At 45.6% G+C, this 121,896-nt stretch overlaps 2 long non-coding RNA genes across 3 annotated transcripts; one reads left to right on the top strand and one right to left on the bottom strand.

Moving 5' to 3' along the window:
- Positions 1-345: 345 nt before the first annotated feature.
- On the bottom strand, positions 346-7,930 carry LOC116831816 (uncharacterized). The gene is made up of 3 exons (XR_012656847.1): positions 7,850-7,930; positions 1,307-1,393; positions 346-1,059 (listed from the first exon to the last, which is right to left on the bottom strand). It is a non-coding gene; the product is annotated as an uncharacterized LOC116831816 (long non-coding RNA).
- Positions 7,931-7,961: 31 nt separating this feature from the next.
- Positions 7,962-69,755, top strand: LOC142047529 (uncharacterized). Of its 2 annotated transcripts, none has more exons than XR_012656845.1 (4): positions 7,962-8,149; positions 14,334-14,360; positions 61,098-61,182; positions 69,410-69,755. It is a non-coding gene; the product is annotated as an uncharacterized LOC142047529 (long non-coding RNA). The 2 variants fall into 2 exon arrangements; XR_012656846.1 differs by lacking the exon at positions 7,962-8,149 and adding an exon at positions 10,681-10,840.
- Positions 69,756-121,896: the final 52,141 nt, after the last annotated feature.

Raw genomic sequence — 121,896 nt, 5'->3', positions numbered from 1 at the left:
GTGAAGGCGGTAAAGAAACCCAGTGTAAACTCAACATAAAGAAACCCGAACAAACCCCACCCGGTCCCAGTCCCTTCCAGAGCAGGTTTGCTTGGCCAGATCTTTGCCCCTTTCGAAGCAGCTGAAAAGAGGCCAGGGGTGTGTGCGAACTTTTATCAAAAGGTGTGGGGGGGAGATTCATCCTGGTTCCCCTGTGCCAACCGCTAACCCGGTACCATCTCCCTCCTGCATCTAATTGCATCTCACTGGGGAGATGTCCTCCAAAGTCACCTTTTGCAACCTCGTGTGTGTGTGTGTGTGTGCGTGTGCGTGTGTGTGTGTGTGTGCGCGCGCGCGCGCTTTGCCATGGTGGTTGGCTGGCTGCATCACTCCAGCGGTGGGTTGATTCTGATTCTCACACGCACACACACCGCAAAGCACTTTTCAGCCACGTGCAAAACCTAAGCTAGAGAGCGGAGCGATTGGCGTCCCCGTGCACCACAAGCGGGCGAGAGCCAGGTGTGGGAATAGGGCGGCCGATCTGATGCATATTTAAAATTAACCCCTGTTCTCTGCTCCGGTATCCCCCCCGCTCCTCCGTTTTGTGTGTCTGGCACTATCTGACCGGTCTGCCCAAGTGTCTCCAGATGACTGGCTCTGTGCAAGTGGGAGCTGAGTTAAAATGTCCCACAGTTCGGGGGAGAAGAAGCTCTTTGTGGGCTCCTTATGCCACACCGAGGTCTGAGATGGCACCAGGTCAGGTCCTAGCACTAGGAGTGCTTCAACCCACAAAACTAACCAAGTCTGTCCTCAGACTGAGCAGTTTCCTTGAGCTAAATTCCTGGCTGCCATATCAAGTCAAGTCATGCTCCATTTTTGCATCCATACAGCCAAAGGATTCCCGTCTGTTGCCTCCAGAACTTGAGGCGGAATTCTGGCTAATCAACGTGTGCAGCTGAAATTTTAGATTAGGTTTTTTCTCCCCCACGATCAGGGTAGAAAAAAAAATCCTATTATACCATGAGGTGGCTAAAGTCCTTTGATTTCGTTTCATTTTTTTTTAAAGAAGCATTTTTCCCTCTGCACGAAAGAAAGAGACTAAAGTTTGGGAAACCAATTCCTAAAAAAATATCCAGAAGGGTTGCATTGTTTCAAAGAAACGATTCCTTTTACAAAGTACCGTATCTCTTCAAGGTACCTGCGCTATCTGACCGGCTTCAGACACAGAGCCCCGTTTCTCCTGATCAGTGGGGTTATTTGTTTAAATCTCTCTTCCCTCCCTCCTCGCCCTGGCACGCTGTGATTATTAACAAGAAAAGAATCGCACCTTTAAGCAGAACAACGTGCTGTGCTGGGTGACTTTAATGCTCGCCAGACAAAAGGGAATTGGTCAGCTGGATCTTCTGGAGTGTGGCTGTAGGAATTGGGACCAAGCAAAGAGAGAAGTTGATGGCAAGGCAGTGAATTGAAATGGGGAGGAAAAAATCATTAAAAGAAGCAGAGGATTAAAAAAACCACTTTTCTTTTCAACAAAGCTAAGAAAAAAATTATTGAAGTTGCAAAACTTTATGGATCTCTCTCTCTCACACACAAATATATATATATACACACTTCATGTGATGTGTGCATATTTACATACATGAGCAATGTATGTATATCTTGTCTGTGTACAATATGTATGTGGCTATCTCCTTTGAGGGGTATGTGCATATATAACTACCTATCCCAAGATACATAATGGGAAAATATATCTATCTCCTGTGAGTATAGAGGTGTGTATATATATCTACCCACATAGAGAGAAAAGTGTGTGAGAACGTGCTTCTCTGCTTTAATATGATCCGATCTCTTAATACTAACGAACGTCTTTTGACAGTATCAGATATGACAGGCATATTTATATCGTGTGTATATGTGTTTCTTACATGCAATGTGCACTTGCACGCATATTGCATCTTTTGCATTTTATCACACGCCTATAGCTAATAGAATATGTAATAACAGAACGTAATCCGGTTCTGTGTCTTAAAGATTTGCCTACAGCCAATTGTGCCCGAATTTAGATGATGTTGTTAGGAAGTTATATGAAAAGGGAGAACTAGATGGTCCTAAGTGGCATATTTGAATTTGAACTTCACTAAAGAAAGAAAAGCTACATCAATACGACGGGGGAGAGATTAATTCTTCAGCTTTTTTGACTGCAGGAAAGGTCTCTGCGTTACTTTCGGCTTGTGTCATTTTCTATTCCTCTCTTAAAGAGAAAAAAAGTAGATTTCAGACTCAAGGCAAGAATGCAAACTAGCTGTTGCCAAAGCACGAATGCGAGGAAGAGACATATCAGTTCAAAGCCGAACACCAGCCCTTGTATTGTACCAATCGTCACAGATACAAATGTCCCAACGCTGCCTTCGCGCTTGCAAAGTTTAATCAGGAAAAAAATACACTAGCCCAATCCCCCAATGTCCTGCCCAGGGGTTGTTGGAAAGCACCATACGCTCTGGCCATCTTTGGTGGCGCCTACCAAAAAATCTCAAATTTGAATCCCCCGCTTTCTCCCACCCAGCTCAATGTGAGGAAGCTCATAACAAAATACTCGCCACACAGCTGGGTCCATTCGACTCCGCGCTGAACAGCAAGAGTCGAAGTGGGGTTGGGGGAAAACGTTCCTGCAGCTTTAAGCAAGTGTCTCTTTAAATAGGGCTAAACTTGAAGCCACCTTCCCAAAGTTCAGGAAGGGAGAGAGCAGAGACGCCGGGGCGGCTTGTCAAGAGAGCTCCGCTCCTCAACGAAGTGGCTGGTTTCAGCAGCCGGCGGAGCGCAATGGGCGTTTGTAGGTGCTCAGAACTTCTCAAGCCATTTTAGGTAGGTGCCTAAATAGAAGCGAAGCCCTCTGGACTGCATAATCTGGGCTGTGCTAAAAGGACCCCTGCATCCTTCCCCGAAAGACCCGAGGTTCCATAAGGGAATCGGTGTGTATCTTTCCCGTTCTTTTCTCTGCAGGATTCCCACGCCAGAGAGGGGGCACATCCCTCCCGAGAGGGAGAGATTGTTCGATTCTTTATGATGCTTCCCCCCCCGTCCGCCCGAGCTGCCTCTCTCGTACATGCTCTCAGAGCAATGAGCCTAGAAAGTATGTGCTCACCTTTCCATGTCTACCACGGTTCATGGCCTGGGAATCCATGTTCCTGTACCAGCCTTTCCGTCGCTCCCTCACTTAGAACTGCACAGGGAAGGCTACACTCATACGACTTGTGTGTGGTGTCTACCATACACAGTGTGCATATGTGTGGCTCCGCTATACACATCATGTGTTTTCTGCAGTTAGGCCTCGGTCCAAGCCCAGTGGAATCAATGGAGATCAGTGGATTTGATTTAAGCCTAAATACAGTATGAGCGTCTAACTATGTTCCTCTGAGAATTATAGGTGTATGGAATCATAGAAACGCAGCTCTGTAAGGGTGTGTATAATTGCTATACATGTGTGTACTTCTAGCCACACACACACTTCATTTTTATACCTACCATACGTACATCTATATTTGTTCCTAAATACACACACATATATTTCTGCCATATAGAAATGTGTTTGTACACGCTCCCACACTCCCAGAAATATAGTTATGCTTTTTCTGTGCGCAAAACGCGCTGCCTGTTATGTAGATACAGTCTCTGCACAAAACACACACATATATTTGCAGAATAAATATAGGCTGTATTTTAATGGTGTAGGTGTATATAAGTGTGGGTGGGTGTAGTGGATAGGTGTGTACACACACACATCCAGCCCACTAGATAGATATATGCATGTATATATGTATACGGATGTTATATATAAACATTTGCATCGCTATCTACATATATTATATTGATGTATGTATTTATATAAATATTATATGTTTATATACAGATCATGGGCGGAGGGCCAGTTCTGAAGGTCCCTTTACAATGGCACAACGGTGTTAAGGATCTTTAGTGTAACAGAATAAGGCCCTACAGCTCTCTGTGTGTGGACAAGACTAGAAGGGTAACAAGCTATGGAACAGACTCCAAATCAAACCAAAGCTACCATGCATTTAACACATGCAGCTGTTAATCATATTGCAATTACTATTTACTCTGCAAAGACAGCCCAGGAAGGAGACTGCATTGTTCCCCAGCAAAATACTGGTCCCTTTTAGACTAGGCGAAAGTTACCAAGTTAAAGCTCTCGCTGTCTAATTTGAGACACAGCAATTGTTTTTAAGGGAAATCAGGACATGGCCGGGAATTCTTTACTGTCAGCAATTCCCTGCCAGTGACTAGAGGAGTGCCCAGCCCTGGCTGGCACTGCTGCGATTTTTCAGAGGATCTGAAAGGAGGGGAAAATCCAGCCCTGATTTCAGACAGGCACTGACATTCCTGCGCTCCCCGCGCCATATGCTGCAGCGGGTGGAAATGGAACTTTTGCAGCATGTTCGTCGGAAGCTTGCTACATAGCTCAGTGGAAGAGACTAGATTTTGCCTTTTCTCTAACATACAACATTGCCGTCTTTGCGTTTCTGATTTGTGTGTGTCAAACACGTGGGTGTGCACTTTCACAAACCCCTTCAGCAGAATGTTATCGTTTATGTTGGCTAAAAACATAGCCACGGGATAGTCTGTCTGTCTGTCTATCTATCTATCTATCCCCATCCACCCCCTCTATCTATCCCCATATACATCCATCATCTATCTATCCCCATCCATCCCCTCTGTCTATCCCCATATACGCCCATAATCTATCTATTCCCATCCACCCCCTCTATCTATCCCCATATACACCCATCATGTATCTATCCCCATATACACCCATCATCTATCTATCCCCATCCACCCCCTCTATCTATCCCCATATACACCCATCATCTATCTGTGTATGTGTATATATATATATATATACACACACACATATATATACACACCACAGAGCTATATATCTGTAACCAATATAAGCTATAGACGTCTGATTATATACTCCAAAGCAATATTATATATTACTGTACAAGAATACCTATATAGAAGTCCATATCTTATGTTAGCTACAGATTTATAATCCTGTATGAACCCCGTACAGTACCTAGCTTTAGATATTGTCCTGGAATATAGTTTATAAACCTCTTCGGTTTGTGTATGCTCTAGGATAATAGATATTGCTGATTAATGTGTCTGTGTATCTATTAATTTCTAACTATTATATATTTGTTTAAAAAGGGAAAATGCCTATTTTCCTTTGCTGGGCTGAAACCTTTGGTTGGTTGGTTGGTTTTGTTTTAAAGATATAACATCAGATCAGCATAAAACTCCCCAAATCTTTCCAAAGGTAAAATAAAGAAACAAAACAAATCCACATTTACAAATGAAGCTGAAATCTCCAAAACCGGACGGTTTTCTTTGCAGGAATTGTCTTTAAAATCCCCCAAACAAAAACAGTCCCGTAGAATAAAGCAAACCTCAGTGGTAAAGACGAGAAACCATGGCAGTGCTACTTTGCAGATCAATTCCAACCCATTGAAAGCAGTGACAACATATGATCTTCATGTAAAGGCAGAAGTCATCGCTAATTTTAATTGCTACTTTGGAGCATGGAAGAAAATAAAATCCATTTATTTAGCATAATGTGGTCAAAGAAGCAACCTCCCTTCCTAAAATTCAATCAAATGATACCATGGCCTAACAAATCTGGATTGCTTTCTGCAGGAGTGTGTGTGTGTGTGTGTGTGTGTGTGTGTGTGTTACTTATACGTTATTAAGAATTGGCCAGAAAAAAAAATATCAATTGCATATTGCCAAACTCAATTGCACATGGGCTTTTCAAAAACAAATGGACACAATCCCAATCAAAATATGAAATATGTTTCCCTAAGAAAAAAGGATGTGAAATTTCCAGTTTGGAAAAGAATCCAAGAATCTATTTCCTTTAAGGGAATGTCCCATTTCTGTCCATTCAGGACAAGTTTTTAAAAAAAAACTCACACGAATCTAGATCAAGAAGCAATTAGGAAAATACATAATCTATTCCACCTGTCTGATGGAATATTGAGAGAGAGCATATTATCCTGAGACCTGTCTTCATAGACCTTTTCTATGGGAACTGTACGTTGCACCTCTGAGCTTTTTAAAGGTCTGCCCTTATATTTGTCAACTGTAAACCAGTGACACCCCCAGTTCTCTGACATTTACATTGATCCGGAAGGGTGAGATATGCAAGTGGGTAAGGGACCCCAAATAAGGGAAGTCAAATAAATTATTCACATCCTAGCAGGGTTGCACGACATGTCATCCCTTACGTGGAGTTAACCTGATGTCATATTTGTGCTTTAGCGGTGTCTGGGTGACTGTACCACTGTTAGATTCCCTGGTTGCTTCTCCCCCACCCCCCAGCAAAACATGAAATTATTTATTGGTAGGAATCGATTCTTGTTTTCCTTTTGATTTTCAGGATTTACTATTCTCCAAAAACATTAACCCAGGTGGGGAAGGACATTTGATTAGGAGTTAGCCATTGTTGTTCTATAAATGAGATGTGATTTGGGGTTGGTGTCTGTGTGTGTTTGTGGGGAATCCAAATTCAGAGGAGGAAGCCAACCCCCAGTCGATTGTAACTGAATACATCGGCACGGCAGTAATAGAATCTGGGGTAGGCTACCAATCTTTTCCTCCCAGGGACATTCAGGAAAAAATCCATGACGTTCTTGCTTCTGCAAATATATCTACTCAACTTCGATCGGTGTTCAGCTAGTGGCAATGGGATTTGCTGTTCATCTACCGTTATTTAGCAACACAATCTGGATCCTTTAATAGGCGATCAAATGACGCCCGCTTATAAGATTGCAGGTAACTCATCGGGGCAATGTCATGCCCAGAAAGCACAAGGAGGTAACGTGTTGGTAGACCCGGAAAGTAAAGGCGCGTTGATTTTGGTTTTGTCAAAAAAGCTTGCAGTTGCCTCGAATCTAATGAAATGGGGTAAATATACTGTCAGCGAAGCAGGGTCATCACCTGAAAATTCCCTGCCAAGTCTCGCGGAGAGCTAGCCAGCCTTTTGTTCCCGGGAAGCTGATTTTTGTTTATTTCAGCCCCATCTCGGAGCTGGGCCCCCGAGATTTTATTTAAGGAGGATTTTAAAAATTATTTTGCAGTGTCTCAGACTGCGGATTGGGGCTGCCTGGGGGGTGGGGGTCGGTGCTTCTGTCTGGGGCTGCAGAAAATCGATGCAACGTCATGACATGATTATCCCCCGCTTCGTTGCTGCTCTGTCTATTTCACATGGATACCAACACACACACACACACACACACACACACACACGGACCTGGGACAGGCAGGGGGGCACACGTTAACTTCTGCCTGATTCGGCTCCCATATATCCTTACGCCTCGCGTGTCTTCCCCCTCCTCCAAAACTACGCCCCCGATTTTCCAGCAAGCCCCACTTTGGAGCAGTTAAAACCCTGCTGGCTTGTCAAACCGGAGAGCAATTCACTCCGAATTTATCTGCTTCCTGTTTAAAACCAGCAAAAAAGCCATCCAATACCTTTCTCTCTCTCCCCCTCCCACGTTTAAACCCAACAGCCGTGCTATAATTCTGTGTCATTGCTAAGAAACGCTGCTAGAATTCATCCTGTTCGCCTCCATGGCTGTGGATATAGGGTGCCATATTTGCATATATGGTAATAAGCTTCTAATTGCCAGGCTGATGGGCTTTGCTGATCGATTGCTATAAATACACAGGTTCAGAAAGCTTTGCAATAGTGCTCCCCCCGCCCCCTTTTCAAAATATCCTTGCAATGTACCAGTTTGAGCTCCCAATATTTGCATATCAATTTTTTTTAAATATAATACGTATACTTTACGTATAGGCTACGTGGAAGTCTCCTTTTGCGGCTCCTATATATCCTTACGCCTCGCGTGTCTTCCCCCCCTCTGTTTTTTTTTCCTTGTCAATTCCATCTTCAGGTTCCCTCCTTGAAGAGTTTTTTTTTTTTCTCCTCCGAGGATTAAAGGCAGAGGGGAGAGAGAGAAAGGAAAGAAAGACAGAAAAGCTGCAGAAACCAATTTCTTGTCTAGCGCTATAAAAACAGGAAGATTGACGCGAAGATTCCTTCCCCATCTGGGCAGCGGAAAGCGAGGGGGCTTCGGGGCAGACTCACGAGGTAAGCATCAAAACATGGGATTTTTTTTTAAGGATGCCAATGTTTATGTTCCCCCGTCTTCGTCAGAGCAACAGAGGGGGGGAACCAGGGAGGAAGAAGTTAGATGTCTGTTCTCTCCCCTGCTTTGGGGGCTGGATCCGATAGGTAGCATCACTGGGCTGGTGTCGTGTTTTTTTTTTTAAATCAAATTAAAAATATCTAGCCAGATCTATCCGCGTGCTTAGCCCAGAAATGGAGATGGGAAGCTTCCCAATTCATGGGGCTCAAAGAACACCCCCTCAATTCCTTGCACCCCATTTGCATTGCAAGGGAGAATTTTTCTCTTTCTCTCTCTCTGTGTGTATGAAAAGCGAGCAATCAGGAGATGTCTCTATTTAATTATAATTACCCCCCTCTTCGCTTCCTTTCTGCTAATGAGCAATTTTTTTAGAAGGGAGGGGAGCCAGGCTCACGTGATGTTGGGGGGAAGGCGGGTTTTAAATCAAGTCCCATAGAGTGATAACAATATGAGATTTGCCAGAACAAAAGGCTTGCAGGCTTTGGTTGCTGAACACGTCTGAGGCCAGACAAGCAGCTCAATTTATTGGAGTTGGTGAGAAAATAATAATAATAATGATAATTAATAAAAATGTAAAAAAAGGAAGAGGAGAGGAGGTTAGAGAATTTTTACTCTCAGAGCCTCTCAAGTAGAGGCAGTGAGGCAGAGGTAATCAAGGCGAGGTGCAAAGTGCGTTTGGGAGGCGGGTGGCGGTGCAGATTTTGCAGGACAGACTCGCTGGAGCTCAAGCCTGCTCAGCTTTGCTTTGCAAACACAATGAGGTGTGATGGGGCAGGCTGAGAGAGGGACTGGGGCGCAAATAGTACCATGTTTTGTTGAAATCCAGCCATCAGTGTTTTAAGCGTGCGAGGGAGATAAATAGCCCCCCCTGCAAAAATAGGAGACACCCCCAAGAGAGGAGGCGGAACCCCCCCCCCAGCTCTTCCCGATAACATTGCAAAAATTAGGAAGGTGGCACCTTTACCCATCACTGTGGGAGGCGGGGGAATGAGAGAAGGAAAGTGAAATGAACACAGCCTCCTCTCAGAGGGGCCCGGGCAGCCTGCTTAATGCGGGTATTTATTTTAAAAGCATGAGGAAACAAAGCCAAAACTCTGAGGGTGTGTGCGGAGTTGGGGGGGGGGACATTATAGGCAGCCCGAAGACATGCCTGGTGATTGAACGGCTGCTGCTGGGAGTGGGGTTAAGTGGAATGATGCCTGTCTTAAGAGTTGTAGTTTAAATCCACTTTTTAAGTCTCCCAAGGGAGGGGGGTGTTCTAGTTATGGGACAAAAGTTCGACTTGGGAGCCGTGTGGAGGGGGGCTGGGCTGGGCTGTCTGCGAGGGCTCTGTGACAATGAACTTGAAACAGGGCTCATCAGCATGCAAAAGGTTCTCTCTCAAGTTCAGGGCGCCCTGAGTTCCCATGCATGCTCAGATAAAAAGTGAATTCATTATGCATTTTCTACGGGCCGTTAGATTCTGCTGCCTTCCAGCAGGAGCCGCGGAGCCTGCCCTGGAAACCAGACATGAGATAAACCAACAGCAAAAAAACAGAACAAACACAAACAAAACAGGACCGTAGCCAGCCAGTAATTTATGTGCACGACCAGCCCAGGGAAAAAATCAACCCCCTGATTCCTCCCTGCAGTTTGACACACACGCACGCACACACACACACACACACACACACTTTCTTTTTCTCTCTCTCTATATATACAAAGTTTTGCAAAGCCAGGGGGTACCTAACCCCTCCCCCGCCCCATCCCAGTCTAGACTTTCACTCTAGTGTTTCCTTTTCCTTTCTCCAAAGCAACTTGCTCGAGATGCGATTATTATGGTAATTTCGACTCCCGACCCCCCCTCCCTGCCCACCCCACTCCATCCCCCACTTCTTTTGAAGACCTCCAGTCTGGAAAGCTCAACTTGGGGGCTTGACAACCAACTGCTTCATTTCCACGGTCTTGAGGGTGACCCAGACGAATTCCTAGGCTTGAAGAGGCTTGGGGGGCGAGGCGGGGGGCTTGTGGAGAAGATGGCTTTAAGATTATTGGATACGCTGAAAGAGGCATCACCCCCACTTCAAATCCCTCCTTCCTTTACGCCCCCCCCAACCCTGCCACCAGAATATTTGCCATTCACGTGGATCTCTTAATATTCTCTTGAGCCTAGTGAGGCAGAAAGAGGGGAGAACGGGAATGGCTGGATCATACTGGGGTGCCTGGGAAGATTTCCCCTTTGTCTATAGATCAAAAGATGGGCATGGAATAGCCTGGATCCTGCAACATCGCTTCTTGTTCTGCACCTGAAAGAACCCCCAGCATGGTTGATTGGTTTCTCCCCATTCATTTTTTATCAGGATTTTTTTTTTTTTTGTTAAGGTTGGGGTGGATATTGTGGGGGGGAGGGGAGCTGGGCTCTTTGCAAGATTTGTTACCTGGGTGGGTAAAGCCCTGCGTTCTTTTCCAGGAAGGGGGTGGGGGCTGAGGGGGGGGAGAGGCGGAAAAAAATCCTGAATGGTTAGACTGCAGCTACGTCACCCCAAGCTCCAACCATCCATCCACAAGTGGGTAGGATGCAGGAGGGACAGGCTCATTCTAAGCACATCTGGTGGGCTGCAGACTTTGGCACGGAACCTCCGTGGCAAGCAATGGTAAGTGCTAATTATTATTTGCAATCAAGAGGGGAGGGAAGGGGGGTGGGTTGTCTAGGACGCCGCGTTGCAGCGGAGCCGGGTGTGTTTTAAATGCTCTGTTTCAGTGCTTTCCTGCCTTGCAACTGCAGATGGAGGCGGCTGTGCAGGGAAAGGTTTGCTAATTTTTTTTAAGGCGATTGCTTGCTGTACTCCCCAAACCTGCCCCACCCCTTTGCCATGGTCTTCTCCCCTGCACCCCCCCACCTCAAAAATCTGAAAGGCAAATGGAGGGTGGGAGCAGAGAACCTGGCCTGCTTTAAAGCCCACAGTCGATCTGGTTTTTAAAATAGCCACACACCAGGATGGCGCTTGGCAATGGAGCCTAGACATCATCATAAAAAAATTCCCCACCCCTCTTCCCCGCTCAGTTCGCAGCTGCCTCCAGCAGATTAGAAGGAGCCGAGAAGTTTTCAATGAGGGAGAAAGGCGAGGGGTTACGCTTGCCCCTATCCCATTAAAATCCTCCTCGCTGACTCTTGGTATCTCAATTTGGCCAGGAAGAGGCAATGAGATCGCTTCGGAGTATTGAGGGCCACTGGGTCCCTTTATACTTAAAACACAGAACACTCCGCCCCCCCAGCAGCTGTATACCCTTTATATTTTCTTCTTTTCATCTTTTTCTCTCACCTTTTAAATCCACTGCCCTTCGAGGACCGTGTAGGACAAAGGGGTAGCCTTCATTTTCAAAGAACAATCGTGTCGATTAAAATACGACTCTGGGGATGGTGGTTTAGACTGACCATCAGCTGGCAAATTCAAAGGAGCGGTGTTTGTGTGGTTTTAATGTAAGAATAGTGTGTTTTAGATGTGTGCTGAACACCAGTTTTACCCACAGGAAACGTCTCTCTAGAAATGTAGGCTCCTTTTTGCACGGAAATATACACCATGTTGCAGGATTAATTTATAATTTCCTTCTGATTTAAAAAGGGTCTTGGGATAAGCCCCTGATTTTTAAGACATAAGCGTGAATGGTAAGGGAACAAAAATGAATGAATTTTTTTTTAAAAGAATGCACGCCTCTGAATTATTCTCAGACTGGTGGGGGAAAGACATAGCACAGGTGTTCTAGAAGGCCTAAGGTTGGATTTAAACTTGAATCAGTTCATATGCGTAGGAGAAATAAGGGATGCACACATATGCCTTTTTTGCAAGCACATTCAGATCTCTGTGTGTTAATTGTATGTGTGGGTGCATGTGTATAATTTCCCCTTATATAACACACACATACCAGCCACTAATCCAGGATCCCTTCCCTCCTCCCCTAAACACACGGCTGAAATTCTATGGAAAAATATATGGATGTTTTCTTCAACTGTAAAAAGAACAGGAGTCCTTGTGGCACCTTAGAGACTAACAAATTTATTTCAGCATAAGCTTTTGTGGGCTACAGCCCACTTCTTCGGATGCAACTGTGTATATGTCTCACTTGCTCTAAATTATATACACATACATACCATATTTCTGCACACACACACACACCTATTCTAACTCTCTTTTATAAGTATGTATTTTAATTTCTCTCTTTTAGCATGACAGTGATTGGAAACCCCCTTGCTTGACTACTGACATTTTTAATACGAGAGAATACTAGTGTATTCTAAACCAGAACGCTGAACTAACATTATCTGTAGCTCATGATCAAATAAGCAGATCTGCCCTCATGGGTTTATGTGTATAAAAGAAACTTAAATCTGAGTTACAATAGAGTTAAGTGCTGGGCATTAGCTCTGGAATTTCAATACTAATGCCATTTCTAGTTTGCAGTGGTTATAGATCCCTTCTTTTAAATCAGAGCAAGTTTGAAAAGTACAAAGGGTATTACACAGAGCCTGCTTTCGCCTTTTTCTGGAGAAACAGGCATTGAAAGGGAAAGATTTATTCCTCAATAGAGTTCCTATTCTATTGCCTCACTCTGTGTGTAATGTGTGAGAGTGTGTGTGTGTGTGTGTCGATAGGTGGCAAAAGAGTGTCTCAAAGCCCTTATATTGCTGTTCAGTTCAATGTTGGGTTTTAAAAAACCCCAGCCACTCCCATCTAGCAATACAGTTCTGCAATCGACCGTGGGTCCATCTTATTACATTTGGTGGGTGAAGAATCTCTTTTAAAGCATCTTATAGAATGTAAAAGCTGTCTTAGAAAAATGTCCAGCAAGCAGCTCTCCCGCACGTACAAAATCAGCCGGAAGTGCATTTGTCAATTACCACCACACAGCAGAAATATGGCTTCCTGACTATAAATAGAAGGAGCTGAACCTTGTATCCAAATTGTATGGTTTTAGTGCAGTGTGTAGCAAGGAGGGTTTAAGGTAGAATGCCAGGAATTCTCCAATTCTCCTGTCAGAATTTCTTTCCAGTGGCGTGCAGACCTGTTTCCAGGCGTCTCCTCTAACCTTATGTTATGAAATACACCTCTGTGTGTTGTGTTCATACATTGCCATTCAGATGCACTGGGAGGAAAATATAGTTGTGCGACAATCTTTTGTGTCTCGAGAAAAATCGGCAGCGTTTCCAGAGCTCGAATACACAGGCTATCCAGTGATCACCCGGAGAGACATACACTTTTTACTAGGCCAGGTGGTATGAGATTTTAATGCCTACAAAGATGGAATTTATATTTGTTAAGAATAGGATTGAAGCATAGGCACGCCCGGCTTTCTCTAACTACGTCTGGGAATATGCAAAAAAAAATCATCATTCTAAAAGACCCTTGGAAATCCTAAAATCTGCAGCTCAGAATGTGATCTTGATTCGTCAGAGTCTGCAATCGACCATTGTATGTGCCTGCATTTTCTGTCTGCCTTCAGTATCTCTACCTAACTTTTATATAAAAATACCCACAGAATCTTTTCATCTTATGCCTCATTTGTTAATGAAAAGGTGCATATGTTTCTCTCTCTCACACACACACACACACTCACTCACACACACACACACACCCCTCTGCAAATTATTCTTAGCCCCTCATAAGTCTTCCAGATCGGTACATTTAAAATGCTATCTTGATTTAAAAAAGGGGGCTCTCTCATCAGGTTTAGCCCATGATATTTTGACTGCTGAATACGTGTCTTCCCAGTGCATGTATCGCAAGTTAAACAGACAAGTCCATTGTGTCCGTTCCTTTTTTTGGCAGGTAAAAAAACAAACAAGCATAAACCTTTGGTTCCCCCCAGGCCTCCAGGAGCGTGTAGTATATTGATGTGGATTTTTAAAAAGAGAGAGAAAATATGGATAGGTCAGAAAGGAAAGCGGTTGTATTTTAAAGATTCTGCCTCAATAAGGACTTGGAATTATTTAAACTTAAATAGATTTCAGGGTTATGCCATTTCCCCAGAATCCCCAAATCGTAAAGGGCCCCTTGTAGCAATCCGACTGCATTATGCAACAGAGCTGGGTTGGAGCTGACCAGGAGTGCAGCATTTGTAACGCTTCCCTTTCAATCTCTTCTCTTGCAGAACAGATCCTGCTGGCGAAGGTAACAGGTATAGTCGCTGTTGGCTTTTGATCTCTTTCTGCCTCTGTTGAATGCAAGAACTGGGGATGCATTTATTCCAGCTTTGCAAAACTTTCCCCCTTTCCCTCCTCTACCCTTGCATGGATTTTCCCAACGCCATTCCAGATCTGTTTATTGCTTCGCTTGCATAAGTCTTGCATGCGCCCTTTGTATATTTTTACTAAAGTGTTACATGGTCCCATGATGCTACCAAGATAAAAATGAGTGGGGCAGCTTCATACACTGGGCATTACCTTATACTTCGGTGAAGTGACTCCTGATTTACATCGGTATAAGAGACTGCAGGATGGAGCCCTGAAAGCTGATTCACATCACTTCAACTCTTGCTTTGTCATACAATCCACCCAGTAAGGTTGTTTCTTCACGCCTAGGCACACAGCAACCCTCCTTCTCGCCTTCTTTCTTAAGGCAAACACGGCTGGTAGCCACCTCTTCGAGCAAGGACACGCAGACAACACACACACATGAGCAGGAATAAAACTCCAGCCTGCCCTAGTTCAGCCCTGAGAGCATGCATAGAACGCGACAGCATGTGCAACATCCCTTCAGATGGGATGCAGGATCTTTCTATTCAGGGGGAAAGAGACACAATTAGACATTGTTTTTCTTTAGACAATATCTTTCAAAGGTAGACCACAGTTTTAAGCAATTGTTCTGGTAACCTCATCTACACACACATTACAAATCCACACATGGGTGGGTATCTATCTATCTATCTATCTATCCACCACCACCCCCTCTCTCTCCCCATCCACCCCTTCTATGTCTATCTCTCTGTCTATCCCCATCCACCCCTTCTATCTATCTAATTTCTCTCTCTCTCTTCATAGTAAACACATCTATGAGTGAAAGGCTGATTCAGGAGATGAGACGTGTTTCTCCCATATAAAATAGACAGGTAGGGATCTGTCCTGTGCGCTCATTTCTTACGACCGAAATAAGTTTATCACAATAAGAGCAACCGTTACAAGCAATATCCTGATTCCTGCCCATTTACAGAGTGTTTAAGGGAAAAGCCACTGAGCAAAAAACCCAAAGCAACCCTTTGCCGGTGCCAGGAGGCGGGTATAAAAGGCAGTTAAAAGGACGCCTATTACACCCCCTCTGGACATATAGAGCACAAGCAAAGAGAGCAATTTCTGAGGTTTGCCAGTTTTAATAAAGGACGGGAAATAATCTAATCAGGGATTTGAAAGGACTATTTTTAAAGGAGTCTGTCTGAAAAGTAAAAGGATGGAATGCGGTGTTTCATGAACTACGCATGTACAGAATGCATCGAGTGTGTGTGCGTACATGAACGTATATGTGTGTGTGTGTATATAGAGAAAGAGGAAATATTATATAAATGTTATATATGTGTGTATATTTACAGAGATACGTGTTTATTTAAATATATGTATGTGTGTGACCTTAAATATAAAAGTGCATATAAGTATCTCTGTATAAATACATTCAGAGTCACAGACTGTTATAGGGACAGGTGTGTGTCTCACACGCATATATAAAGAAATAACACAAATATGTGTTACACGTGTATATACACACTTCCCCCGCCCCCGAGAATTGTTATAAAGAAGCGCTGAATCCCGTGTCTAATTCTCAGATTCTCTTCTGTTTTTTGTATATAAGCCACATGCAGTGAAAACGCCTTAATCATTTTAACTGGTCCATCTAGGCAAACATTACTTAAACACCTGGCAAAGTAGCAACACGTCTCTGGGTGCATTTTATCAGGTGTTTGGGTCCCTTTGCACATACATCCAACTGCGCAGATGTTTGCAAATGCAAAATCTAAGCCCATCGAGTTTGTTCTTCTTTTTAAAAAATGACCTGCCATTTAAGTCTCCTATTTCTGATTGAAATCTGACTGTTCCTCTTGGCTGGAGAATTTATAGACCAAAGGTGCAGGGTTTTTGGTTTCTTTAAGGGTGACTTAACCGCCCCCCCACAACCCTGGCTATAGAGTGGAAGGTAATAACTTTTGATCTTGAATTGAAATCAGAATGAAAGATTGATTTTAAAGCAAATGCAACGCGTCGAGACAGAATTTTCTCGGGATATTTAAATTTAACCTCCCGTATATATGAAATGCTCTAAATAAATACAATCGCTAGACTTCTAGGTCCTAGTCAATTTGTTGGAGGAAACCGGGGGCGGGGCGGGGGGATAGAGAGGAAAGTGATGGTAAAAGCCACGGGGAAGAAAAATGTGTGATCTTACATTGCTTTTAGATTGAAGTAGCTGATTAAAGAAGCAGAGGAAAGTAAGATCAAATGAATCAAACCAGAACACTTCCGAGCCGCATGGGGATCCACAAATGACCCATTTAATTAGATGTAAAACGGATCTGTAAATAATAGGGTTGGGGACTATATATGTGGTATAACGGTTTTAAAAACAAGGAACTTGCTGCAAGCGTATCGGGGATCCCCATCCAGACGTCTTAGAAGCAAAGAAGTCCCATCAATCAGCCGGCGGGTCACTGATGGTATTTCTACTGGTGTCTGTGTCCACTTTTGCACGTTTCAGAAATACCATCAGTGACCTGCTGCTGTATTGACGTTAGTTCCTTGTGTCTAACAACATACACACGTCAAGTCAAACGATAGGCGCTTTCAAAAGAAGGAGCTTACATCAGTACAGCGGCCTGTGACATGATATTTCTGATACAAGGTGGGGGAAGTAATACTGGACCAGCTTCGGGCGGCGAGGGCGCAGGGCTAGGACAACCCTGCGTACCATGCTGAAATTTACAAATGTGGAGCCAGACACTCTTAGAAACGGAGCAGATCGCTGGATAGAGCTATACAAATAGAGGAGGGTAGGGTTAATGGAGAAATACCGTTCAACTGATTCCCAAACCATCGTTTGGGAACTCAGATCTCTTGGATGTTGTTGGAATCGGTATATTAAAAAAGGTTCCTGGTTTATTTTGTAGTTAAATAACTGGAATTGTTTGCTGGGCATTAAAATACTTTAGGGGTCTGAGATTTAAATAATAATAATATAATTAATAATAATAAATACAAATATTCTAATCAGTGTGTGGCTGGCTTCACTGAAGCCGGTGAGTCAAACAATCGTATCACAGTTTATTTGATTTGGGTCTTGAGGACTAGACAGCAGCTTCATTCCCAAATGGTAAACCACAGGGCTAAAATATAGCCAGCCGCTGCAAAGGCAGAGAGTGGGGTTCTTATTCTGCAGAGTGCTGGCGATTTCCATAGATCCAGGGCAGGGTTGGCCTATGGCTGCCTGGCAATAATGGGAGTAGATGGTTTTAGAACATCAGCGTTGCCACGTCTGTGGTGTGAGGCCACAAATATGCTTGCTGCTGCTGCAAACATAGTCTGTCCTCAATGGGCACGAAAAAAGCGGCCCCTCAGCATTATCTGCGTGTTGCCCCCCCCCATGGTATTTGATCTTGAATTAAAAAGAAATCAGATTTTATGTTTAAAATATGATATCCAGCACCATCCCCTTTGATGCGATTTTCAAATCAAGACACATCTTCTGGCCTTTGAATGGAGGACACGTTAAAATAGATTAGCTAGATCAGCAAACTCTTGTCATTATGAAAATGCCCGAGTTTCTGTGAGGAGTGGAGAGCTTGGGGTTGGATTCTGAAAAGCTGCACTGACAGATTTGGCTAAGAACCCGAGGAGCTCTGTTCTCTTTCACCACCAGAAGCTGATCCAATAAATGGTGTTACTCCACCCACCTTGCTCTCGCTCAAATTTTATTCAGGCTCTTGGGATAATTAACTATAAAGAGTTTGGTAAAGGAAAAAATCTGGGAGATGTAGGCACATGAGGATACTGTATAAGCAAATCGGAAATCAGTGATGTTTTATACAATAAATAAGGCATTAGCCACCTTACAAACAATAACAAAATTGAAAAATGAAATCATGAAAGTTTGTGAGCAAGCGTTTTGTAACGTTAAAGGATTTTATTTTCGAATAATTGGAAACAGTTCAACCTAAGCTGTGAATAGAAAAGTTTGTAGGTTTCATTTCGGCCCAATTTCCCCCCACCCCAAACCTCTGCTTAAATGGTTTGAAGAATGGAAAAGACATTAAGTTTAAAAGTCCGAGCGGGTGTGGGTGTGTGTGTGTAGGGGGGGAATGGGGCATTGAGAAAGAAGATGAGTTTAAAATAACCTCTGTGGAATTTTGAACACTTAAGGAAGCAACAAAAATTGAACAGAATGGGAACCTCTTTCATACACTTCCTTGAGAGTTCGTTCAAAGGCATTTCCACGCAAGAATCTGATGTCAAAATAATCCCGTTATTTCTCCAGGATTCTTTTTGTAGGTTCTGAGCTGGAGAAAATTCGCATTTGAAAACAAAATTTCCGCAGGCTTAGTTTGGTGAAAGAAGGAAGGAAGGACGATTTCTATGAAATTTTAAGTGGATTTGCACGCACGCACACGAGCACACACACCCTCCCTCCCTCCTATGTGGTATGCAATGCTCTTCATTGGGTAAGAGCTATTAATGGCACCTTTACCTCTTCAAAGACAAAATGAGAATCTGAGTAAACACACCACGTCCTAATACAAGGTTTTGTTTTACATCTGTCCTAGGGCTCAGAAAGCCCTTCTCGATCCGTGAATTGCGCAATATATGAATTGCGCAGACGGGTTCACATTTGGTCAAAGATATTTTATAGCAGGAAACACAACTCCGTGGTTTTTTTTTTTTTAAAGGAGGGAAAGAGAGGAACGCAGTTGGGCTGCCTGTAGCAGGAAGGAAACACCTCTCTGTTCTAACTGGCATTGCAAGCGTGGAGCCAGAGCTATCGCTCTTGAGCAAAGCAGGTAGGTTGTAAAGAAAACCAGAGAGAATTTGAAGGACGGATTGAGCTAGTGTGGCACAAAAAGGGGGATTTTGTTTAGGGCTGAAGACCGCTGCCGTTAGTTCTGCGATAGGCACCATTTCATTATATAGTGACATGTAAGCCCCTACCGTGCCCGCTCCAAAGGTCGCATGCAGCAATTTAGCTTAGTTTGCAAAGCCACGAGACTACGCAGGAGTGGCCATTAGCTGGGAATGTTCAGGTCATGCGAGTTCTCTGAGCCCTTAGCAAAACCGGAGGGAACGCGGGCTGAATCCGGAGCGCATGCGGGCTGAATCCGGAGCGTCTGAATCTCCAAGAAAGGGGGAAAGCGGAGGAGGTGGGAAATGTTACTGCGGAGCCAGGATAAAGATACCCGATCTGCTTTTTAAAATGATCGCCACTATCCATTTCTTAGGTAGCTCTCTCTAGCTTCACCGGGCAGCTGTTCAGCAGGCTTTTGACCTGCGTACGTTTCGAGTCATTCCCATAGATGCGGAATATGACCTTTAGATTAAAAGCAGGTTGCAACATAAACAAATCAGGAAAGAGGCATCTGAATATACACCAGGAATGAAATCGAATTCACTCAGCAGTGGAGTAGAATGTAGGGATCTAGGGGAGATTATTTTCACTAGGCAGGTCAAGGGAAATTGCAGATCTGAGCATCAAATTAATAAAGTCAACCTGATAAATAATCCGACTAGCCATTGGTTCCTTGGGTCCGATGGGTATCAGAGACCCTTGAAAAAGCACCTTGGGAGGCAGAAATACTAGACTTCTTTGCCTTCCATTGGTGAGTTACAGTTCTAATCTGTTTGTCCTTGGATGCTGTAAAGAGTTGGTTTGATCAAGTCATGCTCAGGAGAAGGTAAAAACAGATTTTAAAAAATCCTATTCTGATTTTAAACCAGATGAATTCCCACTCAATTCCCCATAAGCAATTCTAGGGCAAATCGATTTATTTTAATTTTATTTTATTTCAAGTTTAGTCTAAAGGAAAACACCACTTTATTAACGCCGTTGTTATACAGACCTATTTCAAAATAGCAAATAAAAGGATAACTAGTTAGCAGCCCACAACTAACTAACGATTCAACTCTGATTTTATCTAAAGTCCGAGGAAAATCATCAACCCCCATCACGTAATTAACGATTCACAAGAGACCACTGAAAATGCCAACAATAAAACAAAAGGTGGATTTGGCTCAAAGGAGCTACATTCATTGGGAAGAAATGTCATATTTACAAAAATATTTTTTCCTGTGAAAGGAGGGGTCTGCAAACATAGATAGATAGGAATGGTTATGCTAACATATCCATAGCTAGAGAGAGACAAATGGGTCTATATGTGTGTGCATACTCATTTAGATATCAAGTATCAGGGGGGAGCCATGTTAGTCTGTATTCACAAAAACAATGAGGAGTCTGGTGGCACCTTAAAGACTAACAGATTTATTTGGGCATAAGCTTTGGTGGGTAAAAAAACTCACTTTTTCAGATGCAAGGAGTGAAAGTTAGAGATGCAGGCATTATATCGTGACTCATCTAGCTGTATATGCAATGGCACAATCAGTGTTTGATGCCTTCCATTCTAACCTGATCGACTACAATTAGTGATCAGTACAAATTATAATTCAGTCAATTAAAAGAGTTTGATGTACAAAAAAAAAGTCAGTCGGGTTTATTGTTTTAAAAGTGAATTCAAATGTTTAACTCCTGGCTTCTGTTTTCATGTGCACCTGGCACTAGGTGTTTAGCAAATTCTAATCCACTGTTCAGGGGGAAGCGACCTGCTCCAGTGTGTGCCCGTCTAGAAAGGTTTCTGCTTCCACTTGCCAGCTTGGCTCTGCTCATTGATGAACTGAGGGGAGCCGCAAAGTGGTTGGAGGCAGGGCGGGTAACGTCATGCCGGCCAGAGCCAATCAGGCGCAGCGCAGAGGGGAGGCCGCGTGAAAAAAATGAATGAAAAGTGCAGCTCGCTTCCCTTCTCCCCCTCCCCCTCCCGGCGCAGAGGCTGGCGAGCGAGCGAGCAGGGGCGGTGGGAGGAGGGGGGATGGAAAAGGAGCAAAACCAGGCGTAGAGCTCAGAGTTGCTCAGAACATGTGCAGGGCTCCCCTTGCTCGCACCAGGATCCGCTGGGGGGGTGGGTTGGTTTTTGGCTCTCCGTTGGCATTTGCTCCATGCCGGAGGGGGGACTTTCTGGGGCAGCCAGGCTCGGCTGCCTGCTGCAAGGACCCCCCCATTGCAGAGAAGGCAAAGCAGCAGACTCAGCCTGCGGGGGGGACGGAGGAGGAGAACCCGCGGTGTTTTCAAGGAAATCGCCTATTTCCGACCCCCGAGCATGTAAGTGCTTTTAGCATCGAAGGGCGCAGCTATTTTTAGGAGCGGGGTGGAGGTGGGTGTTCGCGTGCACAGGGTCACCCGTGGTCTGATAAAGGTTCCGAGCGTGCCTGAGCCCTTTTCTCTTTCTCCTTCCCCGCTCCGGTTCTTTCTATATTTTCAATCCTCCTAGTCTGCAAGGCATTGGGTTTAGAATAGGCATATCCCCGATGCTTTACAATTTACAGCCCCGCTACTGGAATAATGAACTAGTTCTTTGTGGTCAGTTAGTGGTATAGGCATCTACAAAGTTGCGTGCTTATCTAGGGACAAATTATGTTCCCCTATGTCAGACCCTTGATTTTTTTTTTCTTCTTTAGTTTTGCAAATGTGTTCAAGCTCTGTGCGTTAAAAATAATCGATATTAAAGACTTTTATTCTCCTGCTTAAAAACCTTCGTTGATATCAATGAAAATGAGTCAAAAAAAGATTTGTCCCCCCCCCAGTTAAGAATTGACTCTTTTGGGTGACTATTCTAAGCACTGTACTTGGCTTAAAAATGTATTTCACAGGGCCTGATCCTGTCCCATTGAAACCAGTGGGAGTTTTGCCATTGACCTCAATGAGTGACAAGATCAGGGTCCCCAATGTATTTATGTTCTCATGGTTTGGTTCCTATTGTTAATATTTGCATCTTTTTATTTATTTCCCCTTCTTCCTAAAAAGACATGTGCCCCTGAAACCCACTGGAGAAAAAGAAGGTTTTTTTATTGTTTTTTTTTGGGTTTTTTTGGCTGCTGATGCTGTAGACTTCAGGGGTTGGTTGTTATCTTTGGTTATCTAGCTGTATGAGTGGTGTCAATTCTTCATAAAGCTAGATAACCGAAAGTAAAAATAACCCCATTACACGCCTGAGGAGGATGTGGAGAAGAAAGAAAACCGTTGAAAGGAAGAGGAGGGGGGGAAAAAGAAAGAAGAGAGAGGAAAAGAGGAGAAAAAAGAAGGGGGGAAAGGCACCTTTTGGAAACTGGATTTAAAACCTGAGGTAGGATTTTTTTTTTAAGAACCTATTTGCATCGTATAATTTAAAGAAGGGGTTATCCTTTCAGTGCATGTCAAGAAAATACCCATCTTAAGCAAAACTAGCTTCCTATAATTGAATTGCACAAGTAAAACTTCTAATATTTGATGAATTAGTCAAATAGCAGGATATTGACTAAAGAGAAGGAATGCACTGTAGTTGCATAACCAATCAGACTACACCAAGGAATCCAAAAATCAGTATAGATTGCTATGTTGGATTGTCTTTTAAAAATACCCTTACTTATGTACATTTTACCTTACCTATCCAGGGGGCTGGGTATTGCATTGTACATAAAACAGGGGCCATAGCATAGCATTTGTCAATGGCTGCTTTGAAAATAGAGGTTCTTGCTTTTTCCCCCCACTCTCTCTCTGTCCCCCCATTTTCTGTATGTATATTTTTAAAATTTTGTTCCCCAACAGATCTCATTTATCAGGGTGAGGAGGGGAAAAAGAAAAAAGTGCTATGATTTTGAAAATGTTTTTTTGAAATTTTCTATACAATTTTTCTCCGAATATAGCTACCTGAACATTAAAAAGATAGATATATTTTGTTGCACATTCCTGTTAATGGATTCAAGATTCCAAAATTGGGAATTTACAAAAAAAATCTATTTTGTGTGAATCTGCGTGAGGATAATGGGATTTTACTGAATTGTGTATAATTCTTCCCCTCTGACTTCTAATTCACTCTGGTTTTTACTGCCTTCATTGGATTTCCTGCTAGCTTGCTCCAGATGGAATTTTGAGAAACTTACCTATTTTATCTTGAAAGGGAATTTTGGGTCAAAGATTTGGACTAAATGTGCCTTATTGACCGTTAATGATCAGACTGTTTGACTTAGACTTCACCTGCAAAATACAGTAACCTGTTTGGAAAGGTGTCTTGATTGCAATTCAAAGAACACAAAGGTCCTGCAATGGATTTAAAAAAAAACAACAACTCAGGACTATATTCCAAGAAACAGATTTCATAATCAATGAATAAAAAATAATTAAATTTCAGTGACCCCATCTGAGCTAATTTTGAAAGAATGCTTTGTAGCATTGCAACTTCATGTGATTCCTCTCCTGCAATGTATATAATAAGATGTCACTCTTGAACTTTGTTGAACCTGCTAATTTCTATCCTGTGTTGACTGATATCATCAGAAACTTTTTTAAAAAAGAGCAGGAAAAACCTACGCTGATTATACCTTATCCTGGCTATTGATGTAGTGCTTAGTGCAATATGAAAGATTTGTTCTATTTTTATATTATGTTTCCAAATTAATAAAAGAGATTTCGCCCCCCCCCCCAGACATGGCCCTGTAATTCAAAAGAATTCAATACATTCATCCTATCTATTTGCAAGCTACTCAGTGAAAATCTAAGAGGAATCTCCCTTAGCTATTTTGTCATCCATCTATGTAGGTATTTATATCATCAGTCACTTTAGTGTCTGAGTACCTTCCATATATTTAGGGATCTATTTTCTCAGTGCTTCTGTGAGGCAGGGAAGTTATTAAAGCTCCGATTTATCAGTAGCCTGATTCTCTATTGTACATCTCCTTGCGTCATTGCTTACACCAGTGCAAAGTGCTGATATTCTGGCCTGGTAGCCTTTCCACATCCACTGGGCACTAGCATAAGTGACGATGCAGGGTGATGGAGAATCAGGTTGGGTAAGGTTAAGGGACCACTGAAGTCGGTGGAAATATTCCCATCCATTTCAGATCAGACCCAAAAAGTGGCTTATGCAAGTCATGCAGAGACTCTGTGGCAAAGCCAGAAACTCAGGGAGAAAATCCTGGTCACACTGAGGTCGGTGGGAGTTTTATCACTGACTTCAGTACAGCCAGTTATTTTGCCCACAATCTCCTGAGTCCCAGTCCAGTGCTTTATCACAGCAGCATCCTTCTTCCCCGAAAAGCAGACTCATTAAATGGGTGACATTGAGGATATGGGTTGACATTAGGGATATCTGAATACTGCAGGGGGAAGAGAGGGGAGTGTTTGCAAGGCCTATGTCGGAACTCAGCATGGCTGTTCATTTTATACACACATTTATGCACAAGCACTTGTGTGAATGCATTTGTTCACATGAACATTTGGGGCACGGCTGCTGGTAGGGTGAACGCCCATAGTCACATGGAAGTGAGGGCGCTTGTTGTGCCTGAACAAAAGCATTGGCTGTTGGCCAGTTGCGAGCTGCCACTGGTTATTCTCCATTTAAAAAAAAAAATCTGTCATCCAATCAGGGACTGGGAACAATACTATGTGATTTTTTTTTTTTTTTTTTTTTTTTTTAGGTGACCAATCACATGCTCTCAGTAGAGTAGGGGAGACCCCATAGGCTGTAATTTGTTGATGTAAACTGCCTGGGAATAGCAAAGACGTTATCAGAAATGAGGATTTGTGGAGGGGAAGAGTTAATTCACAAGAAATAATTCAGGCAGATGTTGCCAACCTCTGGGATAAAATTCCTCCCTTGCTGTTATACCATGGAAGGCAGTGGAGTTACACCAAGGATGAATTTGACCCGTGAGGTGCAGGTTGCATTGGGAGAATAGGCTGCAACTTTAATCGCTCGTAGCAAGCGATCAGGTGTAGGGGCTGTGGAGCCGAAGTGCTGCTGTCTGACTCACATGAATAGATCTTTGGGCCTGGTTTCCTCTTTATGCCACTGTAAAGGGGCCTCAAAGTGGTCACAGCTGCACATCCACCTTGTATCCCCTTTCTACCAGGGAGCCAGGCCCAGTGTGCAGGGCAGTGATGAATTGGAGCCTGTTTAGACAATGGGCCTGGTTCTCATTGATGCTCCATCCCTGAACATCACTCTGGTAAGGTAAAGGCGCCTCAAAGTAGCAGTAAATATTCACCCACCGGAAAGGTCCCTTTACGCTTGCAGAGTGGTACAAAGGGATCTTCATGTCAATGAGAATCAAGCCCTACTGGCGCCTCCCAAGCAGGATTTCAGGTGGTGAATTCTAGGCGGTGCTGGTTCCTGTCCTCCAAGCCTTTGCTATCGAAACAGAGCCAGAATTTTCTTCCTGCTGTTCAATTTCGTCTCTCTGATCTTGACAAGTCAATCTTGTCCCTATGGACTCAGCTATATTCCATAGTGATGGCATCATCCCAAGAGGCTCATGTAGTTCGGGGGTGGACTAGATGTAGTGTAGAATGTCTAAGGGAAAATGGTTGGAGAAGGATGGGTGGGTGGGTTTTTTCCATTCTTGTCTGCAATGTCTGGACACTGCTAAGGATTGAATTAGCTACCAAGCTAAAGGCTTGGCCATTTCAATACAGATCTGGAAAACCCACCTCCCTCTCCAATGTACCTCAGTGCAAGCCGATTGCAATCAGAAATTCCAAACGTATTGGCGTGACATTAATCCAAATTGTAGCTTACGTGCAGCCATTTAAGCTTGCCTGGACATTCTGATTTGACTGGTAAATACTCAGTAGTGTCCGTTCTGTTCTTCCTTAGGTGTCCATAACTCCCATTGACGTTTATAGGAGTTATGCTTGCATATCTTGTAGAGAGAGATTAGTGCCTAAGTTCTGTTATGCGCTTAAGGGTAACACAATATTTATTTATTTAAAAAGAAACAGCAGTCCTGTTTTCTTCTTCAGTCTTTAAGTGAAGCACTGTGGGAGATGTCCTATATCATAATAGTAAATAATAATCTCTTATGCTTATAGAGGGACATTCATCTGGAAGGATCTCAAAGAGGTTTATAGAGTGTGGGCTTGATTCACTAATGCCCTGCACCGTTCATGCTCATGCAAAGTGGGTGCAAAATGCTACAGGTCAATTTCTCGTTTACATTAAGGCCCCTTAGCATCGCTTTGTCCATGTACTGGGGTCTTAAAGTAATTGACACTTGCTTTAAGACCACTTCACATTGCCAGAGTGGTGTAAAGGAGCCTCAGAATATATGCAAATTGGGCCCAGTCTAGGGCTGGCTCTAGCCATTTCACTGCCCCAAGCACAGCGGCACACCACGGGGGGCGTTCTCCTGCTCGCCAGTTCCGCGGCTCCGGTGGATCTCCTGCAGGCGTCCCTGCGGAGGGTCTGCTGGTCCCGCAGCTCCGGTGGAGCATCCGCAGGCACGCCTGCGGGAGGTCCACTGGAGCCACCTGCCACCCTCTTGGCAACCGGCAGAGTGGCCCCCGCGGCATGCTGCCCCAAGCACGCGCTTGGCGCGCTGGGACCTGGAGCCAGCCCTGGCCCAGACTGTATGAAAATCAGGCCCTGCCACTGAAATGCAGCCACTTCTAGGGTAGAATTACTGTAGCCAGTGTGCATTAATAAGAACACTGCATAAGAGTGCTGAGGTGGGAGCCAAAGACTAGCAATGAAATTGTGGTTTTGGATTTGAGTGGGATTTGATAAGGCAAAAGCAGCTGTTGAATAAAATGATGTGCTTTAACTATCAGCTGTTAACTTCCTACATTTCTTAGGTTCATAAATTCAGATCCTCATATTGCTGACTTCTCCTTCATGCTTCTGAGTTAGGAACCCAGTACTTTGTGGCCTTAAAACCTAAATCTTATCTGGTCTGCTTGAATTTTAAAGATCCATAAGAACAGAGCTGGTCAAAAATGCGCCCCCCTGCCCTGAGAAGCTTTGACGAATATGAAAATATTTCCACTTGCATCTACATTTTTAGTGGCAATTTTTAACTTTTCATTGAAAAAGCAGGAGTATTTTGGTTTCTGGTGTCTGAACACAGAAACATTTTGGACCCCAAACTTTTGGATAACCAATTTTTCACCTGAAAACAGAAAAATTCAGATATATTTATATTTTTTAAGGAAAGTAGACACTTTCTGCCAAAACGTTTGCTTCATCACAAACCCAATTTTCCAGAGTAAAGATACTTTAGTGGAAACATTTTGACCATCCCTACAATAGAATAAATTTCAGTCCTTGGCTGAAAACATTCTCTTCCTTCCACTGTTGTACTGTGGGCCAGTGGTTGCATTTCATATATGTGCTGTACATATATAGTTGTAAAATGACTCTGTGATGAAAGGTGCCCTATAAAAGCAAACCTTTATTACATTCCACATTTGAAATTGGCCAGGATCCCATGTCTGACACCCTGACTCTTGTGAAAAGTGAGGTCAGGGCCTGCATGTGACATTTCTTCCAAGCTGTCAGTCCAATGTCTGGTTATTCCACGCCTAGTACCTCCATTGTGGTTGTTCCATGGGGAACTCATGGGCCGTTGTAATGAACATTTTTGCCCTGTGCAACACCACTGATTTCCATGGAGTTGAACAATCAGAGCAGCACTGGAGCCAGTGATCAAGATTTGCAAAAGGGAATAGTGATTTTTTTTGAGGGGGGGGAAGAGGGGTGCCCAACTTGAGATGCCTTAAAAAAGGTCTGATTTTCAGAGGGAAGATTGAAATTTGAGGAGTGGGATGACAGAAAAAGTCAGGCCCTTTAAGGCATCTCAAGTTGGGTACCCCAGTATCATCAATCATCTTTAAAAACCTTGGCCTTTCATGCATACAAAGGGCCTGTTTCTCGTTTACATTGAAGTCCCTTTATGCTCCTCTGCCAGCCTAAAGTGGCCTTTAAATGGGTGTAAACGCGTTATTTACTTTCAGGCTCCTCTATGCAAGGGTGGAAAGGGCTTTTGTGCAAATTTGCTTTTGGATAATTATTGATTTTTAATACTCTTAATCAGAGCACTGATGGTGAAAAGTTTAAATTTAGATTTTTTTAAATATTGCGTTCATTTCATTTCAGTATTAACAGGTCCTGTTAGAAAGATGGCTAAGCAATTTTTATTTAATACAACATAGACATTTTACACCTCTCCTTTTGCTTTTTACTTACCTGGTCAATCAACAGAAGCCTCATGGTAAGAGCTGTGTTTGTAGTTTGCACAGAAAAGATTTGGTCTTCTAAACACCAGTGATCATTTGTATTCGGGTAGCACCTCAAGGCCCCAGCTGAAACTGGTCATGGCATTCTGTTAGGCTGTTGACAATCTAAGACCCGGTCCTTCCATGATTTCGGGAGAGCAGGATTGTGCCTCATAATCCCCAATTCAGCAAAGCACGTAAGCTTGGATGGACTTGACTTTAAGCAGGTGCTGAAGTCCCATGGAAGTCAATGGGACATCAGCGTGTGTCTAAATTTAAATCTGTGCTTAGTGCGCTGCTAGAAAGGACCTGACCGCTGACCTGCGGCCACAGTGCCTGGAGTTAAGCATGTCTCTGCAGGTTCGGGGCCAACAGATAAAGAATGGGTGAAAACGATTATTATCCCAGTTTGACGGATGGCAACTGAGGCAGAGAGATATTAAGGGGGTGTGCTTCATTTACACTAATGCTTCTGCACACTACTCTGGCAGCATAATGTCTACACTACGCCACCTCCGCCCCCCTGGGCTCGCGAGATTAAAAATAGCGGCATATACATTGCCGCTGGGGGTCTGAGACCCACCCTCCTTGTTGGGTTTCCAAGCTCCAGCCCGAGGGGGAATGTCCACACTGCTATTTTAGCCCTGTGGTATGAGAGCCGGTCAGCTGACCCAAGCTGTGTGAATCGCTGCTGTGGGTTGTTTCCATGCAGTGTAGATGTAGGAGCAAATTGGTAATTCTAATTTACATTCTCTAGGTGACTTGACCAGGGTCACACAGAGACAGTAGCAGAGCTGGAAATCGAACTCCGATCTTGCTGGTTCAGTTCCAGGCCATAACCAAAAGATTGTCCTCAGTCCGAAGAGGGAAAGGCAGCTCTCAATCTGAGCCCAAGGAATTCCTGTGTGTTGCTTAAAGGTGGCAGGTCAGATATAATGTGGAGCTGTGGAATGATTATTCTCTGTCACACTAGCTTCCTGGGTTTGGAGGGACCCATTGAGCCATGGGAAAGAAAGAGGTTTCCTGAAATTTGTGCCTTTGGAGGACAAAATGCGTATTAAAACCCCCAGCTGTTGAAACAGGAGGGTTGGGGGGATGATGAATGGAAATGGTGGGGAAAGACCTTTGTGCAGAGAACACAATCTTCCCCCTTCAAACAATCGGGGCTTCAGAATCACTGAGCATTTTCAAGGGAGTGATTTTTATGTCGGGATTATGATAAACCGGTGGAGTGGGAGAGCTAAGCTGCCATACGAATCAGCTCAGGCTCTGCTTTAATTTTCAGCAAGTGGCAGAGTTTGTGAGAACGGGAGCATGTGCGATGCGATGAATAACCATGTGAGCTCCTGGACCTAAGACCCGGAGCCGCTAAGGCCTTTGAATAAATCATTTGACTGGCTCAAGGAGGCCTCGCCGTCCCACTTGCTGCTGGCACATGACTAGGAATGCCAGCGCTCGGGGTTAGTGGCAGCAGCGGGTTATTTAGACTGGCCTGGCCCTCATGGTCCCTTGAGGCAATGGTGGTCTGCACCTCGTCACCCTGATGTGGTCCTGGTCCCGGGTTCCCGGGTGGGTGTGATGGTAGCCTAGATCCCATGTCCCTGAAGTGTCTGAGCAACGTTCGCTGGAATGAAGCCGCCTTACGCTGGTGTCTCTGAGGAGAAGAATGGTGAGGTGCGGGGGCTGCTTCAGACCATTTGCCGAGTTTGAGTGAGGCGTTGGGCAGCTTGCACTGGGACCAGACTGGACTTTCAGCTCCTGGAGGGGGCAGCCTGTTTGAAGTCACGCCAAGCACGGCCTGGGATGGACCCATGAGCTCTCTGCAATTCGGTTAGTCCAAAGAGATGGCCCTCTGCCAGACAGGTCGCTGAGATGCAGCAGGAGGTGATTGGATGTGATGGGGGAGCCACGGAGTTTGTTCCAGGGTATTTGTTGCCTGCCAGCAGGCTGGAGGACATGTCCCCATCCTCCCTACGTGCACAAGCAAATCAAGGGAAGATTTTACTGGCCTAGGCTCATATGACAGCATCAGATCTAGCTGGCTGCCTTGAAAAGCACGGTATGGCAGAAATGTACGGCTGCAAGGCCCTAGTAATAGACAGGACCTGATTCTCATTCACAATAAAATCCTGAAGGGTAAAGGGTCTTAAAGTGAATGAGAATGGAATTTATGGGCTGCTTCATTTCTTCCCCCTGCAACCTGGAAAATGGGATTATCACCGCTTTACCTCTTGTGTTGGGAAGGTTGCAGGTGTTAGTGTTTGCAAAGCAGTTTTGGAAGATGAAATGCATGATTGTACAAATTATTGAGAGTGGCAGGCGTAAGCTGCAAATTGTGGAGTGGCCCATTCTATGGGTCAGTGCCAATTTGCAGTCGGTACGTGGGCTTGCGGTCCAAACTCCTCCGAAGTTTATGGGGTGTTCAGATCCATGGATTTGGTTCAAGTCCATCTCTGATTAGAATCTGTTAGCGATGGACATCCTGAGTGATTCCAGGGGAGTTACCTGTCATTTACAGCCATGTGACTGATCAGAATCTGACCTAGCGTCTGTAACGCTAAGAGTACACAGCTTAATCCTAAGTGAACGGTGATACCACTGGGCCTAAATCTGTTATAAAGGCCCTTTGTGCTGCCAGAGTGATGTAAACTGGGTGTGCATGTAGTTTGTTCCCACTTTCAGGCCCATTTGCATTGTATAAAGGGGGTTAGTATCAATGGCAAACAGGCCTTAAGTGCATATGCTGACTAGGAGTAGCTGGATATATGAAAATGGGAGCATACATTCTGTAGGAGTCCAGTACTGTGGGTTATGGCTTGGTACCCGGTTTATAAGATTGAGGAATATCTAAGGGGGTCAGGGAGAGATGCTGTGCTCACGCTGATGGTACTGCAAGCCAGTTCTTGAAAGAGAGTTTGAATAATCCCAAGTCCCTCTGTTTTACAGAAGGAAGGGTGCATTTGATATTTAATCGCTGATGTATGCAGAATGCTACAGGCAGTCACTGAAACAAAGTGATCTGGTCCTTTAAAGGTATTGGGCTTAGGTAGCTTTGTGACACAGGGAAACTGCAAAATCCTAGCGAAAAGACTTAATAAATACTGAACATGCTTTTGTTTTGTCTGGTTGACTGAACCTGAGCTGGGGAGGTTGGGTTCTGTTCTGCCCTTGAATAGTTCATTCTGCCTGGGTCATGTGCATCATAATTCCACTGGGGTCAATGGAGTTACAGTAAGGAATGACTCGACCCATGTTCTTAGCGGGCGTAAATGGACATGGCCCCCACTGACGTCGATTTAGATCCTTGGAGGATCTATCCTGTGACGCCAATGCCCCATTTGTATAATAGGGCCAATGCGCTGCTACCTGCTTTGTAGGGCTGTGGTGAGGATGTGGTGAAGTTTGTGGTTGCTTGTCTAAACCCAGGCAGAACCTTCCTGAATTAACACAGGGATATCTGGATCCTCCACTGGTGCGAATTGTCAAGCTTCATTGATGTGAATGAAGCTCTTTGGATTGGTGTTAGCTGAAGATCTGGTCAGTCATATTTTAAAAAGCAGCACAAAGGGGGCAATTGATGTAGCAAATGGTCAAATAGCTGAGGGGAGAGAATTTTCTTCTCACAAAGCATTTAGCGGTAATCAGCCTTGTGGGGCTTTAGCTAAGGATCAGATGCCTTCAGCTGACATACTGTTGAGTGGAACGGAGCTAAGCGTTGCAGATCAGGGTTGGCCCTCCAAGGAGCAAGTCCCAGCTTGAGTTTATGGGGCAGATCCCAAGCTGGCGTGTGTCAGCATAGCCCCGTTGACTTCAACAAAGCCCCTAAATTGACATAGAGCCATGGAGCTAGGATCTGCTCCCATGTATCCAGAGTTAGCACAATTCCTCTCCAGGGATCTGACTTTTTTGGGGGGAGGAAAACATATGTTCAAGGCACCCACTCCTGGTCACCAATTGTTCTGGATACAGTCTGGAGTGGGAGGAGTAGGGGAAGGTGCCTCTACAATGACATAGGGTTTGTCCTCATGGGGGCATCCAGGAAAATTAATCCAGATTAACTAAAGGTTGAATTTGAAGGGGATTAGTTAAACCTCATTAAACCCCTGTGTGAACATCCTAATTCAGAATTAAAGTGGCCTTAATTCGGGTTAGTTTGATTCACTTTGGAAGTGAATTGGGCTAAACCAAATTAAGGCTACTTTAATTCTGAATGAGGGTATCCACCCAGGGATTTAATGCAGTTTAATTAATCCACTTCAAATTCACACCTTTAGTTTATTTGGATTAAATTTCCTGGATATCCCTAGGAAGACAAACTCTAGATGAATTTTGCTTTTCCCTGCGTCAAGAGATTTTTGTTGTTGCTGTTGGAATTGAATTATGCACGTGGGGCCTGATCCTCCCATTGAAGTCAGTGGTGTGGTAGGGGGGCACCGAACTCCTATTGATTTTCTGTGGGAGTTAGGAGCCCATTTGTCTAGGAGCTCTTGTAAATCGCACTAGGCACCTATTTGCATCTGTAGGCACTTAAATACCTTTGTAAATCTGGCCCAGGGTGACTAGCAGATGCAAATAGGTGCCTAGTGCGATTTCCATACAAATTTTTTCTCTTTACGTCGAAGTCTAGTTGTGATCTTCATCCAGGGGTTGCCAAACCTTCCCCTGGAGTTGCCAAACCATCCCCTGCTTTTGTTCATGTAGAAGACCCATTGCTTGGTCTGAAGAACCTTTATGGAGGTCTGAGCTCTGGGGATGGCTGGGATGCCGCCTCTGACACTTGCACGAGTAGCCATGGAGAGGAGATCACTCTGGGGTTAAGGACCAGGACTGGAAGTTGGGGGGCCAAGTAATTCATGATTTTTTTTTTTTAACCTCAATTTTGGGGATCCAAAATTAAGACTCTCTTAAAGGGACTGGACTATGCAGAGCATCTGCCCTCTAAAAGTAGTCTTTCAAATTGGGCTCCCAGATACTTAATCATCCAAAAGCGCTGTGATTTGACGTTCCTCCCCACTGCCCATCAGCCTTGGAGTGGTGTTTGAAACATGGCTCAGAATTCTGCACATTGATTCCAATCTCTGTTATTAGCTGGAGTGGCGACCATGCACGCAGGCTGTATATACATAAGTGGACAATGATTTCTTTTCTCCTCCTTCCCACCACCCCTCCCCCCCAAAAAAGAATATAGACAAAGATTTTCAAAAGTGACTAGTAATTTTGATGCCCAATTTCAGATATCTCCGATGAGTCTGATTTTCAGAAAATCAGGGTCCTTTAATGGGGCTCAAACTGGACACCTGAAATCACTAGTCTCTCTTGACCTGGTCCCAGTATTACCTTTGCAAACATTCTGAAATCCTGAGTCTAGCCTCAAAAAATGAGATTTTAAACAAAACCGAGTAGCTTTTTATTTGTCTTCTAGTTTTTGAGCTTTTAGGGTTACACTCAGGCCCTATTTTCAAGCTTTTCTCCATGATGACAAGGGCGAGAAACTTAAGCTCAGATTCCCAAAGGTATTTAGGTACTTGCCTCCCATTGATTTCACTTGACTCCAGGAGCTAGGGCTTGAGGAAAACCACCAAATATTGTGAAACTCATGTTCCAATCATGAGAGCTGGTAACTCTGACTGTTTTCTCTTTCAGACAGGGACAAGTTAAAGGGAGTGGGATATTAATTGGACCTGATTCTCTGTTGGCTTGAATCCTGTGTGGACCAGTGCAAAGTGACTGTGAAATGCTTCCATGGTGAGATAGTAGCATTTCACATCCACTTTGCACTGGGGCAAATCATTGCACAAAGGTGCAGGGCAGTGGAGAATGTGTGTGTGTGGTTGTTGTTTTTTTTCCTCCCTCTTTACCTGATTTTGAATGATTGTGATACAATGAGATGCCAAATAAAAGTTGCTGAGAGAGGGAATTATGATCAGCTTGTTTCTTCGCAAGCTTGGGAATTCCAACTTCCAAATGTTTTTTTTCTCCCACCCTCCTCTGCTTTTGCCATCCCAGCTTTTGCACCAGCTCCTCCGGTGCGGCTCTTATCTCCAATAATCCCCCAATAAGAGGTCTTTCTGCTTGTTATGACACCCAGTGAAAGCACTGGAGAAAGATCCATTCTTTTCCCTTGTCCTCCACAGCTAGCCACTAGCTTGAATGGAAGGCTTTTTTTGTGTCTCTGTGTGCCTGACTAATTGAGCTGAAGGACTTGCGTCTGGAAGAGTTTGAAAGGGTCTTTTGTTGCTGCTGCAGAGTTTGTAGAAGGCAAATGAGCCCTGCTTTTTTTAAGGAATGGGGGTCCTGGGCAAATTTGACTCTCGAACACTTGTGCCTCTGGGCGCTATGGAGAATCTAGAGAAACGGTTGATCTGTGAAAGCATCACCAGCCTCAAACATTCAAAAATTATGAGTGAGGCTCTGGAAAGATTCGTGAGGTTGTCTTAAAACTCAGGAGATTTTTTTGACAATAATTTGGTTTTTTTTTTTTTTTTTTTTTTCCTTCTGGTGACTGAGCCTTGAGGGTTACACATTTCAGGCATTACTCTGCAGCCACGAGAGCTAGGAACCTTTTTCTTTTGGCATAGCTGTGTCTACAATGGGGGTTTTTATCGGCGTTGCTGTGTCGATGGGAGAGTGTCTTGGTTTTAGATTTTCATAGTTTGAAGTGTAGACAGGGCCAGAGAGTCTCATGTAATCCATGAAGTCCAGGAAGTGAGGCTTTAAGAAAAAATGTTAGTATTGCGAGACTCGATAAAATCACAAGAGCAATGCTGTCTTTCTCCCCTTCCAATGCTGTTGTTCAGGAGGAATGTTCAAAAGTCAGCATTATTTTGGAATATGCTTTCATTATTATTTGGCATACTGTTGCACCTTGAGATGGTCACCAAAACTGGGGACTCTTGCTTGGTGCTGTACATACAGATAGTCAGAAACAATTTCTGCCAAGAAAGCTTGCACTCTAAATAGACAAATGATGGAAGGGGAAGCTGAGGCATAGAGAGGCAAGGTGACTTGCCCAAAGTCATATAGCAGGTCAGTGGCAGACCTGGGAATAAAACCGCAGGTCTTTTGAGTTCCAAATCATCACTTTGTCCACTAGACTATGCTGCTTTTCAAACTTCTGTACAGGACAGATGCTAATTAAAGAAGAAAAGTCTAAAATCTCTGCTTGGGCACCAAATTTGAGTGTTTGGGCCTGCAACTCTTACTCCTGTGATTTCAAAGGTTCTAATCTTGCGTCATGTATTAGGGATGTAACGTGTGAAGCCACATTTTGTGCATTTCTGTCGATTATTGCCGATCCTAGTTTGTGTTATGCATAGATGATGAATTCTCATCTTGCACATACAGTTGAGGCAGTCAGTTTTGGAAATGGAGTCCAGATTGCGTCTAGACTAGAGCAACGAAGAACAACTAGTGTGTGTGTGTGTGTGTGTGTGTGTGTGTGTGTGTGTGAGAGAGAGAGAGAGAGAGAGGGGGAGAGAGAGAGAAATTTCTTATGCAAACACTTACTAATTTCTGATGATTTTATTTTATTTCATTTATTTTGCATTCTTCCAATTTAACTTTCCCCTGAAATTCCACTGAGTGGCCTTTTTTTCAAATGCTGAATATTTCCCTTGCAAGCTACATTTTGCTTCAGAGGGGATGGGAGCGGGGCGAAGGCTGCCTTTCACTAGAAAGATATCAATTTTTTAGTTACAAAATATGTTACATTTTTTAAAATTTTTCTTTGGTAAAATCCTTCTGTTGACCTAGCTGCATCTATAGTGGAGTTAAGTTGACCTAACTACATGACACAGGGTATGAGGTTTTTTCACATCCCTGAGCAATGTAGCTAAGTTTTTCTTTTCCTTTCTCTTTTCTTGTTTTTGACTACTTCTCTGTCATCCTCAAGATTTATTATTACTCAGGAGGGCTGGTTGAAAGCGGTTTGGTGTGGGAAAATTAGGTTTTGGGGAAGAAGAAATTTGTTTGGAAAAAATGCCTGCTCGCGTCTCCTTTTCCTTTTTCAATGAAAAATTTTCTCTCTCCAGTTTTTCAAAGAAAACTTCCATCAAAAAATAACCCAATTTCCCTATCAGCTCTAATCTAATCAATTGCCTGATACGTCCCATCCCAGCTCTGTGATTCCCCATTTTACGGATGGGGAAAGCCAAGCAAATCAGTGGCAGAGGTGAGAATAGATCCCAGGACTCCTGGATTCTAAAGTCAAGCTGTTCAATGGTGCTACCTTTCCAGAAGCATGAATCCAGCAGATCATTATTTTAACTTTCAGGTGTATCCGTTTCCCTCTGCACCCCCACTTAATGTTGGAAATGGCCAATTTTCCTTGGTTTAGTGATGGGTCACAAATTTTCAATTCTTTCTTTCCACCACCTCCCAAATCCAGGTGTTTGGTTTTGTTTTTCCTTTTTTCTTGAACCTAAAGAGCCAGTAGTCTAGTTGTTCAAGCTGTGATTGGTCAGAAATGCTACAAGACCTTGATTCTGCACCCTGTTTGGCTGAGTGCACTTGGCATATCAAACTCGCCTGGGTGGGTTTTGAAAGCAGAGCTGGGTTGAAAGTTGAAATTTTGATTTTTAAAAAATGCCCCTCAAAAGGCCACTTTTCCCACAGTTGTTTTCTCTCTCACTTTTTCAGCCTCTTGTAATTGGAATTACAGGAATGTTTATCCCAGCACAACTGGCTGGTGTAAATCCTGGCACAAAGGCAATGCAAAAGGGGGCATGAAAGATACTATCTGGAAAAAAAAATCACAACTTCCTTTTTTGGTATTAATATATTGGATAATATTTTTGACCAGTTGGATGAAATCTGAGATCTTGAAATAAATGACTGTCCTTAAATATGATTTATTTGTATTCCAGTAGCATCAGAGGTTCCCAGCTGAGTTCGAGGACCCATTTTACAAGGCACTTACAAACACATAGTAGGGAAAGTTTATTCTAGATAAAGTGTGGGAAGGAAAAGAAAACCAAAGTCTCCCCGCAGAGCCAGGAAGAGAACTCATGTCTGCTCAATCTCAGATCACTGCTGTACCTACCAGGCCATGTAATTTAAAGCAGAAGATGGGATCTGAGATCTGTGCCTCATTTCCCCCTCTTGTGCTTCTAAGATGCGTGGGCTGGTGGGTACAGCACTGAACTGAGATACAGGAGGGCTTCTAGTTCCCACAAGGCTAGCTGGTGAATATCTGCATATCGTGAATGCTGAGCACTTGGAAAACGGGCCCTGGGTGGTGTGTGTGGTGTTTCTTTGTTTTGTTTTAAGAAAATGAATCTGACCTTAAGTGACTTGCTCAGTTTCTCCAACTCAAACATTCAAAAATTGCTTAAAATGGCTTAAAAACCATAAGTGTTTTTTTTTTTAAATGTTGGGTTCTTTTTATCTACCTTTTGGTTTGGGGGCCTTTAAAAGGATTAAGTTTCAAGTGCCTCTCTAGGTTATGAATTGATTATTCTTTGATCATCTCTGCTTTCATTAAAATAAATGAAACACATGACTCCAGGAAATGGGGCTTCAAGAAAATCACCGAATGTCACAAGAGTTGACCACGCTGCTTACTCAGTGAGTTTGTCAGTGCTAGGAACTGAACTCGCATCGTCTATGTCCCAACACAGTGTCGTAATCATAAATCCATCGCACTTTCCAGTGACTTAGCTTCACCCAACTCTGTTGACCCCTGGGATGAATTTGACACTGGGTATTTGCTAAGTGAATCCTAACTAGCTTTCATCTTAGGTAAATGACAAGTTACATGCTATTTTGTGTGCTCATAAAAAAGCATTAGTAAAGTTTGCTTTCTCAGCACTGTGGTATGAAAATGATCCTGCATATTAGCCGTTAGCGATAAGTAGCTGTCTGTGTCAGTTTCTTGGGCTATGCCTGGAAAACGCAGACAAGATGCACCTATGAGCAGTGGCATTTTTGATGACCCTGTGAGCTGCACAGCTTGTGCTTGCAAAAAAACCCAACACAACCCAAGCCTGGCTGAACCTTTTTGAAGTGGGATGAGTTAGTTTCTTCACCTTAAGTTTAAATCCTTTTTTTAAACCCCAACAGTTGCTATGGTATGATGAGGTTGCCTACAATGCCATAGGGCCCATCCGTGTCTGCTAGCAGCAAATATCCGCAATGGCCCGAGATGGGACACTGGAGTGGGTGGGCTCTGAACTACTGCAGAGAATTCTTTCCAGGTTCCTGGCTGGTGGATCTTGCCCACTTGCTCAGGGTCTAACTGGGCTTGAGAAGGAATTTTCCCCTGGGTCAGACAGGCAGAGACCCTGAGGATATTTTTGCTTTCCTCTGCAGCGTGGGGTACGGGTCACTTGCTATTTGAACTAGTCAGTGGTGGATTCTCTGTAACCTGAAGTCTTTAATTAAGATCTGAGGACATCAATAACTCAGCCAGAGGTTATGGGCCAATTCCAGGAGCGGGCAGGCGAGATTCTGCTGTATGCAAGAGGTCAGACTGGATGGTCCCTTCTGGCTTTAAATTCGGAGATATTCCAACTTAAATACAAAGGCTGGGGTTTTCCAAAGGAGCAGTTAAAAAGTTAAGCACCTAAATCGTATTTATTTTTGGTATCTAAGTCCCTTAGAATCCATTACAAACTGCATGTAACTCAAGGGGAGACGGTGCTCCAGGGGACTGTCTAGCAACGAGCTGACCATGCTGAGCTCCGCTGAAGCCAACAGAAGTTTAGCAGGATCAGCATTTTGCAGCAGCTGTCATTTAAGGGCCCAATCCAACTGCCGCTGAGGTCAGTAGCGAGATTCCCATTAAAGCGAGGCGGGTTCATGATGTCCTTATACGTGTAGGGTCTGATTCTTTTTTCACGTGCAACTGAACAAACCAGGAGTAACTCCACTGAAGTCAGTAGGACCAGAAGCTTGTTCACGCTGAGGCTCCTTGGCAGCATTCTGGCTGGACGAGGTAGGCTTAATGTGGAGGCACACGACAGCTGCTCTTGCTTTAAGGTTTCTTTCCTTTGCCGTAGGTGTGTAATAGCCCTGGCGCACCTGATAATCAGCCCAACAGCGTTGTGCTGATGTGAGTGCATGCTCACTGTGTTCATTTTTTCATTCTAAAAGATCCTCTCCCCCGCCAGCCCTTTTCCTCTATTCTTCACACTGTCTCTTCAGTTGTTTTTCATTTCACCTGCTCCATTTTCCATGCTGTATTTTCACTGGATTTTCTTGCTCCCCTCCTCCCCGTCTCTGCTCCTTAACTTCCACGCCACTGTCTCTCCCAAGCGAAATACACACCCGGGCCCTGATTCAAGAAAGTGTCCCATCGGGCGCCCTCTGTAGCGAGTCAGATCTTCCAATCCACCATTACTCAGGTGGGATCGACATACCGGCCTGAACTCTCATGTACCCTCCCTCCAGTCCGTTTACCAGTCCTCTGACCATATAAAGGTGTATTACAGTAAGTGTAAATATGAGCCATTTAAATGTATTGCTTCAAAATACCCCTCCTTTTTTTAAAGGACCGTTTCCATTCCTGGATCTGCTGCTGTGGTTTTGCTGTTTTTATTAACAAGGTGGCCAACTCTTGTGATTTTTTTTTTCCCTTGAAACTCCAGCTCTTGGAGTCATGTGAGAATCAACTTTCATGTAATAACAGAGTCTAAGGCCAGAAGGGACTGTCAGATCATCTGGTCTAACCTCCTGTATATCAGGGGCCACTAAACACCACCTGGCACCTACGCACTAAACCCAACAGCTGAAATTAGACCAAAGTTTTCCAGCCCTCAGCAGGCTAAACTATGATAAAAAAAATAAGTAAGTTCTCTTAGTTTTGGAGGCAAGCTTGAAAACATGACCTGAGCTTGCCCAAAAGGTTCAGAGACCGGAAGATTAATAAAAAGAACCCCAACTTTACTATTATCTTTAAATCCCATGGGGTTCTTGTGGAGGGGACAGGTCTGATTTATGATTTTTGAACTCTTGAGGTTCTGATTAGTACAGTATTGCCAGTGTTATTGTTAGTTGCATCATGGTAGTGCCCAGGAGCCACAGGGTTTAGGACTCCATTGCACCAAGGTGCCGTACAAATGCAAAGCTTTATATTACGTTAGCCAGTTGAGGTCTCAGTCAGGTTGGAGCCCTATTGTACTAAATTAGGGCAGAATTTTAAAAAATGGCTAACAATCTGGGCCCCCGAATTTTAGTCTTGCCCAACTTGAAACACCTTAAAGAGGCCCAGTTTTTTTTCCAGTGTGACCAGCACTGTCTTAAAAGGAAACCCCTTTAAGGTGCCTTTAGTTAGGCACTGAAAATCACTAGATGCTTTGGGAGCATGTTGGCCACATCATAGATGACCATTGCTGTCCCAAAGAACTTGCAGTCAAAAAAGACAAGCGATAACAGGTGGTTGAAATAAGAGGTAGGCGTGGTAAGGAAAGACTGGGTGACAAAAATTATAGGATGCTTTAGCCCAGGCTAGCTGTGTGCATAATTACTTTGCCAAACAGCAGCAATGATAATAAAAAATTTCTGATTAATAACAGAGCTATTCAATATTGAGTATTAGATATATATTTTATATATGTGTGTTTTACTGGTCTCTTAAATATTCATTGTTCTTGTGATTCATACATTTATTTTGCTCTTAGCAAGTGAAATATCTAGTTTAGATTACAGAGTAGCCCAAAATTTCTCTCTCTCTCTCTCTCTCCATCCATCCTTCCATCCTTGCCCTGTTCCCATCACTGCAAAATGAGTCCCTGTATCATCGCATATTCTGTAAGGCGAGAAATTAATAGAACAGTAAGTGGAAGCTACGGAGCAAGGGACAATCTTGTTGTATAAACATTTCTCTCTATAGGCCTTTACTCCCATGAGTAGTTCTGTTAACGTTAACCAGACCACGCCATTTGCCCAAGTGAGAATTGAGGGGGTTGCGGGGTTGTCTGCAGTTATTGCGAATCTTAATCTGTCTTTTTTTCTCTCTTTTGATCACTCTCCATTCTGGGAAATGACATGTTGTTGTTTTTCCAATTTTAAAACAAAAATTAAACATCCAACATAGGGTTGGGATTTTTTTTTGCGTGTGAAGGCAAGAGAGAATTTTTTGTGTGGCCATCCTGGCATCCGGCTGCTGGTTGGATTAAAGCAACCGAATCCCTGGCGGCTGCCATAGTTTTTGCCGATTTATCATGGAGGGGCTTTTTTTACATTCTATCTGTGGCTGTTTTTTTAAATTTCGGGCTTAAGCCTGCTTTGTTTCTCTCCTCCTGCAGACACAGTGAACGAAAGGGTAGCTGCTTCCATGCCAATATTTTTTTTTGCTTTGTCTTACCGGATGCCCCGGTTATGTTCCCTCAACCCTACGCTTGTGTGAAAAGCTGGGCTTAGCACGCAGGAGAAAAGGGCCATGTTTCTGTTGCCATTTACCAGACCATTTTGGATTTGGAGTGGTGGATCAGCGTTTTAGGGGGACGACGGTGGGTTTGTGAAAGTGAATAGGGGAGGAAAACTAAATAAAAAAAAAGCCAAAGGAAGACACTGGCTCTTTCAAAATCATCGTGGTGCCTGCCAGTGAAAGAGTTAACCCATTAGCAATTCCGAGCCCCTTTTCTGATAGTTAAACCTGATTTGCATGCATTTGCATAATGAATGTCATTTGCATTCTTGGAGGTTGGCTACTTCTGTGGGAAAAGTCAAAGCGGGATTGCAGGGAGGGTGAAGGGGGGTCGGCAAAGGAAAAAAGGGAAGATTCTCCCCCTCCACGTCTCCCCTCCTTCCCAATCCTCCCCCAAACAGAGAATTTAACATGACATCTTGACTGCCTTTTCCTTCTGCAGGACACACACAAGCCAAAGGCAGATAGGCCTGTCTGAACCGAACGACGTTCTTTTTAAAATTGTTTGTTTGTTTCACTGATCTGTTCCTTTCCCATCTCTTTTTTCCCCCCTCCCCACCCACAAATGCTGAGATCTCCCCCCAGCACTCATGGCTTATGTGTGTATGGGTGGAGGGGATAAAAAGAGGATTGCAGAAAGGAAAAGGAGGAAATCCACCATCTTAGGCAGCCGGCATCTCTAAAATGGCCGATCCTCCTCACAGGTAATGAGTGATGTGCTCGGTAGCGTACTGCGTGTCAAAGTGGCTGTATTGTTCACCCCACTGAGGGATGTGGCACGGGGACCCATGGCAGAATTCCTCCGCGGAAGGCGCCTGGTTTGCTAGCAGCTGGGCTGAGGCAACGTCTTCACTGCAGGAAAGAGGGGTGATGTTGTTGACATTGAGGGACAATGCTAGTGGAGGCAACGCATTGTGGTTTTGACCTCAAGGTAAACCCCACGTAGGGGATATAAGATTGACCTCACCTAGTCTCGTCGAGGTAAAAACTACACAGGCCTTGTCCGCACTCGGTTTTTTTGTTGCGATCGCTATGGCGGTGTCAGAAATGTAGTGAAGACAAAGGGAGGGTTCTTCAGCTGTCACCTGACGTGCTATTTGCAATGGGGTGTATGTTAACATATTACCAAAAAAAATTACCGCTCTGTACAGAACAGTTGATATCACTCATTTTAACACTTGACTGCAGAATTTTCTCTATGCGAGATTATTTGTTCATCTTTATTATTTTTTTGTGGACTGCAATCAATAGTAAGAAAAATATATAATGTATTTTTTTGGTTTTCTGAGTAAAAATCTCAATGGGCTTAATTTCCTTCACCTTGGATTGTCACTTATATCCATGCAAGATGAGTGTGAAACACTCCCTGATAAGAATGGTGGTGTTTTATGCCCACTTTGCTGGTTTAAAAACAACGTAAGGAGACTTTATTTATTTTTATCTAAAATCTTACTGTATTAGGCCATAGGCATTGTTCTGTGTCACGTCTGAGAGTGGAAGTTACCTACGTGATGTAAGACAAGTGTTCTCCTATATGCCTATATGTGAGGGGGCCTAGTACAATGTGCACAAATACCGTGGAGATTATTGCAACTGAAACCATTTTTTGAAAGTCTCATTCACTTTTCCCCACTTGACTGATCAGGAAGCCAGTCCAACTGAAGACTCTGATTTTGCAAAGACCTACTCGTGTGCTTTGCTTGTGAGGGAGCCCCATTGGCCTCAATGGGACCACTTAGTACATAAGAATGGCCATACTGAGTCAAACCAAAGGCAGCAGGTTTAAAACAAATAAAAGGAAGTTCTTTTTCATGCAGCGCACAATCAACTTGTGGAACTCCTTGCCTGAGGAGGTTGTGAAGGCTAGGACCAGAACAGGATTTAAAAGAGAACTGGATAAATTCATGGTGATTAAGTCCATAAATGGCTAGTAGCCAGGATGGGTGAGGAATGGTGTCCCTAGCCTCTGTTTGTCAGAGGGTGGAGATGGATGGCAGGAGAGAATCACTTGATCATTGCCTGTTAGCACTCCCTCTGGGGCACCTGGCATTGGCCACTGTCGGTAGACAGGATACTGGGCTGGATGGACCATTGATCTGACCCAGTCTAGCTGTTCTTATGTTCTTATGTCCATCTAGCCCAGTATCCTGCCTTCTGATGGTGGCCAGTGCCAGGTGCCCCAGAGGGAATGAACAGAACAGGTGATCATCTTGTGATCCATTCCTTGTTGCCTATTCCCAGCTTCTGGCTAGGGTGACCAGGTGTCCCGATTTTGTAGGGTCTTTTTCTTATATAGGCTCCTATTACCCCGCCACCCTCTGTCCCAGCTTTTCACATTTTCTGTCTGGTCACCTTACTTCTGGCAAACAGGCTGGGGCTTAAAGTTCAGCATGTGTTTTGCACGACTCAGGCCCAGTTCCGATTAATTCTCTATTTCTAGTCTAGTTCCCCGTTGTTCTTGTGGCATAGCACAATGCAGTTGGATTTGGGTCCCTAATGCTGCTGGGCAAGATTGGCATCATAATGTGAATCCCTCTCTTTGGACCCTGTGTGAAGAAAGGAAACATTCTCATTAGGGGTTTGGTAAAGCTTTTATTATTGATTGATTTGTTTTACTGTCTAGCCAAGACACCCCAGGCATGGACTAGAGGACTCCATTACGCTATGTGCTGTACGAACACAGAACAAAAATGGCGCCCGTCCTTACCCAGGAAGAGCTTTAAAATAAAAACCCAGTTGCCTTCCTGATCCCTTGTGCTGAGCCCCTCCCTTTGTTATTTGTGCCTCGCATCCCTCGTCACCGACCGTAAGCTCTTTGGGGCAAGTGGCCACCATTTTGTTATATGCATAGACAACGCCTACCACAATGAGGCCTCTGAGTGCTATGGCATAAAAATAATCAAAGTGAGCCTGATTGTTCACCTCTTTATACTGCTGTGGCCATGAGGAGAGGCTCTGAAGTAGGCGTAAATTACAGTTGAAGGCCCTTTTACACTAGCAGAGTTGCATAAAGAGGCCTTCGTGTAAAAGAGAATTCGGTCCAAATTCCCCGTGGAACTCTCTTTAGCCCAAGTTGTAAAGGGCAAGCAGCTGTGTGTCTGTCATTGACTGCTAACTTGCTTATCCAAAAAGGGGGAAATTATTTGCCTTAAGCTTGCAAAAATGTGTAAGACTCTTAGTTATTTTAGGTTAGCGGCAGGCAGTTACCCTTTTTCCGCCCTGCTTTTATTTATAACTGTAGTCACTGCATGGAGATTTCCCTCCCGCTTGTATGCAGAGCGCTGCAAGCTCTTTGGTAGTGTTTCCTAATGGTTAGAACGTGGCAGGACTAGCCATCTAGACTCCTGGGTTCTGTTACAGCATAGCAGTTTGACCATAATCCGATCCTGACAGAACGAAGCGTGAGTCACGTATTTCCCCTTTGATTTTGGAGGAATTACTCCTGGCTTTAATACGAAGAAAGGGATCATGGTCAGATCCAAAAGTCTTCTATTTCCCCATCTGGAAAGCCGATCTAGTAAAACCTCAGGTGCTGGGAAGCTAAACTAAACATGAAGCAGTTGAACAGCCGTGGATGAAAGACAGGACAGGTATCTGAAGTTGGCTCACACTATAAGCAAATTAAGCCTTTCATAAAAGTGACACCATAATGGTCCCAAATGCTATGACCCAGATGGTGTAAATGAGCATGACTCTGCTGAAGTCACCGTAGCCATCCCATTGACGGCAGTCAAGGTTCTGGCCGAATATTTTACTACGATGTGGCCAGTGATTTGCTGTAAGGGAAACCAGACCCTTTCCGGTATAAAACAACATTAAATAAAGGATGATGCACTAGGCATAACCTGCTGCCAGGACAAACCCATTCTGATCCCCATTCCTGGGTCCCCTCCTATTACAGAGAGGAGGCTCTGCAAAGCTGGGAAGATGATGGGAGAATGGCTGTGTTGCTAATGGTGATAGGCTGTGTTTACTTGTTGGTGGAAGGAGGATTATCGGCACTATCAGCTGGTGGTTTTGGGGTTTTGAACTACACCTATCGCCAGACAACGTTCCTGTAAAACAGATCAGTTGTGACTACATGCTTAGTGGGCTTGATGGAGTCTCTGGTTCTTCTCCCTTGTCAGGTGATAGAAAGATCTACTTTGTAGTAGCATTTTGGTTCTTGGTGGGGAAGGAGAAAAGGAAGCAGCTGATGCTGTGAATGTTGTTCTGGTTCCAGTACAACAGGTTGATGAAGGAGGGAGGTTTTTGCCATGTTTCCTAAAGGAAGTCAGACTCCAGATTCATCTAATCTACCCTGGAAGTTCATTCTAGAGCTGGATCCATGCAACTGGTTGCTTTGTCCTCACCAGCTCTCGCGTGCCTTGTGATCCGCATCTGTAAAATTCACTTCCTCAGTGGGGTGTTAGTGAAATTATCCTCAGCTGCTCCCAAATGACAGTGATTGGGGAGGGACAGGGAAGGATAAATGAGGCCAGATTTTCAAGCCCTTGGCACCCAAGGGGGGCCCAGTGTGCTGAGTGCTTTTGAAAATCTACTCACTCGCTGCATGGGAACTGAGCTCTTTGACCCTGGTTATGGTTGTAGATCCTTTCTGAAAATTCCAGCCAGGCAGCTTGATTCCTGTTCCTGCGAAAGCCTCATTAAGGCCCTGCTATGCTTCCAGAGCAGCAAACTTCTTTACTGGTGACCCCTTTCACATAGCAAGCCTCTGAGTGCGACTCCCTCCTCTTATAAATTAAAAACTTTTTTTTTCTATATTTAACACCATTATAAATGCTGGAGGCAAAGCAGGGTTTGGGGTAGAGGTTGACAGCTTGTGACCGCCCATGTAATCACCTTGTGACCCCCTGCGGGGTCCCAACCCCCAGTTTGAGAACCCCTGTTCCAGATTGACAGCCTGTTTTATTTGTTGAATAGTTGTGGATGATGAATTTCAAATGCATAATCCCAGTTGTTGCCAACTCTGGTGACTTCTATTGCGAGTCTTGCAACATTTGCTGGGTTTTTTTTCTTTCTTAAGCTCCTGCTCCTGGAGTCATGTGATCAAGAAAGAATCTGAACTTTTTATTTTTAAAAAAAAGATTTTCTAGTCCCTCTGGTTACAGAGAAAAGCACAAAAACCAGAAGGAAAATAAGGAACCCCCACATGTATTATTTTTAAAATCTGATGATTTTTAAGTCCGTCTTCAAGCCTCAAAAAAACAAAAGCCATGACTCATGATTTTTTTGGAGTTGGCAAGAGTGTAATTGTGAGTATTTGCATCTGAAAGTCTGTTCTAACCATTACAACTATGCAGTCAGAAAGCCAGTCATGTGGTATCATTTCTATCAAGCTTAACATTTTTCTGCAGTGCCCTTAAGTGTAGCATCAAAATGCTTGGGCCTGCACATCCAAGCAAAACAGCTGATACTGAAATGCCACAAACTGTTTGCAGATGAGCTACAAGGCCTCATAACATTAGCCAAGCAACTAAATTCTTTGTGCAGTGCTTGACACCAAACCAAAGATGGAGTAAAATGACTTAGTAGTGTCTGATTCCCATTTTGCACTGTTGTAAATGGCTGCACAAACTACAATGGAGAATCAGGCCCATGGGCCAAAGTCCGTGTTAGGTTCTTTCCCCCTCTCTCGTGACTTAAATGAAATATTTTGGGTCTGTTTCTCATTTACACTAAGGTCTCTGCATCCTGTTGGCAGTGCAAAGCGGCCTGAAAGTGAGTGTGACTGTCAGTGACGTCCATTTTAGGGCTTTTTTTATGCTGCCCAAACAGTGGCGGTAGATCTTAACGTAAATGAAAATCCAAGTCACTGTATCCACTCAAGCCAAAACAAGTTAGTGAGTTTGCAAGTGAAACCATTTTTCACTGGAAAATGTCAACTTGCTGAGACCCGTTTTTCCGGGAAATGTACTGATTTCAGGCAACAGCCTTTGTCAGGCAAGGCGTCTCAGGTCCAGGATGGAATTTCTGATCAAAATCGGAGTCAGATCTGGGATCAATTCCCTGGTCCAAATCAGAGCTTTAAACCGTGGTCTTTCACATCCCAAATGATTGCATAGATCAGGGGTTCTCAAACTGGGGGTTGCGGGGTTATTACATGGGCAGTCGCGAGCTGTCACCCTGCACCCCACACCCCGCTTTGCCTCCAGCATTTATAATGGTGTTAAATATATAAACAAGTGTTTTTAATACATGTGGGAGGTCACACTCAGAGCTTGCTGTGTGAAAGAGGTCACCAGTACAAGTCTGAGAACCTCTGGCATCAGGAGTGGCGCCACGGTTTTTGGCGCCCTAGGCAGGGGTCCTTCCGCGCTCCCGGTCAGCGGTGGCAATTTTGTGGCTGGCGGGGGGGGGGTCCTTCCGCTCTCCCGGTCTTCAGGGCACTTCAGCTGTGGGTCCCGGAGCGAGTGAAGGACCCGCCGCCGAATTGCCACCGAAAGCGGCAAAATGCCGCCCCCCCAAATCCTGGAGCCTTGGTTGCCTAAATGGAAGCGCCGCCCCTGTCTGGCATAGACAGACAAAATTGGCTATTCTGGGGAATGAGTTTCTCTCTCCTTCACCCAGCTCTGCTTGTGAGTTTTTCCACTGAAAACCTGCATGATATTTTCTACCAGGGCTCAATTCTGGAAACGGCCACAAAGGAAGTAATACAGGAGAAAGGCCCATTCACAAACCGACCTCTATCTTTCTGTCCCAGTTCCTGCTGGGAAAAGCAGGAGGAGAATCCAGGAGACCTTCCCAATAATCTCTCTGTTGCTTGTGGATTATCCAGTTATGGAGTCTATTGCTGTTTAACGCAAAAAGTGTTTCCTTTCTTTCTGTCTTAGGGCCTAGCCTGGGTGATATTTGATGTTCTGCGCGTGCCACCTTCTCTCTGGATGGTGAATTGTGGGTCTTTAGGCCCTGTGAAAGTTCACTGGAATCCCCGGGTAAGTGGAGGACTTCGAAAAGCTGAGATTCTCTCAAAATAATATGACTCCAGGAGCTTTAAGAAAAACCTCAGAATAGAATGACTCTCGAATTGGGAGAGTTGGCATCTACCTGTCTTTCTATTGTCCGTGTGTCTGACAGCCATGGCTGCATACAGAAATAATCCCTCTTTCACTTTCTGAAGAAATAAAGGGGCCTAATTCTCATTTACCCCACAGCAATGGCAGCATAAAGGGGCCACAAAGCTCGTGTAACTCGCATTGCCAGAGTGGCCTTCGTAAATAAAGGAGAATCAGGCCCAAAGGTTTCCATGGAAGAGAGGAGCTACCGAGAGGTATCTCATTCGATAGGGATGGAGTGCCATATAAATGACTTCCGAGTTAGACCAGGCGTGGAACAGGATAGATATTCGAGACATGCACCTGACTGCAAAATGATCTATAGATTGTAAAGCACGCAAAGCAATAGATTACTACGGACAAGTAGTGATCAAATGATATGGCAGGTGGTGCGATAGATAGATATGCAAGCCAGGGGCGCAATAGAATGACAGGAGGATGGTTCAAGGCAGGAGTGGGTGCTAGGGTATACTGGAGCAGGTGTTTCCAGCCCAAAAGAAATTAAATCTGCGGGTGACAGTGGAAAGGCTTCCCACAATAGTGGATTGTCCTTCAGCTGACAGGCTCTTCAAAGTTTGACCTCTGAGAAAGGTTGGGGTGGGAAGGGAAAGGGAGATGGGAATGGACTGAAGTCTGGATCTGACCCACAGACAGTACTTTTATTAATGAAGCACAGCTGAAGCAGGTTCTGTGCCAGCGGCCTCACTTGATTCACAAACTCCTCATTGTTTTAGAGTTGGTTCAGCTCGGTTTTTCCCTCCCCAGCCCCCCTTCCTCCTTCTTTCCTCTTTTCTCTCCCTCACACAAAGATGTCAGTGTGCTGGGGACTTGGCGTCAACAGTGTTATTTGGGCCAAAAAAAAAGGGAAAGAAAAAGAAGAAACAAGCCAAGGTGAAGAGGCTTAAATCAGCTTAGCCCAAATGCCAATTAAAACTGAAGAGGATTAGCCCTTGCGAGGGGAAGAATAGAATGTCATTGTACCCTGAGGAGCCTGTGTGTGGTTCCCCCCCCTACGCCCACCCCCAAGTCTATCTCACTCAAATTCTTTCTGTCAATTGTCATCTTTTTCCTATCTTGATTGGGATGGAGAGATGCATGGGGCCCACTTCCTCATGGTTGGAGCTCTGCCAATGCACCCCAACCTAGAAAATGGAAGTGTACGAATTAAGTGCGAAGCTGGAGATTCTACCAGTTAAAAGGGGAATTTTTAAAAAAATGTCTGCGTACATTCTCGTGCATCTCAGCTTTGAGGTTGACTGGATGACTGTGCTTAGTCTGACCTGTTTGCCACTGAACAATCCCTGCCCCAAACCACCCTGCTTTTAGATGCCAAGCTCTTAGCCTCAATGATATCTCATGGCAATGAGTTCACCCCGACCCTGCGCAATTCACCGGTGGAACAGGTGACAATATCTCATTGTTAGGGTGACAGCATCTGGGAATGTGAAAGACCTTTGACACTGATGTCTTGGCATCAGTTCAAAATTATTTATTTTATTAGAATTTGGGTAGCATCTAATGGGGCCCTTATCTCAATTGGGGTATTTATGTTTGGTGCTGGAGGCATGTAACCCACTGGTGACTGTGTGTTCTAGGTCCCCCTTTGTACCAATCCACAGAGGTTATGAGCTATTTCAGTCAACCCCCCTCCCCCCCAAAGAGAGTTGGCTCTTTAGCACAAGTTCAAGTCCATCATGTTTTTGGCTCTGGAGGTCCCCAGTTCAAACCCTGGTGCGTTGGCTAAGACAGCAGCCATCACACACACACACATAATGAGAGACAGTCTCAATCTTATTCTGGGTTTCTCATTGCATAGACACAGGAGAAGAGCTGTCACATAGATACGGAGCCAAATCCTCAGTTGTTTAAAAAATGGTTAGGGGTATGGAACAGCTTCCATATGAGGAGAAATTAATAAGATTTGGACTTTATGGCTTGGAAAAGAGATGACCAAGGGGGGATATGCTAGAGGTCTATAAAATCATAACTGGTGTGGAGAAAGTAAATAAGGAAGTGTTGTTTACTCCTTCTCCTAACACAAGAACTAGGGGTCACCCAACGAAATGAATAGGCAGCAGGTTTAAAACAAACAAAAGGAAGTATTTCTTCACACAATGCACTGTCAACCTGTGGAACTCCTTGCCAGAGGATGTTATGAAGGCCAAGACTATAATAGAGTTCAAAAAAGGGCTAGATAAGTTCATGGAGGACAGGTCCATCAATGGCTATTAGCCAGGATGGGCAGGGATGATGTCCCTAGTCTCTGTTTGCCAGAACCTGGGAATGGACAGCTTGATTCCCTGTTCTGTTCATTCCCTCTGGGGCACCTGGCATTGGTCACTGTCGGAAGACAGGATACTGGGCTAGATGGGCCTTTGGTCTGACCCAGTCTGGCCATTCGTATGTTCTTATGTTGCAAGTCAACACAGCTCCATTGACTTCAATGGAGCTATGCCAATTTAGATCAGCCGAGGAGCTGTCCAGCTCTCTCTACTAATGGAGCAGTAAGTTGCTTGGTATTGGATAGAAGAAAATCATCTGACCCAGATGGTTTCATACTATCTGGAGAGAAAGCATGGCCTTGTGTTTAATGCAGAGGACGTGGTGTAAGGAAGGAAAGGTTCTTTTCCTGGCTTTGCCACAGACATTCTCTGTGCCCTGGGTGTGACTTCACTTTGCTGATCTGTGCCTTGGTTTCCCCATCTGTGAGGTGATCATAGTAACATCTCAGGGGGCTTTAGTTCTAGAAGGGTAAAGGATTGTTAGTCAAGCAAGACTAGCCAGAGCATGGTGTTTTTGAAAAGATACCCAAGATAGATGTAAAGATTTCAAACGATGGAGAATCTACCATGTCCTCTGGGAAACTGTTCCAATGGTTAATTACCATCACTGTTAATAGTCTGTCCCTTATTTCTAGCCGGTATTTACTTTAACTTCTGTTTCCAGCCATCGGCTTTTTTTATGCCTTTGCCTGCCAAAGTTAAAGAGCCCTCTTCTATCAAAAAATCTTCTTATGCAGGTACTTGGAGAAACCAAATGTCTATTATAAAGGAAAGCTGAGATTTTTCCCATGGATCCTAACACCTGTTTGACCCCAATTGGAAAGGCCTAGGATGGATATTAGTCCTGCTCAGGTATGCCTGCTGAAGGCTGACTTTTCACCCAGTGCACCATTAGCCTGTAGAACTCATTGCCACATGATGTAACTGAGGCCAAGAGCGTAGCAGGATTAAACCATCAATCAAAAACTAGGTTTTTATCTGAGTAACCAGACTCTACGGAGTCACAACAAGATGACTTAAAAAGCCCCCAGCGTTTGGGAAGGGATTATAAATCATCTTTCTTCAGGGAGTGAAACAGCCTCTCACTAGGAGGCAGGTTATTCCATAGCTGCTGACTTAATTTTTCTATTACATCAGCAACAAGAGACTTTAGGAACAATCATGGTCCCATTGTGCAAGACGGGCCGTGCCTGAAGGGGCTACAACCTGGATAGGCAAAGTGTTGGAAGAGAAACAGAGGGCAAGTGTCTCATCTAAGAACATGACCAGGGGGATTAGAACCCAGGTCTCCTGAGTAGTAGTTCAGGGGCTTGTCCAGTGGGCCACACTGCAGCTCTCCTCTGAAGCAGCTGGCACCTGCTGCTGTTGGAGCCAGGTTACTGGGCAAGATGGACCCATGGGCCCGATCCAATCTGGCACCCTCAATTCCCGTGAATGTCTGAGAGTCCAGGGCACACAGCGTTTTGCAGGGTGAATGAGGATGACTAGAACAACACAGACTCTTCTTCTCCACAAAGTGGCTTCATGTAAACACAGTGGGGAGGGCTCAGTTAGCTTGATTTATCCCCCTCTGCGCTTCCTTCCCCTCTTTTTTTCATAGCCTTGTTCCAGCTGAAGTCAGAGGCAGCCATTTTGTGTGCTGGGTGGCACTCTGAATGAGAGCTGGGTTTAATATGCTGGACTCTGTGGCTAGTACCATACAGGGCGTTATTCAGCTCTCCTCTCCTCAAGCAGCTAGCAAATCCGTTTTTCTCTTCGGCCTGGAGAGCCAAAGGTGGCATCTGGGAGCAGCCGTTGCAATGGGTGGGGGGGATAGATCAGTTGTTTGAGCATTAGCTTGCTAAACACAGGGTTGTGAGTTCAATCCTTGAGAGGGCTACTTAGGGATCTGGGGCAAAACCAGTATTTGGTCCTGCTAGTGAAGGCAGCAAGCTGGACTCAATGACCCTTTAAAGTCCCTTCCAGTTCTATGAGCTAGGTATATCTCCATACATTATTATAATGTGTGCATTTATACACACACTCATGTACCATCTGGGAGCAAACAGAGGACTGAATGGTGCAGTATCCAGCATATGGGAATAAGGGGAAGAATCTCTCACATACATACTGGGAGATTTTTTCCCCCAGTTTTGTGCCATTGGCTGTCTTGGTTTGAGTCTTAAACTACCAAATCCCATAGCTCCATGTTTGCATGAGAGTGCATCATTGGGGCCAAAACACTCCTTTCTATTCCTGAGCAAATCACCTTCCAGAGAGGTGTAAGGATCTGAAGCTATAAGCCTGTGCTACAAGTGGCACAATCTGCAGGCCACAGTCAGAGAGGTGGAATAGATCCTTCGCTCTTCTGCTTCTCATTAGTCTTTATGCTCTTACCACTAGGGAACACTTCTTCCAAATGTCTTACCTTTTGGCTTGTTGTCAGTACAATAACTGCTCACTAACTGGCAACATTTCAGCGATGCTTGATACAGAAGACTTAGTTGCCCTCGAGGTGTGTGTGTGTGGGGAGCATTGCTCCAGGGATATCTCTTGCTCTTATGGCAGAGGAGCAGGACCCAGGAGACCTTGGTAACATTCTCGGCTGTGGTGCTGGTTTGCACTGAGTTTGGCCAAGGTTTGCAGAAGAGCTTGGCGTGCTGGGTGCTGCACTGTTTTGAAACATTGGGTCCCAGTGGTGGGTGGTGAACATTGGGAAATCTGGCCCTGAGCACTTTTGGGAAATGCCGAGGCAGTTCTTTGGGTGAAAATAATGCCAAACTAGTTAAAAACTAGCACTAGCTCTTCGAAATTTTGCAATCAATTTTTGGTTGAAAAATGCCCCCCCCCCCCATATTTTTACAAAATTCAAAAATGAAAAACTTTCAGTGTTTGGTTTTGCCTGTTATTTCCTCCCCTCCTTTTTTTTTTTTTTTTTTTTTTTAAGAGGCAAAATGTGGCGGGTAAGTGGGTTAAAACCAACAAAAAATTCTTCTCCCGAGTGGCTGCGGTGTGGCAGTGTAACCAGAGCCCAATTTGTGCCAACTGGAGAGTGGTGATCTAGGCCTGGCACTGGCCCCGAATTGCCATGGGACCTCGGGGAAGTTACTTCAGCTTCCCTGTTTGTAAAATGGGCACAGCAATACTTGCCCACCTTTGTAAAGCACCGTCAGACTTGCAGATCAAAGGTTCCCTAGAAGTGCCACACATCCTTATTGGTAATCATTTTCCTGCCAAGACCGCTGTCCCCCTTCAGCAGTGCTCCAGACTGGTTAATATTCTGGCCATGGCTTCCCTCTGGCTTTGGTGTGTCGGAGAATAGTACTCTCAGCTTGTCCTTAAGAGCCTCCTTATTCCTCTGTCCATCCTAGGTACTTACTACTGTAATATCCGAGCACCTCACAACACTGTCAGCCCTGGTGGGGCTTGTCTACACATGCACGTTATTCCAGAATGGGGAGTGAATTGAAAAGCAGACTAGCTCTTCCAGAATAACACCAGGTGTGGACACACTCAATTCAGAATAAATGCTTGAGAGAAAAACTTAATCCAGTTTGGATTAAGGCACTCTTACGTGTAGACAAACCCTAAGTGACTTGCTCAAGATCATCTGGGGAATCTGTGCAGAGGGGGGCATTAAACCTTGGTTGCTTAAGTCTTGCTTGACTGCTCTAACTACTAGTCTGTCTTTCACTCATGCTCACTAGAGATTTACTACTAAAATGGGCCCATTCAAATCCAGGAAACTCAGACTGCAGGCAAAACCCTGAATTTAAAATAAAAAGAAAGGGCATTTCAGTGGTGCCTTTTAAATGATGAAAGCAATATACCCTTTCCTCAGACAGATACCAGTGAGAGCCGAGTAATTCCACTGAAGTCAATGCTTGATTTTTAGAGCTGGTGGAAATATTTTTAACAAAAAATGTTCAAGGAAAGAGTGGGGAGGGGGAAAAAGGCCTTTTGACCAATAGAGAAAAATGTTTCACTTTTTGGTTGAAATTTTACAGTTTTTAGTTGACAAATGGGTCAAAAAGTGTTTTTGGTAAAAACTTTGTTTTACAAACCAAAAATGTATCCTGAAAACAGGTTTTGCAAACCAAACGTGCTTCAGTTTCTTTCCCTTTTCCCGCTTTCCTTTCTGAATAACTGAAAGTTTTACACTGGAAATGGCAAAAAATGAAAGTTTTTTTTTTTTTAAAATTCCATGCAAAAAAATATCCTTGGCATTTTTCGATCATGTCTACTGATTCTCCTCTAGCTTATGCCAGTTTGCATTAGGCGTTATCCCAATAAAGTCGGTGGAGCTGTAATGGTTTGAGATCAGCATTAAGGTGATGCTGTCATTTTTTCAGATCGCTCAATGGTTTGGCGTTCATTCCAAAGCTCCAAGCAGAGGGAGGGGAGAGCAGTGGGGACTGCTGCAGAAATGTCTGTGCATCGTATGAACCCTCTGAGTCCCTGCATGTCTTCTGGGGTGTTCTCAATGTACTAACGAGGTTGTCCAAAAAGCATGGATGGGGGAGAGTAAAGGGGGTCCTTGGGAAGGAAATTAGGAGGACTAGGTATTCTCACAAAAAGCTCTTTGACTCTGGAATTTACTTTGGCTGATAGTTGGCCAGAGTCTTGTCTTGCACTTTGTTCGTGATGTGAGATGCCTCTTTTTAGCCAGCATTTCCCTAAGTATGGGTTTTGGGAACCCCCCCCTCAAGGCATCACAGAAGGGCAGCGGTTTAGTTACTGACTAAAGTGTTTTTGCCATCAGGGGATCCAGGATTTAGCTGAGTCTGAATGTTGACCATGCCGTGAATTTCTATCCTGGTGTTAGTGTTATTTATTGAGCACCGGTGTGTATTGTGCCTGCAACTATTATATATTTACCACAGCACTCAGTGCATGCTTGGTGCTCTCGAGGGTCTCACAGTCGGAAGAGGGACAGAAAGTTGGGGGAAGGGGAAAGATGGGCAGTTTAGATCCAAGTCAACTTGATTCAGCATGGGTGGTGGGGTAGAGGTGGATCTTCAAGAGGGACTTGAATGTGGATGGTGGAGGGGATAGAGCTGATTGAAAATCCTTTTTTTAACACGCACGCACGCACACACAGAAATTTTCAACAAATGCTCCGAAATGTTCCATGGAAATTGTTGAGTTTTCCGCCAGACGCTTGAAACCCAAAAGTTTCCATCCCAGAAATTCAAAAGCTGAAAGATTTCCGCTGAAAACCAACAAGATTTCAGCTAAGAACTCAAAGTCTAAAGATTTCGGCCAATAACAGAGAGAGGTTTTGGTCTTCAGGCCAAATCTGGTGTTCGGCAGAAAGATTTTGACGAGAAACAAGACTTCCCATGGGAAGCAGATGCTGTCTGTCAAAACCCAATTTTTCCTTCCATAAGCCATTTTGATGGAAAAATTTTGTCTCTCCCTACTAGGGGACCTTGTGGATGAGCTTGGGGTGGCGGGGGTTGTACCATGCTTACAAGGTTGTGTGAAACAAGGCAGGAAGGTGACGGTATGAAAATCTGACTAATGGGAAGATGAGGTTGGGAGCATTGCTGGGACAAAGGTGAGGGGTAGCGACGCAGAGATTGACTGGGAAGGCAGAGCTTTGACAGTGGTGAAAAGATTAAATTTGATGAGATCATCTGGGAAGCCATCGAAGGAGGCACGAGATCCTTTATTCATTTCTAGCTTGAATTCAAAGTCCTAATCTACAAGGCCCTTGGAGGGTTGGTCCCAGGTTACACCAGAACACCTCTCTGAGAAGACTTTTCTCTTGTTCAAGGCATTTCCCCACACTGAATAAAAGAAAGAAGTACAAGGGGGAAAAAATACATTGGGAATGTGGGAAATGCAAGAAAGTTTAGCTCCTTCCTGGGACCCGATTATCCACCTTCAGTTGTTCAATGTTGGGATGTCCCAGTGCCAGGAACCTTAAAAGTATGAAAGAGAGACACTGTGGTTGGCTAGGTCTTGTGGATGCATGTCATGGACTGAGGGATGGAACGGTAGATGCTATGGATGGAAGGATGCTGGCGGGGATCTGCTGGGGGAGGGGAAAGCGAGCGAGAGAGCAGAAGCTACTACTGGATGGCTTGAGGTGCACATAGCAAGACTCTGTAACTATGGTCCCCTGCTCCATCTTGCCCCCCCCCCATTGTTTGTCTTAAATGATTGGCTTATGAGGGCTACAGGACAGGCCTACTCTCCCTAGTGTTTGTACAGCACCTAGCGCAATGGAGCTCCCTGATCCTGACCTAGGACCATCTGGGGTCCACCATGACCCTTCCAAATGATACCTGCATTGGATGCTGGAGAGATCTCAGGCACTTGAGGGGGGCTCTTCTTTCACTAGGGTTCAGCAACAGAGAGACGCGAATGCTGACCGAGCTGGTAGGAGGAAAAAATGTGTGAGCGGAAAGGATCCGCTGCCTCCACTCATGCCGAGGAAGGTGGGGGCCAGTTGGTGGGAAGAGAGGGTAGGGGAAAGAAAGAAGCATTTCTCTTTGGAAAACATTCATGCCACCAACATCCGAGTGCCCGGCCCTCCTGCCTTTGGTGCCAGCCAGAATCCAGGGAGTGGGGCAGAGTGCCACGCTGTAGCTGCCGTGTAATTTATGATATGAGAGGCCGCCATTGTCTGGGCCCATCCTGTATTTTTCTTAGGGCTCTGCCTCTCTTCCCAGACCCCTGCTGCGCTCCTGCTACTGTACGGTTGCTATGTGACACGCTCCCTGTGCCGTCACTATGCGGGGAACGGCTGGGGAGGGGTGATGGCTGCTGCTAGACCCATCTGGATCCTGAGGCCTGCCTCCCAACAGACTAGCCCGAACTTGGCCCCCGTGACGCCCAGAGGGCCTGGGAATGGGTCTTTGCCTCCCCTCAAGTTCATGGCCAAGGGAGGTCAGTTGACAAGGGGAGGAGGGGGTGGGGGGGAGGGAGTTGGGCATTTGACTCAATTCTCCCTTCTCTACAGCCATTCAGCTCTGTCAGTGTCCCCGCTGCATATTGATCCCTCCGTCCCTTTCTCCCGCTGACATGTGCGCACATAAATAAATTACCCCCACCGCGTGAGTGTGGAACAATCTGTCCCCTAAACTCTATTCATCTCCAGACAGGCCCCATTATTCCCCCGATTAAAGCTGCCGGAGTACTTTGCAAGGGATACTGTTACTCTGTCAAACTGTAAATAAGACACTAAAAATAAAAGGAGCTAGCGAGAGAGAGAAGAGAAAAGCTAGACTAATGCCTGCTGCTAGGGAAACCGAATGAATCCCTAATGACCGCTGTGTACAAACTGCAAATAATGAAGCGAAACTGACAAACGGGCCCTGGTCTGTTTGCGAGGAGCTGTTTGTTCTGGGAGTCTCAATGAGATCCTAGTTTTAGAGCAGCCATGTCGCCAGCAGGGCCCTGGTCTTCTGCATTTCTCTTCTCTTTGCCCTTTTTTCACCCCTTCATCTGGACCAAAAAAAAAAAGGGGGGGTACTCTTGTAAACTTTCTGCCTTCCACTCCCCGCAGTGGCTGAGATGAGATCTTGACCAATTTCCTTCCACCCCGCCACTACTAAATTGCCCCAAATCCTGTCTCAGCCCTTGCTTCAGGGACTGTGGGAAGAATCCTGCTCTCTGGTGGTGACTCTGGGTTCGTTTTGGCTGATGGGGGCTCACGGCAAAATGTCTGTCATTTGTTACCCTAGAATGACCTGCACAATAAACAGCCCTGAATAGTTTGCTTGTCCTGGGATATTGTTGTCATTGTTAGGTGCTCTCTTGCTGATGGGTCCATCCTCTTTCTTGATGCTTCGTTGATGTCTTGCTCATGTGCACAGGGTCTAATCACCAGATTTGGGGTTGGGAAGAAATTTTCCTCCCCATCAGATAGGCAAGGATCTTAGGGTGGGTTTTTTTGCCCTCTGAGCACTCTCTAAGGGTAGTGAAGCACCTAAATACCTTTGGGGATCTGGATCTATGAATCTCTAATGTCACAGATCCCCATTCCAGATCACTGTTACATTTGGGAATAGTTTTAATTTTCAATATATTTTAAAAAAAATTTTTAGTGTGAATTTATAGTGAGATCAATCGACTCATCTTGAGCAGTAGGATGGTGTAGTCTAGTCCAGTGGTTTTCAGACTTTTGCACACCCCTCTGGCTTTTAGCTGGGATCTAACCAGATCTGTCCACCTAATTAGTGATCGTGGAGTCATGAGAGGTAGTTCTCCTCCCAGCTGTGCTGTAGGTGAGTTGAGGTGGATTGCATTACAAAATGTGCCCTGTTACAAAAAGCCTCTTGTGTATCAATAATTTTTTCTCCCTAGCTCAGTTTTCCCCACCTGCAAAACGGGGAGATTTACCTCACAGCAGATGAATTTATTCATGTGCGAAACCATCCTTGGCTCTGCAGATGTTTAGAGAAAAGGCAAAGTGGTATTAGAGGTGGTCTTGATTTCGGTGCAGTTTTGAACCTCTTCTAGATTCCAGTGGTGGTTTGTTTCGGATCGATCTTGGATTGTTATATAATCCACAGGCCGTTAGCCTCCTCCCCCCAAGTTCCACACACAGAGAAAAAAGCTGCTGGTCCATTAGAAAGAGAATGATCCATATTCTGCTCATCAGCTTCAGCAAAAGGCCTCAGAGGATTTTTTCTTCTCCAGCTCCCACTCCATCAAAGCCCTGGAGTACTGACCCTCTAAGTGACTTGCCAAAGACAATTAAGGGAAACTTGGGCTAGCTCTGGGAATTGGAACCCAGTTCTCCAAGGTCCTAAAGGAGTTCCTGACCCACAAGTCCATTCTTCATAAGGACATAAGATCAGCCATGTTGTGTCAGCCCAATAGTCCATCTAGCGCAGTATGCTGTCTCTGACGGTGGCCAGTGCCAGATGATTCTGGCAAGCCCAGGTTTAGGGAAACCTGGAGCATGGGGTTGCATCCCTGACCATTTTGGCAAATAGCCATTGAGAGATAAGTTAATGGAGGATGGATTCAATTCTTTTTCTGGATGCCAATCCACTGGGGATAGCTCCCTGAGCCAAACAGGGTGGAGTGATGTGGCCCTGGACTCGGCTGGCGCTTGTCCGCAAACAGCACAGGGGAAGGTGTAAAGGGACTTTGAACCAGAGCAGTGTGCTCACTTGAGGGAAGGGCAAACTGATTTTTTCCAGAGAGCTGAAAAATTTGAGTGGCCCTAATGACCCTGGCTTGAAAAAGTGCCTTTGACTTTAAATGCCGAGCGTGATTCGTTATGTTGCCCTGCACCTTTGCTTTGGGGTAGATGAGAGCACAAGAGGAACGTTGCCCATTCTCATTCAATAGCTTATTGTGCTCACTTTGCACTGGTGCAAATGAAGTGTGCAAGGCACAAGGCAACAGTGAATCAGGCCCATAGGCTGACACATGGTAACTAACATGAGGTAAAAACCTAATGAAGATAAGGCCGTTTGTACTTTTTACATGAGTCAGCAAGTCAAGATGAATCCTTTGCATCTCCATAGTCTTTACCTGGACCTGCTAACTGGAGTGACTGCAGTTCTTTTGGAAATTTAAGTGCTTGAAATCTAGAGAAACCTCTCCTGGTGAGATTTTTTCAGTCTGGTTTCCAAATATCAGGGTTTGATTCTCCTCTCACTTAAACTGGTTTCATATCAGTGTAAAGGCATTTACTTAAATGGAGCCTCTCTGGATTTACACTGGTGTGAGAAGGGAGTCAGTCTCCTTACTTCTTAGTATTTTTTTATATTTATGCTACTGGATTCTGATTTCATTCACACCAATGTAAATTAGGACTAACTCCGTTGAAGTCAATGGAGCTGCCAGTATAAATCTAATGCAAATGAGAAGTGTTTCATACCTATAAAATAATAAAACTGTACAACCATTCTCTGAGGTACGTCACTATTATTACTCTTATTTTACAGATGGGGAAACTGAGGCATGGAGAGGGGACTGCACTTGCTCAAGACTCATGGCAGATCCTGGGATTAAAACCTGCCTTTCACTCCTGTAAGTCTGTCTGCTAGACCACGTTGCCTGTCTAAACAGCTGGCCAGAGCCACAGCTGCTGTAAAGTCCAGAGCAGAGCTGATACCATCATAGTTACACCTGTTTACACCACTCAGCGACCTGGCCCACAGTAACTTTTTGAGATCAGCCCATTTCGGCTTGCGTCTGAGAACGTGCTGACCATTTTCAGGCCATTCTGGAAGAGGGGATCATCTCTGGAGCTATGCTGCTCAAAGCCAGCCCGTTTCCCTTGCGGCATCTTAGCATTCTGTCTCGTGGCCCTATGTGTCACGTTGGGTTGCGCTGATATCCGCTGAGTGTGACTTCACATGCTATGAGCATATCAGTGCCAGCAGCCCGGCTTCTGTGCGAGGGGCAGTGTGTTCCTTTGTGCTGGTCCTTCTTTAAGCAGCTCTGATCAGGTCACCTGTCAGTTAGGGTGGATGATGGGCACAGCCACACATTGAAACTGTTGCAAATTGCTTTGAGAGGAGGAACATCGGGGAAGCATTAGCATGTGCTTAGTCAGCCCAAACGCCACTGCTTAATTTGTAGGCTTGCTGCCTCTGTTATGAAGGTAAAAAATTACTTGAGCTCCAGCACCTTTTTCATTACAAGTTAAGCCCCGCCAGACACCCCAGTGGGGATGGACAGGGGGTGGGGACGTACAGTCACAAGAGTGCAGAGGCCCAATACTTCAAACCCTCTGCAGGCTGAGCACCCATGGACAGCGCTGGGAGTTCTGTGCGTTCTAGAGTGATCAGACAGCAAGGGTGAAAAATTGGGACAGAGGGTGGAGGGTAATAGGAACCTATATGAGAAAAAAACCCAAATATCAGGACTGTCCCTATAAAATCAGGACATCTGGTCACCCTAGTGTGTTCAGGGCTTACAGGAACTTAAGTCATTTGAAAGCTTGCCTCTTTCACCGGGAGAGGTTGGTTGAATAAAAGATATGACCTCCGCCCACTCTCACGCTCAGGAGCTATTAAAATCTTTTCCCCAACTCGGCCACTGACCTGCTGTGTGACTTCAGGCAAGTCACTTTCCCCTTTCTGTGCCTCACTTTACCTCTCCATGAAACCTCTCTTTTCCCTTGTAAGACACTTTTAGCCTTAATTGTTAAATGACATTGACTTTGTTTATAGACACAAGCTGTATCACTTTAACCATTCCAGTACAGTTAAAGCAATGCAACCCCCCCATAGCATGGCTGCAGCTATTTAGGTATACAAATGCTTAAACCAATACAGCTATTCATAGAATATCAGGGTTGGAAGGGACCTCAGGAAGTCATCTAGTCCAACCCCCTACTCAAAGCAGGCCAATCCTCAGACAGATTTTTTACCTCAGTTCCCTAAATGGCCCCCTCAAGGATTGAACTCACAACATTGGGTTTAGCAGGCAAATGCTCAAACCACTATGGGAAGAGGAATACTGGTGCCTTGGTCTAAAAAAATCACCTTCTTATCTTACATAGTTATACTAGGCTAAAAATCGGCGCATAAGCTAGGCCTAAGTTCTATTGAAAATAGAACTTATAAGAACTTTACAAACACTTAGCCTGATTCGGTTCCCCTTCCCTTTAAAAAGTCTCTTACACCATTGCAAAGGGCATGCAAACTGAATGTAAGCTGCTACCAGATCAGAGTATACACCTATCTTGTACTGGGGTAAATGATTGCTCAAAGAGCAGGGCAATTAGAGAATCAGGATCACTAATTAAGCCTCAGGCTGCCCCTTTGTAAGAGTTACAGAGCAAACAGTTTACCTGCCTCTGAAATGCTTTTGTTTCTGGGAGGGGGCGAAACCTGGCAGGTGCTTAACAGTGCATAGTAACAGGAAGTGACGCAGAAAAGTATAATCAGTTGCAAGTGCTGGAGGAGTTTAGGGAGATGGGATGTAATTACCTGCACTGGATTTTGTGCCTTGTATGAAAGACTAAAATAACAATTAAACAAAATTAGATAGTCTAATTCTTTAAACTGGCTTCCAACTTTGTGCCCATAATCAGTTGTGGGTGCAATTGGGTGAGCACAGTGGTGGGTACAACTGATGGCTTTTAGAGCCCTAAATTATTATTACGGCAGTGCCTAGATGTGCAAATCAGGTTGGGGCCTGTTGTGTTAGGTGCTGTTCATATACATATTAAAAGACAGCTTGTAATCTAAGTAGTCTAGACAGAAGGAAAGGAAGTATCATCATCATCCTTGTTTTTATACACAGGGAGAAGTGAGACCAGGGGAAATCCTTGTGATTTGTCCAACATGTCACAAGCAGCCTGCGGTAGAGCCAGGATCTGAACCCAAATGCCAGCTCAGCTCTTTAATATCTCGAATACCTGATTGTACTGACCATTCAGGTAGCTAGATGCCTGCAGAACTGTGCCTGCCATTGATTGAGGCCCGAACAATTCATTGTTCTTGCAAAACCTGGGATGCCTTTAAAAAATCCAGCCCTACAATTCCACAGTTGGGAAGAGTTCATTCGTTTTTTCTGAATGAATCCGGCCCTTGGTTCAGGGATGATCAGTTTTTCCCCAATGTGTTTCTTGGGAAGGATAGTTTTTTTTTTCCCTTTTGTTTTGTTTTCTGACTGAAATGCCTCATGACTTGAAAGAGACATTCCTAGGACAATCCTTAAGCTTAATGGCATGTACGGAATTTCAAGCAGCAGCACGTAGATTCAAATCTCCCCTTTATTCTGAAGCAACATTTGGCTATTTGCTCTGGGGAGAACTCATAGTAGGAGCTAAGAAAACCCAGAGGAGCAAACTAGATAAAATGTTGATGTTTGGTGCCCTGTACAACCCATTTCTCCATGATCCAAGACAGTTTGTAGCAATGTTTCCAACTTTTATGATCCCTGATGCTGCTCTTAAAGTCCCAGCTCCTGGAGTCAGGTGATTAAGTAAAAATCTCAGCTTCTGATTGTTTTTTTTTTTTTAAAGTAAATTTCTAGCCCTTGTGGTTGCAAAGAAGATGCAACCCGTGAAGGATCCAGCACCGGAAAACAAGTAAAAAGAACCCTCACATTTATTTATTTTTCAAAATTCTCACAGTTTGAAAGCCCATATCAGGATTTCTGGGGGCGCTGGCTCATAATAGCTGAATGCTTGGAGTTTTCGCTATGCATCCAAAAATGAAGACTGAGCATCCACTCTTCTCTGGAAGACTCTTTTATTATTAATATGGCAAACAGAGGCCCTAACCCAAATCATTGTGCTAGTCTCTGTACAAACACACATAGATAAATGCAGAGTGTCTGTGGCCTGTTATTCTTATAATCTCAGGCCCTGATCCTAGAGAGACTTGCGCATGTGGTTAACTTCCTGCACTGTGACTAGTCCCATTGAAATCACATGGGTAATGCTCAGTACCCAGGTGCAGGTCTTTGCTGGGTCGGGGCCTGAATTGGTAGCATGGGAAAGAAGGACTCTTCTCCCTTTTTTATCAACTGTGGAGGGAAGCATAGAGACACCAAGGGCCAGATTTTTAAAGGATTTTGCCCCCTAACCATGCAGATACAAATTTGAAAGCTCTTACGCAGGTTTGGTGCCTAACTCCTATTGATATCAATGTGTGGTTAAGCACCTAAATGCCTTTGAAAATCTAGCCCTGTGGCTGAAATCCACGAAAGGGCTTAGGTGCCTGACTTCAAGACAGGGTTATAAACATAAGAACGGCAGCCATACTGGGTCGGACCAAAGGTCCATCTAGCCCAGTATCTGTCTTCTGACAGCGGACAGTTCCAGGTGTCCCAGAGGGAATGAACAGAACAGGGAATCATCAAGTGATCCATCACCTGTCGCCCATTCCCAGCTTTTGGCAAACAGAGGTTAGGGACACCATCCCTGTCCATCCTGGCTAATAGCCATTGATGCACCTATCCTCCATGAAGGTATCTAGTTCTTTTTTTGAACCCTGTTATAGTCTTGGCCTTCACAACATCCTCTGGCAAGGAGTTCCACAGATTGACTGTGCATTGGGTGAAGAAGTACTTCTTTTTGTTTGTTTTAAACCTGCTGCCTATTCATTTCATGGGGTGACCCTTAGTTCCTGTGTCAGGAGAAGGAGTAAATAACACTTCCTTACTTTCTCCACACCAGTCACGATTTCATAGACTTCTATATCATCTCCCTTTGGACCTCTCTTTTCTAAGCTGAAAAGTCCCTCTGGTATTCTCTCCTCGGATGGAAGCCGTTCCATACCCCTCATCATATTTGTCGCCCTTTTCTGTACCTTTTCCAAATTCAATGTATCTTTTTTGAGATGGGGTGACCACATCTGCATACAGTATTCCAGATGTGGGGATACCGTGGAGTTATATAGCACAACTCGATGCCAAACACCCTGAGAGGAGCAGGGTTTGGGCCACATCCCTCTCTTCAGCTGCTCCTCTTGGCTAGCTTAGGCACTGCCTGGTGTAGCATGCTGGCTTTTGGGGCTTCCATTCTGAAGCCCCCCTCACTCCCCATGCATTGTATAGAGAGCCTGGGCACCGAGCTCAAGGCTTGTGGATTCCACTGGGGGGCAAAGGCATCTAAAAGTTACAGGCTGTGATTTTCAGCCTGGCAACACTCGAGTCCCTTTGTGGGTTTGGGCATTAGGGCCTTCCCCAGGAAATGTGTAGGCAGGCTAGAGATTGATCCCAGAGCCCCGAAGCCCAGTTCCAGCACTTTAACAACAAGGCTAACCTTCCTTTCAAGGGCCTGGTCCTTTTCTATGCTTGAGGTTAGCATCTTCAACATCCTGTTTCAAAAAACCGATTCCTGACAGTGGCTAAATCAAAGAGGGACTCCCAGTGAATACACACGTACCAAGCAGTCATCAGAGATTGCCGGGGCAAAGAACTCTTTTTTGTTACAATCCCCTTCTTAAAGCAGATTGGAATACCTCCCTACTGTTCATGGGAGAGCAGGTAAGCCATTCATTTGAACGAACAGGTACATGTCATGCATCACAGCCAACCTGCGAAGCCCAGCCCTGGCATTGCACCAGAGGACTCAGAGGTTGATGTTCCATATTCCATAAAGTAGAGTAATTAAGAATTACTATTTGCGATGACTTCAAACAGAGTGACTCCAGGAAATAAGCCCCGTCTTTATAATTAGTGGGATTTCCTCTGTATCGGATGGAGGATTGATTTTTTTTTTTTTTTTTTTTTTTTTTTAAATCTGCTCACATGTTTTTGATTTGGGTGCTCGGCTCACTCGTACCAGCTGCTTCCACCCCCTGCTCCTTCCGATAAAGCCCTAGCAAAGGCGATTTCAGGGAGGCATGACCTGGCCTGAAGTCTAGGATTTTCTTTTTTGATTTGTATAACTTTTTAAAAAAGTCTCCATAATAATAATAATAGTTAATAATAAAAAATCAGCACATGCTCAGATCAAGATGCTTGCATTCCCCCCTGCTGTACCCCCTCCGTATGATCATTTCTGATTCATCTGCTATAAGACCTGTCCACAGCTTTGCACTGTCCTACACATCAGTGTGGGTCCCACACGCAAAATTTTGTTCTCTGTGTAAATCTAGTGTAATCCTGTTAACGTCAGTGAATTTAGTCCGTATCTGCCCCAGAGCAGCAGAGATCAGAATTTGAACTTTTGTCTGTAAAACATGTGGCAATCAATTGCGTAAGCCATAAGACACAACAAAATGACTGATGTGGGAAGAATTTGTTTCCAGGGCTATTGTCATAGAATCATAGAATATCAGGGTTGGAAGAGAGCTCAGGAGATATCTAGTCCCATCCCCTGCTCAAAGCAGGATCAATCACCAACGAAATCATCAAGTAGATAAGGCTTTAAATGCAGGTTCTGGTAACAGTTATTTATCATTGGTGCTACAGAAGCAACCAAAAATCAGGTCCCCATTGTGCTAGATGCTAGAAGAGTGCATAGAATGGAAATTGCATTTCATGGAAGATTTTGAGATTCAGATTAGGAACAAAACCTGCACATTTCAAAATTCTTCACAAAATGGAAATTCTGAAAAAAAAAATTCACTTCAAGTCAGTCAGAATGATTCATTTCTATTTTGACTTGTACAAATTGCCTAGGATCTAATGATAAGACTATAATACAAAAATTATTTTTTAAAAAAGGCTAAACCAAAAGTCATTTTGAAAGGGAAAAATTGAAATGTTTCCGGTTCAGTGTTGCTGGAACTATTTCCCCCCTTCTTTTTTCCCCCAACCTCAATGAAATTTCAATGGATTTGCCGCCATTTTTCCAAGCATTCTGATTGCGACAGAACTGCATTGTCCAATGGAAAACAAGGTCCATTGACGTTTTTCTGCCCAACTCTTCTGAGAGTGGTACGTGTCCAGAGGAGACAGTCTCTGTTCAATGTGTTTCCAATCTAATTAATCAAAGGATTATTGCCCCATTTTATAGAGGCACAGAGACATTAAGTAACTTGCCCAAGGTCACAAAGTGACTCAGATGAAGCTGGGAACTGAACTCGCAGCTCCTCGGACCCTCCTGTGGAGTCAGTTTCTTTGGAAGAGTGTTTGTGAAGCAGCATGGGCCGGTGGACAAGATGGCAGACTAGGAGACCTGGGTTCTGTTTCTGTCTCTTGCCTGCTGTGTGGTCTTGAGAAAGTTATTCCACCGCTCTATGCCTCAGTTTCCCCTCTGGCTCTTTGGTTCTGTTTGGATTGTAAGCTCTTTAGGACAGGGCTGTCTCTCACTATGTATCTACACGGTGTCCCCGTGCTACTGTATTAGAAAACAATAGTAAGTGGAAACAGTGATTTTTGAGCCAGTACATTATTTACTCTTAATATTCACAAAAGTCATTATTTATTATTCATGTTCATAGAAAGCAAATTGTCTGTTGGGGCAGCAGACACCTGCTTCCAATCGGACCGGAACCACCCCATGTGACCTCTGCATCCAATCAGAACAGCTGGACTATCGAGCTGTTACAATGAACCGCTCCAGGGCATGAGTTATTTGCGGGAAATTCTTGGATGGAACCTTCTGAGAAAAATGCAGATGGGGGGAAAAAGGGTAAAACGCAGGGAATACGTTCTTCATCCTGAGCTTGGCTCTGGTGGGAACAATCAGCAAGAGAGCACCAGGTCTCTGTGGCCGGATGCTGACCGTAGGAAAAGTCAGCACATGCCATAGCATCAGCTGGTGCCAGCTGGAATAGCTAGCTCCCAATGACTTCACCAGAGTTAAGCTTTATATCTCTGTTGCCGTAGTGCTGTCATTGTAGCTGCAGTGGTCCTGTGGGCCCAGGTGAAATTCATGGTACTTCAGTGGCTGTGTGAGGGACCCACTGGCTAAACAGTTCTTTCACTGTCCCTATGAATGGTGAAGAGGATCTTCAAGCCAGCCCTGCATAGGCTGGTTTGGAAGGCCAATATGGTCTGGCCAGCTGAAGCCATGTTTATATGACTCCAGTGGCCTTTTTGGACCCTTACAGGACGGGTGATCATATGGTTAAAGCATTGGGTTGGGACTCTTGAAATCTGGGTGACATTCCTGCCCACAGGTTCTTTGCATGCTCTTGGGCAAGTCATTTAATCTTTCTGTACCTCATTTTCCCAACTGTAAAAAGGGGATAATAATTTTCTCACCCCTTGTCTATTTAGCTTTTCAGGGCAGGGACTGTCAAAATATGTGACAGTACAGCCCCTAGCACAATGGGGATTTAGTGGATGATTTCAGCAAGTAGCATGGAATAGCACTGTGGGAAGGGCATAGGGCAAACTAATCCCTCTGGTGTATATCCTAAGATCCAAGCTTGGGAGATATTAGACTCCAGGCTGGAGTCCATAGGTAGGTACATAGAGTAGCAGTTTAGTATGTCCATGGCATTCCTCTTCCCTGTCTGGAGCGGTGTCGAACACAGATTGTATAATTAGAGAGCCAGTGGATACGTAACTGTACAATTATGCAAATAGTGATCAAAATCACTGTTTTCAGCAGAAATGCCTGAAGATCAAGACAGAAGCTTCATGCAACCTTAATTTAATCTGGTCCTGCAGGAGAAGGGAGGTCTGATATATGACCCTCATGCCTGCCTCGGTTTAGCAAGGATGGGGGGCAGGGAAAGACAGCAATGCTTTAGCATGCCAAGCAAGCCCCGCGGCATGGGTGGATAGGGAAAAAATGATCTTGAGATCCCTTTAATCTATTGGCAAAACATTTTTTTTTAAAAAAACTGGTGTTGATATTTATATTGTTTTTGTTTTCTTTCCTTCTGATTTGCAGGTGAAGGATGCAAGCCGGAAAGAAAGAATTTGATCATCAAAGAAATAAAGAGCAGCAAACTCCTAAAAACCTGGAAATCTGCGCTAATTGCTTCTGAATGTCTGTCTGAAAAATTATCAAATTGATGCCGTCGTGCTTTTTTTGACAGCCTGTCTGTTACAGTTTTTTTTAAATATTCATGCACAGAAATCTAATTACTAGGCAAATTTAATGATAATGAAATGAAGGCACCCTGTTCATATTTTCTCAGCCTCTGTCTTGTTCAGAATGTTTTGGTTTTTTTATGACTGCCTTTCTTGTACTTCAAAAAAAAAAATGCCAAAAATAAAATGTAGATTGCTGAAAATGTTTGTGGCGTCTTCATTTATAACGAAGTGGCAATTGCCAGCTGATTAGAGGAGTTTTGCAAAGATCGAATGAGACAAACCTGATCTGATCAGGCAGACGAAATAGTTTTGCCTTAAGATGGTTCTTAGAGGTCTTCACTGAGATGCAGGCCTCCTTGTGCTAAGCGATGGGCCTACCTGTAACAAGTGACAGGCTACTTGTCTTAGTTACTTGGGTCCCCTTAGCATATTTAGCCTTACAGCCCCCTGGGAGGTAGGACAGTGCTGTCATCCCCATTGTACAGATGGGAAAATAGAGGCACAGAGACGCTAAGGCCCAGACCATCAAAGAGATTTAGGTACCTGACTCCCATTTAAATCAATCAATGGGAGTTAGGCACCTAAATACCTTTGAAGAGCTGAACCTAGGTGACGTGGCAAAAGTCACACAAGACGCCTGCAGCAGGCTTGGGCCTCAAACACTGGCCTCGCAAGTCCAAGGCTAATTCCTTAACTGCTGACCCTTCCTTCCTATCAGTCCCTGCCCCTGAGAACCTTCATTCTAAAGCAAAGTGTCAGACAAAGGGGAAAACAGAGGCACACGGTGTCTCCCACAAAGTTGCATCTGAAGTCAGTCGTCAAGCACAGAAGAGCACCCATGTCTAGAGCCCTAACCACTGTGCCAGGCTGCTGCAACATACAATCATCTTAGCAACAGGGTTACTGGATGGATGTATGACATGTTTTCTTTGTAATGAGGAATCCTCCCTGTCACATGGAGGTCCAGTGTTCCGAACCCCCTGGCTCCCCCTATGTCAGATGGAACCAGCTGTAGCTCTGGTTGCATGATGCTTCATGGTGGCTTGAATCCTGACAACCGGGTTGGTTTGAGAATTTTATTAATAATGAACACAGGGGTGCTTTATCCTGCTATCATCCTATGATGCTTAACAAACAGCTGTCGTTCCAAAGGATCCCAAAGTGTGTGTGTGTGTGTGTGACAGAGAGAGAGAGAGAGAGTGAATATAGGAATCACTTTGCCCACTGCTGAAATTGCTTCATCCATCTCAGGGGTGGAACTTGTCAGGCAGCCTCGTATAACAGCATCCTACAGTGATGTACAACTGCTTAAATAAGGAAGGGGTATATGTGTGTATGATCGAAAGCTTATCTCTTTCCCCCACAGAAACTGGTCCAATAAAATATATTCCCTTCCCCACCTGGTCTTTTTAATATCCTGGGAGCGACATGGCTAAAATTAGGTTGCCAACAACAGTGATTTCCATGGAAGTTACAAGCCTTTGTGGATTTGGGTCTTATGATGAACAGGGCTGGAGCGTAAGACCCTTTTATGCTGCCTGAATGGTATAAAGGGGCTTCAGTGTAAATGAACATTTAAGTGAATGGAGTTCAGTTCCAGATCTGGAGTCTGGATTCAGGATTGTGGTTTAGACTCATTCCCACCTGTTGGCTAAGAATTCTGAACTTTCAGTGCAAGATTGGGCCAAGTTCCAGATGAACCTTGGGGAAGTTGGGAGGGAGGCTGGAGGATTTATAGCTTACCTGTGGAGCAGCTGGTAACATGCAGAGCAGCGGGCTGGTGCAGGGGTTCGGGCACTAGCCTCACACTTTGGAGAGCTAAGTTCAACTCCTGGCTCTGATACCAAGTGTATGAGCTTGGCCAAGTCACTGAACTCAGTTTTCCATCTGGACAATGGGGATTGTGGTACTGCCTTCCCTCACAAGGATAAACACACTAAAGCTTGTGTGATGGGGTAAGTACTTGAGCTATCTAGACAGACACAACACTGGTTATGGCGAAGAACCACGCAGAATTCACAGGATAGTGGGTGCAAAAACACCCATGAAGTTGCCATATGAACAGAAGCTGAGGGGTTTCAGCCAGCTCCATATGCAGAGACCTGCCAATATATTCAATATTGCAATGTACTTCCCTTAACACCCATGCTTGTAGTGACCGGAAATAAACACATGCTCTAAAACAAGGGTCCTGAGATACAGAATTGGGAGAGGGATTTGGATTAAAGTTTGAGTGTGCTTTGGCTTGTGGGTACCGTTGTGGCCAGCAATAGAGAGTAGCACACACTGCAAGGTTTGCTCTAGATCCAAAACTCAGCAGCCTGGGGGGGCTCAGAGTGATGCTTATGTAAAACAAACAGTGAGGAAAAGCAAGCTGATTGGCTTGATGGGCTCTCAATCACACAGAGAGACAAAGGTGGGACTTCCAAGCAAAGGGTTCTGGGTAGGAAATCCCTTTATAAAATGCCCTGGCTTAGGGCTTGCAGTCAGAGTTGTTGGAGGAAGGAGACTGTGGAGTTGTTGAAGTTCTGTGTTGGAAGACATTCCTTGGTTGGTGTGTTTGTTTTTTAACTTAGCCTTGTTATGATATTTTTCTAAGCTCTCCAAATTATGTCTTGCTACTCTAGTGGATGGCCTGGCTGTTGTAGTCTGTCTCAGACAGACTTCGTGTTGTGGGTCAGGCCTATCTCTGTTTAAATAATAAGCACAACAAATTGTAATTCAGCAGCAGAATTAGCATACAGATCCTCTGGTGAGTTTCTAGATCTTTAAAGCCAGAAGGAACCATTGTGATCATCCAGTCTGAATAGTGCAGGCCAGAGAACTTTATCCAAGAGTCCCTGCATTAAGCCTCTATCTTGTGGTGGAGCTAGAAGACATGTCCACAGAAAGATGTCTAATCTTGAATTTAAACACTTCAGATGACGGAGAATCTACCACATGCTTTGGGAAGTTTTCCAATGGTTACTTAGCATGACTGTTAGGAAGTAGCAGCTTATTTCTAGCCTGCATTTATCTAGCTTCAGGTTCCAGCTATTGGGATCTCTTTATGACTTTGTCTGCTAGATTAAAGAGTTTTCCACTACCAGAAATCTACTCCCTGTATAGGTAGGTACCTTTAAACAATGACTGAATCACCTCTCAAACCTTCATTTCTAAAATTACAGTTCACCGTACCTTAAAACAAAGCAAGGTGGCTGAAAAATCAATGTCTCTTCTGTTTGGATGGGTTTGGGGCTGGGATCTGTCTCTCATTCTGGTTCTATGTTAGCGTTAGTCTGTGGATTCCCACCAATGCAAGTGAATGCAGACTCTGCATTGTGAGAGCTGATTTCTGATCTTGGGTGGGGGTTTCCCATTCAGAGTATGACTTTACCTTAGGGAAATCAATGACTGAAGTCCAGGCACCTGATTCTGCTTTACCCTGCTCTTTGCCCAGTCATTCACAAGTGCAAAAAGCTAACATTCTGACCTGCTATCATTTTATACTGCTTCACACTATGGAAATGACTGCAGGAGGTGCAGGGTGCTGGAGAATCAGGTCCAGGAGGTTGTGATCCTGGATATCAGGGCTTGAAAGTGATTATTTATCATTAATATTGCAGTAGAATTCGGGGACCTCAAGTGAGATCATGTCCCAATTGTGCCAGGTAGTGCACATCCTCATGGAAAGAGACAATTCCTGCCCTCTAGAGTTTACAATCTAAATGGACAGCACAGAGGAGAGAAGGTATTCTAGTTCAGATTGGGAAACTGAGGCCCAGAGAGATTTAAGTGAACTGCCCCAGATGACGCAGGGCATTAGTAACAGAGCCAGGAACTGAGTGTAGATCTCGTGAGTCCAACACCAATTCCTTAACTACAAGGCTACCCTTCCTCTCTGGCTGGGGAGCGGGAGCAGGAGTCCTAGGACAGGTTGATACAAGTTTATCAAGGTTGAACATGCACCTCAGTTACCCATCTGTAAAATGTAGCTAATGCTATGCCTGGTACCGCTCTGCTAGGGATGTTGTGAAGCAAAATTAATTCATATAATGGGTTGAGCTCCATTGATAGGGTCTGTAAGAACAGAAAGCCAGACCCCCAGCTGGTGTTGATGGGCCAGATGCTTAGCTGATGTAAATTGGTGTAGCAACCTTGACGGTGATGGAGCTCCTCTGATTTACCCCAGTTGGGGATCTGGCTCAGAGTTTATGATCAGAGTGACAAAGAAGAATCGAAGGGAAATCCTTTTTTGTCTGAGATCTGTCCATTTCAGTGACGCGGGGCAGGGGCATATCTGCTGGGCTGGCATAAAAGGTGGAGTTGGGTGGAAGATGCCATCCGGACAAAGAGCTTTGCCACCCCATCTGGGAAACCACGCTACAGAGCCCTCTCTCCCCCTGGCTGGGTGCACCTGCTGGCAAGGCGCTGGGCTCTTTCTCTCGCGATTCAGAGAGCAGTGAATGGATACAATGCACGGAGCGGCAGTGTTTTAAATTCTCCATGTCAATGGTTCCTGCGGTGGGCAAGGGGTGATTGTCTGCCACGCCATCTGCCGGCTCAGCGCTCAGGCCTGGAACTGGGGCAGATGTGGGCATCCGCCATTCCAACAACACAGTGTGGGACAGAGATGCGCTGGGGAAAATCAGAGGCAGGGACAAGGCCCTAGTCATCCTCCACACCCTCCCACCCTGGTGACCTCTGCAAACCACTTGTGCTGTTGGCAACCCGTGGGCACTGCCGCAGATTCCTCCAGCTGGCCTCTGGTCTGGATCTCTCCAGCAATCAACTCATTGCTCCGCTCTGCACCCTCGCTGCTACCTGGACATTTTCCACCTTCAGAACCTCACTATTTGGGGTGGGGGGGAGAATGCAGCACCCCTATCTACAAGCCAGTGTTTCCATGGGCCGGCGCCGGTTCCTGAGATCCCTCTGACACTGTTCAGGAAGGCAGCAAGCCAGGCCCTGGTAGCAAAAAGGTTGAGAAACACAGGACTAGACCACACGGCCATTACTTTAAACTGCAGCTGCAATGCCAAGTTTAGATCACCTTGGTGGAATTTCTAATATACCCCCTTCAACTCTTTCAATTGGCCTCCTTTGGTTTCTGCTGGGATACAGGTGACCCAGGGACCAGTAGAACTGTTGGCTTCATTCCAAAACCTAGTTGCCAATGGGAACCAACTGAGTTGCTCTCATAGAAGCATGCGCTCGCTCTATTTATTTTGCTGAGCTCTTCTCGTGGCATTTATCATGCCAAAGTGACATTTTTCTATTAGGGAACCGCAGCCTGCCACGGTAATTATAATTGTCGCTAATTTCTTTCTCCTGCAATCAGGTTTGCACCTTGGCACAAAATGACGGAGACCACTCTGAGCTCCGCTGGCTATGAAAGTGTGTTTCATAAAGGCAACTGAGGCGTTAGGGAGTGAATTAATAATGGGGCCTTTTACCCCTGGGTCACTGGAAGACCTGAGTGACGCTTTGTGGTGAAACTCTCTCCCCCCCTTGGAAAAATGCAGATTTTTTTGATCAAAATATCTAGAAAATTTGTGCCATTTTCTCCCCCTCCCATATTTTTTAAACAAAATGTTTCCCCTTTTCCATTCAAAATGACTTTTCATTTTGTGTTTTTTAAACAATTTTTTGAAAGAAAAACCCTCAAACAAAACAAGTTTTTTGTTTTGGGTCAAAGAAAACATTTTGTCCCACCTGACATGCATTTTATTTTATTTTATTTTATTTATTTTTTACTTCAATTTGCTGAAAAAAATGAAAAAAGTTAAGTTGGGGTCAGCCTGAAATGATTTCTTCTTTAATTTTTCTGTTTGGCAACAAGTTGCTCTTGAACATCTCGGTGCCGGCCTCAGAAGAAAGCCCAAGGATTGAATGAATGATGGAGATTTGCAGAGACAGGGACATGCCCCAGCTGGGAGGAATACATCCCTTGTGCATGCATTTGGGTACTGGCATAATCAAGCCCGAAAGGGACCTGCTGGGTGCTTGAATGCATTTGAATCGGGTCCCAGAGGTCGTGGTCTGAGATGTCAAGGCTTGTACATTATTATTTATCGTTACTATTGCAGTAGTATTTGGAAACCTCAAGGGAGATTAGGTCTTCCTTGTGCTAGGCACTGTACATCCATATAGAGATAATTCCGCCTGCTCTTGAGCGCTCGCAATCTCAATAGAAAACACAGATGAATGGAGGACTCCTATCGCTGAGTGGCAGATGGAAAAGCTGAGGTCCAGAGAGATTTAAGTAAATATAAGTGCCTCAGGTGACACAGAGTTGGCGACAGAGCCAGCTCAGATCTGAGTCCAAGATCTGAGTACCTTGGGGGCTCTGATGTGAGTGCCTTGGGGTGGGGGTGAAGCATGGGCAAAGGGAGGGAGGGAGGCAGGCATCCTAGCAGAGAGGTTCATGCAAGTTTGAACAAGGTAGGATTGCACCTCAATTATCCATCTGTAAAATGTGGCTGGTGCTACCCATGGTACTGCCCTGCGAGGCTGAGTGAATTCCTATAATGCTTTGAGATCCCTAGGTAGAAGGTGTTCTACCAGCACAGAGGGCTGGCTTCCCTGGCTGGCGTAAACCAGCATCGTGCCCTTGAAGTCACAGAGCCAGCCAATGGCAGCGAGTCTCTTTTTGGAAAATCCAGCCCTGTCTGCTGGGAAAAACCAGCTCCTGGAGGATCAAGGTAAGGGGCATTTGAGATTTCAAGAGCCGCTGACTCTTCAACGAGGTGGTCTTCTCCCAGGTTAGCACAGAGGCTGAGGGCAGGGGGTCTCCTGGAGGGAAGGAAGGAGTTAACCTCCAGGAGGCCATTCAGTCTCTCAGGGAGAGCTCATGCAACACCCGCTACCCTTACTCCCTACCAAAAATTTATCTAAGCTTCCTCCCACCCATTTATCTCAGGCCCTTCGTTTATATATCTCCTCATTGGTATGTTAATGAGGGTTGTGGGCTTCTGTGGAACCCAGAGAAATGTGTTTATCCATTAGGGCCACTCAGCGGCTGCCTGCTGCATTATCAACGCATTTGGATAATTACTGCCACTGAACTGGCTAGGCCTGAGCGGATCCTGGAGGGAGGTGGTGTGGAGCTGAGGGTGGGGCAAAGCTAAGATTTTGGGGAGGAGTGGCTGACTGTGTTCCATTGCAGTGTGCCCTTCTCAAGGCCCCTTCACATAGATACAAGGAGAAATTTTCTGAAATTAAAAGGTAGCACATTGAAACCCCATCAAAGGAAAGACTTTTTCCTCACTAGGCCTTGTTGGACTTTGGAACTCACTGCCACTGAAAGTCACTGAGGCCAAGAATGTAGCAAGATTCAAAGGGATTGGACAGCTACATGGATAACCTGAAAATTCAAAGCTAGAAAATACTGATGCTAATGAATTTTGCCAGGGAAAATCGAAAAATCTTGCTTCAGGGTTAAAGAAACTCTCTGTTAGAGATACAGATTATCCCATGTCTGTTACTGTGGGGGTTCTTACACCTTCCTCTGCAGTATGTGCTGCTGACCACTGCCAGAGAGGCCTTGAAGAGGTTTGAGATCTATTACAGCAGAGGGTGGGCGAGATTTTATAACCTGTGATAAGCAGGAGGTCAGACTAGATCATCATGATGGTTCCTTCTGACCTTGAAGTCTGTGTAGTTGCGTAATTTACAGGACGGACTAAGGGGACTCCTGAGGTGCACCCAAGTTCTCATGCTGCCTTCACAGATGCTGGAAGAGGCGCTGTCCGTCTATTGTTAGAAATAGAGGGTGTGATGAGGAGCCCTTCCTCTGACTTCTTTGGGCTTTGGATCCGGCTTGCCAAGGGCTGTGACAGGACTGGAGCCCCGCGGGGTGGTCTGACGCTCTCACACTGTCCTTCCAACTGTACCTCCAATACCGGGGAACACAGTGACTGTTGCTCTGTGCAGGGACAGCTGGGGCTCGGTCTGCCGTTCCTCGGTATCTCATGCAGGCATTGACACTGTGGCAAAGCACGTGCAGATCGTTGTCACTCAAATCAGTGATTGCATAGGGGCAAAGGGAGTGCAAAAGCCAAGCAAATCCGAATTGTAGGGCAGGGGTTCTCCTTCGTGTGAAGGTCCCTTCCCCTCCACCCCCACCTTTTAAGTGTTACTCAAGCCCACCCACTTTGAACGGGGGTAAACTATGATGCTATGGGTCTGATTCTCATTTTCACTAAGGTCTCATGAGTGTAAAGGGGCCTTAAAAGGAGGGTAAATTGCATCCTCTCGGAGTGGTGTCAAGCGTCCATGGTGTAAACGAGAATTCAGACCAAGCAGCAGGACGATGGAGTATCCAGGGCCTTGCCTTTACTCTGGTGTCAGTAAGAGTAGAATTTAGCCCTCAGATTATTATTTAGACAAAAACAAAAAAACAAAAACAAAAAAAACCCATGGGTTTCAAAAGATTCCCAGAGTTTTCAAATAGTAACACGGGATCAAGAAAAAACCCTCCAATAAAACAAAGCTGTTGATTGTTCAGCCAACTAAAATTACCGGCACCTCAAATAAAATATGTATAAGCATTAAAATAAAATTTGCATTGCAATAATGCTTTATTAAGCCCATTAGGAGATTAAAAGAATCAACATGTTTGTTCCTGTTCACATCGTGAGGGAAATTTGCATTTCTTTCCCTACTAACTAGCCGCTCTCCACTGCTTCTCTTGCAAGGATCATATTTTCTCAAGGAACCTAGCAAAGATGGCCCAGGAAAGAGGGTGTGTGTGTGTGTGTGTGTGTTTTAAATCAAAGCACTTGACTTGGCTGCATGTTTGTCTGCATGAGTGTGCAGCAGAAGAAGGAGTAAATTGGAGAAGAAAGGATTTGTCTGCTCCCATTTCAGCTAAAATGGTTAATTAAGACAATAGAGGCTATGAAACAATTGGGGCCTGGTCTATGAATGGTTGTCTAGACTCTATAGTTCCACTGCACGTTCTGTCGGAATTTTAACTTGGTTCGTCTGCCCCCCGCCCTTCTTCCCCCCGTTACCCCGCCCCTTAGCCTACGTCCATACGTTCCTTTTCTCTTTTTTGTCCTTAAACAATCAATCTTTTGAGAGATCCCAGCTGGACTGACAGCTCTGCTTGTCTGAGGCCTTGCATTCACCGCAAAGCCACCTTCCCAGAGCCTAACACAGGGATCGTAAAAAGGGGCATTATTGTTAAGTGTTTTTCTCTCCCAGTGGTACAGACGTGATTCTTACTGGCCCCCGGGGCCCAGCTCTGGCAGTGGAAAGGGACACCAGCCTGCTGCAACGAGGCCTCGTTGTGAAGGAGAATCAGGGCTGGATCTTTTTCTTGCCCTTGGAGGAAACTTGAGCGGCAGTTGCCCGTGCTCAAGCAGATCTGTAGGGATGTCTAGAGCTGATTATGATTGACCCGAAGGCCCAGATCCTCAAACTTATTGATGTGCCTAACTCCTACTGGGGAGGATCTGGGCCTGCCACCACTCTGGCAGCATAGCTAAGTGTAACTAACGACACTAAGCTGTACTGTTTTATACCAGTATAGCTATTCCTGTATGGGAAGAAGAATTCGCTAACCTGGGAGGGGGTTGGGTGGCTTGATAGCAGCCTTCAGCTACCTTAAGGGGGGTTCCAAAGAGGCTGGAGCTCGTCTGTTCCCAGTGGTGGCAGATGACAGAACAAGGAGCAACGGTCTTGTGTTGCAGTGGGGGAGGTTTAGGTTGGATATTAGGAAACACTATTTCACTAGGAGGTGGGTGAAGCACTGGAATGGGTTACCTAGGGGAGTGATGAAATCTCCTTCCTTAGAGGTTTTTAAGGCCCGACTTGACAAAGCCCTGGCTGGGATGATTCAGTTGGTGTTGGTCCTGCTTTGAGCAGGGGTTGGACTAGATGACATCCTGAGGTCTCTTCCAACCCTAATCCTCTATGATTAGGCACCTTTAATATCAGTCTCGCTGCATCCACACTAGAGATTGTACCAACATAACTGCATCTGTTAAAAATCACCCCCTAAAAGAAAGAGTTGCCCTGCTCCGAGCTGTGCATGTGGCCCAGACCCAAATACAGCTGTAATATGTGCCTACTTTAAAGCCCCTCCAGGTGGCTACAGTTGTGTAAATGAGACTCCATCAATACTTTTGGAAGAGTTTGAGATTAGAGTCAGAGAGTTTAAGGCCAAAAGGAATCAGCTGATCTGGCTTCCTGTATCTCACAGGCCACTGACCCCCCTCGGCACCGGCACACCAAACCCAGAAACTTGAAGGAGACCACATTACTACAGCCCTCAGGAAACTAGACTATTCATAGAATCATAGACTGTAAAGCTCAGAAGGGACCATTATGATCATCTAGTCTGACCTTCTGCACAACGCAGGCCACAGAATCTCACCCACCCACTCCTGTGCCAAACCTATGTCCGAGCCATTGTGGAATTGCTAAACTGTCATGACAGTGCATTATAGGACTGTGCCACAGGCAGAGAATAGGAGAGGCCAAGATGCGCCAGTGCTCAAGGTTGCCCCCCTCCTGTCTCTGCCACTGCGATTCCAGTGGGACCTTGGGCAAATCTCTCGACTTCTCAGCATGAAGTCCTCTGGAAACTTGTACTGGGAACGCTTCCCTGAATTGTGAATTTACAATAGCTGGGGATCTGAGCCACCCTGTGCACTGCTGAAGGGGTGTGAGGGGGCTTGAATATAAATTAGGTTCAGGCCCAAGATGCAGGGCAGCGGGCCCTTCTTGGGAAGCCACCGCAAGGAGCGCAACCTCTGGGCACGCAACGCTTTGAGCTCAAGCATCGTGATGATGATTTTAAAAGCACACCAGAGCTCAGGGAGCTCTCTCCGGTAGCGACTCCCTTCTAGAGTGACCAGACAGCAAGTGTGAAAAATCAGGACGGGGGTGGGGGGTAATAGGAGCCTATATAAGAAAAAGACCCAAAAATCAGGACTGTCCCTATAAAATCGGGACATCTGGTCACCCTAAATGGAATGCACAGCAGAAGGTGAGCTAGCTGCAGGAACACGCAGAGCTCTAGCCACATCCTCTAAATAGGAGCTAGATTATTCCAACTGCATACATGCAAATGAGACCTGTCCATAGACAGGAGAAACAAAAGGTCATTAACTTCCCATGCAAAGCCCCCAGCACAGCTCCTAATGTACCATAATTCTAACCCTTTCCCCAGCCTTTGAGTTTTATGTTTAAGATCAGTAGACCTCATGGCAGCCTTGATAGGTGCTCAGATAGTTAAGGTTTTCTGGTGAGCTAGACAGAGCGATGGATAGAGAGAGTAGGGCATGTATTGATCAATGGGCGTGTATAGGGATCAATAGGTATGAATGAAACAAATGTTTAGTTGATCTTTATTAAACTATTTAATTAAAAAAAAAAATACAGACCACAGACCGAATCCTTGCTCTCACTTTGGGTATGTCTGCACCACATTGTAAACCTGAGTCTGTGGGACCCGGGCCTGTGGGTTTGATGTTTCCAAGCACACGCTTGAGTGTCCACACTTCATTGTAAACCCGGCTTACCACTGCTGTACCCAGGTTTCACAACCATGCTAGCGCATCTGTATTGCACCTCGCAGACCTTCTCGCTTGGTTCAGTGGCTCAACCTTCATCCACACTGCAAAATGACAGTGCTTGGGCCCAAGTCGAACTGATTTGTGTGTGGACGGAGGTTGTGCGTGGGCTTAAACCTGAGTCAGAGCCTGGGCTTGCTGTGCAGAGTAGACTTACCTTTTAAGTCCCCTTTAGTCTGCCAGACTGATGTAAGGACTTTAGTGTATATATAAATCAGACCCTATATGTGAAATCAAGCACCTGAGCTTCCCCCCAAAGCAGCAAGTGGTTAAATGCCAGGATTTTGCTCTGGGCTAGTTGCCAAATCAGTGTTGTGAGCTCTCATGATTCTATCAACATCCATAAAATTGTGTCTTAAAGCCCCAGCTCCTGGAGTCAGGTGCTGACACAACAATCTCGGTTTTCCTTTTTTAAAAACAAGGAAGTTTCTAGTCCCAGTGGCTGCACAGAAAAGCTTGAAAATGTAACCCACCCTCCTTGCCCAGTGCATCTGTAGGGTTTCAGAAAGCAAAAGAAAAGAACCCAACTTTTATGATTTTTGTATAAAAAGCCAATCATGAATTGGGTCCCAAAAATTGTGATTTTTTTGAAGGCTTGGAGTTGGTGATTCTGCAAATCCCATGTCAGGATCAGAGTTGAAGATTTTGAATAATTTCCTCAAAGCTTATGAGTATTTGAGGTGTGTGTATATGTGTGCATGTCTCCTATTAGAGGGGTATGTGTGTCCTTGTTCATGAGTTCCTGGCTGTTTAGTGAATAGTTCTTGGCTAGGATACTGGAATTTTCTTTGCAGTTCTGCGGGTGACCTTGGGCAAGTCACTTCCCCTCTCTGTGCCTCTGTTTCCCCATTTATAAGATGGGTAGAGCCGGTCAGGAATTTTTTGACAAGAAAATTTGTTTACGTAAGAAAATGCCAGTTTGTCAGACCCAGACCTGTTTGCGGGAAATGGATCCGTTCAGCCAGCGTGTGTGTCCTGCCAGCAGAATGGTGGTCTGGGCACTCACCGGAGACATGGGACATTTGGATTCAAGTCATGGCTCTCTCTGATTTTTGGAACAGGGTCTTGCTCGGCATCTCACAGATCCTAGCGGAGTACCCGAGCTGCTCGGCTCTTGGCTGTTCTGGGCTATCTCTGAATATTTTTTTTGAAAAAAACTTAGAATCGCATTTTCATTCTGCCTTGGCACAAAAACCAATGTCAAAACCTCAGTGTTCCCCCCTCCTCATGGAACAGAACTTGTTTTCTAGCCAGCCCTAAAAATGGGGGGTGACAGTGACTTCCTTTGTGAAGTGTTTTGAGACCTTCCGATGGAAAATGCTAGTGTGTATTTTTTTATTACTGGTGATGTGGGTTTGGGGATGGGATCTTTGGCCCTTTGTGGGCCAACTCCTCCTTAAAATCTGCCTTGCCTGAGTGCCGCAAACACATCCTGGGGCCTGGGGGTGGGAAGCCAATGTCTGCTGAGGCCTCGTGCCTCCAATCTCACAAAATCCAACATGCGCCTAAGTCCCCCACCCTGTACAACCTGGCACATGGATACAGCCTTGATATCATCCTGCATGCGAGCCGCACTGGCTGCGGTTGTCATGGAAACACAAGGGTGGGCCGTTAATGTATCTGGAGATGGTGTGCACACACAAAGCGAAGCAAGGAGGGTCGGAAAGCACACTCTGCCATTGCTGCTTTTTTAATTTGAAAGTGATCAGATGCCCTCTGCCACCAATCTCCGCAAGTCTTCTCCTTGCACGGAAATGCAGCAAACAGGCTCTGCAGGTCAGCTGTGCGCTGGCTGATGCTAAAATTGCAGGCTTCCTGAATCATCAAAGCTAAGGTTGGCTGAAGCCTGGCTCCTGGTGGATTGGCTCGGGAAGGAAAGCTAAAGCACAGAGACCAGATCCTCTGATGGCATAAAGGAGGAGAGCCAGCTCTGGATTGGACTTTGTCAATCTGACTCCAACTACTAGCCTGTTTAACTGGCAGGCTTTTGCCTGAGGTTTCCCATGAGCTGCTGTGATACAGAAAGAGGAGATGGGCGAGTGAAATCAGTGGCAATGTTTTTAAACTGGTTCTGATTCGGGGGGCTTAAAGCAGACCCCTCCTAATCCCACGCCACTGTAGCTATGTTCAATTTCCAGGGCTGTTGTGGACTCCATGAGACCTTGGACAAGTTATTTATAAATTAAGATCTTTCTCTTTCTCCCCCTCTTCCCCCCCCAATTTAGATTGTAAGTTTGGTGCTGGATAATCACATCGGTGCTTGAGGCAGATCCTCTTGATTCAGGGACCAGTTCCAATTGCCTCTGCATAACAGGTGCTTCTGCAGATTTCTTGTCTCTGAAGCAAACCCAGGAAAGGTACAGTTCCCAATACCACAGTGAGCAATTTGGGACAGGAAGTGTGTCGTATCCTAGGGCTGGAAAGGTGGTATGGTCCGTGCTGTCCCACCCACTGCATGCTGAGGCAGGAGTAAGTATGCCCGGGCCATCCCATTAAATATCTCTAGATCCTCCGGTAAGTTAGTATGTGTTTATCCAGTGAAAGCCTGCTTTCCGGGCGGGGGGGTGTCTCCGATTGCTGCCACATACAACATAATTCTCCTAGACCTTGATAGAGGGGAAAATAGGCAGCAGATTTAAAACAAATAAAAGGAACTATTTCTTCACACAACACACAGTCAACCTGTGGAACTCCTTGTCATAGGATGTTGTGAAGGCCAAGACTAGAACAGGGTTCAAAAGAGAACTAGATAAGTTCCTGAAGGATAGATGCATCAATGGCTATTAGCCAGGATGGACAAGGATTGTGTCTCTAGGCTCTGTTTGCCTGAGGCTGGGAATGGGTGACAGGGGATGGATCACTTGATGATCACGTGTTCTGTTCATTCCCTCGGAGTTTGGCTTCGGCCCTGGGCAGTGGGGCTCAGGCTTCAGCCCAGGGCCCCACAAGTCTAAGCCAGACCTTGGCCACCTCATTCAGAGGGAGTCCCGACCCGCCGTTTGAGAACCACTGATTAATCAAAAGGAAACCTTTCATTTTGGGGTCAAACGTTTGACCTACAGTAGAGGGCTTTTTAAATTTGGATTCCAAAACATTTCCAAATAATTGGTTTTAGTTTGACCTGAAATTATTATTTTTTTTAATTCTATCAGAATTGTCCATGAATCAACCCCCTCCCCCCACCCCCCGTCCCACAACTGTTTGCCCAGCTCTAACCAGGACTCCTGGGTTCTCAACTTGATACCTCAGGTCTGGCTTTTAGAGCCCCGACCCACCCCACAGCTACTGGTTGATTTGAAAATGGGAGTTGTGAATGCCTGAACCAGAGCAACCCAGAAACGGAGTCACCCCACATTAGTGACCACTTCTGAAATGCTTTGCCAGTATGGGGGTGCACATGTGCAGTGAAGGGCTTCCATTCTCCCTCCCAGGAAGGGAGCCTCGGGTAGTGCAGAGGCACCTTCACGTTCCTTGTGCTCTGGGGCCCTGTAGGGGAAACAAGAGCGGACTTGGGGCCACTCACTTATGCTCCCTACGGGCCCTAGAAACTGGAACTAGCCACAGCGTGGTGCACTGGGGCCATGGCCTGGATTCACCATGAGATCCCAGGCTCGGAACAGGGCCCTTCCACCAGTTGCACACTGGCTGGGAAGGCATTCTCCCCTGGGGAGGCAGGGGGGTAGAGTCTCAGGGGTCCTCTTCCAGGCCCTTTATACAACCATGGTGGCCTCTCAGTGTTAGGCTTGAGTAGGGCGACCAGGCAGCAAGTATGAAAAAGTGGGTCAGGGGTGGGGGGTAATAGGATCCTGTATAAGAAAAAGCCCCAAACTCCTGACTGTCCCTATAAAATCCGGACATCTGGTCACCCTAGCCTGGAACAACAGGACCATCCTTTTTGTTCTGCTTAAGGCAGATCAGGCCTATTGGGTCGGGACACATGCGATCTCACTGCCATCACTCGGGACCTGACAGATGCTTTGGGCAGATCAACACCCAAACTAGGGCTGATACCTCAGGGAATGAAACAGTGGAGGAGGGTGAATAACGAAGCCAAGGGGGCAGATCTGTGGGTTATTCACCTACAAGAGGCAGAAAAGTGGATTAAACAGATTAGGCCAAATCACAGGGGAAGCAGGAGGTGGGGAGAAAGGGAAGCAAACACCTCTCCTCAATTCTTAGATCCTTACTTTTTTTGTCTCCGAGAAAGAGGAGGTGAAAATGACGGAGACGTTTAAATAGGTTTAGTCCCTAGATGAGCGGGTGGGTTGGGGAAGGGGCCAGAGACTGGCAGGCAAGTCTCCCCCCCGGATTTAGAGTTTGTTCACGCACTAATCAAAATGACATGATGGTGGGTTACAGACTAAAGCCATTCACTCCGGGAGCCAAGGAGGGCAGGAGGTCACCCAGGTTCACAAGAATTGAGGCTTTTGTTATGGAAATTGGTGGAGACCAGACTGAGCAGTAGAGGCTGGGTCCGCAATCCCCCACCCCCTAATAATAATAAATAATAAGTAGCTGGTTGAAACTGGGAAGTGTTTTCTGTGAAACTTGAAAAGTTGTTTTTTTTTTTTTAAATTATTATTTTGTTGTATTCATACAGCATCTAGCACCATGGGACCCTGGTCCATACTTCAAGCTCCTAGGTGCTATGGTGATGATTTTTCATAGAACTGATCAGTTTCTGAATGAACTGAAATAAAATTTAAGAGAAATCAGTTTGGTTTTGGTCACCCTGCTTCCCCCACCCTCCTTTGCTCTCAACACTTTCTACTGGAAACATGGGAGATAAGGGGGTGAGGGAGAGAAACAAGAGAAACGCCACAAACTGTTTGTCAAAAAGCTATGAAACTTATCAACAGACTTGGTGATCTTGTTTTTGTCAAGTGGTTTTGATTATTGATTTAATAATAATAGGAAAACTCCCCTTCCATCAAACCAAATTACTAGTACGGCAAGTTAAATTAATGCAAAGTACTAGTTTTTTACACTTACACGGGCGTGCGAACACACACACACACACACACACACGGTGTGGTTGTGACTTGCTTGGATATGCTAATGAGGCATGTGGTTGAAGATAGATGGTATACACAGATACTGTGGATGGAAGAACAGACGGTAGGTGGATACCATGAATAGATAAGCACAGTCATAGGTGCTGGAACTGGGGGTGCAGCCGCACCCCCTGACTTGAAATGCTTTCCATTATGTACAGGGATAACAGTTTGGTTCAATGGCTCTCAGCATCCCAATTGTACAAATTGTTCCAGCACCCTTGGACACTGTGTATCAGAGGTTTACTGCTTCTAAAGTGTCCCCTTGTGACCAAGAGTGGTTCTGCAGCAGCCCTGACTCAGTTTCCCTCACATTCCTGTAAATAATCCACAAAGACTTTCTTGTGGCTAATAACACCCTAGCTGTGGGGCTGGTTTAATAACAGACAGTTGAAAAAACTCAAGTCCCAAAATAAAGTCCATCACCACAACCCGAACAGTCACCCTCCGCTCTGACGTCTTCTGCCATTCTTGGGGCTTTCCATCCAGCAGCTACTCCCAGGGCTTCCTACCTGGAGTCTGTCCTTCCTTCCTCCCCCCTACCCACCCCGGAAGAGGATCCAAAACTCTCTGGCTCAGAGGCCAGCAGATCATCCCCTCTGCTACTCCTTACATCTCAGGGTCTCTTGGAGTAGCCTTGCCTTCATTTGCAATCTTCTCCAGGCCTTTGAAACTTGTCTTCTGCCTCCCCCTTATTTATCCCAGAGGCCTGATGGAACCACGTGACCCATCTTTCATTTCCCCTTCCTGAGGAGGCGAGTTAACAAGTGATTCTGAGTCCTCCTTCCCTTTAAAGGGCCACCCACCCTATGACATGGGATGGGTGGACACTGGCTAGACGGAGGCATGGATGGATGGCTGCTGTGACTAGAGGGATACCATGGATGAATGGATATTGTGGATGGCTATTATCAATGGATAGCTGGGTACCATGGATGGCCATTGTGGAAGATACGGTGCACGAGTGTAACGTGTTGGAGCACCTCTGTAAGAGCTAGGAGGCCTGGGGCTAGCCAAGCCTGCTTGTGCTGTAATTAACGGTGTCCCAGCCTGAGTGGGTGGGACCAGTGGGGTGTGGTGTTAGTATGGCCACCACCTGAGCCTCCTAATAAAAAGGCTGAAGAGAGCACAGTCAGGGGCTGGCTGTGGAGGAGAGGGGCTGGGCTGGGTTGTGGTGGGAGAGCTGTGTTACTGGGCACCTGGGGAGAAGCCTTGGGACCTGCTACTCTGCGAACGAAGGGTGTGATGCTGTCGAGCTCTGTTGGACTTGGAAGGACTTAGCAGCCAGCCCCAGGGGGAGCTGGGCAAAGAGATTCTCAAGAGCCTGACCTGTTATAGCTGGATCCTTCTCGCCGCAGAAGGGGATGCACTTGAAGTGGCTCAAAAGAAAACCGCTGCCAACCAGATCCGCTAACTAAAGGGGCTGCTTGAGTGGGAAGAAACCTTGCAATGCTGTGTCCCGACCAGAGTGGGGCGTGCTGGTGGTGAGTCTCCCCGTGACACGTAGGACCAGACAGGGCTAGGCCGAACTTGCCTGTGTTCTGATCCATCCAACCAGCGTGCACGGCCCCTGCCAGATACGTGCCTAGGATTGTGCACTCACACCCAAGCTCAGCTCCTGCCCTCTGCAGCAGGTCATGACCTCTTTGTTCTGTCCTTGTACAGCACCCAGCACTGCGGGGTCCTGGGCCAGGACTGAGCTTCCTAGGGGCTACTTGCAATAGGGATGGTTATTATTAACCCTACCCATCCCAGGTGGCTAAATGCAAGGGTGGGAAGAGGGATGCCAGGTTGGATGGGAGCTGAACCCAGATATGAAAGAAGTTGAGAGCAACAGAGCTAGAGTTTTGCCATGGCTTGTGACCCAGCAGAGGAACTGCTGGGGTGGAGGACTGCCTAGACACATCTCCAGCATTGCAAGTCTTGTAGGACTGTCTCTGCAGCAGCAGTAGAACCAAGCAGGGGCCTTCCCTTCCATCCCTGGGTCTCCAACCCTTTGCACAAGCCTCTCTGGCTCCCAGGGTCTAGGGCAACGATAAATCTGCCTCCTGGTCTTCTGCATTGAAATGCAGCCCCAGTTCAGCCTCTCCAACCCTGTCTTCCAGGGAAGCAGCTGAAATCAAATCACAGAGAGCTGGGGGAGGGAGGAAAGGGACTCTGGAATAACAGCAAAGCTTCCTGCTCATTCTCCCTCTTTCGTTTTTCATTCCCTCCTTCATCGCCGAAGGAGGACTTCGCTCCCACAATCACATTCACATCACATGATTCAGTGCAGCAGGAGATTATCCTGGCAAAGAAGGATCTTAAAACTTTCCTGAATGAGGAGGGGAGAGGGTGGCTGGTGAATGAAGGGGTCATACTTGAGCTGAGAAACTGGCCTTTGTTGATGGAGTTCCCAGCCATCAAGAAATGGCCAGCAATATTTCTCCCCCTGCCCAGAGATAAGTGAAGATTTTTTTTTTTTCTCCCCGTCTGGAGTGGTATTAGCTAAGAGGGATTTTTTTTTCTTTCACCCGTTAATTGAAATGAAATAATAAACATTCCAACATTTTCATAGACTTTCCCCTGAGAAATAGTCTTTCCTTCCAGCTAGAAAGGTGGGTTTTGATCTTCTAGGGAGGGGGAAGGATCCAGCTGAGATCAAGTTCTAAATTTGTCACTGACTGAAGCAAGAAAAAGAGAGAGGCTTGTCTGTCCTGCACTGAACTAGAACCAAGGAGCTCTGGATTCAATTCCCCACCTCTGCTAAAGGCGAGGGAGGTGAGCCGTTTCATCAACAAGGCAACAGGTCTAGCTGTGGAGAAGAGATTAGAGCTGGGTGGGACGTGGCTTTCCCGTCCTGGGAAAACTTGTGAGATTTTTTTTTTTTAAACTGTTTCCCGTCCGAAATTGAGGTGGAAATCTTGAAAATGTTCACAAAATGGAAATCGTAAGGGGGAATGGCAATCCATTCAGGTGATTGCAAGAATTTCAAACTATTTCTACTTTGATTTCCAGTTTCTTTATTTAATAACTTTTTTTTTTTATTGTGGATTAATTTAAATATCAAAGTGAAACATTGCTGTGAACCAAAAAATGGAACTTTTTTTGTTTAGAAAATGTCAAAAGGCTCCTTTGGACAATATTGAAACTTCTTTTCCATTTTTTTTCTAACCAGTGAAACTCTGCATAACTGATCGTTTCTCGCCCAAAGTTTCAGTTCTGACAAATGGGTACTTTTCTCACTTAACTGAAAAATTCCCAACAATCTCCAGAAGAGATCTTTAAATGTGCTACATGCTAACATTCTACGATTCTAAAAATAGCAGCTTGGCCTCTGCTTGCGTACCAGAGCCCCCTGGTATCACATTAATCAAAGCCCTTCTGGAAACCTGGCCCTCTTTCTCCAGTTCCATCATACTATATGGGCTTGGGCAAGTCACTTAATTTCTCTGGGCCTCAGTTTCCCCATACACAAAGTGGGGATGATACCATTTCTCTTGCCTATTTAGAATGTAAGGTTTTTGGGACTGGGGCTATCTCTCATTGTGTCTGTATGCCTACCAAAAAGAGGTCATGATCTCAGTTGGAGCCTTGAGGTGCTAACGTACTTGATTTTTATCCAGAGATCTCAAAAGCACCTTGCACAGGAGGCTAAATATCATTATCCCCTTTTTGCATGTGTGGAGAAATGGAGCAAATGAGGGAACAATTTGTTAAGGATGAGCCACAGGTTGATGGTAGAGCTGGAAACAGAACACTGACCTCAGCACTTTCTGAACATCAGTCCCCTTTAAGAAGACACAAGCTGGACACCCAGAATCACTGGTTATTGGGGAAAATGTTGGCCCACAGTTTAGCAAGATTCAACAACAGATTAGACTAGAGTTGGGGGAATTTTCATCCAAAATATTTCCTCCATTGAAAAATGGCCTTTGAACCAAAACGACCAGTTCTGTTCTGTTCTTTCAGTGAAAAACTGCAGTCAAACAATGTTTTTCATGCCATTCCACCTCCGTTTTTAGTGGATAAAAAGTGAGATAAAGGGAAAAATAAATAAAACAAAAATGGATTCTCCCCTTCTACCCGCCCTTTCCCCCTTGCAGTTTTCACTTAGTCAAAACCCCAAAAAATTCTTGGAAATCTTCAAACAAAATAGTTTGTTTTTTTTTAATTTTGTTTCCTTCAAAAATGTTCACTGAACATATCGAGCACTTTTCAGTCAGCTGCAGATTAGATTGTGACATGAATAATAAAGAACGAACTTCCATTATTTAGATAGGTTTGAATGAGGGCTTTACTTAGGGATCGTTGTGAATTTTCCTGTGAAACTTTTGTGACAAAAAGTGTTGTTGTTTTTTGGTCAAAATGGAAACTTCTGTGGGAAACGTCTGTTTTCAATGCTGCATGCAGTGTAGTTCTAGCCACGTTAGTCCAAGAATATTAGAGAGACAAGGTGGGTGAGGTAATATCTTGTATTGGACCCACTTCTGTTGGGGCGAGAGACAAGATTTCAAGCCACGCAGAGCTCTTCTTTGCTTGAAAGCTTGTCTCGCTCACTCACCAAGAGAAGTGGGCCCAGTAAAAAAGATATTACCTCATCCATCTTGTCTGATTTTTCAAGGAAACTTTTCAGGTTTTTCACTGAAGGGGGGAAAAAATAAAATTAAAAAATCCCAACATTTTTGCAAGGCAACAAAAACATCAGTCAAAAATGGAAGTGGTTTTGTTTTTTTTACCACTCTAAAGGAAAAAAAAATCATATAAAAATTGGTTTTCAGCCTAAATTCTTCAGGTTTGGGGTCTTCATTGAAAATCCAAAAATGCTCACTTTCTGCAAGGCCTTTCCTGTGTGGAAATCGACACCAGTGCTGGTCTGCGGAAATGTGTCCGGAAAACAAGGGGTTTTGTGCCGAGTGGCTCAACCTCCAAGCCACACAGTGAATGCACTTCTCTATTAAGACCTGTGCTGGCTATTCTGATAGAGAGATGTCCAGTGGCAGGGTGTGAAATCCAACTGACTAGATGTCTTGCAGCTGAAACACCCCTCTGTGTCTGGGAAATAACTTAATTACCTCCCTGCTTCCCCAGATTTCCTCCTTGGTTAACCTGGGGTGGCTGGCAAAGTCGCACACAGTGAGGTTTGACAAGGAAGGGTTTCTTTGAGCCAGATCTCCATTTATACTAGGGCCCCTTCTGCACCACTCTGGCAGTGTAGAGGGGTCTTAAAGTGAGCATAAATTTGTCACAAAGCGGGCAACCCGGCATGCTCCAAAATCCCGAGATTGTTTCAAAAAACCCTCATGATTTTTAAGCTAAACACTACAATTTGGGTCCTTTTTTCATTTGTCTTTTGAGCCTTTTAGGATCACATTCGGGTCCCATTTTCGAGCTTTTCTCCATAAAGGCAAAAAAATTACTTTATTTATTTATTTTTTAAAATGAAGACTGAGAGGATCACGGGATCCCATGAATCCAGGAGCTAGAGCCTTCAATAGCAGCAGATACTGTGCGACGTGCCTAAGTCAGCAACATTGCTCAGTTGAAGAGGCGTTGGTGTAGATGAGAATTGGGCTCCATATCCCTCTAGCACAGGGGTAGGCAAGCTATGGCACGGGTGCCGAAGGCGGCACGCGAGCTGATTTTCAGTGGCACTCGCAGTGCCTGGGTCCTGGCCACCAGTCTGGGGGGCTCTGCATTTTAATTAATTTTAAATGAAGCTTCTTAAGCATTTTGAAAAACTTATTTACTTTACAATAGTTTCGTTATATATTATAGACTTGTAGAAAGAGACCTAAGAACATTAAAATGAATTACTGGCACATGAAACCTTAAATCAGAGTGACTGAATGAAGACTCGGCACAGCACTTCTGAAAGGTTGCCGACCCCTGCTCCAGCACAACGAGGCCCTGATTTTAACAATAATAATAACCCTATAGTGCTTTTCATCCATGCTTCATATAGGAGGTTGGTACCAGGATCCCCAGTTTACAGATGGGGAAACTGAGGCAGAGAGAGGTGACCACTTGCCCAAGGTAATCCAGCAGGCCAATGGCAGAACTGGGAAATAAAACCTAGGTCTCCTGAGTTCTAGACTAATGCTCTGCCCACTAGGCTGCACTTCCCCCCTTTACGGCTATTCTAGTGCAAATAGTAGTAATAGGTTATGGTGCTGCAAGTGGGGGTACCAGTGAGTAATGGGCTGAAAAGAAACCAACAGAAAATGTCCTAACTCCCCAAGGGGAGCGGTGAAACCCCCTGAATTCTGATATTTCAAACCAGAGTGGCAGCTGATCTACTGTGGGGGGCAATCGTGTCTTGGCTGGAGCTCTGAGGGGTAGTGGCAGTTTTACTGTCCTATGAAGTGTGAGCAGGTGAGCTCAAGTGAAGGGAAACGTGAGTCATCCCACTGTTCGCTGGATCCCTGCAGGATGTCTCTAGCAATTCTTCATCCCTTCCTCTTGTTCGGTCCAGGTCTGTGGTTAGTTTTAGGCCTACCATTCATTTCGAACCGTCCAAGCACACTGATTTTTGTGGCTTCACACAGGCGAGTGCAAGAATTCATCCCTGAACCACACGTGTCTTACTAAGTTCATCATATGGGCTCTGCCCCACCAGTATGCAATCCGAGACGCCATCAGTTGCAGTAGGGTATAGTGGTCAGAAGGAGATTGGGAATAGAATCCCGGACTCCTGCTGATTCCCAGCTCTGGAAGGGGAGGGGAGTCTAGTGGTTTAAAACCAGAGGTGCGGGGCTGGGAGTCGGACTCTTGGATTTATTCCGTGTTGGAGGGAGTGCAGTCTAATGGATTGAGCAGGAGGCTGGGAGCCAGGACTCCTGGATTCTGCTGCTAGCTCAAGGAGTCTAGTAGTTAGAATGGGGGGCTGGCAGGTGGGACTCGAGTTGTTCTCCAAACTGACACTGTCTCAAGCTGTGGGCCGTGTGTATCAATCACCCTCCTTCTGCCTCAGTTTCTCCATCTCCAAAACTAGGGTTAATAATGCGCCTCCGCAAGCTTTGGGAAAGTGCTTTGGATACCGTTGGGCAAACGGTGCCCTCTAACTTTTAGTGTTTGTGCCGCCTTTAAAATTCGAGACCATTGTCAGCTACGTCTCAAGCAACAGCACAGCACATTGCTCCCAATTTAAGTGTGGAGCATCTCTTGGCAAGTGTCAAACTGTTAGAAACCTCATGAGCGGAGCAGAATGTTCCAAATTCATTTAAAAAAAAATCTGTGTCAAGAAGCTGAGTTTTGTGGGGGTTTTTTGCTGCTTGGATGGCCGTTTAGGGACTTGTCTACATGGCGCTGCTCTCCAGAGTGTTCTAATGCGTTTGCGCGCCAACTGCCCTGTGTAGACGCTGCCGGCACGCTTTGTTGTGGGTTAAGTTAGTCCTGCATAAGCAGAAACTAGACCATTGCACGGCACCATGTAGGCAAACCCTAAAACAGACACCGTGAACAGACATGCAGGAGCCCGTCTGTGTGTCTGAACAATCGGCTGTACTCTGCCTCTAGCTCTCCGGTCTAAATCAAACCAGTGCCCGTTGCTTTGGTGCCCGGTACCAGACTTAATGGCTCCTGTGCTAGTTAAGGACCATGCCATTGACGCCAATGGAAAGACTCCATTCATTTCACTGGGTTCTGGAGTGGGCGGTAGGTTCTGTACAGATGCAGCAGTCCAGGGGGAAATACAGGCCTTGATTTCTGCCCCCTGCCCAAAATCAGTTTGTTTTTTTTCATGTGGATTCCTGGAAGATCTGCTCATCCACTGGGCCAGATTCCTGATTGCTATTCATCTGCCTAGCTCCCCTGCAATCCAATAGAGCTTTGTGTGTTTACAGCCGCTGAAAATCCAACCTGGTCTGACGAAAAGGAAACCTGCAAAATCAGAGTGGGGGCTGACCCCTCTCTGCTTGTCAGGGACCTGGGTCAGCAAGGGCTGGCAGCTCAAAATGGCGGCTAGGCACAAGCCATCTTCGCCGTTGGCGCCTGGAATGAAAGGCGAGCGCTGGTGCTGTCGTTTCGCTGCTTGCAGATGGACGGCGAGGGCTACACAGAGGGTGGTGCGGGGGAGACGCAGGGTGAACACTTTCTTATCATTCTTGCAAAGCCAGAGCACAGGGAGCTCTGACTAACAGCTTTATCTGATGCTTTCCCCCTCCCCTTGCCCCCACCCCAGCTCCCTCCTTCTGCCAGTTGCTCTATAGGAGGCTTTGGTACTTCCTGGGTGGTGGCTGGAAAATATTAAGACTGCCGCGAGAGAGGGGATGGGGGAGATGCGTGACCAGTCATTCCCAGGGATGGGGCCTGCTGAGTGGAGGTGTATGTGTGAGGGGGAAGGGGTTGGAATTGCCAGTGCAAGATTCTCCATAAAACGACTGTCTTTCAGCCAGAGAAAGCCAGTGGGAGAGACAAAAGGGGAGGTGGGTTTTTTTCCCCCTGGGGGAATACAATGTGATGAATTCATCGCCAGGGTGGGCGACGCCATTAATATACTTTTAGCTAAACAGCGTTTCTATGGCAGCCGGGGGAACCAGGCGAGCCCTGCACGATGTGTTTTGTGCACAGCTTTGCCATGGCATTTGTGTCGAGGGGCATCGGTGCCAGATGGGGGATGGTGCAGACCCACTGCTTGAGACCAGGGAGGGGGCTGGAGCTGAGGAGGGGGGCAGAGGAATGAGACCAAAAAAACCAAACCCAAACAAAGTTAATGGGCTTTTTCTTTTTTTAAATGCTGTAAAACAAAAGGCGAGGGGGATGGAGTTAGCCCCAGCACGAGATTGGCCTGGTCCGTGCATAGGGAGCCGTGCCTGGGACGCCATTGTCTCGGTGAAAGGCGTAGGCAAGCAGAGCTTTCATGAGTGGACGCATCCAGGTAGCTGCTCAAAGGAGCGAGGGGAGGGGCTTGTTGAGACCCCCCCCCCCCAACAAGGGGTTCTCAGGACTCCTGGGTTCCGTTTCCACCTCACCCTCAGTCTCTCCCCTCGGATCCCTTTCCTGTGGGCCTGCGAAAATTCTCCCAAGGAAGAGAGATTGAGATTTGCGGGAAGAGGAGCTGATTTCCCAGCGCGCTGCACCTTGTCTGGCTGTTAACACGGGTGGAAAGGGAGCGTGAAATGCTATTGCACGGGAAGGGCAAGGCCTGATCTTCTCCTGCCTTGGGCAGCTAAAAGGGGCCTCAAAGTGGGTGAAAATTGCAGCTCCCTTAACAATGTTTGTTACCTTACCCTAGCTTGGTGCAAATGAGAATAAAGAGTTGCCACTCTGATCTAGTGAGGTTGCATGCCCATGCTGCACTAGTGTAAGTGATTACACAAGTGACAGGCCAGCAGAGAACCAGACTCCCAGGTGCAGTTTACAGCATTTTGAAATCCTTGGGGTCTGATTCTCATGTGTAATTTATGCTCACTTTTGGGGAGTGTTGGCACTACACACTAAGTCCGGGCTCTGACTCAGGCTTAAGCCCAAGCCCCTCTTCCATCCACACACAAATCAGGCTGACTTGAGCCTATGGACTTGGACTAATGGACCCAGCCGGTGGGTCAAGTACTGCTCTGACTCTGGGCCAAGCCCTGTCACTTTGCACTGTGGAAGGAGCTCAAGCCACAGACCCAAGCCAGAAGGTCATCTTAGTGCAGTGCAGATGCATTAGCATGGTTGGAAGACCTGGGTCCCGCAATTTTAAACTCAGGTTTACCATGCAGTGTGGATGCTCAAGTCTGGGCTTGGAAACACCAAGTCCACAAGCACCGGTCCTGCCGACAGGGGTTTGCAGTGCACTGTAGACAGAGCAGGCCTCAGAGCTGCATAAAGGTTGAGTGTAAATAAGGAGCCAGGCCGAGGGAGCTGTCCTGTGCTGGCTTTGCCATGGCATAGCTACACTGGTGCTGAAATCTGTCTGGGGACAGGACTTCTGTGGCATCTCATCCATTTTATTTTAAAGATTAATTTATCCTGTCAGCCCCCCTGTGAGGCGGGAGAAGGGCTGTTTATCCCCATTTTACAGATGGGAAGCCAAGGCACAAGAACCCAAAGAATCTGTGGTGGAGCAGGAATTGAACCGGCGTCACCTGAGCCAAAGGGAAACACTAGACCACCCGTCCAGTCAGACACATTCGGTGCATCCCACTGCACGTGAGCCTGAGAAACCAGCCAGACTCACCGACTCCAGAGGATCCCTGTGCACACCCTTCCCGAACCTCTTATCTACCTGCAAAGTGACCCCTCGGCCCCCACCAAAGGGCCAACACAGACCTCTACCCTCGCCCAAGTGACCTCAGCAGTGTGTCTCCTGTGGCGGAGTTGGGCATAGAGAATTCGCTCCAGCATGGATAGAAGCAATTTTGATCCACTGGGCAGACAGATCCAGGCAAACAGTGAGTTGAGGCTGCTAGCCAAAGGAAAACCTTGCCCAGGAAATGAAAGGGGCCGAGGGTCAGGTTCACTCACTGGTAGCCAGACGTCCAGAGAGCGCTAGAATATGCCTGGTCTGGCATAGGCGGTGGGTGGGGCGGGACTTCCGGCTTCCCCCCATGTTCGGGCTCTCTGGAGCTTTGGCAGAGGCCTTTGCAGAAGGGAGTGGTGCTAGGGATGGAGCCCTGGCTTTCTAGTGCGACAAGCCATGTGGAGGCCCTGTGCTCACCAGAAGAGAGCTCTGCAGGGTCACCTGAATTGGCAAGACTCTCCTTATTTTCCCTGCAAGGTCTATGCCCACACTAATATTGGGCCAATTCCGTGCCTCCCATTACTGTGATTTAATATGGGTCTAGACCATATTTCGAGGACCTTCATATTCATTGGGTGTTATCACTGCATGTATGATTGCCAAATATTAACAGTGCGTGTCCATCCGTCCTTCAGCTCCATGAGGGGTTATGCCCCCCCGGGGCTCTGCCAATTCCAACCCCCCATGTCCTTGACACCCTCCGCCGGACCCCTTACCCCATCCAGCCACCTTCCCGAGTCCCTGACTGCCCACTGCCGCCCCATCCAACCCCTGCTCATTCCTCACTGCACCCCCGGGACCCTTGCCCCCATTCAATCACGCTGTTCCCTGCCCTCTGACCGCCCTGACACTAATCCACCCCCCCAACTCCCCTGCCCTCTATCTAACACCCCCTCCATGCTCCCTGCCTCCTTACCGCGCTGCCTGGAGATGGAGGCCAGGCCGGGCCAGGCCCGGGTTGGGTCGCTCGGCCAAGGCTGGGCCGGGAGCCAGGACACTTGGCCAGGGCCGGAATCAGGGCGCCCAGCTGGCCAGGGCCGGGCTGGAGCTGCGCCGCCTGGGGATGGGGTTGGGGGCCAGACCGGAACCGTGCAGTGCCTGGAGCCCTCCTTGCACCCCCACCTCCATTCCCCAGCAAACCTGTGGGAAGGCGCTGCTTCCTTCTCAGCTCTCTCAGGCTTCCCGTGTTAACAGCTGATTCGCGGGAAGCCGAGGAGGGGCAGGAGAAGCCTCGGGAGCATTCAGGGGAGGAGGCAGAGGTGGAATGAGATGAGATGGGACCGGGGAAAGGGCAAGGAGCTGCTTTCAAAACAGTGGTCCCTCGCGGGACAACGGGTTCTAAAAGGGCTTCTAAATTGAAAAACTGGTGCCTGCGACCTGGTGGGAACTAGCTCCAGCTCACCAAGGCCTATGAGTAGGGCACTTGCAGCTAGGGTCAGGGTTCCTATGGTTAGGGCTTTTGGAGGAAATGTAAGGGTTCCTACGCGTAGGGCTCTTGGAGCTAGGGTTAGGGATGCTATGGGTAGGGATCTTGGAGCTAGGGTTAGGGCTCCAATGAGTACGGCTTCTGGAGCTAGGGTTAGGGTTCCTATGGGTAGGGCTCCTGGAACTAGGGTTAAGGTTCTTATGGGTAGGGCTCCTTGGTCTAAGGTTAGGGTTCCAATGAGTAGGGTTCCTGGAGCTAGAGTTAGGGTTCCTATGGGTTCGGCTCCTGGTGCTAGGGTTAGGGTTCCAATGGGTAGGGCTCCTGGAGCTAGGGTTAGGGTTCCTATGAGTAAGGCTCTTCGAGCTAGGGTCAGGGATCCTATGGGTAGGGTTCTTGGAGCTAGGGTTAGGGTTCCTATGGGTACGGTTCTTGGAGCTGGAGCTAGAGTTAGGGTTCCTATGGGTAGGGCTCCTGAAGCTAGGGTTAGGGTTCCTATGGGTAGGGCTTTTGGAGCTGGGGTTAGGGTTCCTATGGGTGGGGGTCCTGGAGCTAGGGTTAGGGTTTCTATGAGTAGGGGTCCTGGAGCTTAGGTTAGGGTTCCCATGGGGTGGGGTGTTGGAGATAGGGTTAGGGTTCCTATGGTTAGGGCACTTGGAGCTAGGGTTAGGGTTCCTATGGGTTGGGCTCCTGGAGATAGGGTTAGGGTTCCTATGAGTAGGGCACTTGGAGCTAACATTAGGGTTCCTATGGGCAGAGCTTCTGTACTTAGGTTTAGGGATCCTATGGGTTATTCTCCTGGAGCTAGGGATTAGAGTTCCTATGGGTAGGGCTCCTGGAGGTTGGGTTACAGTTCCTACGGGTAGGGCTCTTGGAGCTAGGATTAGGGTTCGTATGGGTTGGGGTCCTGGAGCTAGGGTTAGGGTTCCTATGGGTAGGGCTCCTGGAGCTAAGATTAGCATTTCTATGAGTAGGGCTCCTGGAGCTAGGGTTAGGGTTCAGTGGGTCGGGCACTTGAAGCTAGGGTTAGGGTTCCTATGGGTACGGCTCCTGGAGCTAGGGTTAGAGTTCCTATGGGTAGGAGTCCTGGAGCTAGGGTTAGGGTTCCAATGGGTAGGGCACTTGGAGCTAGGGTTAGGGTTCCCATAGGTAGGGCACGTCGAGATAGGGTTAGAGTTCCTATGGGTAGGCTCTTGGAGATAGGGTTAGGGTTCCTATGGATAGGGGTCTTGGAGCTACGGTTAGGGTTCTTATTGGTAGAGCTTGTGGAGCTAGGGTTAGAGTTCCTATGGGTAGGACTCCTGGAGCTAAGGATAGGGTTCCTATGGGTAGGGCTCCTGGAGCTAGGGTTAGGGTTCCCGTGGGTAGGGGTCTTGGAGCTAGGTTTAGGGTTCCCGTGGGTAGAGGTCTTGGAGCTAGGTTTAGGGTTCCCGTGGGTAGGGCACTTAGTGCAAGGATCAAGATTCCTATGCGTAGAGCACGGCGCCCTAGGGTTGGGTTCCAATGGTTAGGGCACATTGAGCTAGTGTTAGGGTTCTTATGGTTAGGGTACTTGGAACTAGGGTTAGGGTTCCTCTAGGTACGGCAGTTGTAGCTATGGTTAGCGTTCCGATGGGCAGGGCTCCCCGTCCCAGGTTTACAGTTCTTAAGGATAGGGCACTTGAAGCTATGGTTAGAGTTACTATGGGTAGGGCTTCCCGCCCTAGGTTTAGGGCTCATAAGGGTAGGGTCCTTGGAGGTAGAGTTAGGGTTCCTATGGGTAGTGTTTTTCACCCTAAGGTTGGGTTCCAATGGGTAGGGCACTTGGAGCTGGGGTTAGGATTCCTATGGGTATAGCTCCCCGTCCTAGGGTTAGGGTTCCTAAGGGTAGAGCACTTTGAGCTAGGGCTAGTGTTCCTATGCGTAGGGCACGTCGCCCTAGGGTTAGGGTTCCTATGAGTAGGGGTTTCCGCCCTAGGGTTGGGTTCCAATGGGTAGGGCTCCTGGAGCTGGGGTTAGGGTTCCTATGGGTAGGGCTCCTGGAGCTTGGGTTAGGGTTCCTATGGGTAGGGCGGGTTCCTATGGGTAGAGAACTTTGCCCTAGGTTTAAGGTTCCTATAGGTAGGGCACATGGAGCTAGGGTTAGGGTTCCTTTGGGTAAAGAACCCCACCCTAGGGTTAGGTTTCCTATGGGTAGGTCTTCCTACCCTAGGTTTAGGGTTCCTAAGAGTAGGGGACTTGGAAATAGGATTAGGCTTCCTATGGGTAGGGCACCCCGCCCTAGGGTTAGGGTTCCAATAGGTGAGGGACTTGGAGCTAGGTTAGGGTTCCTAAGGGTAGAGCTCTGGGAACTAGGATTAGAGTTCCTATGTGCAGTGATGAGCTGCCAAAATATTAACAACCGGTTCCCTTCTCATCACCCCATGAGAGGGTCATGCCACCCCGGGACTCCTGCCCCATCCAACCCCCCACATTCCTTGACAGTCCCCCCTCCGGACCCTTTCCCCATCCACCCCCACTTCCCTGTTCCCTGACAGCCCCCTGCTGCCCTATCCAACCCCTTCTCATTCCTGACTTCTCCCCCGGGACCCTTTCCCCCTTTCAGTGCCCCTGTTCTCTGACCACCCCAAGACTAATCCCACCCCCCAGCTGCCCTGCCCTCTGTCCAACACCCCCTCCATGCTCCCTGCCCCTTACTGCGCTGCCTGGAGATGTGGGCAGGGCCGGGGCGGGTTGGGCCACTCGGCCTGGCTTTGGACCGGAGCGAGGGCACTTGGCCGGGGCTGGAGTCGGGGCACCAAGCTGTCTGGGGCCAGGCTGGAGCCGTGCCGCCCGGGGATGGGGTCGGGGGCAAGGCCAGAACGCTGCTGCGCCTGGAGCCCTCCTCGCACTCCCGTCCCCCTTCCCTAGCAAACCTGTGAGAAGCCACTGCTTCCTTCTCAGCTCTCCCAGGCTTACCGCGCGAACACCTGATGCGCAGGAAGCCGGGGAAGGGGGGGAGAACTCTCGGGAGCATTCAGGGGAGGAGGCAGAGGCGGAGTGAGGTGAGCTGGGACCGGGGGAAGGACAGAGAGCTGCTGGGGCTTTTGTTAATTTTAAAAGCCCTTTTTGAACCGGTTGTCCCTCTCTGGACAACCAGTTCTAAAAGGGCTTCTAAATTATCAACCGGTTCCCGCGAACTGGTGGGAACCGGCTCCAGCTCATCACTGGTTACACCTTCTGTAAGCCCAGAGGTTTTCTTTGCCGCCTTTAAAATTCCCTCCCCCAAGTTACCTGTCTCTGCTTCCTCGCTGATTGCTGATCTTCACACCATTTGTTAGAACAGTTTGGTTTTTAGTGGGCTGTGGGGTTTTTTGTTTGTTTGGTTTTTGGGTTTTTTTGTTTTGTGATACTGAGTATTTTTGGTAGATGGATAAACCGAAAGGCTGAGGGCCAAATTCTCTGCTAGTGCAAATCAAGGGCATTTCATGGGGTCAGATCCTCAGTGGTGTAACTCTTTTAAATGACCCTCCACCCCCTGAAACAAATGCATTAACTTGGCATGAAAATTTCCACGTTGTTTTAGCCAGACATAACCCTGCTGAGGATCTGGCCCTTAATTAATTAGATGAAGTGATCATCTCCATTTATTCTGAGTTTTGTGCCGTCATTTGCACTGGATTGGACTGGTAGCGTGTCACACTCATGTGGTACGGGTGTCATGGTGTAAATGACCATGCAAGGTGCAGGGCAATGGAGAATCAGGCCCCGCCCGGCTTGATCATTACACAGTTCTGGCAGCATAAAGTGGCTGTAAATAAGTTTCACCTGCTTAAAGACTCCTTTACTTTGCCAGCACAGCATAACTGGGGGTGGGAAGGAAACTCAGGCCTGGTTTACACTTCAATTTTGGGGTTGACATCACCATGGCGAGCAGGAGTGTGAAGAAATCCACAGCCCTGGGCTTTGCAGATGTGCTGCCCGCAGGGTAAACGCAGCTAGGTCGATGGAAGAATCTTCCATCAACCTAACTACCATTGCTCAGAGAGCTAGAGTTCCTACAGCAATGGGAAAAACTCCTTCTGTCACCGTAGGCTGCATCTACACCAGAGGTGGGCAAACTTTTTGGCCTGAGGGCCACATCGGGGAATAGAAATTGTATGGTGAGCCATGAATGCTCACAAAATTGGGATTGGGGTGCGGGCGGGGGTGAAGGCTCCAGCTGGGGGTGTGGGTTCTGGGGAGGGGCTGGGGATGAGAGGTTTAGGGTGCAGGAGGATGCTCCAGGCTGGGATCAAGGGGTTTGGAAAGCAGGAGGGGGATCAGGGCTGGGGCAGGGGATTGGTGCATGGGGAGAGGCTCCGGGGTGCAGGCTCCGACCCGGGAGCAGTAGCATGTCCCTTTTCCAGCTCCTACCTGTGGAATGACCCCTGACCCTTGGAGCGGGACCATGCGGCTGCTTCTGGGAGCCACAAGGTGCGGCCCCAGACCCAGCACCCCCTCTGGAGCACCAGAGTGGGGCAAGCCCCAGACGCCGCTCTCCAGTGGGAGCTCGCCGGCCGTAGTTTGCCCACCTCTGGTCTGCACTGTGGGTTTACCCTGAGATAGCTGCAGCACTCTGCAGCCTGAGAGGGAATGTTTACACTGCAATGGAAGACCTGCAGCTGCTCTGGGTCTGCTGACTCGGGTTTGTGGGGCTTGAGCAGTGGGGCTATACAATAGCGGTGTATATGTTCTGGCGTGGGCTGGAGCCCTGGTTCTGAGACCCCATGAGGGCAGGGGGTGTCAGTCTCCCAGCCTGGGATCCAGTCCAAGCCTGAATTGTCTAAGATATTCTTAGCCCCACAGCCCCAGCGAGTCAGCCTCCTGGGGCCCTGAGCCTGAGTGCTCCGTTGTTGTTTTTTCAGTGCCGCGTGGACCTACCCAGAGACTCTCTGTTCTAGCAAGAAAGCAAAGAACAGAGCCGTGTCTTGTCATCCAGGGTGTGTGAACAGGGTACACAAGCCAGGTCAGAAATCTTACAAAAGACAACGATTGATCTGCAAGGAAAAGTCCGTTGTTCCATGAAGTATCACCATTGCATGCTTGATTCCTTCCCCGGCACACATGGCGGCGCAGGGTGTTGATTTTTTTAATCTGCAGAATATATCAGCCTGTCCCAAGTGGTGTAACAGGCCCTCTCCCAGGTGAGCCTTTCCAAGGGTGGCCCGCAGCATTTCAGATGCTGGGAACATGGAAAAACAGGAGTCTTAGGCCAGTGCAGTTGGCAGAAAAAGTGGCAGTGAGAGCCTCTGCTGGCAGAAGCCTTAGAACTGCACTCGCAGCCTGGCTTCCCCGGGGCTGAATGGACAGAAAGGAGAGAGAGAGAGAGGCAGATTGTGGAAAATGCTAGAAAAATGGATGCCCGCAACACGTGACTCAAAATGCCAATGGGCCAGATTCTCTCTTCCGCCAAGGCCCCTTTACGCTGCTCCAGTGGGGCCGTGAAGTTGACTGACAAATAGGTCTGATCCTCTTCTTGCTTTGGCCTGACTAATTCCATTGATCTGAATGGGGATTATTCCTGATTTACACCAGGGTGAGATGAGAATCAGACTGATATATTAGGGTTGGATTTTCATTTACATTCAGGGTCCTTCACACAGGCTCTGGTAGTGCAAAGGGGCTTTGTAACAGGCGTATATTGCAGTTACATTCACCATACATTTCACTGCCAGAATGGTGTAAAGGAGCTGTGCTACAAATGAGAATCTTGACCTATGGTCTCTGTATGCTGCTCTGGCTGTGTAAAAGGGTTTTGCTCTAATGAAACTGGGGCCCCTAATACTGTCTGTTGTCCTGACCTGTCTGGAGCAATGTGGTGGATTTACAGGTACAAATCTGTTAAGGGCCAGATCCTTGATACAGATCCATGTATTTTATCCTCAGAGCTGATGGACCACATCCATCTATCACAGAAGAACCGTGAGTTGCAATGGAAGCAGAATCTATATCTATCATTGAATTCTACTTAAAACCAAGTTTCGTCCCTTGGAGAGAGATCCTCAACTGGTGTGAACTGGGATGGTAGTTTCATTGATTCTGGTGATTAGGTGGATTTGCACCAGCTGAGGATCGGAATGTTTTAAACATTTGTCTGTCTCGTATTTTATTTTGTTCTTTTATGAACTGATCAGTGTAAGCAAAGCAGACCTGTTGTGGGCTGATGTATTATGATGGATGAATTGCATCTAACAGAAGTAGCATTTTGTGATGACAGCTTTGGGAAAACATATTCTGTTTTGTTTTGTTCTGAGAATGTCTGTCTGTCTGAGCTAGATGGAAAATGACTTTCGTTTTCCTGGGGGAATTTTGTCAAAAAATATTTCCATCAAAATAATTTTTCTAAAATTCCCTTCCAAAAAACACACGATTTTCAGTTGACAGTTTTTTTTAATTGTTTTCCCTTTAACATTGACATTTTTCACTTTTCCAGCAAATACCGTGTTTTTATTTTTTCCATGAGAATTTCCATTTAGTCAAAGCTATTTGGTGTAGGGAGAAAAAGTTTTGATGCACGTGTTTGATCAGTTCTATCTAGCTGTTTATCCTGTACCTAATCAGAAAGTAGTCTGCTTTTTTCCTGTGCTCCGCAAAGCAAAGCTCAGCAAACCATTTTTCCATTTCATTGATGAGGCAAACTTTTTTTTTTAAATTATACTTTATATTAAAGATAATTTACAAAATAGGTAGGCTAATAAAGGATGAGCAAAGCTTTCACTAGTGGCTAAATCAACTGGCACAGTGTTCATCAAATCACCTCTGCTTATAATCATGGCTCATAATGATCTAGGATGCCTTCTGCTAATTTGCTTAGAACTGTCAATAGCACATACTGCTCATGTCTGTAGTATGCCTATGACAGTCATCTGTCCTTTACTAACTCTGCATACACTGTTTATAAACGTATCCTGAATCTAAAGTATGCCCCAAAGGGGGGATAATACTGTAACCAACTGAGAACAAACCCTCTTCAACAAGGCATGGTTTCTTTTTCTTAAGAAACACACAAATAGATTCTATATCAGACCAGCACAACTTTTGATTAATCAAAAACATGTCAAAATCCAGCTGTGAATATACCGTATCCATTTCTGATTTACTGTATTCGCTATCGATGACCACAAAGGTTAGGGCCTCCACCCCACTAGAGTTGAAAAGGCCATTGTGTATTCTCAAGTACAGGAAGCTTAAATATAAAATCCATGCACAACAGACACACAGATACCTCTCCCTTCGTTGCCTTAAGCATCACCTTATAAACTAAAGGTGAAAACTCCTTTGGACCAGTCATGCTCAGAGCTTAGTGGGAGTTCTGCTGTTGAGTTCAATAGACTTGGATCTCATTTACACTGAAGACCCTTAATAATAATAATTAATAATATATCTAGCTCTGATAGCAATGTTCAGCAGTAGATCTCAAAGTGCTTTAGAAAGAAGGTGAGTAGCACCATTCCCATTTTACAGATGGGGAAAACTGAGGCATGGGGAGGGGAAGTGACATGCCCAAGGTCACCCAGAAGCCCTTACACCACTCTGGCAGTGTGAAGAGGTACCACAGTGAATATTACTGTAATTCACATCCACTTTAAGGCCCCTTTACACTGGCAGAGCACTTTGAAGGGGTCTTATGTAAATGCAACTTGGGTGCAACTATACGGATTTGGGATTATTTTACCTTCATATTGCACTGGTGTAAATGATTGCACAAGGTGCTGGGTGGAACCTGGTCCTTGGTCTTTAATTGCTGGCATGTAAACAGCATTAAAGGAGAGAAGGGAACACATAAACTAATCTTTTTTTTCAAAGGGAAATGGGGAGTGGGGTGTGTGCGTGGGGGGTAGAAATCTGGCTCCTATTCAAAATAGAATCAAATAAACCCCTATATAGAATCTCAAATGATAACTCGGGTTTTATCCATTTCAGCCTGAGGAGTCTGCCATCTTTTCTGTTACTGCAGAGACTGGCGTGGGTGATATATCTGTTATAAACAGATTTTTGTTGCTTTTTAGTTAATTTCTGCAGACATATCTCTTCCTTCCCTCCCCACCCCAGCCTGGCCTGATCTTTTTCTCACTGAAAGCTTTTGTGTGTGTGTGTGCATGCGTGCGTGTTCTTTGTTCCTTGTTAATCACACCAATCTTATTTAAACACAGATTAATTAAAATACAGCAGCCAGCCCAAAAATAAATCAATAAACAAATAAAAATGTTGATATCCACTGACCGTTCCTCTTTATGCCGCATGCTTTAAGGGATGCTGCCAACTTGAAATCTAGTCGATTTTTAGAAAAGAAAAGGAGTTTAAAAGTAATTTGGGGTCTTTCACCTACATCTGAGCCTCCTGGCCAATTTTTGTTGTCTTTTTGCAATCACATTTTTCTATTTCAATTTGTCTCCCTGGTTGTGCTATGGAAGATCCACACACACCGGGGAAACTGACTCCACGCAGGGGAAATATTGAAACTGACTGGAAGCAAGAGGCCTGATTCTTCATTGACACTAAGCCCTTTTATATACCACTTGGGCAGCATAAAGGGGCCTGCAGTGTAAAAAAGATTCAAGCCCAAGAAAGAGCATTACTAGAATCTAGAGGCCTTGTGTTTTCATTGGGAGGATGGTTCCCACGGTTAAGTTGTCAGCCAGGGATTTGGGGAGATTTGGTTCAGTTCCCTGCTCTGCTACAGCCTACCTGTGTTACTCTGGGTGAGCACACCCGGTTGGCTCACCTAGGCTCTGAGACTCGCTGCCGCAGGTGTGAGGTGCACTCAGAGGGTCTCTGCAGCAGCTGAGAGGATGCGTCCTAGTGCAGATAGACCCGTGCTGGCTCTTCTCGAGAGAGCACCCCAAAACTAGTCACGTGGCAGCTCAGGCCAGCCACTCCGGTCCGTACCCAGGGGGTCGGGTGGGATTCTGCTTGGGCCAGACTGCTATTTGTAGTCCATTACCTCAAACAGACAGAGGTGCTGGAACTAGGAGTGCTAGGGGGCTTTATGCTGTGGTGTAAAGAGTCTTGAAGTGGGAGTCTGTTCTATGCTATGTGCGTTTTTATATCATTCTCATGACTCTTGTAGCTGAGTACCTAACGGTGCAATTGCAGAGACGATAAATATATACACACCCTGTTTCTTCCAGGGTGTGTATATACCCTGCCCTGAACCCTGGGGGCTGGTGCATACCATCAGAGCCTTTAAATTGTGCCCTCCCCCACCCCCCGCAACAGTTGCACCTTGTTTCTGTGTAATGGTAATTTCCACCCACATATAGTCCCCTCTGCCCCACCAGAGCAGTGTCCGTGGTCCATGCGCCCGTTCTTCAGCTGATGTAAACAGGAGTAGCTCCACTGAGCTCAATACACGTTCATACATATCTTTCCAGGCATTTGGGATCATTGTTCTTATGAGGACTTCCCTCCACCCCCCAAGCTGCACCCCTCATGCTAGAAGTCCAGTGGCTATTACCCTGTATGCCTGTAGAACTATAATAGGATTAGTGGTCTTAGAAACCCTTGTGTGTTAAATCCCATAACCACTGCTGGAATCCGAGGGCTGTTTTTTGTTGTTAAGAGCACGTGTAGTGTGGGAGTAGAGAGGAATGACGTGATCCAGATTGCAGTGAAATTGGAGGCTCAGTGACACCCTGGGCAGATCCTCAGCTGGTCTATTTTGTCCAACTTCCGTTAACTTCAGTGGAGCTAGGATAACTTTCAACAGGTGAGGATCAGGCCCAGTGAAGCTAGTGATTTACACCAGCAGCCGGTGTGTCTCTTGTGGGTTGATTTAGGTAAAAATTACAATTACACATACTTTCAGATCTCTTTGTGCTGCCAGACAGGGCTGGCCTTAAAGTGGGCCACCTGATCAGGTGGGCCCCATCCGAGTGCCACAAGCTGGTGGGTCTGGGCTGCTGGAGAGGGCGGGGATGGGGGAGGTGATGATGCCGGAGCTGCCAGCCTGGTGGGGAGGCACAGGCAAGAAGGCTCTCCCCTGCAGAGCAAGCAGGCCGGTCCTTGAGTCGTTCCCCCCCACCCCCACCCCATTCTCCTCCAGCTAAGTGGTCAGGGAGTGTATGGTGCGGGGAAGCTCAGAAACTCTTCTCTGTGCAGGAGCTGGTCCTCGCGCCCTGTGCCGCTGTTCTCAAGCTCAAAGGAAAGGCCCCCAAAATACAAGTTCACCCGGGGGCCATTTCATTAAGGCCGGCCCTGCTGCCTGAGCGGGGTGTCCATGGGAACTGGGCCCTGTTTTGTTCGTTTGTGGCTGAACACAACGACCCAGATTGGGGCCCCATCTTGATTCTTCTACTGCCACTCGCTGCCTCTGCAAAGCCATAAGGCTCAGGCCCGCCTGTAGTGAGGCTGAAGCGCAGTCCCTTCAGAGAACTTTTATTCAACCTTTATCCGGCTTAGGAAGGAAGGGAAGAAACGAAAAGCCCAGACACTGTTATTGTCAATTGCTTCTATATAATTAAAGGATACGTATGTCAGACTTTATCATCTTTGAAACAATCTTGTTTTTTTCTTCGATTCTAATGGAGGAGTAGGAAGAATCGATGTCTGGCACACACACAAAGAGGGCTAGCCGCCAAGCTTTTTAAGAGAACGATGGTACATTGGTGGGTTGTTTCGTTTCAGTCCCAGAGATAACGACGGACGTTGTCTTGAATCGTCATTGATTCTGCTCTGAGGAGCAGGGATCTTTTTGTTCTTTTTGTACAGCCCCTGGCACAATGGGGCCCTGGGTTACTACTATGAAGAATAATAAATGACCATCTCTTAAGATGCAATGGTCCCTGTATCTTGGCCAGGGCTTGGACTAGGTGATCCTTGCGGTCCCTTCTCACCCAATGATTCTAAGATGCAAAGGCCGAAACGCTTCATTGATGTCAATGGCAAAACTCCCATTGATGTCACCGGGGCCGGATTTTCACCCCAACGGCCTAGTTCTTGTTGATACTAAGGACCCATGCCAGAGAAAGGCATCTAAGGTTGTTTCTACACTTGAAAGGGTTTGCCAGTGTAGACACTCCAGGAGAACTATACCAGCAACCCCCCCAGCACCACCACCACCCCACCAGTGGAGATGCAGTTTATACTGGCCAAAGGGTCATTTAGCTTAATCCAGTTCCCCAAATGGAGTCAGCTATTCTGGCACAAGTAACGGTGGTGGTGGTGTAACCGTGTCTACACTAGGGTTTTTGCCAGCACAGCTATCTCAGTTGGGATGGGGGGAGGAAGGGGAGGGGAAATCACAACCCTTACACATTTTGCTGGCATAACTATATTGGTATCTGTAGACCAGGCCTGAGAGTAAATGATAATCAGGCCTGAAAACCTCAGCAAATCCTAGGGCCCAAACTCATCCCTGTATAATTATCTCCCTAAGTCTGGATCTGCCTTGATTTAGACTAAGGCCCCTTTAGGCTGTTCTGTCAGTGTAAAGGGGTCTTAATTGTAATTTGGCCCCACTTTAAGGGCTCTGTACCCTGACAGTGTAAAAGATCCTCAGTGGAAAGGAGAATCAGATCCAGCATGTTAGTGGTGTGTGTGAACACCCTATTACAGCCCCTGGTTGCTTTTAGCACCGAGATGTTGGTGCATCCCCTCTGTTATATCACAGAACCCTGGAACCTCCAGCGGATCCCTGATTCTTATTCCAGATTCCCAGTGTACGACACCTGCACTGATCCGGAGATAGGCTGGTCTAAAACTGCACCAGTGACAGTACAAACAGTGTAAGTGCTCAAGTCTCATTTGCACTGAGGCCGTGATGTGCTGCCAGAGAGGTCAGCAGATACGTTCCCAGTCAGCCTGGTGCAAAGGGGGCTTAATGTCCGGTTAGTTACACTGGGGGAAGAGCTGGGGTGATGAGGAGCTGGGAGGGCCTCTTCCATTTTCTTTCTTCAGTTACCCAAATTCCTGGGTGAGGGGTTTTCCATGCAAAGGGCCCTGTGATGTCACCAGCTACGAAGCGTTTCCAGTGTAGGTTTGATACAAGAGATGGGTCTCAATCAAAACTCATACCTTTGGATTCCCGGGGTCCAGACTCTGAATCTGGATCAGGACCCAAATTTGACAGCTGGCTTCCCTTGGATGGGCCAATAAAATCCCCCTACTCTGAAAAACCTGTGTATTTGGGATCAGAATCTGGATTCTGATCTAAATGTTGCTGAATATGGGGGATAATGATAAGAATTAGATACAAATTTGGATTTTTATTGCTGGAGTTAAGTGTTAATATCTTATTACCGTTAATATATAAGCACAAGTGTATTGTTAAATATTAATACAAGATCTACACATTCAGACTTAACAGCAATACATTGATTTTATATATCTTTATCCAAGCATCTTCAGCATTTTACAAGCAAACCAATTCCAATTCAGGCCTGGTCATTGTGAATATATCTGTTGACTGTTCTTGATGTTGTGAATGGCAGCGTATATGGAGGGGTCCTATTCATAAGCACCTAATATTGTAAATAATTGAAAGAAATATAATGCCTCATTCTCATTGACACCAAGGCCCCTTTACCTCACTCTGGCATTGTAAAGGGGACCCGTGGTGTAATTTACACCAGTTTTACACTATTTGAGAGGCTCTGGGAGCACCACCATCTCCCTCTGAACCCCCAGGCCTTGTATGTTGTTAATCTAGTTGCCTGTTTAGATATACATGAGCTAGTTCCTCCACTGGAATGGGCAAAGGTAATCCTGGTATTCATCCCTAGCTCTTACCAGTAAAACTCAAAGCACTTTACATAGGAAGTCAGTATCATTGGTCACATTTTACAGATGGGGAAACCGAGGCACAGAGTGGGTGCCCAAGGTCACCGAGCAGGCCAGTGGCAGTGCAAACAGGAGCCAGGCCTCCTGAGTCTCCGTCCAGTGCTCTGTTTATTAGGCCACGCCGATCTTCCAAACGCATGTGTCACTGGACTCCTGTGGGTAGTCCCAACCACTTCAGTGAGGCTGTTCAAGTGGGTGAAGTATGCAGGTGCTTGACTGTTTGAAGGATTGAGGCTTGTGCTTGATAGCAAGTCTTTCTGGAACAAAATACCATAGGGCTGATTCTCAATTTGAACTATACCAATTTACACCAGCTAAGGATCTGGCATATGTATGAAAGAGGGATATATATGTGTGTGTATATGAAACAGACTTTCATATTAACTCCAGTATTAGCTTCTTATCATATATATGATTTAATATAAATGGTTATTTAAATCATTGTATATCATGAAACAAAATGCTTCATTTGTCAGCTTAAGCCCTCTTGACAATGACAATTGAATGTGCCAAAAGGAAAATGAAAAATTCTCTGTTCTATTTTTAAATATCAAGTTGCAGTACTTTCTACCAGAACTTTCTTTAAAATTAAATTCTTTAAAGAAGCAAATGGCATATTTAACTTCTGTGGCTACAAATGTATGAAGTTTGCTTAATAGGAAAACAAAGAAACAATATTTCATGGTAAAATTAATACCAGGGGATCAAATGGAAAGCCGCCTTATCCCCTATAATTCAGCTATATTTTGCTAACTATTTTTCAGGATTTACCCCCCTTCTGTACTCTTGTAGTTTACCAAATGGAGGTCTTATTTGTGTATTAAAAATGTATCCATTTTGGAGAAAGCTCCAGATTGTCTGAAGTTTACATGTGTCATAATACCTTGAGGCTGCAAAATCAATGGATGGACCGATTGAGAAGACTGCATAAAAAGAAGTCCTCCCTAGAATAAAAGCTGAAAGATCCTGTGTTTCATAGATCTGTCCAGAATATGTTTCTTTTTCATGCAGAGAGCTGTGTTCACTAGTTTTGAGTACATGGCAATATTTCTTTACAGGTTGAAAAAAAATCCGTCTCTCGTATTTCACATTTCTTCTGTCCGCACCTTTCCAAACTTCTGGCGGCTGGTAGAAACCATCTTTTCCTTTTGCAGTCACTTCTGTGAAACCAGTTAATCAACTAGAATAGAAATGTTTTCAAGTGAGAAAAGAATCATTCGTAGTAATCTACCCAGTCAGATCTCTCTTGTGAAGGGCTTTTCTGTTTGGTTGCTTTGTTCCGTTTATTAGAATAGTTTGGGAAGGTAAATGTCGTTGCGAAATTGACTAGCTCGAATTTTTTTGAAAAGGGAAATTGACTAGCTCGAAGTTGAGAGAAGCGGTTCCGGTGGGGAAATTGACTCGCGGGAATTTCTTCCCTGTCTGCAGAATGTGATGGGCAAAAGGGAAAACGTTCTGGATATTTGTCCTACTGCGATTTATTACCGGTTATCCAAAATTTTAGAAGAGTTGGCAGATTGGGGGGGGGGGGAAGCAATTCAATTAATTTGTATCTTATATTTCATTAGGAAATGCAAGAGTAATGACCGCACACAGCAAGCAGAAAAAAAAACCAACGATTTTCCCTTCCCAAATCAGATTATAAAACAAGCTCTTTTTGTAATTAAATCAATTGATGCACAGTTGAATCAAACTAACCTCCGATTACAACAAAGAAAGCCAAAACAAACACGCTAAAATGAAATTTGTAAAGGAGAAAAAACAGGCATCTCTCTCTCGCTCTCTCTCTCCTTATTTTATGGGAACTTAGGATTTTCAATAAATGGTTTTAGCAAACTAGAAAAAGTGGAGGAGAGGGTGCATATTGCAGGACAATTTTACAAGTAAATTCCCGATCTAAAGGTAAAATGGAAAGTAATTTCGCAACAAGCACCACTGCTGCAAATATTCGTTTACCAACATAATTCTGTGTTACAAGAGAAAACGGTCTTTATTAAACTTTTTAGACACTGAGTTGCTTTAAATTCTACCATCCCTCTTCCCTCTTGCTTTAAAACAAGTAACCAGTGACTAAGAAACACGAAGCTGTGCTGGTCATTCTGATCAACAGCTCAAGCGGGAAAGAATTTCAAAGGCAAAACGTTTTTTAAAAATGTTTATCAAAAAAACTGCCCCAAACTCCCCCCTCTTCCCCTTCTTGGAATGATTCTAACGAACATATTTGGATCCGATCAGAAATGCAATTTACTCGCTGTTGCATTTCAGTCTCTGCAGCTACAAATAAAAATGTGACTGGATATTTTTTGCTGGGTCTTTGAAATCGCTTGGTGAATTAAGACGCTCTCTCTCTCTCGCACGCTTCTCTGTCTTCTGATCTATGTTTCCTTCCTCATTCCACCTCCAAAACAGCGAAAAGAAAATATCTAACAATCTGGGTGGAACTTGAAGGTGTGGCAAATTTTAAGTTTAGCTCCTTTTTTTGTTTTTAAAGTAGACTTCTTTCTTTGTGTGCGCACGCAACCTAGTTGGTTGCATTTTCAAACGTTCCCGGGATGATTTAGTCTCTCAAAATAACTCTGCAAATCTGTGTTTGTTTTTAATCGGCAGTGTTTGTTCTTTCCGGAAGATCGTTGCAATACAATGCGGCTCTATGAAACCAAAAGGGAAAGTTTGGGTTAATATTTCAGATTCCCTTTGGTTTTTTTTATAACAGGCTCCTGTTTAAGGAATTATAAACGCTTGTTTGTCAGGATGTCTTTGTTTTGTTAGGTCAATCAGTGATTCCGTTTCAACCACGTTATAAATGTAATTCTACCATCTTGTCTCTCACTTTAACGAAAAGGGAGGTGTGGGGGGAGAGAGATGTTTCTGCTTGAAGCATGCTGATGAGGTTTTAAGAGGAGTAAAAACAGTAAGGATTTGGACCCTGTTGAAAACAATCATTTACTGAAAAACCAGGCCCTAAACAATTCCAATCAATGTATTATTAGAAATCTGTTTCTATAAAATTGCTGATTTGAAAGTTGTTTTAGAGTATAGGCATTTTAGCAAGACTGAGACGGATCCTAGCTTCACACCAGCAGAAGATCTGGCCTATGTTTTTTAAAATCTTGGGTTGATAGTTTTTAAACACAGGCATTGAAAGCTTTGCTTAGCATTCACTGTTTTTTGTTTGTTTGTTTTTGGTGTTACAGTTGTGGGGTTTTTTTTAATGAAAAAATATATATATTAGAGCAGAAGAGTCCACCCTTTTACAAATCCCAGCTGGAGAATTGGCCAGTGTTTTCAAACCTTAGAAAATGGTTGAAAATTCATTTTAAAAAATGCATGTTTTGGAGAAAAATAACCCCTAACATTTCCACTGCCAGGTTATACAGCTGTTGGAAAATTTCCAAATGTCTAATGTTTGAATCACCCCCCAAATTAATACAAACTTTGATTATTTTTTCAATGAAAGACAAACCCAACATTGTCAATGAATACTTTCATCTGAATTTTTTTTTTTTTTACCAGCCTTTCTCCCCTGATGTAGATGGCAGCATTCAAACCAATCCAGTTTACTGGATTAGGTGAGTGCTTCTTCAGAACGACTGAATAAGAGTGAATGCTTGAATTTCAAGTCATAACTAGAAAAGGCCTGGGGAGAGACATTCAGGTTTATGACCAAGCCCCTTAGAAAAACCTTAGCATCACTTGGGGTGAGATTTATCAGTACAGTGTCAGGGGTCGTCTTCAATGAAGCTGCAAGGTAGAGTTTCAGTATTTTGAGAGCTAGATCAAATATTATGGATCAGATGCTTTTTATGCCAAGCCCCCTGTACACCGCTTTGGCCCGCTTGCTGGCTTCTTTCTACTGCAAAAGTGGTGTAAAGGGACCCTTAGCATAAATTAGAATTGGGCCATTGCTGAGCAGCATCAGCTGAGAAGCAGCCATCTCTGGGGTAGAGTTCAGCACCCATGTGGGTCACAGGGAATATTTTAACCTGATAACAGGCCACTGTCTCCACTCATATGAAAAGGGCCCTGTTTTATGGTCATGCCCTCCAGGATGGTAAGAACTTTGGGCAAGGGACTGTCTGTTGTTACACGTCGGGTATAACCCTCACCCTGATGGGTCTCTGATCTCTGTTGGAATCTCTAGGCATTACAGTAATTGTACTCTTACTCCTGATAATGATGATGTGCTTCTGAAATTCTCCCTGGATAGATGCAACTGCGTTTGATTTACACAAAATGATGCATCAAAGAATCAGTTGTATGTTTCTTTGGAAGGGAGACAACCGTTGTCACATACCCTTCATTTCATCTGAGGCAGACAAACAGCATGGCATTGTGCAGCACTCTTCAGCCCCCACCCCCGCCCCACCTTTTGGCTCCTTTCCAGCTTCTTTTGCACTGCCAGTTAGCTCGCTTTTGTCAGATTTCAAACACAGGGTGTGTGTGTGTGTGTGTACGTACGTATGTGTGGGCAAATGCCATAAATTCAGATCATGCACAGCAAAAGAACTCCTACACTCTACATGCAAGCTGAATATTTACATACAATGAAAGCCATGATCAAAGTGTATAGAAGTGGTGCGTGTGTATGTGTGTGTGTGTGTGTGAGAGAGAGAGAGAGGAGGAGCGATTCTTAACACTGCAGTAACAACAAGGAGTCCGATGGCACCTTAAAGATTAACAGATTTATTTGGGCAAATAAATCTGTTAGTCTTTAAGGTGCCACCGGACTCCTCGTTGTTTTTGTGGATACCAATTGACACAGCTGCCCCTCTGATACTTAACACTGCAGTGTGGTCTAGTGGCTAAAGCAGAGTGCCAAGAGTCAGGATTCCTGGGTTTTGCTTCCAGGTCTTGGAGAAGTCTTGTATAGTGGTTAGAACCATAGGCTAGGAGCCAGGATTTCTGAGCACTCTTCCCAAATGTGGGAGGAAGTGTGGCCTAATAGTTAAAATACAGAAGTGGGAATTAGAATCCCTAATGTTGCTGCTGACTTGCTGTGTGAGCTTGGGCAAGTCACGCCCCCTCTCTGTGCCTCAGTTTCCCCAGCTGTAAAATGGGACTCGTAATGCTCATTTAACTCCTAGGAAAGCTTAATTAATTCACATACATTAAGCACTTGAAGCTCCTCAGATGAAAGGTGCTGTAGTGGGACAAAGTGTTGTTATGACACGCCTTTCGCAAAGGTACTCTTTGTCCATTGTTGCTATGTGAGGACTGTAATTGTCAACTGCAAGGGTATTGAAAAGGAAACAGGTGTCTGGTAATTTCTTTCAAGTGGATCGCATCAGGAACGGATGCAGAGTTTTTCTAACACTTCCGAGTTTCAATGGAGTGCTGGTTAAAGTAGCTTTTAAGCCCTCCGTTTCTCTTTGGCAGTCATTTGGGTGCAGGGCTTGTCTATACACAGTGTTAGAAGCAGAGGAGTGGTTTTTAAACTGATTTACTTAGATGCTACTTGGAAGCTCTCACTTATGTTTAAACCAGTCTTATTTCAGTTTAGCTTAATTAGGAGTAGGTTTAATAGTAATAATTAATAATAAATACCTTCCTTGCTTGTAGAGAGCACTTCTCATCTTTAGATCTCAAAACGCCTTACACAGGAGGTCAGTACCTTATCCCTATTTAATAGCTCGGGAAACTGAGGCATACAGCAGCAATGCATCCATACAGGACTTTGCACAGGTTGAAATAAATAAATTTCATTAAAAATGATTCCAAGGTAAACCTAAACTAGTTTAAATTAGATTGGTGCAAGCCTCTTTGTGAATGCACTTATCAGTTTTAAATAGAGCTAAGCAAGTCCGTAACAGTGCACTGATTTTACTAAATTGGCTTAAAAAAATCAGTGTTAAACTGGGAACGTCCATTGGGAGAGACTCACCAATGTAACGTAAGACGTGATTTCAGTTTAGTTAAAGCAACACAAAAGGCTGTGTGAATGCTCCTATTTTAGCCAAAATAGCACTTTTTATCCTAAGTTGATGAGGAACAAAGCTGGTTGGAATTTTTGATAAACATTTTTGCAGTGGAAAATGCCATTTCTTCAGAATTAAAACTTTGGACAGCACAGGGTTGGCTTTGATGAATTTTACTACTTGGAAGATTTTTGATGGGGAAAAAAGTTTCAGAATTATAGAAACAAATCCAGTTTTTCTGGTTTGAACTGCGTTTTATTTTTAAAAGCTAATTATAGATGCTTTTTTTTTTTAATGGTCAGAATCAAAATAAAACATTTGAACAGATCCAAATTTATGTATTATTTTCAGTTCATCAAAATTTGAGATTTTTTACTCTTTTGGGAGGGAGAGTCCTGGTTCAGGATGGGACCAAATTCTGACATCTCCAATATTTTCACAGGACGGGAAAATTTTCCTGCCCGGTTCTACTAGAAACAGATTTAAGCTAAACCACAATAAACCACTTTTTAAATTGTTAAGAGGATCCGTACAGGAGTTTGCACTGATTTAGACTAGTGCAAATTTGTGTGCAGACTGAGTCTTAGAGCCTGGTTCTGAAAAGTCCAGAGAGCCCTCAGCTCTCACTCAAGCCCCAGCAGGATTGGGCTCGCCACATTTTAAAATAGGTGCATTTTGGAAATAACTTGTGACCTTTTGGGTCCTGCTCTAACTCCTGTTTAAACCCCAGTGAAAAGACACCCTTGTCTTCAGTGGACTCTGGATTGGGCCCTTTGAGAATGACTATTACATTTTATATGAAATGTTCTTTCTCTCCTCAACCCTTTTACGGTATTTTTGATGCTGAGGAGATGCAGCAGGCAGGCCCCTAATGATTGTGGCTGTTAAAAATCTCATGCCACTTCCAGTTTATAGCAAGCACTTAAACAGCATTTTTCGTCCATAGATCTCAAAGTGCTTTACCAAGAGAGTAAGTTTCATTATCCTAATTTTATAGATGGGGAAACTGAGGCATGGAAAGGGGATGTGACTGACCCAGAGTCAGTGGCAGAGTCTGGAATAGGGTCTCAGAGCCTTGACTCCCAATCTCATGTTGTGGCCACTTGACCACACTGGGAATGGAACCCAGGAGTCCTGACTAGCAGTTCTGTGATGTAACTGTGAGACAATACTTCCTCCCAGGACTGGGAAAAGAACCCAGGAGTCCTGCCTCCATCCCAGTCACCTGTTTTAACCATTAAACCCTGCTTCTGCATAAAATCAAAGTTTAAACTGCCCGGTTCAGGGGGCTATGTTAGCCATGATGAATTTTGTAATTATAGTATTTAAATATTTAATTACAATAGTTCTACATATTCAATTACTGAGTTATGAAATCCTAATTTCTTCTGATACTATAATACCAGGGTCTGAGTCTGACCTCAGTTACACACAGTGTGGTTCCCTTTTAATCAGGCTGGGGAATTCCAGAAACCCAGCTGGTGGAACTGCCTGGCTCACGATTTCTATGAGGCCGCTCTACTTGCTGTGGATCTGAAATGGGCTAAATCCATGATGACCTGGGACTCCATTAGATTTTACACTGTGGAGAGTTTGGCCCATTATGTTTAAGTTTCACAAATGTCTGGGAATTGTAGACAACCTTCTATGCTTGAATCGAGCCAACAGCATCCTGGCCTTAGTGAAAGGAGAGAGGGGATGTGCCTCCAAAACCTCCCGGCTGCAGAAATCACTCAGATAAACTGGGCAACCATATTATGCTTGTTCTTCACCTGAGTTTCGCTGCTTGTCCTCCTCCATCCCATCTTGCACTAAGCCTGGGGCGCTGAGTAAGCCGGGGCAGGAATTTGACAAACTGTCAAAAAGCGCCAATTCCTCAAAACTCTAAACTGGGTGTGGGAAAGGGGTGTGTTGGGAAAATTTCTTCTTTGAAAAAATTTCTTAAAAAAAAAAAATTGGAACCTTCCCTTGCTGATGTTTTCAAAATGAAATAAAGCCCCTGGGTGGTCAGAAGGCTCCTCCCATCTGAAGTGGAGGCTTCGCTTATCTTGTCCTATAAATGATCTTTCCGTAAATGTCAAAACCGACACGAAACGTTTCGACTGAGCCGATCTGAGGTGGTTTCAGATTTTCAGTACAGGAAATAGGTCAAGATTCTGACTTTTCATTCTGTTTGGGGATGGGAAACCTTTGTTCTGTTTTGTTTTGTTTTTTTGAAAAGGCTCCTGGGATGGGAAAACTGGTCCCCGCTCAGTTTGTGTTGATCACCCTCGAATTGGCTGAGCTTTGCTGGGAACTGAGGGTGCTCAGGTGGTATGTGGGATCTTAGGTAGTACCAAGGATCAGGTCCTTTGGGGTGGGGGGCTTGGAGCCTTCGCCCCTGAGTCTTCTCCTGCTGGGACAGTGAAGGTCCAAAGAGATATGGCCTAGCAACATCTGCCCTAATTTTCTTTGCCATCCCATGCCCATTTCTCCTTGGGGGCGTGGGAATGTGAAATTCAGTACAAGAGCATGACAATGCGGGGACTTCAGACCCTTTCAGCAAGCACTCAGGACCCAGGTCCGAGGACTCTGCTCAGGGCAGGTGGGGCAGAGCCTGACTCCTGCTGTAACTCAGGGCTGAGCCTGGTCATTTTGCAGTGTAGACGCAGCTTGACCCACAGGCTTAAGTCAGGAGGTCGGCGTGGTGCAGTATGGCTGCGGCAGCATGGCTGCAATCCCCCTCAATTGTAAGCCCAGGTTTGCCAGGCAGGGTAGACGCTCACACTTGGGCTTGGAAACACGGAGTCTGGGCCCACAGACCCAGGTTCATAATGCAGTGCGGGGGGGCGCCAAGCATGGGGCCCCTCACTGATGCTGCGACCCCTTTACCCAGCTCGGGCTCTGCCAAAGGGCGTAAAGCAGGTTCTGCTTCATGGGGCCATAGCGTGGCCTTTGGGATTCACCTGTGAAGTGGCGGCTGGCCCCAGAAGCCGGCCGTGGGGCCACCGACTGAAGGTGGATGGAGAAGGGGGGTGGGCGTTGTGCCAAACAGGGAAAGAGAAATGCAGTGGGTTGGGGTGGGGGGGAAGATCAGACAAGCCACTGCTGTTCTGCCGGGCACAATGACTGCCAAGGAGGGTGCCCCCCGCCCCGCTTTCTCCGCTCAGCCTCCGCCGTGCCAGCTGTAACCTTGTCCCCCCGGCCTTCCGAACATTGGCACAGAAAACCGGCCCCACCATGGCGGCTCCTCTGAGAAGGATTAAGGCCTCTGTGTGTCTCTCATTTTCTTTCCCCCTCAGTGGCTGAGAACAGGAAGCGTGAACCTATCTGAGCCTAATTGACTTGCAAATTAATCGTTTGTCCCTGCGCCTAATAATTAGTGCTAACGATTTTTACCACCCCCCCCTTCTCTCTCCTCCTCTTTATTTTAAAGGGGGCTGTTTTCTTTCTTTCTTTTTTATTCTAAGCTTTTCCAGCTGCCTGTGTATCTGGGGTGGGGGTGGCATAGGAGACTGGGGGTGGTGGCTGGCAGAGGTAACAGACTGATAGCATTAGGACCCACAGCTGCTTGTTTGCTTCCCACGACTCCATGCCAGCTTGTGTGTGTGGAGAAAATAAATGAGGCTGAGTGGGGGAGTTAAATGAGGGGTGGGGGAACCAGGCGCCGTTACCTAGTACGGGGCCCATTCGGACTATATGCTTCTGGTCGGGCGCTGGGCCTGGGCTCGCTGCAGGGGACGATTGCTTTGTGCTCTGGCTACGCTGTAGTGCCAGGCCTCAACATTCACAAATCACGAGTCTGCTTCCCTGCCTGCCCCCCGCAACACAGTCATAAGAGTGGCTGAAAAATGACCAGCTGTTTTCTAATACTGGAGTTTCTTTGCTGTGCTAACTGGTTTCTAGGCAGCTGGGGCACGTCTACACTGGAGCTGGCTTGAGTGAAGCTAGCATGCTAAAACTAGCCGTTTGGACACCAAGCCACCCGAGCCCACGTCTGCCCAGCCACCGGTCAGAGCTCAGCTGGCTAGCCCATGCCCACTGGCCGCCCAAAGCTACAACGCCCAAGCTGCAATGTCTATGCTGCTAGTTTTGGCCTTGTCTGGTGACTCCAGCTCTGAGACTCGGGGCCATGGGCCGCTGCTGGCTGTGAAGATGTACCCTAAAGGGCAGTGCAAGCCGGGTGCTTAAAACTCTTCTCTCTCCCACCCACAATCATTTTTATTGCTATTAGGTATATTACGGTAGTGCCCAGGGCCTCATTGTGCTAGGAGCTGTACTTTTTATTGATGTTATATAAATTATGATAGTGCCTAGGACCCCCAGTCATGGATGGGCCCCATAGTGCTAGAGGCTGTACAAACACGGAAAACTGTCCCTGCCCCCAAGAGGTTATAAGCTAAGGCTGCCCTCAATTTTAAACATGATTATGCTCTGTTACGGTAGCCCCAAGCCAGAAGAGGGCCTAGTTGTGCTAAGGTGCTGTACATACTCATGTAATGAGACTGGTTTTGCCCCAAAGAGCTTGCAACCTAAATAGGCAAAATAAAAGAATTATTAGCATCACCCCCATTTTACAACCGGGGAAACTGAGGCACTGGCTGATTAAGTGACTCACCCAAGAGCGCACCGGGTGTCTGGGAAAACTGAGCTAGATCTCCTGAGTCGCAGCCCAGTGCCTTGTTCACAAGATCATCCTTCCAGAATGAAGGGATGTAAATTGTTACAGTTAATACATTATTCCTGTAAGGAATGTTTGCATTTGACAAGGGAGGCACTCAGGGAAATCATTTACCATTAGGTCCCAGCCTTGTGGTAGCTATTAGATAAAATTTAATGCCAGTAATGTTAATACTTTACTCTTTCATAGCATCTTTCTTCTGCGATTTGAAAATACTCTCCAAATGGTAATGAATTATGCCTCATGATACCCTGATTAGTATCATAATGATCCCCCTAGTGTACTGCTTCTCCCTGGTGGATGGAACCAGAACTACTGACCTGTGTGTCATAAGCCCTATACTGTATCACAAGGAGACTCCTTGAGCGCAAGTAGTTTTCGAGCAGGAAGCTTTGAGTCTGACTTCTGCTATTGTTGTGATGTTCTTTGTGGCCCCCCGTGTACAGCATAATGACAATTGCAAGTTCCTAGGTCATGGAGTTATTAATACAGTGAAATCCATGCTCAGAACCAGTTCCAGTCATCAAATGCCCATCTAAAGCTGCACCGCTGCAGTGACATTTTGGCCGCCTCTAGCACTTTCCTGGCTCCACGTGTGTTTACAAATATTAAAGCTCACAGCACTCATGGATGCATACGGCTGACATTCCTGCCCCAGTGCCGATCCTGGGAATTTCCCCATTCAGTTCAATGGGGCCAGGATTTTCATCACAGCTTTTTAGGGCCAGAAGGGACAAT

This window comes from Chelonoidis abingdonii, chromosome 11 (genome assembly GCF_003597395.2).
Source record: "Chelonoidis abingdonii isolate Lonesome George chromosome 11, CheloAbing_2.0, whole genome shotgun sequence".
NCBI classification, from domain to species: Eukaryota; Metazoa; Chordata; order Testudines; family Testudinidae; genus Chelonoidis; species Chelonoidis abingdonii.
The sequence above is the reverse complement of the archived record's forward strand: the minus strand, read 5'-3'. Positions and strand labels throughout refer to the sequence as shown.